Source organism: Cimex lectularius, unplaced genomic scaffold, assembly GCF_000648675.2.
Source record: "Cimex lectularius strain Harlan isolate CLEC.00 unplaced genomic scaffold, Clec_2.1 scaffold3, whole genome shotgun sequence".
Lineage (NCBI taxonomy): Eukaryota > Metazoa > Arthropoda > Insecta > Hemiptera > Cimicidae > Cimex > Cimex lectularius.
In genome coordinates this window covers 3,383,180-3,524,733 of record NW_019392688.1, presented here as the reverse complement: position 1 = coordinate 3,524,733, position 141,554 = coordinate 3,383,180, and the positions used below count along the sequence as shown (strand labels likewise).

The following is a 141,554-nucleotide window of genomic DNA, read 5'->3' as shown; positions in this document are numbered from 1 at the left end:
TACATAAATCAAAAAAAGTAAACTTCCATCTGTCTCCTGTAAAATTTTTTATTGCCGAGTTGTTTCTTGTGGGTGTGCGATATATTGGTCAACTAACTTAAACTTGAAAGGTCTTAAGATTAATATACTTACAATGGAATTACATTTTTTAAAAAAGAACCAAAGCTACGTCTTGTTTTATGTATGTATTATGTCGTGTTCAAATCAAAATCTGACTTCTTTTGCACTGTTTATTGAAGCGATTTTCCAACAAAATAAATAGATAAACTTACTTATGATTTGACAAAATTGACATCCAAATGAAGTCCCTTTTTTGAATACTGATTTGTTTTTAGTTTTCAGTGTAATGTGTCCTGTCTAAATCGAAACCTGACTTGATTTATATTTTACGAAAAGATTGTACTTTCCATGGATGGATCAATTTATTGCAGGGTTTAACATGAAAAGAAGGGGGCATTTACGATCTTACTGGATATTTCTCTATTCGAGTTAACATCGTGAATACCCCTAATATTGGATGAATTATGATAGTTCAATTTGTAAATCCTGATCTTCAGGGAGGAATAAATGTTTTGTTTTTTTACAGCCTAGGTTGTTAAATTATCTGTGTGAGGGCTGATGTTTTACAGTTCAAGTTTGAAAAGTATGTGTAGAGATTAGTGACCGTTAATCGATAGTTATTCAGATATCGTGAGATGCGGTCGGGTGTGATGTAGGTTTCAGAAAAACATTTTTAGGCACGATAAAGAAAATGTTTTTCTGAAACCTATATCACACCCGACCGCATCTCACAATATCTGAATAACTTTGAAAAGTATGTCTTATTGATTTATTGTAACACTTATGTATATTTAATTTGTTATTCTTCTTTGTAATTTAATTTCTTCTTTTTTTTCTTAATTCCTTCTTCTTCTTCTTTGTTACTTTTGTGTGACGTTCTATTTAAAACACAATTTCTTCAAATGCCGACAGAAAAGGGCGAAGAGTTAAGGATTATATTAATTGGAATTAATATTTCCTTCCCTCCCCCCTATTTAACTTGTAGTTTTTGTTGCCTGGTTCATTCTCCTCCTTTTTTCCCCCCGACGATCTTTACCCTCCTTTATCATGGAGCGGATAATTAATTTTAAACTTCCGGCTGACCCATCTCAGAGGCAATAGGAGCGTGAATACAACGCCTTTTACCCTCGAAAGTTGAAGGAACTCTTCCCCCCTCGGCCGAACGGAATAACAAAGGAAACTATTAAAAAATAGCTGCTGCACAAATGTGCATTATACGAACGCATATCTTACTCGTTACTTTGTGACCACGTTGAATTGACCGATTAAATAATAAATAATTAAAATACAAATTGACTTGGACGAATCGTACAAAACTAGGTACCGATAAAACTGTAATGACAAATAAACAATTGAATTTTGTGATTGATTGATTATAGCTTTATTTAACAATCACTCAAGGTTTGATCTCTAGAACCACTCTTACACCTAAAGTGAAATTGCAGCAATCTACTATTCACAACAAAGTTAACAAATTAATTATCTCTTACAAGCTATATACTTGTTTACGGATGAGTAACACATTCAAAATAAAACAATAATCTTTAAATAATATCAGGAGAAAAAACTAACAATACACATTTGTAAGGGTTTAACATTATAAACTTAAGTGACAGTTGTATAGATTCATTATCAACATCTTAAACAATTTTTGTACTTAATTGAGGAAAAAGAGAGAAAAAAAATGAATATTATGATTTAATATTTTTACACATATTTTGATAGAAAATAATTTTTTAGTTTTTTTCTGAACAAACTTATTTTGTTACAATGCTGAATTTCAACTGGTAATTTTGAAAACACTCTTTTAATTGCTTAGTTTTATATTTAGTGTTTATATTATGTACATCAGATCTATATTTTATTTTTTTATATATGTTGTAGGTTTTTCATTTTTAACACTAGATAATAACATTTTTAACATTGAAAATGATACATGCTAAATTGTAATCAATTAAATCATTAATTAAAAAAAAAGGAGTTGAGAACATTTATCATAAATTCTATCATCATATTTTAAGTGAAGACTGGAGTGTGAAAAGAGAGAAAGAAAGAGAGAGAGAGAGAGAGAGAGAGAGAGAGAGAGAGAGAGAGAGAGAGAATCAGAGAGAGAGCGAGAGAGAGAGAAGCAGAGAGAGAGAGAAGCAGAGAGAGAGAGAAGCAGAGAGAGAGAGAGAGAGAGAGAGAGAGAGAGAGAGAGAGAGAGAGAGAGAGAGAGAGAGAGAGAGAGAGAGAGAGAGAGAGAGAGAGAGAGAGAGAGAGAGAGAGAGAGAGAGAGAGAGAGAGAGAGAGAGAGAGAGAGAGAGAGAGAGAGAGAGAGAGAGAGAGAGAGAGAGAGAGAGAGAGAGAGAGAGAGAGAGAGAGAGAGAGAGAGAGAGAGAGAGAGAGAGAGAGAGAGAGAGAGAGAGAGAGAGAGAGAGAGAGAGAGAGAGAGAGAGAGAGAGAGAGAGAGAGAGAGAGAGAGAGAGAGAGAGAGAGAGAGAGAGAGAGAGAGAGAGAGAGAGAGAGAGAGAGAGAGAGAGAGANTTCTCTCTCTCTCTCACTCCTCCCTTTCTTCTCTCTCTCTCTCACTCCTCCCTTTCTTCTCTCTCTCTCACTCCTCCCTTTCTTCTCTCTCTCTCAGTCCTCCCTTTCTTCTCTCTCTCACTCCTCCCTTTCTTCTCTCTCTCACTCCTCCCTTTCTTCTCTCTCTCTCACTCCTCCCTTTCTTCTCTCTCTCACTCCTCCCTTTCTTCTCTCTCTCACTCCTCCCTTTCTTCTCTCTCTCACTCCTCTCCCTACTCTCATTCTTTCTCTCCCTCCCCTCTCTCTTTTTCTCTATCTATGAATCTATATCCTCTTTCTTTCTTCTTTCTCTCACTATATAGCTCTCTTTTCGTTATTCTCTCTCTCACTCTTCCCCCTCTCTCTGTCTCTCGTCCATACATTTCTCCAGCCTCATGTGACTGGGTATTGCCAAGAACCGGTCACAGATAGCAGAAACCACATTCAGGGAGTCTGTACAAACGATATAGACGGAGCATCACCCCAAGCTCGTAATCAATCGCATACAGCTCTGCTGAGCACTTGCAGTCCCACAGTAACAATTTTTAGTAGTCATTTCGCTGTAACCAATTGTAGTTGTAATAAATGAAGTCACTTTATAAGTTTTTATTTTTTTAAAAACAAATTTAACACCTTTGAATTTATAATTATCATATAATTGTTTATTTTGTAGTTATTGATAGGTAGAGGTGTATGGAATACTATTCGTGTTTCAATGGGTATGTTCCATTTGAATGAGATTTGCTAATAAGAAATCAAGATTCTTTTTTTTAATGAAATTTTAGTTTTTCCCTTTAAAAGGTTTGAAATAATAAAGCCATTGTTTTTGTGTATATTACATTAAATTTATTATATTAAAACAACAGTATATTTTACTCATTTCTTTTTTAATAATTCACATTTCTGATGTTGAATGGTAAATTGTACAAATCTATTTAGGATTACAAGACTCGAGCAGGCCGAGTTTTTCCAATCGGTCGCACTCAGCATCTGCATCGTAATTTCTGGAAAAAAAAATCAATATCATATAACAGCATAGTATTATTTAAATTAATATTTACTTGTAGAACTCGGCATAGCGATTTTTTCTTGCGTCACAAACCAAAAATTTGTACATGACAGTGGTGACAACTGAAAGCACGATCGCCCCTGTGAGGTGGTTCCTGGTACTCGTTGCAAGAAGTCCTCGCAACTGAGGCTTCGGTAGTTTCTTTGCAGGTAACTCAGCCATCTGGGAAAAAATAAAATTAAAGTAATTAAATGATCAATTTAAAAAAGCTTTAAAAAAAATAATATTGATAATGTTCATACTTTTGCTTTTTTATGTAGCTGTGATGTTTGTCTTTAAAGCTTACAAAAAATATACTATTTTTGTTCATATTCTTGTGCCCTAGAAATACATTTTTCCCATCGCATTGGCATTTCTTTAAATTTATTTATTTTATTTTTTTAATTACATCATCATAATAGGTCTTGGGACAGTAGATGATGGGTTTTGGTCTGTGAGTCGGTGAAGTCTTGGGATGTGCTCATACTCATTGGAACACAAATGCTTCCACTCCTTCATTGTTGTCGAAACACTGGCCTCCAAGAGCTTCTTTAAGGTATACAAAAAGATGAAAGACTCGACTATATATTTTTGCCTCATGGCATTCGTATGAGACATGGCATTGTCATGCAGAAGAATGCCACCGGCTGATTGTTTCAACCTTTTCCTTTGATATGACAATTTCACAGCATCCAATAAATCACAATAATATTGCACATTAATTGTGCATCTATCGATGCATATTGAGCAAGTCTCAATATTGATTCTCTATATTGAGAAAGTCAACATGCAAAGCCACCTCATTGTTGGCCTCGGTCACACTCGTCCTTTAACGACGATCGTGTCTCTCATTTCACCTTTTCACACCCTCCAGAAAATTTTCTGTGCAAAAACGCAGATTCTTGAAGTGTGTTGTCCCCTTAATGTGCCTTTAATCGCACTAAATTTTCTAGTCAAAAACTTGATAATTGTTCGACAGAGAGATGCACTTCTTCCTTCATGGATTCTTTTGATACTAAAATAGGGTTACCATAATAGTAGTATAGTAGCCATAATAGCCAGGGCATATTTATCAAGGACAAAAAAGCACACATACAGAAACAGGTAGGAGGTATACATATCACTACAATTTTTATTTAATAAGGTAAGTTCATAATATTAAGGTGATTTATAATTTTTATATCAAGTGTAGTTGAACTGAAAAAACTTAAATATGTCAATCCACAGACATAATTAAGATTGTTTTGCCCTGATGTTGACATTAAAATAGGTCAAAAGCATGACAGTAGCAACTAAATTTACTTTCTTCTTCAAAGCCAAAGCTTGATCCGAAGTGTACGTAAGTGAAAAAGAAGTCAATACTTTTTCATATAAATATATACATTATCTATATATAATTTTATATATAAATAATACAATATATACAAAAAACATCAAAGGTTGTCGTCGCCATTGTACATATAAGTTTATAGAGATTTCTCATTTTTAGACTTTTGAAAAGTTGATAATTTTTTTTCTGTTCATTCCCTAAGATTTCTTTTATAGTTCAAGGGATTTTGGGGTAATGAGCCCACCTTAGACAAAAGGGAGGGATGTAAGTATGTGCAATACATCTAATTGATGATTACAAAAGCATATTGATGGTATATTTTTCCATGAGGTGCCAGTGGGTCATTTGTGTGCCCTATACGTAATCAGTACGACCTGGAAGTTTGGAAGTATGTTTCCCATGGTTTAACAGTCTCTTTTCTATTTCGTAATTTGTTGGAAGTGGTTTGTTTCCACTGATTTTCCCAATTTCAATTAATTTAAGTTTGAAAGCAGACTTTATATCTTCAGGATTTATTAAAACTGAGATGATGGGATCGTTCTGTGGTTTTGCTGCATTGTCAGCTAGCTCATTTCCCTTAATCCCGACATGACGGTATCCAAATGAAGGAAATTGAAGCCGTTCATTTTTTTTTTTTTTTTTTCAAGTTTTGCCAATTGTTCTGAACTAACGGATTTTTGGAGTATGGGTTCTGAATAGCTTGAAGAATCAGAAAATATAATTATTTTATGGTGGCTGATAAAGGGATCATCTAAAGCATTTAAAATGGCAAATATTTCTGCATTATTTGAACTGAAAAGTGAGGGTAAACGAAAAATAGAAGGGTGACACTCAATTACATACGAACAACGTACAATATGTGATTTTTTGGAACCATCAGTGTATATGATCAAAGCAGAAGCGTTTTCACGTATTTGTAAGAGAAAAATCAAATTTAACTTTTGGAACTAACCAGAGAGGGGTTGGGTTATTTTTCGGGTTTGATCTGGATCTATATTCGATACGAAAAAACTGCCCGATAAATGGTGTAGGCAGTTTAGGGTGGTTTTCATAGAATAATTTAATGGTAGGTCGATACTTGTAATACTGAAAATAGATTCTAAATTGACAAACTAAACGAGTAATTAACTAATATAAAATTTGTTTTATAAATTACTAAAAAAGAATTACAAATTTTACAGAGTTAATCTTTCCACGGGGGATTCTTTCAATCGTTAGACCCAGTTTATCGTATGATACAATAATCACTTTAAGGTACACAAATTGACAAGGAATATAAATAGCTAAAATACTGAAAACCGACTGATAACAAAGAGAAACTCACCTTTTTTAAATATTTTTTTACAGGAACTATTAAAATAATAGCTAAAGGTTCCTGAAAGCTCCAGATGAAAATTCCAATGCCTTCTTCATAACCTTATTCCATCCAATATCAATAATAGTTTGTTATCTTTATCAGTATTATTACAATTTATTATTATTATTATTACATTTTAAAGCAGTTTATTAAGAAGAAACAGTCCTAATACATTATTTTATTTTAAATCTGGTGCTTTTTGATCAAAACAGTAAACGAGTAAATAATATATTTTCTATCAGTATAAAAAATAAATTTACTAGATAAAGTGTTTTACTACTTATTAAAAAAAATATTAACAGTTTTGTTGTTATTTAATAAATTAAAATTATACAAATGTAAACAGTAGATGAGGTTTTTGTGAAGGTTATGCACAATACAAAATTCCTGTTTCCTCTGTTGTTGAGTTGCTTTTTACCAAAAAAAATTCAATTTCTCGATCCTTTAAAAAGAATTTTGGCCCGATTCTACTCCGATGCCGGCTCCAGGAAAGCTGCAAGTGTTGACACTTTACAAAGCTCTGTTGAGAGAGGCCTCGAAATTTCCGGCGTACAATTTCAGGTGTGTATGATTTTTGAATATTTTCGAGGGGAAGCAATTCCATTTGACGATATTACGGTTGAAAACTAGCTTAGAAACGATGTGAAATAGTATAGATAAAAATTGCAATCCTTTGCCTAGAAATATGGTTAATCGTTTGTGAAATATAACTAATAAAGAAAATCTTGAAAAAACATTAGTTCTGATTGATAAAAAAAAGTTCCCTTTTACTTAAGATTGTTTGTTAGAATGGTCAAAATTGTATATATGGAGTTTGATTTAAACCATAATACAACAGGGTTTAAAACAATACTGTATGTTGATCTGCATTATCAAAAAATTATGTTTAACCCATACATGTTTAACTCCTATAATTGACCATATTCTTTTTATCTAAGGTATGAGATGAAAAAATGCAAAAAGTGGGAAAATTCGAAAGATTGTAGGTTGAGATGAGGAGTTGGGTCAAAGTCACGACAGCTCAAGTGGTTAGAGCAGCGGCATATTGAGCATAATGTCTTGGGTCAGAATCCTGCTCGTGACACTAACTTTTTCAACTCAACCAAGACCTTAGATTAAAAAAAAAATTGAAATAATTAATATGACCAATTATGGCTGCTAAACATATATGGATTAATATAATAAAGAAGTAATCACTAACAGCTCCCCGTGGCCACTTCATAAATCGCTGAGAATCGAATCCTGATTACAAGACATTTGAAAAATGGCAAAAAGTGGGAAAATTGGAAAGGTTGTAGGTTGAGATGAGGAGTTGGTGTCCAAGTGGGTCGAAGTCATGACAGCTCAAGTGTTGAGCCGAGGGTCGTGGGTTTGAATCCTGCTCGTGACACTACTCTTTCATCTCAACCTTAGATAAAAAGTATTATATTATATTAATTGAAATAACTTACGATTAACACTGAAAGCTCAAAGTGACCCCACTGGGTAGGAATTCGGTGCTTTTCTAAGTCGTCAGGGAGTGAGTTGTACAGAGAGTTGCATTACAAAAGATTTGTTAGGATATGTATAGCTTTTTTTCAGGAGTTATCGAAGGACGGAACATGTAATGAGATAAAATCCTGGAGTTTGAAAATTCTTGAGATATAGGTTTTAGTTGCATAATTTACATCAGAAGGAGTAAAAGGTTTACGGTGGACATATGGATAAAAGACCGGCCTGCACCTCGACCGAGTAGATTAACTGTGCTCAACGTAGAGCTGGTGTACATTTCTTTTTTTCATCGAGTAAGTATCATAAATGCATTTTGATATATGGTGGCAGGAAGTCTTGAAAACTTGCCTCAGATGTCTCAAAAAGTTAACTTACTATTCTGAAATATTTTCTAAAGAAGGGCTAAATCAACTTTTGTTTATAATAATATTTCATCTTGCTTTTTATTGAAACTAGAACAAATGTAGCAGTTTTTATGAAATAAAAAAATAAATAATTGTAAAGTGCAATATCTGAAAGTTTATTTATACACTAGTACAATAGGGATTTATCACAAAGTACACTCTTCGAAAAAATGATAGGCCCCCTCCAATTTTTTACAAACACAAATTGTATTTATTAAAATTTTTGTTTTATATTATAAGAGGTTGGAAAAATGGTAAACAAACATAGTATGATTGATTAATTGTTATAGGATAATAAATAAATAATTGTGTACTTCAGGATGTATGGTCTGCGAAGGGTCCGAGACGGCTTTAAAATCAATAAAAGCATTACTGACGAGGCGAAAATAATCGAAAAATACGAAGAAGGGATCAAAAGTCTCGATATCATCAAAAGACAGGTATTTAGTAAATTTAAAAAAATAAAATAAATAATTTGTGCAGTCAACAATCTCCCTATTTTATCTTGTTTTATCCTGATTTTTAGGTTGTTATATCATCACTGTTCCGGACAGACACCCTCGTTATAGAAAAAATGCAGTAATTACTAGTTAAGAGAAATTTTGTATATATTTTTTTGTAGCATGAGTCATTTTTATATTTATTGTTTTGTTAATTGAGAAAATAAATTTATATTAAGTTAGAACTTATTTTTATTATATTTTTTGTTATCTATACATTATTGACTCCCTTCTCTGCCCTCCTCTGATTGAGCCAGGAATAATGATTGTTGATGACAATGCGAAGGGTTTGGTTTTAAATTGTCTATGTAAATCTGAAGCTTCAGGAAAAAAGAGTTTCTATGGAAAATTGCTTATACAGTACTAGCCAGGAATTTGTTGATTTATTAAAGATAAAAGAGTTGGCCTTATATACCACTACCAGTATTGATCTATATCATCACAATTAGGGAAAGACTGATATATATTTTTTAAATTTTATTTCTTTCTTTATTTATTTTTTAGAAAAGGCTAATTTATTTGTTTTTGTTTTTCTTCTATGTTTCTGCTATTTTTGTACACCCATCATCAGTAAACCCTAACAACTTTGCAGAATTCTAACGCTAATGTGGAAACACAATGTCACAAAGAAAAAAATCAGAAAAAGATAAAAAATATATAATAATCTACCAGAATGGAATAAACTAAAATAATAACAAAAAAGGGAAATATTTGTGCATTCCATTATGTTGGCTTGTAAATCAAGTTTCAACAGGCAGATAGGTGAATGTTTTAATTTTAATGATTAGGTCACTGAATTTATTTATGTGTTATTATTTAGCAGAAGGATTGGCTACTAATCTGTGATATTTGAACTTATTTTTTTAGAATTTTCATTTAAAAACATGGCATAAGAGAGTTCTTTGGGCCAGAAGGTCACCCTTATGAAAGTAGTGATACAAATAGTGAGACATTTTGACCACAGTTTTTTTTCCAGATTTTACTGTTTGGGATATATTTTCCTCTCAATTAGAGAACTATTTGTCCACTTTCATTATTGTTTTGACTATTAAATAAGTTACGGACAGGCAGATAAACAGATGCTTTCTTTGAGAAATCGTGGCATTATTTTTATATTAGTGGAATTAGTATAAATAATATTATCATATAATATTTGAAGTTTTTGAGAGTCCTTCATTTTTTTGAATTATCATTTAAAAACCAGCCGAACTTGTAGATCTTTGAGCCAAAAGTCACCCTTTTGAAAGTAGTGGATACATATAGTCAAATATTTTAAATTTAAATCTTTATAATATTGTTTTTGCTATTTTAAATAGTTCTATATTCTGTTTCTGCTATTTTTTCCTGATTTTATTGTTTGGATATATTTTTTTCTCAAATAGGGAACCATTTGTCCACTTTCATTAATGTTTTGGCTATTAAATCAGTTGTGAACAGTCAGATAAATAAATGCTTTCTTCGTGAAATCATCACATTATTTTTATTTTAACAGAAGTACTTAGTGTATATATGTAATATTTGAAGTTTTTGAATTTTAAATTTTTTTGTATCATCATTTAAAAACCAGGCAAACCACGATCTTTTAGACAAAAGTAACCCTTTAAGTAGCAATACATACAGCCAGAAATTTGGACTTTTTATAACATTCTTTTTGAAATTTTAAATTGTTCTATATTATGTTTCAACTAGTTTTTACTGTTTAAGATCCGATTTCCTCATAAGTAGGGAAATATGTCCGTTATGTTGGCAGCTCTGGGAATAACATTATCCGGGGGCAGGTTAGACGGACTGTTATCCGTTCCTTGTCGGAGAAAGACAACGGGGGTTCGGACCCGTTTGTTATTAATATTTTTTCATATTTCAAATTCTTTCGTTTCCTCATAGCACCACGTAGTCAAAACTAAAAACAAATCATCCAATTTCACCGGCCCACCAAATTCCCAGTGGTACACCCCGTTGAAGATAGGCGTTTTCGGAAAATGCGTTCACCGACGACCTGAGGGCCCAGGACGAGAGAACAGCACGGCGGCGTTCAACCACGAGCAGAGAGAAATCCTAGAAAGATGAATGACAAACTGATGGACTTCGACTACAAATACCTCGACGAGGACATGCTCAGGGGGTTCGACACGTATAAAGTAAGTCCAATCGGTTTCTTTTTTCTCTATCGACATAAATACAGTGAAAATGCCACACTTTTCCTTGTTATTTCCCAGTGAAATTCAACTGTTAACGATATCCCAGTCTCATCTGATAAGGAAAACAATGAATGACCTTTACCCTACGAGATAAAATGACTCGGGGGGGAAAAAACTAATTTCTTTGCCCTACTTTGAAATATCCGGACAAATAACAATTATAATCATTCATGTGCTTAAGTATGTAAAGGAAGCAATATCCTGTGACATTAAATGTCAGCTACATGGCGGTAACTGTGTCAGTTGTTGCGATAGCAACCGTAATGATTATTGTTAATGTAGTTCGAACTGACGACTTTCACCGCATGCGATCTGCATTTTACTACCGTATTTGGTTGATTTCTCTTCAAACCCAAATTTAAACGTTTTTGAGCGTTGTAAAAAAAAAAAAAACGTATTTTATTCTTGACGATTTTCACCGTTAAGATGTACCTGTAAAATAATAAAATCAATGTATCATTATTGTGATTTTATTTTTTGTTGAGTAATGGTCATTGAATTAAATGTGTGTGTTCAATGGTAAGTGTTACATTACGTAATATATTTCGTTGACAGATAAGCTGTCAACATAAATTGCATAAGGAATTATATTTTAGAAATAAATCGTACTTTTATTCACAATGGAAGTTATACGCATACGCTCTCCTCGCTGACTCTCTCATTCACTCATTCATTTTCTCTCTTAACATATCTTGTTTCTCTTTCATTTCACTATCTCTTCTTTCTCTCTCCCCATCTATCAATCTGTGTATCTATCTGTCTGTCTATTTAGCTTCTTTCACTTTCTCCTCTCTCACTCTCGATCTATCTTTTTATCTCTCTTTCTACCAACCTTCTCCCCTTTCATCTTTCTCTCCATTTTCTCTCTCCCTACCTGTCTATTTGCTCTCTCTTCTTTCTCAATCACTTTATCCTTGTTCTCTCTCTCACTCACACTCTCTCCTTTCTCACTATCTATTTTGTCATCCAACTATCTATCTCCTAAAATGTATTTTTTCTCTTTCCCTTTACTCTCTACTTTTTTCTCTCTCTATTAATCATATCAATCGTACATATTTCCCTCTGTACCTATGTACCTATCTATTTAGCTTCTTTCTCTCTCTCACTCTTTCCTCTCCCACTCTCTCTCCCGTTTCTCACTTTCTTTATATATTTTTCATCTAAATATCTCCTAAACTATCATCGTTCTCTTTCACGTCACTCTCTCTCTTTTTTCTTTCTATCTATCAATATATATCTTCTCTCTCTCACTCTCACTTTTCTCTTTCTCTAACTACCAATCTCTCTCTCTCTCTCTCTCTCTCTCTCTTTCTCTTTTCTCTCTCTCTCTCTTTCTCTTCTCTCTCTCTCTCTCTCTCTCTCTCTCTCTCTCTCTCTCTCTCTCTCTCTCTCTCTCTCTCGCTCGCTCGCTCGCTCTCTCNCATCACCTATCTATCTCTTTATTTCTTTCTTCCCTGACTCACTCTCTCTCTCTCTCTCTCTCTCTCTCTCTCTCTCTCTCTCCCTCTCCCCACTATATTACTTATTTACATACCTCTACCTATCCATCACTTTATTTATTTCTTCCCTCACTCACTCATTCTCTCTCTCTCTCTCTCTCTCTCTCTCTCTCTCTCTCCCTCTCTCTCCCTCTCTCGCTTCCTTTCTCATCATTTACTTATCACTACCTATCTACCTCTTTATTTATTTCTTCCCTCACTCACTCTCTCTCTCTTTTTCTTCCTTGCTTACTATTTACTTACAACTACCTACATATCTTTTTAGTTATTTCTCCCCCTCTCTCTCTTTCCCTTTCTCTCTCTCTCTCTCTCTCTCTCTCTCTCTCTCTCACACGTATGTACCCCAAATATAATTAATAAGACATGTTGCACTTCATAAAACATTACATTTTACAAGCTTGAAACACAAACAATTATCTCGCTTTTTGGTTAATTATATATTAATTAAATTAATTATTAAAGTTAATAATTTAATTATTAAAGTTAATTATATATTATCACTATTTTTGTTGAAAATGTTACTATGGATGCTTGCAATTCAGTTGTATTTTTTTCGCTCTTCGTAATATATATGTTTTTATGATGATTTCCAGTAATTGTAAGTTACGTTGTAAAGTACGTAACGTACTTACGATGTTCATCGTTCTCTGTTTCAATATGTAATGAATTTTATGTTTGTAAGGTCGAGTTTAATTTAATGTAATTGAAAACTAAAGGAGACATAACTATGCAAAGAATTTTACTTTGTGAAGACGATTATCTATCTATCTATCTATCTGTTGATGTATATATCTTCTCTTTTTCGATCTATCTGTTTAGCTTCTTTCTCTTTCTCCTCTCGTTCTCCCCCTTACCCTCTCTCTTTTTGGGTTCTACTGCTCTCTCAGTTTATATCTACCTTTTTATTTTTCTTCTCTCTCTTCTGTCTTACCTCTTTCTTTCTCTTTTTATCTATCTACCTACCTATCTGTCTTTACATCTACCTCTCTCTTTCTTTGTCTCTCTCTCTCTCTCTCTCTCTCTCTCTCTGTTTTGTTTTCTCCCTTTCAGTTCTATTTGCTTATCTATCGATCTTTATATCTACCTCTCTCTTATTTTGTGCACTATATTATAGCTTTTTGAATGAAATATATGTTAGAAGTGAAAATTTACTACAGCTCATACTGGCCCGCTTTAATAATCATTTCAGCATGTACAGACAGATAGCAGGAAATACAAGATATTATAAAGGAAGTGTTTCGAAAGGTAGTGTCTTGATTCTTTTCTCTGTTGGGTGTGACAATTCGAAAAAAAATTCATTTTGCTGATGTCGTGGTATTAACTTACGCATTTTAAGCAGCGATCAGGTGCAAGATGGGAATTATCAAATTGACGAGCGGTTTTATAATTGGAGGATTAAGTTCAACTCATCTAAATCAAACCTAGTGCAGTATTCGTTTCATTAAGTTAAAGTTGATGGTGGGTATTGGCCTTCGAGTTGGTGAATACATGTTAAACCGGAACTGGGTTACTTGCAGGATCTGTCTATATTCGCGAGTTTTTAAGTCACTCAAACGCCGTTTGTCATTGCCAACTTCAGTGAGAAATTCAGGAACAGGAGGAGTTGCTCACTGAAGATGGCCCAATGCCGAAATGCGTTTGAGTCATTCAAGAACTCACGAGTAAAGACGACCCAATAAGTAACCCAGTGCCGGTTCCACATAGATCTGGTTAGGTTTGAGTGAGGTAGCATTGTCCAACAAATCGGAATATTTTGTTCGAATTGGTTTTAGTCACTAGAAAGAAAGAACAAATGGTTTATTTCTACTAAAGCTATGTACAGTAAACGTAATGAAAGTAAACAAATATAAATCAAACAGCAGTGGATGCAGGCCGTCTGCCGGTTTTATAGCTTACTTAGAAGCTTCTCCTCAGTTATTCATGGTTAGAAACGTTGCCTTTTCAGGTTTTCACTGAAGCATATTATTATACTGCGGTTTCTCTCCCTGGCAGAACCTGCACTTTTCTCGAGTGTGGTATCACTCCAATATTTTGTGAGGATCCGAATGTACTGTCTAAAACATCTGGTGAGACCTTATCCCTACATTTTAAAAACAGATTCACCTGCTATTGATTATGTTCCATGTATGTTCTTTACCATCGACGCATATAAAAAACCTACTATCACCCTGGAGTACAGGAGGTCTTTTGGTTTTTACTAGTCTCTGACCTTGGGCGTTGTTCCACCAGATACGCGATTTTAATTTGATCCATTCGGTAATGCTTATTATAGTATGTGTAGAAAAAAATAATCTACTTTCCTGAAGAAAGTTTCAAGGTAGTTAAGTGGTCTATACATAGGTAACTAGTTATCTTTTGTGGATGATATAGCCTCAGATGTGCAGGAAACAAGAACGCAAAGGTACACCCTAAAACAGCTAGTGAGTCCTGTTATCTCTCTGAACATAAAAAACTAATCCCCTTCCGTTGATGTACGATCGACCTCTGAGTGTTGTTCAACTTCGATTCAGCAGGTCTCTAAGGCAAGATTTTTTTTAAAGAAGTCTTTTTCCTGTCTCTGTTCTGAGGTATTCCAAGATATAAACTTTTAACTTGATCCAAGCTGCAAGTGCTTCTTTTTTATGCCAGTAGTACGTATAGGCAAATAAACTCGATGTAGTTTTGTGGTCATTACAAAAATAACTACATGACCAGATGGATGTTCATGTAGCCTCAGCTGTGCAAGAAACGTATTAAAAAATTTCCTGTTGAGTCCTTTTATTTCTCTACACAGTGAAAAGTGTACATGTTCCATCTGGTTTTTTTGCCTGAGCGATAGATATAAAAAGAGTACGTTCTATGTAAAATGGAGACAAATAGCTCCACGGTATATGAGAATAGTACTTTCACGCCTTCCCGACATAAATGAAACTTCGAATAATCTCTTATGGGAGTCATCACCAAGGCCGAGCTACTTGCAGATTTGACAAATCAAATCTAGGAAATCGTACATCCGCCACCATTAAGGGACCATGGGAGGCTCAATGAAAAAAGACGGATCTTCATAATAGATGCTCAAACTGCTAATTAGTGGCGGTGATAGGTGATATCAGTCAGCATATTTAGCGCTTGGACAATTTAATTTATAGAATTTTAATTAACTATCTGCATAGAGCACCTCTGGGTGTCCTCAATTCTCCTTGTGCCTGGTTTTTTTAAAATTAAAAAGTAATTAATTATTTAACCTGTAATACACAGGCAAGAATTGTAGCTTAATCTTATATTGCTTTGTTAGGCGGATTTCCTCATATTCTGTTATTGGTCTTGGAGGATCAAGCTATTCGTCACCTCGAGTTTTTATGAAAATATATTATTAGATGTTCTTATTGATATTTTGTATTTGTTTATAGTACTCGGCGGTGGACACGAACCCCCTTTCGATCTACATCATGCACCCCTTCTGGAACAGGGTGGTTCGGCTGTGTCCATCTTGGGTCGCCCCCAACCTCCTCACTTTCCTCGGGTTCACGCTAATGCTCGCCTCCTGGACTTTCCTCGCCTACCACGACTTTCATTTCAACGGCTCCGTTCCCGAATGGTTGTTACTCGTCTGCCCGGTCCTCATCTTCCTGGGCTACACCCTCGACGGTATCGACGGCAAACAGGCGAGGATAACGGGGACGAGCGGACCTCTCGGCGAACTGTTCGACCACGGGCTAGATTCCATCACGGCCGTCCTCATACCGACCAGCTTGTATTCGGCGTTTGGAAGGTAAATTTTCATGTTTTATTGTTCGTTTCCGCCGTGCTCATCTTCCATTCAATCCAGGTCTGTCGGTTCCGTCCCCCCTGTCCGTTACTACTGCGTCCTATGGAACGTCTTCCTTACTTTCTACCTTACACATTGGGAGAAGTACATTACAGGAACACTCTTCCTGCCTTGGGGGTACGACTTCTCGATGCTTGTGAGTTTTTTTTTGTAAGCGATTTTGATAAGTTGTCTGAGTTTTTGGTTTTTAATTGATGTTTTCAGTCTACCGTAGCGGTTTTTGTGTCGTCATATTTCCTCGGTGAGAACATGCTCACGATCGATATAGGATTCGGCGTGACGACTGGGAACGCCCTCGAAGCTGTATTCTACCTCACGTCCATCATCGCCACTCTGCCCGTGACACTATACAACATCTGTAAATCGTACAAGAACAAAACCGGGAAGAACCTGCCGGTCTGCGAAGCCCTCAGGCCCATGATACCCCTCACGGGTCTCATGGCGCTCACAATCTTCTGGGGCCTGACATCTCCGTCGGCCGTTATCGAAACCCACCCGAGGGCCTTCTACATGTTCACAGGGACTGTGTTTTCTAACATAACCGTAAGCACTGAGAAGCACCGTTTTCGATTGTTCGAAATCTATTGTTTTTTGTGTTTTTATTGTAGTGTAGACTGGTCGTCGCGCAGATGTCAGCGACACAATGCGAAAGTTGGAATTCGCTGGTTAACGTCGTAGCTATCGGCTTCCTCTTTTCACGGATCGTCCCCTTGCTCGAGATCCTGATAGTGTACGTCATATGGATATACACTACCTTCTGCCACATACACTACGGAACTTGCGTTGTAAGTGCTGATATTCCAGATAAAAAATCCTCCAAATACTTTAAAAACAGCAATCCATGTTGGATTGTTGTTTATTTCTTTAAAATATTGTGTCCTTTCATGTTAAATGACTTATATATTATTATGGAATATTTAAGACTGCTGAAAAGCAAAATTTGAACCCACACTGTGCCGATTCTGCGAAATTATTTATCTTTTGTCAGCTGATGAAGCAAACAGGAAAATTAAAGTTTAGGAATTGTTTTTTTGTTTATAAAAGGATGGTGCCTTTCTAGATAGAACATACAGCCGGATCAGAGGGAAAGACGATCCGAGTCAACTTTTCGCCCGGAAAAGTTTGGCGGCGTTGTATAGAAATAATTAATCCCCTCTCGACAATTCTTCTCAGTCCCAAATAAGCAAATAATCACCAACAAAAAAAAAATCAAAACCATGTTAAATACGTTGAATTGAATGAAACTGGTGAAAAATAAAAATTGTAAACAGAATACCACTAGATGAAAACTATATAGTTGGTCGTTTCCGATTCACATAGCCCAAAACTACAAGTTCATCAACTTACAGACCACAATAGGAAATCATACAATACAAAAATACTAGAAAACAGACCGACTTCTGAAGATGGCGAAAAGGCGATACGCGTAATGCGAAACAAGTAATAGGTGGTCCAAAATTATCGGAAATGACCTAATTACTCGTACTTTCACAGGCCTCAACAGGATATCTTAAAATACAAAAATAGATTCTAGAAGATTGTTCTACCACTGAGGACGGCGAGAAGGAGAATCGCGTCTGACAGACCGAAACGAGCAATATATGGACCAAAATAATTGGAACAGACCTAACTACGTGTATTTTCATCCCCCAGTCCTCAATGATAAATTTCACAAAATAAAAGTAGGTTCAAGAAGACAGTCCTACCACTGAGGAAGGCAAGAAGGCAAGTACATGTCTGACATACTAAAACAAGCATAATTATCGGAAAAGGCTTATTTAACGTACTTTCACCCGCAAACAGAATATCTAATATAGTATAATGACAAGATGAATGACCGATTTCTGTCGACGGCGAGAAAACGATACAAATCTGAGATATCTGAAATATCAAACAACCGAGATTACATAGACTGAAATGATCCGAAAAGCCCTTCTTCACTTACTTTCACCCTGCTGACCTCAACGGGAATTCTCAAAATACAAAAGCAGAATCTATAAGACAGACCTACCACTGAGGACGGCGAGAAGACGAATACGCGTCTGATGTCAAAACAAGCAAACGGTTGATCAAAATTATCAGAAAAGACCTAACTACACGTATTTTTACCCCGCAGACCTCAGCAGATCTTACAGTGCAAGAAGACAGATTCACTTCTGAAGGCGACGAGAAGGCGATCATAACCCATAACCAAGGATAGGTGGATCAAAAAGATCGGAAATGACCTAATTACACGTACTTTCACTCTGCAAACGTAAACAGGAAAGCTCACAATACAAAAGTAAATTTTGGAAGACGGACTCTCTTCCGAAGGCGACGACGAGAATCGCATCTGATAGAACAAAACTAGCGAGGACAGGTAGACCAAAATGATCGGAAATGACCTATCTCTTTTACCCTGCAGACTTCAACAGGAAAGCTCATAGTACAAAAGTAGATTTTAGAAGACAGACCCATACTGAAGACGTCGAGAAAACGAAATACGTTTTACAGACCAAAACAAGCGAGGATAGGCCGACCAAAATGTTCGAAAACAACAAAGCAATTACACCTACTTTAAATTCAACAATTCATCGATTCTTCTTTTTCCAAACTGTTGTGTCGTTTCATGTTAAATGCCAGGTGTACTATTCATCAGAGATTAATATTTGATTACCCCGATTGTACACATGTAAATGCTACATATTGATACTTAACTCTACTAATTTAGAACATAATCTAGTATTTTTGCCTTGTTTGTTTATACAGGTGAGGCAGATGTGCGACCACTTGAGGATAAAATGCTTCAAGATAACACCGAAAACCGAATGACAAGAAACGGCCCGAGGATCGCCGTAAGCGGATGGCGCTACGACCGAAAACGTGACATTCCGTCGAGTCCGAAAACAGGCCCGACCAAAATAACAGAACAGCCAAGCAAAACAATAAAAACCTGTAAAAAGAGAGAGAGAAATTACCACGTCATTTTGTTTTTAGTTGTAAGGTAGTTTTATTTAATTGTGTACTTTAGTCAACTTTTTGCGATTGTGATTTTAATTTTATTTTACTCCGCTGGTACAAATACTCAACTTAGGATAGATTAATTGTTGAAAATAAGGCCTAATTTGTTTTGTTAATATTTTTGTTCAAAGAAAAGAAATCTCCTTGCTGTTATATACCTTACTGCGATTGAAGTGTTCTCATCTGTATAACATTTCCTTTTTGCTTGCAGACACCGAATTAATTAAAATTATATCAATAAAATAAAGGCACCTTGTCTTTTACCCCGATTGTACACATGTTGTAAATGCTACATATTGATACTTAACTCTATTGATTTAGAACCTAATCAAATTTGAAAATGTTCACAATGAATGTTCGATTTTTTTTGTTTTTATTTTATAATATTCGCAATATAACTGCAATTTGTTGTATACAGTTTTCATTACGACATTCCCGTCCATTTTATACTCTTCAGTCCGACAGATTTGTTGTGAATTCACAAAACATAATTATGAGAAAAGGTAGAGTAAAAAAAATCAATCCACTCTGAATATATTATTTTCTTTACACCAAAAGAATTTTTTATAATTGTACACCGATCATTGCATGCTCCAAAATAACGGAATTAATTGTTGGAAAATTTTTGATGGTGTAAAAAGTAATAAACTCTGATAGCAAATGCGTATTATGCAATCGAGAAGTTACAGTAAGTATACCAGGCTCCAAAAATAATTGGATAGGAACTAAACAATTCGGCACACGACCACGATTAATAAAATCAGGACACCCATTTTTAGAAATGCGAACTGTCTATATGATCTCGGAAACATTCTTTAATGTCTCAACGGACTATAAAGGAGAGGAAGAACTCAGGAGAGCAACAGATACAATATGGTACAAAGAGGGCTGTAGGGAGGTAAACAAACGAAAAAACAGGATCGGGTGATTTTTGGACATGTCCAAGATATGAGCAGTCAACCTCATTAGGGAAGAAGAGGTTACACTGGCAAAAAATCCACATAATATCTGATAGCCAAGCAGATATTTAAAGCATTAACATGTAAAAAAAATCACATCAAAATTAGTCAGTGAATGTATCCAAAATCTCCAAAACCTGTGGAAACGCAACAACCTGATATCTTGGGTGCCAGGGCACAAAGTAATTTAGAATAACTAAAAAGCAGACCCACTGGCCGGAGGATCTGCAAGACCATACATAGGCCCCAAACCTATACTAAGGATAACAAAAACAAATACAGAATCCTCCATCGCAAAATGGATGCAAATAAAACAAAAGGAGAAATGATTAGACACAGTAAACTTTTGCTAAAACAACCTCACCAAGACTGGCAAACCCACTGCTGCAATTGGAGAGGGCTAGACACCGAAGAGTGATGGGACTATTAACCGTGGCACACTGGCATCTGAGAAAACGTCTACTATGGGCATATATAACGATGATATCCATCTGCAGATTATGTAATGAGGAGGAGGAAACAGCCACCCATATCATCTACGAATGCGAAGCATCGGCTCAATGGAGTTTTAACTTAACAGAAAAAAAATCTAGGGAATGAAATTGTACCAGCGACAGTCGATGACCTGACCCTTTTGAGAAGAAGGATTGAGTCTGCATCGAACAAGGGAACTAGGAAGGTACGATAAGCCAGAAGGCTGCCTGAGGAACATAAACCCCCCTTCCTGGCTTCCTTATCACCATCACGTATATCCACATATATTTGGTATTCTCGGACCAGAAGCGACGTAAAGTTGGACACGAAGTGAAAATAGAACGCGAAAAAAATGCAAAATCACTTTTCGTCGGAAATCAGCTCAAAATGGAAAAATTCAGAAGTATATTTGCATATCACACAGATAATTATCGACCAGCGATGATTAATTGATGACTGGGATCAGGTATGTGGTAGAAAATGAAGTATCATTGTGGCAAGTAATCACGAATTACAGTGACAAGCGAAAAATTCCACCCAATTGATTTTTTGTCATTTTCTCGATAAAAGAAAATTCTGCCCTTGGTTAGTTTCATTGTTTGTCAATAAATATTTGTTTATGCTATGTTGTAAATTGCGAATATCAATTTGAGGACATAATCTTAATTAAAACTTAATCCTTAATCCAAAACAAGGAATAGATTGTTTGGTTTTCATCTTTGTTTTCTTAATTTCAATTTTTAAACTTAAAAACGCCATTTAGTGCTGAGGATGTATGCGCATCAGATATGCGGCTATTGCCATCTGGGTTCCCTACGAAACTCTGCGAGACGTTTTCGAGAAACTGGGACCTACCATGGAAGGCTCGGTTCTGGACGCCCTAGGGCAACAGAACCACAGGATGACCGTTTTATGACTCTGAGAATTTTCCGAAACCGGCACCTTACTGTTGTTCAAGTGATTCATCAGCTAAAGAAAGTTCGAGGTGTCCAAATTTCTGAACTTTACTGCATACATACTGCTCGAAGAAGACTAAATCAGTATGGACTGATGGCTTTTCGCCCCGTAAGAGGACCAGAATGCACAGAGTTGCACGGCTCCCATTTGCTCGAGAACATAGCCATTGGTCTTTGGACGATTGGTCTACTGTACTTTTTACAGATGAGTGTAGATTTGCTCTACTATCTCCAGATGGGCGTGAAAGAGTATGAACCAGACGAAATGAAAGGTACAAAGCTTGTAATTTTTCTCACGTAGCTTTCCAACGTAGCTCAGTGATGATGTGGGCGGGAATTTCAACGGAGAGTCGCACAGTGTTGGTTGTTGTTCGTGGATGGTCTTTGACGGCCACTCGCATCGTGGATGAAATTCTATGAAATCAGCGGCAATCCTATTGTCTAACAATCCTAATGCCCGACCACATGTCGTTCGCATAGCACAAACGTACCTTCAACAGCATAATCAGGGTCATAGCTTGGCCAGCCCGTTCTCCAGGCCATTCGCTATATGGATGAAATTATGGAACATCATGCGTTGCCTATCCTCGATGAAATCTTAATCTACGACAATATTCTAATGCATGATCATGTCAGTCATCCAGTCAGAGAGGGAGGGAGGGAGGGAGAGGGAGAGAGAGAGTGAGTGGGAAAGAGGGAGAGTGAGTGAGATTGATGATTGATTAAACATTTTATTTATCCACACAAGGTTAGGTCTCGTGGACCTTTCTCCACTTAACGTGATTTACATTACACTTACATATAATTTATGCAGACTCTCGGTGTTTACAATTTATTTTACAAACAGAATTCAAGAAAAAATAAAGTTTTATTCTTTTTTATTAAATATTTCACAATACAACAATTTTTGGTTTATAAATTTATAAGTTAATATGTATTTATCTATGTAAGAAATCAATGAATAACAATCAAAATAAAAGATAAGCAATAAAAACTTTAACAAGAATTTTTGATAGATAGACATAACTTTAAATTATGGACCGATTACTTTTAATTTTCGTTATTATGGCAGTTATTTAGAGAGTGCAAAAACACATAATATAAAACAATATTAATTAATTTATGATTCCACGATTTTATGATGGTTTTAATTATTTTCCATCAGATGTTTTAGATATTTGCTTTTGAAAGTACCAAAACTGCTCTCAGAGGAAATACTATTTGGAACTTTATTAAAAAAAAGAGTTGGAGTATGATGAGAGATAGATAGATAGATAGATAGATAGATAGATAGATAGAGAGAGAGAGAGAGAGAGAGAGAGAGAGAGAGAGAGATAGAGAGAGAGAAAGAGAGAGAGAGAGAGTAAAATATCAATGTAAAATATCAAATTCACGCTAAACACAATAACTTTATTGAATAACAAACCTAGAAAAACCTGACAAGGGAAGAGGGAAAGAAAACGTGTGGTTAATTAGATAATTAGCTCGTAATATATGAAATATATAAATCTAGAGAGAAAACAAACTAAAATAGAATAAAAAAGGAAAGAAATAAAACTCGTTTATTATGCTCTGGAAGGAATTCCCTCTTAACATCAACGACATAATTTTAACAATATTTGTTTTGTGTATTAACAATGAGGATTAATTTAATGATGCTTGGCATTTTCGAGAAAATTAGATTTAAGCTGTAATACTAATAAACAAGAGTAAAGTAAAATAAAAGCTTTTTTATTTATTTTTATTATATTTTTCAATTTTGTACAAATAGTAAATAATATATAATGCAACTATTGTGCAAAAATAATTTTAAAAAACTCAAATAGCAAATAATTTACTCCTGATTTATTATCTCTCGCGATAAACTTTATTTACAGCAAGACAACTTAAAATTATTTAAACAACGATCAATGCAGGTCGACAGCTAATAATTAAATTATACAATTAACGAAAACATACTAGTTAAGCATTTCAAAGTGCTTTATTATTTGAAACTTATAAATTTTGTCCATCTATGCCGTGTCAAATATACAGTACAATCGAAATAATTTAGTATCAGTTTTTTTTCTTACATGCCCAAAATTTGGACGTCGAAACAATATAGAATCCGCGGTTGGGATTAAATCTAAAATTGGCTTTTGGCAAAAATGAGGCCGGTTAAAAAAAAGAAACAAAAACAAGGAAGGAGAAGTATCACGATCATACCGAATGGGCTTTTTCAACCCCGTGGAAATTATGGTGATCTGTCACATAAAAATTTCATACCGTGAAGATTCTGCATAATTTCCCAATACCCTGACGGTTTTTTAACAATTGGATGTTGTTGTTTTTTTAAAAACAATTATAATCAGTTTTGTTTAGGAATTGTTTAAAATATAAATTGAACCGAATTTGTGGATAAATTCGAGAAGGCGGCTCTGGTGGAAAACGTTTCAAATACACGTCCAATTTTTCAAGTTGGCCGTGAATTAAATCCGGCTTATCCCTTTTACTAGATTAACGGGCTCAATAAAGGATGGAGAAAGGAATCTTCTTCCAATAAAGAAACTATTAATCACCCTAGTTTTTTTTTCTATCGCTAAGGGATAGGATCGAAACTCGGCCACACGGGGGTAGGTTTTGTGACGATATTGATTTTCCGTCGTCCCCCTCCCCCTCTTGCGGAGGAAGACTTTTCACCCAGAACGCCCCTGAGTGGAAATGTGCGAGGGTTTGTGAGGGCGAGGAGACTGGAAAAGTGATCGGGATGCGGGAAATCCTGTCCATGATTTGATCCTTCACGGTTGTGTGCCACTCTCCCTGGGTACTACTGAGCTGAGAGGACATGTCGGACCAGGATAACTACGATGACGAGGTAACGATTTGCATCTTCCACCGTTAAGGGAAAACTGACAGGAAAGTCAACTTTTATAAAGTTTTGATAACACGACAAAATATTTTGAAACTGCAACCAAAACCCAATTATAAACCATGTGCGTCCTCTTTGTGTTTCGTGTTTATGCTCGATTTCAGTAAGAAAATGTTCAAAACAGGCATTTTTTGGCAAAGAATTGTTATTTAGAAAAAAGTTCATATTCTTCAAAGAAATAGCACGGCGTAAAAACCCTTAAAGCTCATTTCTTCTAAATCGTTACAAACCAGTTTTATAATCCTGATTACATCTTATGATTTTATGCTGACAGTCACGCAACCTTCCATTTGACTTGAAATTATGACACGATTTTATTAAACCTGTATTCTTGAGGTCTGCTGGGTGATGGACGTGCATTTGGTCATATCTGGTCAACTGGTCTGTCTAGTTTCGATGGTTTTGTCCTACCAAACGCTTTTCAGCTTTTTGTCATCTCTCGATGGTTTGGTGTTAGTGTTATGGTGTCAGTCGTGTCGTTTTGTAGTATATCGAACCAGCAACTTCCAATCGACCAGGAAGATCGGCAATGACCAAACTGCATATCCTGCAGGCTCCATTCTTTTCCTTCCAGTATGATTCGTGATTTTTAGTAGTTTCAAGCAGAAAATACAAAATAGTACACCGCAACAGATGTAGTCAGTTAGTGTCTGGTTTTGCAGCTCGTCTCGTCAAACCCGAACCAGAGGAATTGGCGTGGGATTCTCATAGCGATGCTCGTCATCATGTCTGTCTTGGCTCTCATCGTAACATCCGTGGTCCTCCTCACGCCTCCTGACAACGGGCCCAGGGTTAAGGCCGGAAGGCTGAAGCTGCAGGAGATACTGAGCCACGAACTCACACCGCTCAGGTTCAACGGATCTTGGATTGCAGGTCAAATATACTCATTGAGTTCCTTTGTCATCAGCAATAGCGCTTAATTAATACCATAAAATATTGTTGTTTGTATTTTATGTTGTATGTACGAATAAATGACAATTTGTTTATTACAGACGACCAACTTATGTACAAAGATGAAAATTCCAACATTGTTGTGTTGAATGCTGTAAACTTGACGACTAAAGTTATCATGCCGAGTCAGACATTTGTAAGTCCAGTAAATAATACAAATGTTCTTGAAATTTGATTGTGGATTGCTTTTTAGAGGCGTTTCTCCATTGTGAAGTTCACGATGTCACCCGATGGTAAGTTCTTGCTCCTGGTCCACAACACAAAAAAGCTCTTCAGGCATAGCTTTCTCGCTCAGTACACGGCTTACGACGTATCAAGCGGCCAGACGTACCCGGTCACCGTGTCGGAACGACATGAGGAAAAGCAGTTCCTCGTACACGCTCAGTGGTCGACCCGGGGCAACGGTCTCCTCATCGTCCTCGACTACGACATCTACTTCCGGCCGAACCCCAGGAGTCAGCAGGTCTACAGGATAACCAGCACAGCGGTGCCGGGACTGGTTCATAATGGCGTGCCCGACTGGCTGTACGAAGGTAACTCGGCAGTACTAGTATATACGTAGTACGAACAAGCGATGGATAATTGAAATTTTGATTTTAGAGGAGATCCTCGACGACAACAAGGCCATGTGGATGTCGAAGGACGCCCGGCTTCTTCTCTTCGCGAGCTTCAACGACACTCTAGTCCAAGAGTTCCAGTTCCCTTGGTACGGCGTGGACAAGGACACACAGCAGCTCTACCCGGAAATAAGAAAGTTGAGGTACCCTAAACCTGGAACGACGAACCCACACGTCACCCTGTACATTGCCGATCTAGCCGATCCCAAGAATATCAAAATAAAAGACCTCAAAGCTCCAATGGCTCTCGGCCAAACAACGTAAGTCTAAAAAACCAATATTAAAGAGATAAGTTTAAGAACACAGTAAAAACCCGAATATCGCTTGTGTTTATTTAGGGATTATTACTTCAATGGTGTCAGTTGGGTGAGTGCTACGGAGGTGGCAGTCGTCTGGATGAACCGAGCGCAGAACATTTCCATGGTTACGCTTTGTAAAAATCCGATGTGGTTCTGCCAGGAGGTAAGTCTGTCGGATTTGCTTGTCAACCAAGTTTGAAATTAATTTGATCGTACAGACCCAAAGAGTGTCCGGAATGGGGAAGAGTTGGGTCGAGGCACCTCCTCCGCCGATTTTCAGCAACGACGGCAACACTTATCTCACGTTGGCTCCTGTGAAAGACGGCAGTGCAGGCTTTTTCAGGCACATCGTCTCAGTCAACATACCGAAGAAAGGGTTGCTACCGATCACCCAGGGGACGTTCGAAGTCGTCAAGATAGTCTCATGGCACCTACAGAATCACGTCGTGTAAATACACGAAGTGTGCAACGGAAAATATTAGATATTGATTTAAAAAAATCTCCTTGCAGGTACTACCTGGCGATTTACCTCTCTCAGCTTCATCTCTACTCTGTAAAGATGGAGAACAACTCGAAACCATTGTGCCTGAGCTGTCCGAAGGCAGGACTCGGGACCGAACCGTCTCGTCCTGTCCATAAAACTCCTCAATCACAGGAATCGTCCTTACTCGACGACGCGGACTACGAACTACCGACGACAGAAGCGCCGCCCAAGCCCAAAAAGAAGAAGGAGGAGGAGCCACAACGTAATAAATTCGGAATATAGATCCATACCTTACGAATCAAATATGGAAAAGTTGTTTAATTTTGTTGTGAAATTATAAGGCAGTTTTGTTAACTTCGATGGGTCTGCCGGGTGATGGACCTCCAGTTTTGACATTTCTGATCATTTTGGCCTATCTTATAGTCTGCTCCTGGTACTATAGCTAGGAAGGAGGCGAAACGCGCATGCAGGCCAAAACGGCAGAAACAAGACCAAAATGATCGAAAACAACCAAACTGCAATTATAATTAGATTTCACAAAAACAATTATGGGACATATAAAAGTTAACTGCCTTTTTAATCTCGTTATCTGATGTTTTAGATGTCGAAGAACCCTTGTACAGAGAGTGCTTGTACCACAACGCCATTTTCTCTCCCAATTCGACCTACTACGTCCTGGAATGCCTCGGACCCGGTATCCCGACGGTCTGGCTCTACAAAACCGACACGGGTTGCATTATGAACCTCCAGAACAACTCCAGATTGTACGACCGCGTCTCTAAAGTCGCTCTACCGCAGGTGAGGACGTTCCCCGTCGAAATATCAGGCGGGTATCAAGCTCAGGTGAGGCTATTCTTGCCTCCGGGTTTGAGAGAGGGCGAAATCACCAAGTACCCTCTCATACTCCAAGTGTAAGTCTTGCCGGTGATAGTCTTTTTGAATAAAAACAATACCGGGCTTTTCTTCTAGATACGGAGGCCCCGGGTCACAACTGGTCACCGACAAATGGAAAATCGACTGGGGCACCTATTTAGCTTCGACCCAAGACATCATCGTCGGCTATATCGACGGCCGGGGCACTTCAGGAAAAGGGTAAAACCTAATTAGTTACAATACAATTCCTTTACTACGGCTTTCGTTGTTTCCTCAGGTACACCCTGACACACCAGGTTTACATGAAATTGGGCGCCGTCGAGGCCGCAGACCAGCTCGAAGTAACAGAGTGCGTAACATTCGTGACTTGCAGAAGTCTCTTTTTTTTTTCAATTAATACCTTCTATGACTATTGCAGGTATCTTCGAGATAATCTTCACTTCATCGATAAAAGGCGTGTCGGCGTCTGGGGCTGGAGTTACGGCGGGTTCGTTGCTGCGATGCTGCTCTCGTCACCGGGCCAGCAGGTCTTCCAGTGCGGGGCTGCCGTCGCTCCGATAACATCCTGGCGCCTTTACGGTTAGAAAACAAAAAGTTATGGTAGGGGTAACAATTTTGGTCGTTACGTTTTGTTCAAAAATGTGTCAGCTTGAATATAGAATAGTCAATATATGTATGAATAACACGGTGACCTCTGTTCGAATATTCTGGAGAACACTTTATCGCACATTGTCAACAAGGTTAACCCTCAGCAGTTCATGGTTTTGTTTTTCTAAACACGCCCTATTTAAACTGCTGAACTTTCACCTTCAATAGATAAGCATAGCTGCAGTCGGACAACAATATTTCTTTGAGTATTTGGATTTGTACCTCATGAACTGCCTAAGATGACTGCTCTTCTATAGTCATAATTTTCAATCATGTATTTCATGTTTTCAATGGTTATGCGTAAACTTGATTACTGTCTATATAGTTTAGGCGCCAATTCTTTATCAAGTTTGATCTCCGACCGCGGGGTCCGCTCATCCTCGCCAGTTTTCCCTGTCAGACGAGTTTCGCCAGTTCTCCACCTTCACTGTTTGGTCTATGCTTTCGATAAGTCGATCATATTATTTGTTAGTAAATGTGTGAAGGAGGGAAAAGTATACTTTGTCTTTAAGGGTGAATTGAAAATTTTTTAAATCAATTCTTGATGTTTTGGTCGGGTTTTTGTTTTATGAGATGGTATGGAGTTTTTCGTGGATGCGAATTTTGTTTGTTTTTTAGTTTTCTCTCACTTTCTCTGTACGTTTTTCACTGTCTATATTTTCTCGTTCTTTCTCAACCTTAGATTAACTCGGGACAGATGTAGAAAATATCCCTCTTTTTGTTTGTTTTCTTTTCTAGCAATGTCATTTTTCACTTTTTCCTCGCTTTTCTGATCTCAATCTTGTTTCTCCCACCCTTTCTGCTTCCATACTTCTTCACATTCGCTCTTCCTTTTCTGCCGCTCTCTGTCTTATTTATACTTGACCTTTCACGCTCTTCCTTTCTCTCCCTAATGCGACTTTATCTCTTTCCTTTTTTCCTTTCGTCCACGCTTTCTATACATCTTTTTTTCATCGTTACTTTTAACTTCACTTTATCATTCACCCTCTTTCTCGCATTTCTTGGTTTCTCTGTCTGTCATACTCGCACTCTCCTTTTTCTCGTCACTCTCGCTCGCTCGCTCTGTTGCTCGCTTTGGTTCTCTCAATCTCTCTGTATTATTCACCCACTCTATCTCCCCCTCTTTCTCTCGCTGTTTGTTTTTCTCGCTCTTTCTTACTCTCCTCTCTCAGTGACACATTCGTTCTTCCTCACATTTGTTGTTATATTTATTGTTCTCTTTCACTGTTTCACTCTCTCTGTCTCTCTATCTATCTACCTATCTATCTTCTGTTTTTCATCTTTCTTTAGTTCTTGCCCTAATTTTTCTTTTGCTCTCTCTACATGACTTACTTTTCTTACTTCTTTCTCTCTCTCTTTCAGCCTGTCTTTTTTTCTCGCGCTCTCTTTATCTATCTTCTCTAGTTAATGTTTGTCTTTCTTGTTAGTCTCTCTTCTATTTTTTAACCCTCCTTCTCTCTCTCCCTCTCTCCCCTCCATCTCTCTTCTTCTCTCTCTTTCTCCCTCACACCATTTCTCTCTCTCTCTCTCTCTCTCTCACACACACACACACACACTTTCTTTCTATCTCTCTCTCTTTTTCACTCACTCTTTTTCTCGTTCTGTTTTTCTTACTCACTCACTTACTCTCTATCATGCTCTCGCTCACTTTCATACACACACACACACACATACTCTCTCTCTCTCTCTGTTTCACTCACTCTTTTTCTCGTTCTGTTTGCCTTACTCGCTCACTTACTCTCTATCTATCTCTCGCTCACTTTCACACACACGCGCGCGCGCAGCGATCTTGTATCCATCCGTCTCAATTTAATTTGGTTTCCTCTCTCTTCTTCACCTTCTCTGTTCATTACAGAGACTATCTCTCCTTTTTTAAAATCCCTCTTACTTCCTTTGTTCTCTCTACTTTTCCTTTTTTCCCTTGTCTGCTGTGATCACACACCTTCTCTTAGCGTTCTTTCTTTCTCCTGCTTACTTTTTCACTCATTTTTGTTTTGTTTTCTCTATCACTCTCGGTCTGATACCTATCGTTTTCTTTATGACAGTGAGGTCATACCGAAATGCCTAAACTCGCCTGACACAAAACTACCCAGAATAGACAGACACAATATTTCCAGTTCATGTTCGATCGTTAAAAAAACTTGTAATTCTCAATTATAAAATATAATTTATCTGCTTTCACGTATACCAATATCTTTCCCTTGGTAGACTGGGCAAAATTTCCATCGTTTTCTCTTTAAACAGTTCATACGATTATCCTAATCTCATGATTTATCGTCAAGGGACGTCTCAATGTTATCGTTTTGCTTTGTTGTTCCATTAAATTATTTCTTTGCTTCCCACCTTCCGTTTGCTACAGTTCCAAAGCCTGTACAGCCCGAGAAACTCTTATACGATTAGAAACGAAATTATTCCCTATTTCGCAGATTCCGCGTACACGGAGCGCTACATGGGGATGCCCAATGTCACAGGCAACTACAAAGGCTACGAGGAGGCGGAATTATCGAAAAGGGTAAACGGGCTGAAAGACAAAAGCCTCTACCTCGTCCACGGCACCGCAGACGACAACGTCCACCTCCAGCAGGCGCTGCACTACGCCCGGGCCCTGTCCAGCGCCGGCATCGTCTATTCGCAGCAGGCAAGCATCAAAATTTCAAAACCTAAAGTGGAAAAAATCGAGATAAATTTGATAACGGATTAACTTTTAACAGATCTATCCAGACGAGAACCACAGCCTGTCAGGTGTCAAAAAACACCTCTACCGCTCCCTTGAGAACTTTTTCAACAACTGCTTCAGAAAGCAAGTGCCGCAGGAGTCAAAGGCCGGGCTCAGAAACGGAGGAGCCGAATGGTAGTATTACAAAGATTATTTTAATAATAAATCATCATGGGCTATCGGTGGCTCGGTGGCAGCAACGGTCGAGGTATTGATACGGCGTACAACACTGTAAGGTAAAAGTACCGGGTTCGAATCCAGCGGCCCCACATTAGAACCTGGCATATTTACAAATAGGTTTTTTCTCAAAAAACACCGACACTCCGAGGGTTGATAAGACCTCTGCAGTTGCGAACCCTCTTTTAAAAAAAATAGCGTTTTTGGTTAAGCACAAAACTTTTTAACCCAAATTTTTCGAGAGTGCTTTCCTGTCTATCCTTTAGGCTTTGGCTTTTCTTCACTTGGGAAGTAGGAATCTCGGCCTGCATTGGTCACAATCATGGGAAATGTTCCGCTGTTTCTCCTTCTTCCTGGCGATATCTGCACAGGCTTATTTCTATTGTTCTGAGTCTATGTCACTGGAGACTGTATTGTTCAGTCAGTAGTCGTACTATCATTCTAGACCTAACACGTCTTAGGTTTAGTAATTTGTTACTTTCTGCGATGATACTTTAGTCAACTTTTTTACAACTCTTGGATTTGGGAACTGAGGACATTTCCATTGTCTGATGGATCAACTTTTTTTGGATAGACCTTCGTATCAACAGAGGGATAGAGATAAGAGAGGCGACCACAAGGCCTTCTGCACCTCGACCTGATAAGTTGTACTCCCCTGTTTTATAACTCACTGGCCAGCTTCAGGATATTAATCAACCTCCATAGCTTTGCCAGCGGCTCCTTAGTGTAGGATCTTGCTTGTAGTTTTTCCTGTCCTAGTCCAAGAACCTGCACCTACATAGACCACAGAAACCTAAAATGTGTTCTGCGGTCTCTTCTTCCTGGCAGTATCAGCACAGTCTTTGTTCTGTCTGAACTGCTATGAGGTGCATGTGCTTTCTTAAGTGGCAATGTCCTGTCAGGAGTCCAACCAGAATCCTGATCCTGTTGCGATTGCCTTCCAGAAATTTGTAAGTTTTGCGGATGGTTCGTCTATGAATCTCTTCGCGAGCGAGGATCCTTTTTAATATGTGTCCTCTTTTTTGTGGCTAAGGCACAGGAGGGTCCAGGATCTAGAGGGTCCACGCTGACGCCCTCTTTCGCCAACATGTCAACCTTTTCGTTGCCTCTATACTCCGAAGGCGGTCAGGTCATTAGTACCGCTTACTTCCGTCAGGGCCTCCATGCAGTTCCAAATGCTCTTTGTCATAACCTCATGACAGCCATAAGGCTAGATCCTTTAGTGCTGCCAGACTGTCAGAGAAGATGGCTATCTTCTGGGAAGGTATTCCTAGCGTTTTAATTTCACTGGCGGAGTGTTCAATCGCTTATTTACGTAAGTTTACCGTCAGTCGGTCTTTGTGTTCATCCCGAAGACTCCAGCCCCGTGCCCTTTTCGGTTTTGGAACCATCAGTGTACCAGTAGGAGTTTGCCATTCTCCCCGTTCTGGTATTAGTACCTTGTACTTTTTAGTAAAATTGATTTTGGAGTAGTGACATCATTTGGCAAGCCTTGTATCTCCTCCTTCAATTTCCTTCCAGAGACTGCAGGGTCAGTGAACAGGCCTACTATCATTTTTGCACTACATGGCCTTGGTTTCGGTAGTCGTGCCGTTAATATATTCTAGATCCTTTAATGAACTTTTCGAGAAAAAAATTTTAAACAAATAAATTTCAAATTAAATTTTTTTTTGTTTCAGCGATGTTTGCAGCTCGTAATGGTTAGAAGAGTCGTTTTTCCTGCTTCGCCATTTGTAAATCAAAGAGAGAGAAAACGAAACAGGATTTGGAATTGATTAGAGAAAACAAGTCTTTAGAAAACACAGTTTTTATGAAAGTTTTAAAAAGGCAAAATCCACCTGTTTTATATTTAAACGAAAAGCACTATCTCTATAAAGTTTTAACAACATTTTTGAAATTTTTTCTAATAATAGTTTTATCTTAGTGCCTAGAATCAACTAAAAAAACACTTTTCTTCTGAGATAATGAAATATTTACAAGATAGAATCTCGACAATTAGAGTAGGGTAAAAAAAAGATAAGGGGAAAATTTACCCCAGTTTTCACATGCAAAAAAATGGTTGTACTATCGCCAAGGTCGTGTACTTTTATGTTTTTGGGGTCCAAAAATTTTATTAGAAATTTTAAAAGTTGTTTGTAATAAAAAGCTCAAAAAAATTAAATAAAAAAAATTGCTTGTTTCTTTTTTAAATTTTTGAAGAATTTTTCGCATTTAAGAAAAAAAAGAAAAAAAAAAGAAATCAAGAGATCTAAAGTTACCATTGTAGCCTTTTCAAAAACCATTTTCTATTGTATTTATAAAAAAATTATTATCCTTTACAAGAAAATATATACATAGAAAACTAAAACGTAATAAAAAAATAGTTTTAAACAACAATAGATTTTTAGATGGTAGAAACTGGTTTTTGACTCTTTTCAAAACATTGTTCATTATCACATCTCTTATTTTCTTCCCCTAATTGCGTAGCCTTTTATAACGAGTTTCCCTAAAGCAGACAAATTAGCTTTTTAAAATGAGCAAAGTAATTTTGTGATTTCACGTGTCTTCCTAATGAATAAAAATGAAGAAATAATAATAAAATATATAAAAAAAGTAATAAAAAGGCACAATAAAGAGCACGTAGGTTATAAAAATGTCGACGAAAATAATTTCAAGCGCCTCTTCGAAGGCGCCTTTGGGAAGATGGAACGGAATTTCGAGTAGCTAGACATATCAGAGAATGGTTAATAATTTACAATATTATATAATATACAATTAATAAAGAAAATGATAATAATTAATTGTAGTTAGATTCGTCGATAAACAATATGTTTGATTTTTTCCTTTTCTATATAATAAAAGAGAGAAAAGAAAATCACGTTTTGAAAGTCTTTCATTAATAAAACAAAAACAGAGAGAAGAGAGAAAGAGAAAAACTTTTCGTCAAAGGAAAAATAGTGAAGTTCTCTTTTTTTTACAACGTTGTTAACTGTACAAAAGAAATTTTGGAAAACAAAACCTCTGAAAAAAAAAACTCTTCCCGACAATTCGACAAAAATACAGAGGGTTTTGAAAATTGCAATGTTAAACATGCCAGTTTTTCCCTTTCTTTCTTTCTAAGTAGTTTGTAAATCTATTGCGAACAAAAAGTTGTGTATATAAAAAATAAAAGTTAAGTTAAATACAATTTCAAAATGGCTTCATTTTATTGTACCTGGTGTTGTATCAAGAGTAACGACTATTATTCTACGTGTATATATATATATATATATATATATATACATACATACCTCAGGATTTTACATACTTGTACACTAAAGCTTCAAGTTCAGAAAGTTCAAGAATAAATTAAACATTAATTTAATCTTAAATAATATAATTAATGTTTTTATTAAGATAATTAATTTATTATTATTACTTTTATTTTTTATTTTCTTACAGTCTACAATTTTTACACAAAATGTTGCTGATTAAGTTGGATTCTAATAAAAATCTGATGGCGTACACTAAAGCTTCAAGTTCATAAAGTTCAAGAATAAATTAAACATTAATTTAATCTTATATTAAAATATAATTAATATTTTTATTAAGATAATTAATTTATCGCACTGTTATTTTCTTACGGACTTTATAATTTTTAAACAAAATGTTGCTGATTAAGTTGGATTCTAATAAAAATCTAAGGGCGTACACTAAAGCTTCAAGTTCAGAAAGTTCAAGAATAAATTAAACATTAATTTAATCTTATATAATACAAATAATATTTTTATTGAGATAATTAATTTTTTTTATTTTTTACAGACTACAATTTTTACACAAAATGTTGCTGATTAAGTTGGATTCTAATAAAAATCCACAATGTACTTTGCGTAAGAATCATTAGATCATCATCAACATAATCGTCCTTATTACATAAGAAAGAAAAGAACAAGATGTCGTATGATAAAGATTGCTGTTTTTTTTTTTAATTTTTTTTATAAAAAGCAGAATACAAATTCACGTATCACTTATGCGAATATGAAATACTTGGTTCAAATTTTATATTTACATATTTATTGTAATTTTATCAATAAAAACGTGTTTTGAGATTCACCCAGGCTCTGAAGATGACCCGAGTAAAGGTCGAAACGTTGGCAATAAAATGAAAAAAAGGTGTTTTTATAAATTACCTCCTTCTTGACCGCTCCTCAGGAATCCAACAAACTGTTCTTCTGTGATTGATTAATCATGAATAGAAACTGGATTTACTTGGTCTTAACAGAAAAAGACACTGGAGACATCAAAATAAAGCATGCCGTGATTTGTATTTTTTATATTTCTTTTGTACTTTTGAACAATTTATTAAATATGATTGTTGAAAAAGATTTTCTGTCTATTTTCACCTCAGTACTTATTTGAGATTTTGTTTCAACGAGAGTACAGCCGAAATATGTGGATTCAAGCTTCTACCGCACTTGCAGACCTTGCTTCTTCAAACAGCAACTTTTTACGATCAACAAACGTCATTTATCTTCCCTGCAATAAAAAACTGAAAAATGTTGAGCGAAAGATTTATTTAATTATTAAAAACCAATTGCGTCCAGGGATTTGAGCAATTGGTTTACAGATGGCATATAACAATCTAGCCCGATGGGCTGTATTGCCGTGGATCCAATTAAATATTTCAAACCAACTAAGATGAACGATTGATCTGTAGGCGAAAGGAAGAATGATCCAAAGTGGGTTTAAGGTCACAAAGTATGGAAAAACAAGTGACTCCCTGGTTTAGGCTGACTTTCCACCTGGTGCATACAAAAAAACAACGAATGTTTATTGTAACTATTCGATAACTAATATCATAGATTTCCTTGTGTTATGTCGGTTCTCAACTCGGTACAAACTATTAGATGTTTTGTTTCAACTAGATAACAGCGAACGAAGTATGTGCTATTTAGATTCTTCTACCGTACCTGTCATACAGTGCAGACTTTCCTCTTTCAGACTATCAACTCCTACGATCACTTTTCCTTTCACGTTCAAGTTCTGTATTAAATTTTTTTAGTAGATTAGTTATTTCAATAGTAAAAACAATGTGGTACACCCATGGAATTAAGTATTTACCAATAGATGCCATATTAAGCATCATGTGCTGTATTCCCAATAATCCAATTAAACAATTTTAATCTTTCACGACCAACAGATCGCTCCTTTAACTTTTCCTACATTAAAGATATGAAAAATTTGAGTAAAAGACCTATTTCAATTAGAAACTAAATGGTACGGCCGAACAAATGAGCAGTTGTACTCTAGATGGCAGTTAACTATCTCGGAGCATGAGCTGTAATCCCATAAATGCCATTTAACATTGTTAACAGCTGAACACAAACAATTGATCTGTAAGCAAACCGAAGAATGGTCGATACTAGGCTAAAGGTCACAAATTATTTGTAAAAAAACAGCAGAAAAAAAACCGAGTGATTTCCCGGTTTGACCAGTTTTTCTATAGTAGTATGAACGACAAACGAATTGTTGCAACTATTCCATATCATCTATGATGATGTTCCAGAATGACGTTGACTCTGTGTTCAGAGCTGAAAATTTTTGGAGTGGAAGGCATTTCGACAATAAAAACCACTACACTTGAAGTTCCAGAGTAGGTCAAAGTTCAAAGAAAAACAAAAGACAAACAGGGATTCTTCGGCTTGGACTGCTTTTCATGATCCAGAAGGAAGTTCTGACTGTTATCAGCTCGGTAAAAATATTTTAAGTTTTCTTTCGACGAGACAACAGCCGAAATATATAGAATCGGGCTTAAACCATGCTTTTGATAGTGCATTCCTATCTTCTTCAGACTACCAACTTTTATAATCAACGGCACACTTCCTTTCACGTTTTCTACGCTAAAGAATTTAAAATTTATAGTGGATGGCTTATTTCAATCATAAAAACCATGTGGTACACTTATGGAATTAATTGGTCGATAGATGCCATATAACAATGTAGCACCATGGGCTGTATTCCCATAAATCCTATTTATCACTTTTAATCTACTAAGATCAACAATTGATCTTTAGGCCAAAGGAAGAATGACCCGAAGTAAGTCTAAGTTCAAAGGTAAAAATGAAGAACCAATAATCCTCAGGTTTGGGCAGCCTTTCTATCGTGGTATGAACAAAAACTAATGCGAATTTTAACGATTCCTTGTGTTCCAGATAGACGTTCTGTCGGTTCTCAGCTCAGTACATCTATGTAATGATTTGTTTCAGCGAAACAAAAACGAAATATGTGGAATCCAGCTTCTACCACATCTTACATATAGTATATACATTGCTTCTTCGAACTACTACGTTATACGATTAATACCCGCTTCCTTTCACGTTTTCTATATTTCAGAACGGTAAAAGATTGAAGGCCTATGTTAATGAAAACTAAATGTTACAGTAGAAAAATTGTGCAGTTGTTCTCTAGATGGCAGTTAACAACCTAGGACCATGGGCTGTATTCCCATGAATGTCATTTAACACCCTGACAACGATTTGTAAGCAAAAAAGGAAGAATGATCCAGAATAGATCGAAGGTCAAAAGTAAATAGAAAAAAATAATATAAATAGAAAAACGGGTGATTCCCAGGTTTGGTCAATCTTGCTACTGTAAACAAACGAATGTTGATTATAACTATTCGGCTATTGTTGTTAAGCCCATTCCTCGTTCGGTCTAAATTCGTTGGGGATCCGTTATTGAGAGTGGAAAGCACCCCCGCCTATTGTCAAAAGCCAGTTCTGTTCAGTTGGAAATGACTGGGCAAGGTCGTAGCTCTGAAGGTCAAAAGCATGCATAAACCGGGTGTGGGAGTCTTGAAAAGCGGCTGGGGGGCGAGTGCGGTCTTTCTTCCTCGCATCCACTTGTCTCCACTCGCCGGGAGGATCGTCCCCGATCTTTCGGACGGTTGGGAAGGCCAAAGGTCAACGCGGAGAATCCGAGGGAGGCTGGGGGATGAAAGAGTTAACGGTCATCTTAGCAGAATGACTCTCAGATTCAAAATCTAGGCTGATTTTGATATATTTTTATTTACCTATTATGCTGTTTGTTCAAATTTTGATGAAATTTGTTGAGATTTTGCTTTTTGGCATTTTCATTTTTTACATCTTTCACAGCTCAGTTATTTAAGAAAAAAATTGGTTAATTTCACAAACTTTGCTAAAGCGAACACCTTCATTCATTAGATTGATAGATTAAATTGGTTAGTCGCAAATTAAGAGGTAACGTGGTGCACTCACATACACAAGGATGAAAAAGAGAGTGAGAGATAGATAGATAGATAGATAGATAGATAGATAGATAGATAGATAGATAGATAGATAGATAGACAGAGAACGTGGGGAAAAGTAAAAATGCCTAAACAGAAAGAAAGAAAAATAGAAGTAACAAAAATGGGGGAAAAGGCAATAAATAAAAAACGAGTGAGTGAGAGAGAGAACGAAAGAGAGAGAGAGAGAGAGAGAACGAAAGAAAGAGAGAAAGAGAGAGAGTGCGAGAGAGAAAGACAGGCAGACAGACAGCGAAAGTGGGGAAAAGTAAAAAGGCCTATACAGTTAGTCGCAAATTAAGAGGTAACGTGGTGCACTCACATACACAAGGATGAAAAAGAGAGTGAGAGATAGAGGGAGAGAGATAAAGAGAGAGAGGCTTAAATAGAAAGAATGTAAAAGAAAATTAGTGAGAGAAAGAATAGAGATAACAAAAAATGAGAGGCAAAAGGAAATAAAATAAAAAACGAGTGAGTGGGTAGAAAGAAATGGATACATAGGTAGATAGTAAGATCTCTGGGATTTATAATGCGTAAAAGTGCAGATTTCAGCAATAAAGAACTATTTAAATTATTCTAGCTTTGTCCGACCAATATTAGAATATAACAGTGTTGTATCGCCGCCAAGCTATCTATGATAAATATGAATATACACAGTCTAGAAATTGTGAAAAAAAATAGAAACCCGCACGAATACATCCCAATTCGAATGAAAATGGGTCTGATGTGACTCGAAAACAGAAAAATGTATCTAGATATGTTATTTTTGTATAAATTAGTAAATGGCACGATAGATAGTCCTAAATGATTGGAATGTATAAATTAAAATGTTTCTAGGCTCAATATGAGAAATGGTAATTCGTTTTATACAAATATGGATATGACTAACTGTATGAATCATAGCCCTTGTAACCGTTTGATGACGGAAGGGAATTTGTTATGTTTTGACTCGTCTTTTGACAGCATACATAAACTAAAAAATGTTATTGTAAATTACATTAAGTTAATTCATTGTAATGATTAATAGGAGAAAATGTATAATTGTGGGGAGTTCCTGTAAATAAATAAATAGATAGATAGATAGACGATAGATAGATCGTTCGAAAGATAGATAGATTGATAGAGAGAGAGAGAGAGAGAGAGAGAGAGAGAGAGAGAGAGAGAGAGACAGGCAGACAGAGAAAGTGGGGAAAAGTAAAAATGTCTAAACAGAAAGAGAGAAAAATACAGGTAACAAAAATGGGAGGAAAAAGGCAATAAATAAAAAACGAGTGAGTGAGAGAGAGAACGAAAGAGAGAGAGGGGGAGAGAGAACGAGAGAGAGAGAGGGGGAGAGAGAGAGCGAGAGAGAGAGAGAGAGAGAGGGAGGGAGAGACAGAGAGAGAGCGAAAGTGGGGAAAAGTAAAAATGCCTAAACAGAAAGAGAGAACAGTAGACGTAACAAAAATGAGAGGAAAAGGAAATAAATAAAAAACGAGTGATTGAGTGAGAGTGAGAACGAAAAAAAGAGAGAAAGAGAGAGAGTGAGAGAGAGAGAAAGACAGGCAGACAGACAGCAAAAGTGGGGAAAAGTAAAAAGGCCTAAACCGAATGAGAGAACATTAGAGGTAACAAAAATGGGAGGAAAAAGGAAATAAATAAAAAACGAGTGAGTGGGTAGAGAGAAATGGATATATAGGTACATAGATGGAGAGAGCGAGAGAGAGAGAGTGAGAGAGAGCGAGAGTGAGAGAGAGAAAGAGAGAGAGAGAGGAGAGAGAGAAAATGAGTGAGAGAGGAAGGATGAAATAGAAAGAAAGTGATTTACTAAACGATCAATAGAATGAATGAAAAACAATTGAAATGGCATGAAAGAAAGTAAAAGTGCGACGAAAATAAACAGCATAAAGAAAATGAGAGAAATAGGAAGAAAGGGAGAGAGAGAAAAAAAGAGAGACAGAGATTGAGAGGAGGGAGAGAGAGAGATTAAAAAAACGTTAGTGTCGGCGAGAAAGAGAAGAGAGAATGAGGCAAAGAGAAAGAGAGAGAGAGAGAGAGAGAGAGAGAGAGAGAGTGAGACGAGAAAAAGGAGAGAGTAAGAAAGATTCGAGAGAGAAAAAAAGATAATGTGAGAAGGGAGGGCGGGACGAGATATATAGGAGAGTGAGAGAAACAAACAAGGAGAGAGTAAATGAAAGCGGGAGAGAGATAGGAAAAGAAAAATTAGAGGAAGAAACAAAGATGTAAAGAAATTTCCCTATGAATTTCCTAAGTAATTTGAATTGATAATATTCGGGAAATATATAGAAAAATGTATGACTTTTCGGACGTGGTGTGATTTCGTCAACTTGAACTGTACATCTTAAGGCAAAACCGTACAAAAATACCTTCGCTCAATTAAAGTTTTACCAATCTTATTATTATTACAATTAATTAAGGTTTTAAGTTGAGATGAAAAAAAGTTAATGACACGAGCGGGATTCGAACCCACGATCTTCGGCTAGATACGCCGCTGCTCTACCACTTGAGCTATCGTGACCTCGATCCACTCGGACATCAACTTCCTATCTCAACTCTACTTAAAACCTTAATTAATTGTAATGATTTAATTGGTCAAGCGGACCACGAAATTAGTGAAATTATTATTATTGTTTGGTAATTATTTAAAAAAATCGTAACATTGACAACCACATGGAGCCAATCGATCCTTAAATCGAAGTTGCCCAGAAGTCTGATCGTTACCCCCTTCGCAACTGTTCCTTTTCTTACATAAGGTTGGAAATCACAGGTTCAAAGGTGATTGGAAAAGGATGAGACGAGAACTGGTTTACCGATGCCAGTTTCTCATGGTCCAACATCTCCCTGGATGGAGCCGAGTTTGACCCGGCTGACCTTCTTCTCATGGGACGGGGTCCAGACCGGTCTCCATCCATTGACGGCGATGAAATAATAAATAGATTAACGTACAGCCTTATAAACGTTTTTACTCCGTTACTTTGGAAATTATGTCCACCAAATTCGATTTTTGGTGGGTGCAAAAAGTGGAATACCTCCGACAAAACCAGCGGGTATAAGCGGAACAGGGTCATCGAAAATTAATATAATCCGCATGAAAACAATAGTGTGGTCATTATTTTAGCAAACTCTCCAATAAACACAATGCTACCTTGATTGATAAACAGTTAGAAAAGTGAAAATGCAAACACATAGGAGAAGAAGAAACTAACGAGAAGAAGCGGACCAAAGTGGTCATAAAATAATATGAACAAAGAATCGATGAACATGAACGAAAGAACCGCAACATATTTCACACAAAACCCCGAAAACACTACTAGTTCAGCAAGTGTTAATTCAACCGACAAACATGGAAATACGTGAATATCAACGATACAACACATCCAACATGTGAAACAGAACAACAGATCAATCAACATATTATGAGAGCCAGAGAATATTTGAAAGGGAGATAAAAATATATTAATGGACAATGAGTAATAAAGGAACAGAAGAAAAAATATAGAGAAAGCAAAAAGAAAAGAGAAATAGAATAAAGATGAGTGAGGCAAAGGGGTGAGGAAAAAATCATTCATCATCATTCTCATCAGATAGACAAAAACATAAAAAGAGCCAAAAATAAATATATAGATATGTAAAGATAAGTGATGATAGATAGATAGACAGATAGCAATAGAAAGAGCGAGAAAGAAAGAGAGATGGAGAGAAAGAGTGGTGAAAAGGAATAAGAGATAGAAAGTGCAACTGGAAAACAAAAAATGGATGGAATGAAAGAAAGAGCGAGATAGAATATAGTTGATAGACTGATTGACATGTAAATATACATAGATTGACAAAGTGAGGAGGTGCAACAGGAAAACGATAGAAAGATATAGAATTTAGAATTAAAGACAGGGAAGGAGAGATAGAGTGAGAAAGATAGAGTGAGAGAGAGAGAGAGAGAGAGAGAGAGAGAGAGATGGAGTGAAAGAGGGGTGAAAAGGAATAAGAGATAGAAAGTGCAACTAGAAAACAAAAAATAGATGNGAGAGAGAGAGAGAGAGAGAGAGAGAGAGAGAGAGAGAGAGAGAGAGAGAATGCAGCTGTAAAACTATAGAGAGATGGAATCAAAGAAACAGCGAGGCAGAGAAAGAAGAGTGAGATAGTTAGCAAACGAGGAAAAGTGAAAGAGAGAGAAAGAGAGAGAGAGAGTGAGAGACAGAGTGATAGGAGTGAATATGAGTGAGGGAGAGAGAGAGTGTGTGTGTGAGGAGAGGAAGAGAGGGGGAAAAGAGAGAGAGAGAGTGAGAGACAGAGTGATAGGAGTGAATATGAGTGAGGGAGAGAGAGAGTGTGTGTGTGAGGAGAGGAAGAGAGGGGGAAAAGAGAGAGAGAGAGTGAGAGACAGAGTGATAGGAGTGAATATGAGTGAGGGAGAGAGAGAGTGTGTGTGTGAGGAGAGGAAGAGAGGGGGAAAAGAGAGAGAGAGAGTGAGAGACAGAGTGATAGGAGTGAATATGAGTGAGGGAGAGAGAGAGTGTGTGTGTGAGGAGAGGAAGAGAGGGGGAAAAGAGAGAGAGAGAGTGAGAGACAGAGTGATAGGAGTGAATATGAGTGAGGGAGAGAGAGAGTGTGTGTGTGAGGAGAGGAAGAGAGGGGGAAAAGAGAGAGAGAGAGTGAGAGACAGAGTGATAGGAGTGAATATGAGTGAGGGAGAGAGAGAGTGTGTGTGTGAGGAGAGGAAGAGAGGGGGAAAAGAGAGAGAGAGAGTGAGAGACAGAGTGATAGGAGTGAATATGAGTGAGGGAGAGAGAGAGTGTGTGTGTGAGGAGAGGAAGAGAGGGGGAAAAGAGAGAGAGAGAGTGAGAGACAGAGTGATAGGAGTGAATATGAGTGAGGGAGAGAGAGAGTGTGTGTGTGAGGAGAGGAAGAGAGGGGGAAAAGAGAGAGAGAGAGTGAGAGACAGAGTGATAGGAGTGAATATGAGTGAGGGAGAGAGAGAGTGTGTGTGTGAGGAGAGGAAGAGAGGGGGAAAAGAGAGAGAGAGAGTGAGAGACAGAGTGATAGGAGTGAATATGAGTGAGGGAGAGAGAGAGTGTGTGTGTGAGGAGAGGAAGAGAGGGGGAAAAGAGAGAGAGAGAGTGAGAGACAGAGTGATAGGAGTGAATATGAGTGAGGGAGAGAGAGAGTGTGTGTGTGAGGAGAGGAAGAGAGGGGGAAAAGAGAGAGAGAGAGTGAGAGACAGAGTGATAGGAGTGAATATGAGTGAGGGAGAGAGAGAGTGTGTGTGTGAGGAGAGGAAGAGAGGGGGAAAAGAGAGAGAGAGAGTGAGAGACAGAGTGATAGGAGTGAATATGAGTGAGGGAGAGAGAGAGTGTGTGTGTGAGGAGAGGAAGAGAGGGGGAAAAGAGAGAGAGAGAGTGAGAGACAGAGTGATAGGAGTGAATATGAGTGAGGGAGAGAGAGAGTGTGTGTGTGAGGAGAGGAAGAGAGGGGGAAAAGAGAGAGAGAGAGTGAGAGACAGAGTGATAGGAGTGAATATGAGTGAGGGAGAGAGAGAGTGTGTGTGTGAGGAGAGGAAGAGAGGGGGAAAAGAGAGAGAGAGAGTGAGAGACAGAGTGATAGGAGTGAATATGAGTGAGGGAGAGAGAGAGTGTGTGTGTGAGGAGAGGAAGAGAGGGGGAAAAGAGAGAGAGAGAGTGAGAGACAGAGTGATAGGAGTGAATATGAGTGAGGGAGAGAGAGAGTGTGTGTGTGAGGAGAGGAAGAGAGGGGGAAAAGAGAGAGAGAGAGTGAGAGACAGAGTGATAGGAGTGAATATGAGTGAGGGAGAGAGAGAGTGTGTGTGTGAGGAGAGGAAGAGAGGGGGAAAAGAGAGAGAGAGAGTGAGAGACAGAGTGATAGGAGTGAATATGAGTGAGGGAGAGAGAGAGTGTGTGTGTGAGGAGAGGAAGAGAGGGGGAAAAGAGAGAGAGAGAGTGAGAGACAGAGTGATAGGAGTGAATATGAGTGAGGGAGAGAGAGAGTGTGTGTGTGAGGAGAGGAAGAGAGGGGGAAAAGAGAGAGAGAGAGTGAGAGACAGAGTGATAGGAGTGAATATGAGTGAGGGAGAGAGAGAGTGTGTGTGTGAGGAGAGGAAGAGAGGGGGAAAAGAGAGAGAGAGAGTGAGAGACAGAGTGATAGGAGTGAATATGAGTGAGGGAGAGAGAGAGTGTGTGTGTGAGGAGAGGAAGAGAGGGGGAAAAGAGAGAGAGAGAGTGAGAGACAGAGTGATAGGAGTGAATATGAGTGAGGGAGAGAGAGAGTGTGTGTGTGAGGAGAGGAAGAGAGGGGGAAAAGAGAGAGAGAGAGTGAGAGACAGAGTGATAGGAGTGAATATGAGTGAGGGAGAGAGAGAGTGTGTGTGTGAGGAGAGGAAGAGAGGGGGAAAAGAGAGAGAGAGAGTGAGAGACAGAGTGATAGGAGTGAATATGAGTGAGGGAGAGAGAGAGTGTGTGTGTGAGGAGAGGAAGAGAGGGGGAAAAGAGAGAGAGAGAGTGAGAGACAGAGTGATAGGAGTGAATATGAGTGAGGGAGAGAGAGAGTGTGTGTGTGAGGAGAGGAAGAGAGGGGGAAAAGAGAGAGAGAGAGTGAGAGACAGAGTGATAGGAGTGAATATGAGTGAGGGAGAGAGAGAGTGTGTGTGTGAGGAGAGGAAGAGAGGGGGAAAAGAGAGAGAGAGAGTGAGAGACAGAGTGATAGGAGTGAATATGAGTGAGGGAGAGAGAGAGTGTGTGTGTGAGGAGAGGAAGAGAGGGGGAAAAGAGAGAGAGAGAGTGAGAGACAGAGTGATAGGAGTGAATATGAGTGAGGGAGAGAGAGAGTGTGTGTGTGAGGAGAGGAAGAGAGGGGGAAAAGAGAGAGAGAGAGTGAGAGACAGAGTGATAGGAGTGAATATGAGTGAGGGAGAGAGAGAGTGTGTGTGTGAGGAGAGGAAGAGAGGGGGAAAAGAGAGAGAGAGAGTGAGAGACAGAGTGATAGGAGTGAATATGAGTGAGGGAGAGAGAGAGTGTGTGTGTGAGGAGAGGAAGAGAGGGGGAAAAGAGAGAGAGAGAGTGAGAGACAGAGTGATAGGAGTGAATATGAGTGAGGGAGAGAGAGAGTGTGTGTGTGAGGAGAGGAAGAGAGGGGGAAAAGAGAGAGAGAGAGTGAGAGACAGAGTGATAGGAGTGAATATGAGTGAGGGAGAGAGAGAGTGTGTGTGTGAGGAGAGGAAGAGAGGGGGAAAAGAGAGAGAGAGAGTGAGAGACAGAGTGATAGGAGTGAATATGAGTGAGGGAGAGAGAGAGTGTGTGTGTGAGGAGAGGAAGAGAGGGGGAAAAGAGAGAGAGAGAGTGAGAGACAGAGTGATAGGAGTGAATATGAGTGAGGGAGAGAGAGAGTGTGTGTGTGAGGAGAGGAAGAGAGGGGGAAAAGAGAGAGAGAGAGTGAGAGACAGAGTGATAGGAGTGAATATGAGTGAGGGAGAGAGAGAGTGTGTGTGTGAGGAGAGGAAGAGAGGGGGAAAAGAGAGAGAGAGAGTGAGAGACAGAGTGATAGGAGTGAATATGAGTGAGGGAGAGAGAGAGTGTGTGTGTGAGGAGAGGAAGAGAGGGGGAAAAGAGAGAGAGAGAGTGAGAGACAGAGTGATAGGAGTGAATATGAGTGAGGGAGAGAGAGAGTGTGTGTGTGAGGAGAGGAAGAGAGGGGGAAAAGAGAGAGAGAGAGTGAGAGACAGAGTGATAGGAGTGAATATGAGTGAGGGAGAGAGAGAGTGTGTGTGTGAGGAGAGGAAGAGAGGGGGAAAAGAGAGAGAGAGAGTGAGAGACAGAGTGATAGGAGTGAATATGAGTGAGGGAGAGAGAGAGTGTGTGTGTGAGGAGAGGAAGAGAGGGGGAAAAGAGAGAGAGAGAGTGAGAGACAGAGTGATAGGAGTGAATATGAGTGAGGGAGAGAGAGAGTGTGTGTGTGAGGAGAGGAAGAGAGGGGGAAAAGAGAGAGAGAGAGTGAGAGACAGAGTGATAGGAGTGAATATGAGTGAGGGAGAGAGAGAGTGTGTGTGTGAGGAGAGGAAGAGAGGGGGAAAAGAGAGAGAGAGAGTGAGAGACAGAGTGATAGGAGTGAATATGAGTGAGGGAGAGAGAGAGTGTGTGTGTGAGGAGAGGAAGAGAGGGGGAAAAGAGAGAGAGAGAGTGAGAGACAGAGTGATAGGAGTGAATATGAGTGAGGGAGAGAGAGAGTGTGTGTGTGAGGAGAGGAAGAGAGGGGGAAAAGAGAGAGAGAGAGTGAGAGACAGAGTGATAGGAGTGAATATGAGTGAGGGAGAGAGAGAGTGTGTGTGTGAGGAGAGGAAGAGAGGGGGAAAAGAGAGAGAGAGAGTGAGAGACAGAGTGATAGGAGTGAATATGAGTGAGGGAGAGAGAGAGTGTGTGTGTGAGGAGAGGAAGAGAGGGGGAAAAGAGAGAGAGAGAGTGAGAGACAGAGTGATAGGAGTGAATATGAGTGAGGGAGAGAGAGAGTGTGTGTGTGAGGAGAGGAAGAGAGGGGGAAAAGAGAGAGAGAGAGTGAGAGACAGAGTGATAGGAGTGAATATGAGTGAGGGAGAGAGAGAGTGTGTGTGTGAGGAGAGGAAGAGAGGGGGAAAAGAGAGAGAGAGAGTGAGAGACAGAGTGATAGGAGTGAATATGAGTGAGGGAGAGAGAGAGTGTGTGTGTGAGGAGAGGAAGAGAGGGGGAAAAGAGAGAGAGAGAGTGAGAGACAGAGTGATAGGAGTGAATATGAGTGAGGGAGAGAGAGAGTGTGTGTGTGAGGAGAGGAAGAGAGGGGGAAAAGAGAGAGAGAGAGTGAGAGACAGAGTGATAGGAGTGAATATGAGTGAGGGAGAGAGAGAGTGTGTGTGTGAGGAGAGGAAGAGAGGGGGAAAAGAGAGAGAGAGAGTGAGAGACAGAGTGATAGGAGTGAATATGAGTGAGGGAGAGAGAGAGTGTGTGTGTGAGGAGAGGAAGAGAGGGGGAAAAGAGAGAGAGAGAGTGAGAGACAGAGTGATAGGAGTGAATATGAGTGAGGGAGAGAGAGAGTGTGTGTGTGAGGAGAGGAAGAGAGGGGGAAAAGAGAGAGAGAGAGTGAGAGACAGAGTGATAGGAGTGAATATGAGTGAGGGAGAGAGAGAGTGTGTGTGTGAGGAGAGGAAGAGAGGGGGAAAAGAGAGAGAGAGAGTGAGAGACAGAGTGATAGGAGTGAATATGAGTGAGGGAGAGAGAGAGTGTGTGTGTGAGGAGAGGAAGAGAGGGGGAAAAGAGAGAGAGAGAGTGAGAGACAGAGTGATAGGAGTGAATATGAGTGAGGGAGAGAGAGAGTGTGTGTGTGAGGAGAGGAAGAGAGGGGGAAAAGAGAGAGAGAGAGTGAGAGACAGAGTGATAGGAGTGAATATGAGTGAGGGAGAGAGAGAGTGTGTGTGTGAGGAGAGGAAGAGAGGGGGAAAAGAGAGAGAGAGAGTGAGAGACAGAGTGATAGGAGTGAATATGAGTGAGGGAGAGAGAGAGTGTGTGTGTGAGGAGAGGAAGAGAGGGGGAAAAGAGAGAGAGAGAGTGAGAGACAGAGTGATAGGAGTGAATATGAGTGAGGGAGAGAGAGAGTGTGTGTGTGAGGAGAGGAAGAGAGGGGGAAAAGAGAGAGAGAGAGTGAGAGACAGAGTGATAGGAGTGAATATGAGTGAGGGAGAGAGAGAGTGTGTGTGTGAGGAGAGGAAGAGAGGGGGAAAAGAGAGAGAGAGAGTGAGAGACAGAGTGATAGGAGTGAATATGAGTGAGGGAGAGAGAGAGTGTGTGTGTGAGGAGAGGAAGAGAGGGGGAAAAGAGAGAGAGAGAGTGAGAGACAGAGTGATAGGAGTGAATATGAGTGAGGGAGAGAGAGAGTGTGTGTGTGAGGAGAGGAAGAGAGGGGGAAAAGAGAGAGAGAGAGTGAGAGACAGAGTGATAGGAGTGAATATGAGTGAGGGAGAGAGAGAGTGTGTGTGTGAGGAGAGGAAGAGAGGGGGAAAAGAGAGAGAGAGAGTGAGAGACAGAGTGATAGGAGTGAATATGAGTGAGGGAGAGAGAGAGTGTGTGTGTGAGGAGAGGAAGAGAGGGGGAAAAGAGAGAGAGAGAGTGAGAGACAGAGTGATAGGAGTGAATATGAGTGAGGGAGAGAGAGAGTGTGTGTGTGAGGAGAGGAAGAGAGGGGGAAAAGAGAGAGAGAGAGTGAGAGACAGAGTGATAGGAGTGAATATGAGTGAGGGAGAGAGAGAGTGTGTGTGTGAGGAGAGGAAGAGAGGGGGAAAAGAGAGAGAGAGAGTGAGAGACAGAGTGATAGGAGTGAATATGAGTGAGGGAGAGAGAGAGTGTGTGTGTGAGGAGAGGAAGAGAGGGGGAAAAGAGAGAGAGAGAGTGAGAGACAGAGTGATAGGAGTGAATATGAGTGAGGGAGAGAGAGAGTGTGTGTGTGAGGAGAGGAAGAGAGGGGGAAAAGAGAGAGAGAGAGTGAGAGACAGAGTGATAGGAGTGAATATGAGTGAGGGAGAGAGAGAGTGTGTGTGTGAGGAGAGGAAGAGAGGGGGAAAAGAGAGAGAGAGAGTGAGAGACAGAGTGATAGGAGTGAATATGAGTGAGGGAGAGAGAGAGTGTGTGTGTGAGGAGAGGAAGAGAGGGGGAAAAGAGAGAGAGAGAGTGAGAGACAGAGTGATAGGAGTGAATATGAGTGAGGGAGAGAGAGAGTGTGTGTGTGAGGAGAGGAAGAGAGGGGGAAAAGAGAGAGAGAGAGTGAGAGACAGAGTGATAGGAGTGAATATGAGTGAGGGAGAGAGAGAGTGTGTGTGTGAGGAGAGGAAGAGAGGGGGAAAAGAGAGAGAGAGAGTGAGAGACAGAGTGATAGGAGTGAATATGAGTGAGGGAGAGAGAGAGTGTGTGTGTGAGGAGAGGAAGAGAGGGGGAAAAGAGAGAGAGAGAGTGAGAGACAGAGTGATAGGAGTGAATATGAGTGAGGGAGAGAGAGAGTGTGTGTGTGAGGAGAGGAAGAGAGGGGGAAAAGAGAGAGAGAGAGTGAGAGACAGAGTGATAGGAGTGAATATGAGTGAGGGAGAGAGAGAGTGTGTGTGTGAGGAGAGGAAGAGAGGGGGAAAAGAGAGAGAGAGAGTGAGAGACAGAGTGATAGGAGTGAATATGAGTGAGGGAGAGAGAGAGTGTGTGTGTGAGGAGAGGAAGAGAGGGGGAAAAGAGAGAGAGAGAGTGAGAGACAGAGTGATAGGAGTGAATATGAGTGAGGGAGAGAGAGAGTGTGTGTGTGAGGAGAGGAAGAGAGGGGGAAAAGAGAGAGAGAGAGTGAGAGACAGAGTGATAGGAGTGAATATGAGTGAGGGAGAGAGAGAGTGTGTGTGTGAGGAGAGGAAGAGAGGGGGAAAAGAGAGAGAGAGAGTGAGAGACAGAGTGATAGGAGTGAATATGAGTGAGGGAGAGAGAGAGTGTGTGTGTGAGGAGAGGAAGAGAGGGGGAAAAGAGAGAGAGAGAGTGAGAGACAGAGTGATAGGAGTGAATATGAGTGAGGGAGAGAGAGAGTGTGTGTGTGAGGAGAGGAAGAGAGGGGGAAAAGAGAGAGAGAGAGTGAGAGACAGAGTGATAGGAGTGAATATGAGTGAGGGAGAGAGAGAGTGTGTGTGTGAGGAGAGGAAGAGAGGGGGAAAAGAGAGAGAGAGAGTGAGAGACAGAGTGATAGGAGTGAATATGAGTGAGGGAGAGAGAGAGTGTGTGTGTGAGGAGAGGAAGAGAGGGGGAAAAGAGAGAGAGAGAGTGAGAGACAGAGTGATAGGAGTGAATATGAGTGAGGGAGAGAGAGAGTGTGTGTGTGAGGAGAGGAAGAGAGGGGGAAAAGAGAGAGAGAGAGTGAGAGACAGAGTGATAGGAGTGAATATGAGTGAGGGAGAGAGAGAGTGTGTGTGTGAGGAGAGGAAGAGAGGGGGAAAAGAGAGAGAGAGAGTGAGAGACAGAGTGATAGGAGTGAATATGAGTGAGGGAGAGAGAGAGTGTGTGTGTGAGGAGAGGAAGAGAGGGGGAAAAGAGAGAGAGAGAGTGAGAGACAGAGTGATAGGAGTGAATATGAGTGAGGGAGAGAGAGAGTGTGTGTGTGAGGAGAGGAAGAGAGGGGGAAAAGAGAGAGAGAGAGTGAGAGACAGAGTGATAGGAGTGAATATGAGTGAGGGAGAGAGAGAGTGTGTGTGTGAGGAGAGGAAGAGAGGGGGAAAAGAGAGAGAGAGAGTGAGAGACAGAGTGATAGGAGTGAATATGAGTGAGGGAGAGAGAGAGTGTGTGTGTGAGGAGAGGAAGAGAGGGGGAAAAGAGAGAGAGAGAGTGAGAGACAGAGTGATAGGAGTGAATATGAGTGAGGGAGAGAGAGAGTGTGTGTGTGAGGAGAGGAAGAGAGGGGGAAAAGAGAGAGAGAGAGTGAGAGACAGAGTGATAGGAGTGAATATGAGTGAGGGAGAGAGAGAGTGTGTGTGTGAGGAGAGGAAGAGAGGGGGAAAAGAGAGAGAGAGAGTGAGAGACAGAGTGATAGGAGTGAATATGAGTGAGGGAGAGAGAGAGTGTGTGTGTGAGGAGAGGAAGAGAGGGGGAAAAGAGAGAGAGAGAGTGAGAGACAGAGTGATAGGAGTGAATATGAGTGAGGGAGAGAGAGAGTGTGTGTGTGAGGAGAGGAAGAGAGGGGGAAAAGAGAGAGAGAGAGTGAGAGACAGAGTGATAGGAGTGAATATGAGTGAGGGAGAGAGAGAGTGTGTGTGTGAGGAGAGGAAGAGAGGGGGAAAAGAGAGAGAGAGAGTGAGAGACAGAGTGATAGGAGTGAATATGAGTGAGGGAGAGAGAGAGTGTGTGTGTGAGGAGAGGAAGAGAGGGGGAAAAGAGAGAGAGAGAGTGAGAGACAGAGTGATAGGAGTGAATATGAGTGAGGGAGAGAGAGAGTGTGTGTGTGAGGAGAGGAAGAGAGGGGGAAAAGAGAGAGAGAGAGTGAGAGACAGAGTGATAGGAGTGAATATGAGTGAGGGAGAGAGAGAGTGTGTGTGTGAGGAGAGGAAGAGAGGGGGAAAAGAGAGAGAGAGAGTGAGAGACAGAGTGATAGGAGTGAATATGAGTGAGGGAGAGAGAGAGTGTGTGTGTGAGGAGAGGAAGAGAGGGGGAAAAGAGAGAGAGAGAGTGAGAGACAGAGTGATAGGAGTGAATATGAGTGAGGGAGAGAGAGAGTGTGTGTGTGAGGAGAGGAAGAGAGGGGGAAAAGAGAGAGAGAGAGTGAGAGACAGAGTGATAGGAGTGAATATGAGTGAGGGAGAGAGAGAGTGTGTGTGTGAGGAGAGGAAGAGAGGGGGAAAAGAGAGAGAGAGAGTGAGAGACAGAGTGATAGGAGTGAATATGAGTGAGGGAGAGAGAGAGTGTGTGTGTGAGGAGAGGAAGAGAGGGGGAAAAGAGAGAGAGAGAGTGAGAGACAGAGTGATAGGAGTGAATATGAGTGAGGGAGAGAGAGAGTGTGTGTGTGAGGAGAGGAAGAGAGGGGGAAAAGAGAGAGAGAGAGTGAGAGACAGAGTGATAGGAGTGAATATGAGTGAGGGAGAGAGAGAGTGTGTGTGTGAGGAGAGGAAGAGAGGGGGAAAAGAGAGAGAGAGAGTGAGAGACAGAGTGATAGGAGTGAATATGAGTGAGGGAGAGAGAGAGTGTGTGTGTGAGGAGAGGAAGAGAGGGGGAAAAGAGAGAGAGAGAGTGAGAGACAGAGTGATAGGAGTGAATATGAGTGAGGGAGAGAGAGAGTGTGTGTGTGAGGAGAGGAAGAGAGGGGGAAAAGAGAGAGAGAGAGTGAGAGACAGAGTGATAGGAGTGAATATGAGTGAGGGAGAGAGAGAGTGTGTGTGTGAGGAGAGGAAGAGAGGGGGAAAAGAGAGAGAGAGAGTGAGAGGGAGAGAGTGAACATATCAACAAAAGAGAGAAATAATCAAGAATGTATTTAGTGTTCTATTTATTTCCTATTCCACAAATAAATTAAAAAAACAAGACAGAATATCACATTACAAAAAAAAATAAATAAATAAAATAAATAAAAAATAAAAATAAAATAAAATAACACAATAACGCACAGACCAAGTATTGAAAGCCGAATACTTGTAAAACTAGTCAAACTGGAGGACGAGGATGATGAAGAGTAGCTGATACAGGTTCATCACCCCACAGGCCTTGTTTTATCTCAAAAATCATCTTAAAATAAACAAGATATAGTATAGGTAAATTAAATTAATTAATTTTTTTTATTATAAAAACCCTACAATTCATAATTTTGGACAGGACTTACGAAATAGAGGAGGGGGTTACTTTCCTGCTTCGGACCTTTAAACTACCCCTTTGCGACCCGTGCACGCCATTTTGTCTCAAGTCCCCTTTTTGGACCCCCTACTTTAAAGTTTCTCAACACAGAATCTCCACCCCTTCCTTTTTCACCTGACCCTCCGAACCGCCCAGCTCCCCACCATTTGACAAATATTATAAAAAGCTCACGGAGCAAAAAAGGGACCTTCAAATCTGAAAAAACCACTAGAGGCGTAGGCTCTGTTTTGAAAAAAAAAGCTGTTTGTTTTGATTGATGTTAGAGGAAAGTCTAGCATTGAGATCCTCTATTACAACCTAAAGAGATTTTTTCAGATTTTTTTAAAAGATTGAATGCTTCATTTCGTACCTGAGATATAGTTATGCTTGATTCTAATTACATTATATATTAAAATTGAATGTTACAGGTGACATCGTTCGAGGGTGGTAAATATTGGCAACCCCTCATCAGAGGTGGTTTATCCCAAATTGTGACCAACTCCCAAGGATCTTACAAGGTGTTCCTTTCTCGCGTTTCATTACCCAATTTTTGTCAATTTATGTCGTGCACAGGTCGAGCAGGAACGAGACAACCTGTGCCGACGGTATGTTTCAGGATCAGAGGGAGGTGTTCACGTCGTGGGCCATCAAAACCTACTCGAGCGGATTCAAGACTAAGACAGTGACCAGGGAGAAGTACAGGAGGATCGTGGACACAATGAAAGGGGAGATACGAAACTCGGCTGAGAACTCAAAGTTCAGGTTTTGGATGCGGAGCAAAGGGTTCAGGCTCGACGGAGACCAACTCTACGTACTGTCTGCAGGGGTGAGTACTGCAAAACTAACTTTTATTATATCTTGAACATTTTCACAACGGAATGCTTGATCTTTTCGATCAAACACGCTTTTTGACATATAACACCAAACAAGAGGTCATATTTGGATGTGCTTGACAGTACTATACTTACACTCCTTTAAGAAAGCAATTAAATTTTTAACTATCAGTACTACTTGAATTGTAAGAAAAATGGAAACTAGAATATTATTTGGTCGTAATGAGAGTTAATTTTTATCGCCTTTTGAAATTTTCAAAAAACTTTTTCATTAAATCTCATTTTGTTCTATGATTTCCAACCTATCTAAAATTTCAATAAACTTTAACTGTATATAAATGGGTTTACACTTACCGTTTACACAATAAAGCATTCTTTTACTAGTTTCAAGGTTAAAAAATAATATGGCTTAATAAGTTTAAAAGTTTATTATATATATTTCATAAATTAAATAGTAGAATATTATATATAACCTTGTTATATAAGGAATGTATACGCTTATTGAGCCGAAGGTCGTGAGTTCGAATCCCGCTCGTAACATTAACTTTTTTCATTTCATCCAAAACCTTACATAACAAGATTAATTAATTGAAAGAAGTAATTTGGTCAATCAGACCAATAAATATAATGGATTATATATAACGGAAATTTACTAGATAAAATATAATATATTATTACTATATAATTTATTATATAATATAATAAAATCTTCTTTATTGAGCTTTTTGTTCTAATGTAGTTTCATGATCTATACTTTGTGCTTCGTTTGAGTAAAAATTTTCAAGGTAAAATATAATATATAACTAATTAATAAAATCTTCTTTATTGTGCGTTTCCTGCTAACTTTTTTATGGATCCACACTTTCTGCTTACATTTAAATGACAATTTACAAGTTAAAAAGTAATATTATTACTTCTTGATAAGTCCTCTTTATTGTGCTTTTCCTGCTAACTTTTTATGGATCCACACTTTATGCTTACATTTAAATGACAATTTACAAGTTAAAAAGTAATATTATTACTTCTTAATAAGTCCTCTTTATTGTGCTTTTCCTGCTAACTTTTTTATGGATCCACACTTTCTGCTTACATTTAAATGACAATTTACAAGTTAAAAAGTAATATTATTACTGCTTAATAAGTCCTCGTTATTGTTCTTTTTCTGTTAACTTTGCTTTACGGATCCATACTTTCTGCTTACATTTAAATGTCAATTTACAAGCTAAAAAGTAATATCACTGCTTAATAAGTTTTGTTTGTTGTGTTTTTATATTTTCATTTTTTTAACAAATCCTTTCTTGCTAGTGCTTAATTTTCAAGTATGGAAGTTTTATTTATAAAAGCAGGTTTGAAGTTAGAGTAGCTTAAGTCTGGGTTGTACTAAAAAGCCCTAAAAATGTGCCTTATCAAGCTAAATTATTGTCGTCTTATTGATTTTAAAATTATATTTTGAAATTAAGCATCAACTTTAAACGTAATCCATTACAGTTCGTGGTCCGATTGACCAATTAACATTTTTCCATTAATTAATATTTATGAAAGGTGGTATTGGTTGAGATCAAAAAGTCAGTGTCACGAGCGAGATTCGAACCCACGACCTTCGAAGTCACGATAGCGTGGTAGAGTAGCGGCGTATTTAGCCGAAGGTCGTGGGTTCGAATCCCGCTCGTGACACTGACTTTTTTATCTCAACCAATACCTTTCATAAATATTAATTAATTTAAACGTAATCAAGATTTCATTTAAAAAACTTCTAAATAAATTTAAAAAAACACGAAAACATTGTTTACCGTATTTTTTTACTACTTTACCTACGAACAATTTTTTTCTCTGTTTTTATATTAATCCATATTTGTTCATATTAATTATTCTTTTCATCTGTTTTTATATTTTTGTTTACACCTACATACGACATAATATGTGTGTATATATTATATAATAAGCAAATCTCCCTAGTGGTGACACAGTTAAACATTTACAGTGTCGGGAAAATATTTTTGTCCCTCATCCCTGGGACACCCTCTTGCTTCAGCCAATTGAACGGACAGAGAGGGCTCTGCTATGAAGAAGACGTGATAGATGGCACGGTTCAGATAATTAACGGATTAGGATGAACAGATAATTTGAAATGGAATTTAAATGTAACGGGATTTGGCAAGGTCTAGGGGTTGTGGTTTCTGCTACAGAAAAGGTTTGATATAGTACGAAAAATTTCGGTTAAGGACAGAATATAATGTAGATTGGCACCAAATTTTACAAATAATGCTTAAATTAAGCAAGTACGGCTACGGTCAAGAAAAGTAAAACCAAAAATCCCGATAAACTTGGCTTGTTATACGACATATTTTTTTTAAAATTATAAATTAAGCTTCGATAACTTAAGAAGTAAGCACAGGTCAAGTATCCGATGAAAAAGTCACACAAAAAAGCTCTATTTATTGTATTTTTGTTTTACGTCTTGGGCTCAAACAAATTTAAATTTAACCGGCATCTAGAAATAAAGCTTTATTCTTTAGACTATTTTTTCCGAAATTAAGCTTCAACCCTTCAAAAATAAGCACAAGCTAGGTGAACCAAGAAAGTTACAACAAAAAGAACACCTGTTTATTGAGCTTTTTTGTCGCAACTTGGACTTAAAACTGCTTTAACTGTAAACGAGCTTGTAGAAATAAAGGGTCAATACTTTACAAGTAAGCTTATCACAGATAATTTCTAGAAAATTAGACCGTAAAAACGCTATAAACAGGTCTTAAACCGTATCATTATATTTTCCTTTATTATGAAAATGTATTTACTAAATTAACCTTCAACACTTGAAATCAAGCGCAAGCAAGGCGAACAAAATAATTTACAAGATGAACAATAAATCCTGTTTATTGTGCTTTTTGTCACAACTTGGACTTAAAGTGCTTTATTTGTAAACGAGCTTGTAGAAATAAAGCGTCAATACTTTAAAAGAAAGCTTATCAAGTGAGTTCAAGAAAATTAGACCTTAAAAGCACTATAAACAGGACTTATTAAATAGTATTATTATATTTTGCTTTGTTATGAAACTGTATTTTCAAAATTAAGCTTCAACACTTCAAATGAAGCGCTGGCAAAGTAAACCAAGAAGAAAACTCGAAAAGACTTTTTTTGTACTTTTTGTTACAACTTCTACAATACCAACTTTAAACCTAGTTGTAGATATACCTTCAATATTTTCGTTAATGATTCATACTTAATTGTATTTGCTTTATTTTTTATTTTTTAAATATTTTATACTACCACAATTTTCTTTAATTTTCTTAGGTACGTTAACAATATTAATACACATTGACTACATATAATTTTACTACTTATATGACTAAATGTAATTTTCATTAATTAATAATCTAAAATTTAAATTAATTTCTAATAACTGAGCTTTGTTTGAGTGTGATTATGCTTAAATCTTAATTTTTGGAAGCGTGTTTAAAGTTTAAGTAATTAAGAATTTTTAATTTTTTAACGGAAGGCGTGTGCATATTTATCTTTTTTTCATTTCTTCTGGCTTTTTCCTTTGGAAAAATTGCCATATGAATAATTTATCTTTATTATACCTTACTTATTAATCAATTTTAAAAACTTACTTTCTATTGTTTCAGACCAAATATTTTTTTCATGATTTTTTTTAAAATAATTTCACCTCACTTTGTTCAATTTCCGTAAAATTTGGTCCCCAGATGGTTATCAATTTTTTTCCGCTGGATTTTTACCTGACCACCAAAGAGAAAATATTGTGCTGTTGTTTACTTTCTAAATGTGATTTGCCTGGAATTGTCAATGCTGATATCGATTACAAATTTATTATTCACCGATCCGACACACTTTCACCGAATAAAAGCAAACGGACGGACAATTTGGTTAACATTTCTCAATCTAAAACTAAATTAAATAAATATAATACATTATATACTTACGTAGGTTTAAAGTTAATGACAAACTTCGTCTCGTAAAACCCCCATGAATTATCTTTAGCACTTTTGCACCCCCCCCCCCAATAAAAAACTAAATAAATTGATATACTAAAAATGTACCTCTGGCAATGTTAAAAATCCGAATTAATGCTTGAAACATTATTTATAGAAGATTGTTTAAAGTTAAAGCATTTTAAGTTCAAGTGCGAATAACCTGAAGTTCGGTATGGCCTGGTTGAAAAACAAACTCAATTGGTACTGCCAACCTTTCGACCTATTTTAAGCTCATCCTCAGCATAACCATTTTTAACGAACGTTCTGGATCAAAATATGGTCTTGGAGAAGAAAGCAAATTTAGTTGCTACTGCCAAGTTTTCGACCCATTTTATGCTCATCCTCAGCATAATCATTTTTAACGAACGCTCCGGATCAAAATATGGTCTTGGAGAAGAAAGCAAATTTAGTTGCTACTGCCAAGTTTTCGACCCATTTTATGCTCGTCCTCAGCATAATCATTTTGTTTTCCTCTTCGAGACCATACCTTGATCCAGAGTCCAGAGTGTTTATAAGCGCAAAAGAGGTCGATATTTCTAATACTATGGTCGATACCTAAAGTTTTTTTCTAGAAGTAGTTTTAGCGCTTATTTTCCGAGCTTTATTTCTAGAAGTACGCTTAAAGATAAAGAAGATCAATTCCGAGATTTTTTCTTTAGTAAGTTTAAATTTAAAGTAGTTTAAACTAAAGCACCATTTTGTGACATTTGAATAACGCAACTTCTCTAGATTATGCCTAATTTGAAAAAATTAAACTTTTTTCTATTAAAGAGGTTTACAATTAAACGGTTTAAGTTAAGCGATTTTTTAAAATTTCATTAATTGAACTTTGCTCGGTTGTGCTTCATTTTAAAAGATTGAAGTTTGTTTTTTCTAGAAAGTTTTAATGATGAAGTAGTCTAAGCCTAAGCACCATTTTTTTTGTAAATATTATTAACTTAACTTCACTTGATTATGCTTAATTTTTTTTCAAGGATTGTCGGTTTTTTCTAGAAAGAGTTTGAAAGTTAAAGCAGTTTAAACCCAAGCAACATTTTTTTAAATTTCATTAACGGGTCTTGGCTTGATTACGCATAATTTTAAGAAATTAAACTTTTTCTAGAAAGAGGTTTAAAAGTAAACAGTTTAAGTTATGCCCGGCCGCCATTTTTTTTTAAATTTCATTAACTGAACTTTGCTTGGTTGTGTTCCATTTTAAGAAAAAGATGATTTAAAGGATTGAAGTTTGTTTTTATCGAACGTGGTTTAAAGACAATGCAGTCTAAGCCTAAGGATCATTTTTATAAATTTCATTAACGGAACTTCACGTGATTATGCTTGACATTCTGAAGGATTGAAGGGTTTTTTTTTGGAAAAAGAGGTTTAAAGTTAAAGTACTTTCAGCCTAAGCACCATTTTTTTGTAAATTTTATTAACGGAACATCGTTTGATTATGCTTAATTTTTTCGAAGATTGAAGGGTTTTTTCTAAAAAGAGTTTTAAAGTTAAAGCAGTTTAAGCCCAAGAACCATTTTTTAAAATTTCATTAACGGGACTTGACTTGGTTACGCATAATTTTAAGAAATTAAACTTTTTCTAGAAAGGGGTTTAAAATTAAACAGTGTAAGTTAGGCCCGGCCACAATTTTTTAAAATTTCATTAACTGAACTTTGTTTGTTTGTGCTCCATTTTAAAGGATTGAAGTTTGTTTTTCTGGAAAGTGGTTTAAAGTTAAATGTAAATCTAAACGTAAGGACCATTTTTATAAATTTCATTAACGGAACTTCACGGATTATGCTTAATGTTTAAAAGGATTTAAAGGTCTTTTTTTCTAGAAAGAGGTCTAAAGTTAAAGTATTTTAAGCCCAAGCACCATTTTTTTAAATAAATTTCATTAGCGGAACTTCCCTTGATTACGCTTAATATTTTGGAGGATTGAAGGTTTTTTTTTTTTTATCAAGAAAGAGTTTTAAAGTTAAAGCAGTTTAAGCCCAAGAACCACTTTTTTAAATTTCATTAAACGGCTTGGCTTGATTATGTATAAGTTTGAAAAATTGAAGGTTTGTTTGTAAAAAGAGCTTTAATGTTAAGGCAATTTGAGCCCAAAATTATTAAATTTCATTAACGGAACTTCACGTGATTATGCTTAATGTTTTGAAGTATTAAAGGGTTTATCTAGAAACAGATTCAAATTTGAAGCAGTTTAAGCCCAAAATATTAAATTTCATTAACGGAACTTCACGTGATTATGCTTAATGTTTTGATGGATTAAGGGTTTTTTCTAGAAACAGGTTTAAAGTTGAAACAGTTTAAGCCCGTTTAAAGAACCATTTTTTTTTAAATTTTATTAACGGGACTTGGCCGAATTGTGCATATTTTTAAAGAACTGAAGGTTTTGTTTGTAAAAAGAGGTTTGAAGTTAAAATATTTTAAACTGATACACAATTGTTTTTTTTTCCTTAACGGAACTATGCTTAATTATGCTCAACTTTAAAGTAGTGGAGTTGTTTTAGTAGTAATAAGTAGTTTACGCACAATACTAGCATTATTGGTTTTTACTTTTAAAATGTGAAGTTTTTTCTGTTTGTTTGTCTGGTCTGTTTGTTTTGTATGTAGAACAAGAAATATAAGTTTTTTTCATTTTATGCTCGTAGAAGAAGAGTTATAGTTGAAGTTGTTTAAGTCCAAGTGCGATTTCTTTTTAATATTCTTTGAAAAAATCTTTATTTCTAAACACAATAAGAATTTAATAGTTGGTAATTGACCATGTTTATTTTACTTTTTGTTCTAATCTTTCGAACTGAACCTTGTTAGTTTAAAGTATTTTAAGTTTTGTTTATAAAATTAGTTTAAAAAAGATAACTGTATAACTTATACAGTTTGATAGGTCCTGTTATACTAGTTTAAAACAAAAATTGCTTGGGGGGGGGATTGCTTATTTTGCTTACTTTTAAATATGGACAAAATGATTTCTTATTTATTTATTTTAAAAAAATTCATTTCAACGGATTCTACCTTGTATGGAGTAAAATTAGTGTAGCTTTATTTCAAAACAGGATATTTAAAAATGTTAAAAAGTTGAAAAACCGGGCTCCATCCCATAAATACTGTAGAATAAATAAAATTAATATTACATCTTATAAAGTAATAAGTATAATTTAATGGGTTTTGGTCATGCGTGGGCCGTAGGCGGATAAATTATTTCAGGGCTTATCACGGTACTTTATTAACAAGTTATCTTTTTTTTACCTTTCTTATAACCTTGAACAATGAAGAACATTTGGTTTATGTTTTTTTATGTTTTTTAAATATTAGATTTTATTGTAAATTTAATGGATCGATCCACTTCTTTATGATAGTTAAATTGACGTATGGAGACAGTGATTTTATGTAGTCATAAATTATTAAGGATTTTTTTAAAATATTGAAATATATAAAATTTTAAATAGCAAAGAAACTTGTGTTTTTTCTTTCTTTTTATTAATTTCATGGGGGGTCTTGAATATAAAACGGGCGTGCTTTAGAAACCGTCCAGCGTCCGAAAACGGGTTCGCCCTCCTCCAACCCTTTTCCCATTCACCCGTAGAAGGGGTTGGCTATGTGAAAAAAGGGGGTCCGCCGCTGCTCACTCTCTCTCTCTCTCCGAGATGTGAGATCGCAGGAGATCAGAGGTCGGCCTGGACCAGTTTTCTCGTGAGATCATCATCCCTGGACCAGAGGAGGTGAATGGCGAGCTATCATCATCGTGATGCAGTTGCCGAGGGAAGCGGGCGAACTTTGACCCGCATCTCTCCGCCGGCCAGGGGCCGAGAACCGGAATCAGCCACCGTCTCACCGAGATGCAGCTGTAAATCATTAAACATTCATTTCATCCATTGTTAACCGTACATTGATATTTTTCAATCGAACGACATTATTTTGCGAATTTCGTACATTATTTTAGTTTTTTAAGATTTTTTAAAAAAATTCTTTGTAACTTTAATTGCGTAAACCATAAGGGGGATTAACTTCAGATGAAATTCTGCAAAACTACGTTGGAAAACATTTCATCAATAAAAAGTTGATGGACAAATATTAATTATCAAAATTATATTATAAATCTCGACGTGAAATACGCTTCTTCACGTAAATAAGTTATACGTAGTTTTTATTTTATTTTATTTTATTTTTATTTTATTTATTTATTTATTTTATATTTTTTTTAAATTTTATTAATCTTATATTTTGGAGTGAGAGCAGAAAAAGAGTGAGATTAATGAGTGTGCAAATAGTTAAGAGATATTGAGTGGGCCAACGAATGTGTGATTGTGTGAACGATTGAGACAGAAGGGGACAGTGAATGAGATGTATTGTGGAACAAAGTGAATAAGTAAAAAAAATGAAAACGATTGAGGGAGAATCGAAGGTCGCGAGTAGGGAGCGAAAGGTTGAGGGTGAGTGAATAAGTAAGTGGGCAATTGTTGATAGAGACAATGTGAATAAGTAAGTGAAAGAAAGCAAATGGTTAAGAGTGAGAGAGATAAATAAACATAGAGATAGATTATATAGATAGAAAACAAAAAGAGGAACGCGATAGATAAATTAGATAGTAAATAGATAGATGGAGATAGAGCGAGGGGAGAGAGAAAGACAGAGAAAGGGTAACTAAGTTTGTAAAGAAATGTGGAAGATTGACATAAACGGATATGATGAGGGAGACATAGTGAGAGAAAATCGGAATAACTACAAACGAAGGGNAGATAAATAGGTATAGAGATAGATAGATAGGTAGATAGAGAGGTAGATAGACAGAAAGGTAGATAAATAGATAGAGAGATAGAGAGATAAGTAGATAGATAAATAGGTATAGAGATAGATAGATAGATAGATAGATAGGTAGATAGACAGAAATATAGATAAATAGATAGAGAGATAGAGAGATAAGTAGATAGATAGAAAAATGGATAGAGATAGATAGGTAGATAGATACATAGATAAATAGATAGATAGAGAGAGAGATGGGGGGGGAGAGAGAGAGAGAGAGAGAGAGAGATCGAATGTTAGATAGAGAGAGAGAGCGAGTGAGAGAAGGGAGGGCGAAAGTTAGATAGAGATAGATAGATAGGTAGGTAGATAGATAGTTAAATAGGTATGGAGATAGATAGATAGATATGTAGGTGGATAGAGAGAGAGAGAGATTGCCGAAGAAGAAGGAGGGTGGTATTGAAAAAAGTGAAAGGGAACGAGAGTAACGTGCGAATAAGTCAAAAAGAGTAAGGGAGAACAAGAGTTAGAGAGAAAATGACCGAATAAAAGAGACAGAGTAAAGGAGAGAGAAAGAGAGATAGGAAGTGAGCGAGGAGTAGATTGATTGATTAACAGTTTTATTTAACCACGCACAGTTAGGTGACGTGGACCTTTCTTCCACTTAACGTAAGTTATGTTGTACATACTTATATTTATAAGGCTCTTTTGGCCCTCACAATTTATTTTACAGAATAGAATACAAGAAAAAAAGTTTTACATATTTACTTGAGAAAGATAGAAATAGATTGACAGAAAGAGAGAGAGAGAGTGGGTGTTTGAGCGAGAAGGCAGAGAGTGACGAGGAGAGTGGGAGGTAGTGTGAGAAAGTGAGCAAAAGTAAAAGGCGAGAGATATAAAGATAGAAGATAGATATAAAGATAGAATGAAGCCAAACCAGACAAAAAGGATGAGTGTGTAGTGCGGATGAATGTGAGAGAGAGGAAAGCGAAAATAGAAAGAAAAAAAGCAAGCGTTAAAGAGTTAAAAAGTAAGAGTGAACGAGAGTATGATAAATTCTGAATGAAACCGAGTGAGAGCGTGAACGAGTGAATGAGCATGTGAATAGAGAGAAATGGTGTGTGCTAACGGTTGTAACTGTAGTGTCTAAACAAGAGTGTCAGATAGAGGTAGAAGGGGATGGTGATTGATTATGTGAGAAATTGATAGAGTGGTTTACTTTAATAAGTTATACACTCCTTATTCACCCCGCTATACTAGTTTGTCAGGTTGGCTCTGAAAATCTTTTTCTCCAATGGTTATTTTTACTTTTAATTGAGCATGTATATGAATTGTTGTTGATTTTGTCCGTTCAAGTAAGTTTTCGAGTAGGCCGTTGACTTTACAGTTGCCTCAATTGTTGAACTTACTCCGTCGTGAGTTACGTCATTGTACCTAAATAATTTATTAACTTCTTTGTCCGTTGAAATTTTAAATATTTTCTCTGTTGACATATACTGTGTGTTAAAAATCTATGAGCACGATTGTTTGGAGTATTCGATTATCAAACTGGGTAGTTTTATTTTAATTTACTTTGCCCTTCTTCTGTATAACTTCGAGAATATGCAAAATTTGTTTTAGTGTGTTCAATCATGTTTCTAGGATAATCGTCCGTAGAGAGGGTAATTTTTTAATGAATCCTTCATGCCTTTCTACCCGGTTTTATATTCAAATTAGCATAGAACAAAACAACTGCGTAAAAAAACTCTACAAGATTTCAAATTTTTGATTTGTTTGTTAAATTATTGTACTGAAATTTTTTTTTTGTTTCTGTCTCTAACTTTAAAGTGAGGTCGCCGAGAGTCGACATCCGTTCCATATCGATTAATTCTGGCCCGCCTATTCTCGCTGGTTATCTTTTGATCCTACAATCGGCTTAGTCTTCTTTCGACCTTACATAATTAAACATGAGGAAACGTAAAGTTTCAGTGAAGTAATTTGTAAGTAGTTTCGTTGTGACGTATGATCGAAATGGATCATCACTGGTCCGTCTATTCTCGCCGTTTATCTTTGGATTTTCTACTAGGTCAGGCGTTGTGTTCTTTTCTAGCACTCAACGGACTGCCACTTTAATTTTGAACGACTTATATGAACAATATTTTTTTCTAAAACTTGACTTATCATTGTTTAGATAAGTCTGCGGTAATTACGCCATTACTAATCTGGCTGCAGGAGCACAACAGTGCTCGCAAAAATCCAAAAACCCAATGACGTTTCTGATGTAGACCTTGCTTACCACAACTCATTGAGGAGAGTCTGTCGCAAAGTTCAGAAACTGATTCAGTAAGACCTGAAGTTTGGCGAAGTTCCTGCTTATTATGTCCTAGAGGCAGGCATATTTCTTTCGTTATATGCTAGAATAGCTTCTCCGTTGTAACAGGTTAACATTGATTAATGTAAGGTACATGATAGGCTTATTAGTACACTTTTGTACGTATAAACAAAATCCGTTAAAACGTAATCAGTAGCTAAGGCGGTAAAGGTGACCTGTGGTTACTAACTTATTCTATGCCTCAGCTTCAAAATGGTCTCGCCGTCTACCATGTATGCAGTGGGCGTGCAGGAGCTTGTATATAAGCAAGGGTTCAAGCTGCTAACTTATGACTCGTCGACGAGGTCTCAGACAATAATGGAACAGCTACAGCAACATGGGTCCTTACATCTATTGCAGGCTCCCGCTACATCAACATCCGGCTCATCTATATCTATCCACGGATTCTGACCACCTGCTCCGCCCATAAGACCGGCCCATTCCTGGGCAACTAAAGACGCCCGGTCACTAAAGTGAATTTAAGTTCGTACTCGATGAAGAGGCATTTTTCTAACTAAATCCTAAGAAAAATTTGGTTTCCAATAGTGAAAAAGTTTAAAAATTCTCAAAATCCCTGCGTTGTAGAGTATATATTAAGTAAACATCCTTAAAAAGCTATTTGACGAATCAGAAGGTCGTTAAGGTCGAATTCGATCGTTTAAATAAAACATTCCTCTGGCTTGGTCGTCTCTGATCATTTTGGGTCTGACTATCCTTACTGTCTTGTTCGGTCAGATGCGACACCATAGAAAGGGGCACAACTGACGTAATAACACACAGTCCTAAACGCTGAAGATGGCGATAAGCGGAGACGTGACTGACAAGGCCCATAGACAGATCCAAAAATGACCAACCTATTGGTTCTTCATTCCGCGCACCTCATCAAAACATCTCATATTTTCCTGATCAAAAACTAGTTGTTTATGAACTGTAGGCTGATGAAACTCAACAATTGCAAGTTTGAAAATTTGTTAATTTATAAATCTTACAAGAGCACTTTCTTAATACTGCCTACATTTTTTTCACGGTCACAGCGCTGCAACCGGAGGCATATGCCGTGAGAAACCAGCCAATACAGGCACTCTTTATGTGGTATTAAGGGGCAAGGAGGTTTCGAGACTATTTTCGGATAAGGCGCCATGGTAGATACTGTGGATGGGAATGTGTCAAGAGGGCTTGACAGTAGGATTAAGATGGATTGAGAGGTTGGTGTGAAACTTTTGGAATCGGGAACAGATCAGTTTTTCGACAAAAGGAAAATTGGACCTTGTGGATAGTGAGGTTAGTGAGTATGTTTTGTCGATTTATCTGAGGAGTTTTGATGCGCTGGATGTTGGATGGTTTGGCAGAACCCCACAGTTCCACTCCGTATGTTCAAAGAGGTCTCAGTAAAGATTTACATAAGGTTAGTTTGGTGTAGATGGTTAACACGGATTTCGATCCTAGAAGTCTTCCAGTTGTTCAAATCTTCTGTTGAGTTATCGTCTCTTAAGTCTTGTGTGGATTTCACGTCAGTTTGCTGCGTAGGTATGTGCCTCTGTATGTGCTAAGTTTACTTGAATGGTAATATGTCTTTACTGTTCGATGTACATGGAGAGCAAGACTATTTTTTCAATGTGAACCTACACTGACTACATTTTTCTTCATTCAGTCTTGTCCTCCACTTGTAGCACCAGTCTTTCGTATGTTCAAGGTGTTCTTGGATGTTGGACCTAGATTGGATAGGATTCGAGTTTGAGGAAAAACTGCTGTATCCGCCGCGTAGGTGATGATGGTATTAGGTTGTGTTGGTAGGTCGGCAGTATTGATGATATAACATAAATAATAATAATAATAATAATATAAGCGTAATTAGAAGTCGTTTTGACATACTCAGAGATCGATTATGACTAAGAAAAACGAAACTTACATTTTTATTTAGTTAAGGTTCTTAGTTGAGATAAAAAAGTCAATGGCACGAGCGGGATTCAAACCCACGATCTTCGGCTAGATACGCCGCTGCTCTACCACTTGAGCTATCGTGACCTCGATCCACTNAATGAGTAATCCTGTAAACGTAAACAGAATATTTTATATAGATTTTTTTTAATGAAAACTTAAAATCCTGCATTATTTTCCGGACAACCCGATAATATATTAATTGGTCAAGGGGACCACGAAATTAGTGAATTTTTATTTAGTCTTATGAATGACCAGGCTCGGATAGTCCATAAGTAGGCCTTAAAATGATCGGAAATGATCAGTTTGCTGATTCCACACCCTGAGTAAGTCTCACACATTCTTAAAACTATGTATTTTTTTATACTTCTACGGGCTATGTACATATTTTATTGGCCATTGTTGTTCTTTTTCTCTATTAGAACTCCTAAAACATACGTCTTACGGGCATTTATGTATTTATTAGTATACATTTAAGAGTATGCCTAAAATTTAGTCTGCTGGTGTAAGTTTGTAAATTGTTAATTGATGATACTAATTAATTTATTTTCTAAGGGTCTGGATTACAAGAAGGTAGCTGTCGTCGAGGATTTCTACGATATCATCTACGGCGTCCATGTGGAGAAAGGGGCGAAAAATGGATACCACGCCGGACAGAAGAGGACATACCGAGCTGTACGGAGCGTTTTAAATAAATGATAATTAATTTAAATTAATTCACTAGTTCTTTTTCGGTAGGTGACGGAGCGTTACGCGTTCTTGCCCAGGGAGGCGGTGACACGCTTCCTCCTCGGCTGCAGCGATTGTCAGAAGAGAGTCGACCCCGAGTCGACGCCAGTCACGTCTCGACACGGCCAGGACTACCTCCCAATCAATCTGACAACGAGAAACTGTGTTATCACCCTCTCCGTGCCGGATTTCCGACGAGGTCCCGCCGACTCGTGGGAGGGCTGGTCGCCGAGGAAAAAAACACGTTTGGAGGACTCGTCAGGATCGGACATCGGAGTTTCTCCCATTTCTACAGACGAGGAGTTTCCAATTAAGAAGGTAATTTCTTGATTTTTTTTATTTTAATCTAGCTCAAAACTGCCAAGTATTTATCTTTCTCAATATGGAGTCGAAAAGCTTCTGAATCAATTAAAACGCCTAGTACATGCATGATAGGAATACAAAACGCAGATAAGTAGATAACCCATCATTTCCTGAGAATATGTATATTTTCTCTATTTATTATTACATAAATACAACGTTAAATAAAGCAGCTCGCGTACAGTTTTAACAAACTCAAAAATAGCATGTAAAGAATGAACCATAGCCGATGGTTCAGCAACATGATATTCCTTGGTGTTCGGTAAGTTAAGGTTCGAAACTGTAAATATATATATATATTTTACGCAGGGCGGGCGACCAAGACCCCGAGGGGTTAAATGCCTGGGTAGACTCGTACCCCATCCCTAAAAGGTCCGGGACTTGGTCGGCTCACGTGTCCTGCCTAAACCTCTTGGACTTGTTCACAACCTCCAAGATTTTGGACCATTTTATCTCGGGGAGTGATTTGGTAATGTCCTCTCCTTCAAATGTTTCAAATTTATACCTGGCGTACCTATCACACTCTGCGAGGTAGTGCCAAGCCGTTTCTTCTTTTATTTCACAAAAACGGCAGAAGGGGTCTGGTAAAAAAATCATTACGAAGAGGTGTCTTCTCACAGGGCAATGGCCCGTCAGGATTCCTATCAGCCTCCTAATTTCCTTCCTTGAGTTAGAGAATAGCCATTTCGATTCTGTTGGTTTGATCTCATTCACAAACTCCTTCGATTGCCTATGTCCGGGGGACTGATTCTATTCTTTAAAGAATTGTTTCATGCCCCAGCTTGATACTTTCTTTCACTGTGCTTATAGAGTGGGGTAATACCGGTTGTCGAAACTGTAAATGTAGATACGGTTTGCATTGAAGGAGTAAAACGCGCGTGAAAGAACCATAAACAAGCGAGAATAATGAATCATCGATTCATCCTCTCACAGACCAAACATTATCGCCCCGTAACTAACGTGCAGTTATAGGGATGTCTTGACGTAATCGTGACCTAGTGGCTAAATGCTGGCTGAATAACAGTATCCCTCAGCCTGGTTTAGACGAACTGGAGGACATGGTGCTCACTGGGCGAAACATGATTTGATGCCAATTGATATGAGTAGTGTATTGGTACGTGTCTGCGATATCTGAAGAGGCGATAGTCTAGCAGGGTATTCGTCGCGTGCCAAGTATTCTTTTTAGCAAAAGGAATCTCAAGTTGAGATGAAGTGAGGATGATATTCATTAAGTCGATTGTTGAGGCACACTCGGAGGTACGCACTTTGGTCCCGGGACTATCGAACACCAGGGCCAACTCGAAACGGTGGCAGCAAAATTCGACATTACGATAACATTTCTTTGCTATGTCCGTCAGACCTCTTTACGTAGTACTCGCATTCATATATCCATAGGCTGGCAGAGTCTTGATTATTTCTTAGGTAATCTTGCGTTTGTTGTTGAGTGAGTTGTTATTCGAGTTTCAGTCCGAGGTATCGTACATCGTTCTTTAGGCTCATCGAACACTAGGCCCAATGTCCAAACGGTGGGCATGTCGTACTGACATATTTTACATGACTGACGTCGCAGTCAAAGTCATCATATCATAATCTTTGATTATTCCGTCGAGTTCATCTCTTTTCGGCAGAACTCTGTAGCCATTGTCCCGTGACCATCGTTATTTAAGTCTTTCAGTCTCCGACGGGGTTTGGCGAGTAACGTTACATGATAATGTGTGGACTGAGGGATTGGGGTAGTCTGATAATTTGGCGTATACCTTTGTAACCAAATAACAAGAGTCTGTTAAGGTGGCAGAACCATACAGTGTATGTCTATTTGTTCATAAAAGAGCTAGCAGGTTGCATTCGGTTCTAGTATGAGGGTTCCATATAAGAGAAATAAACCCGAACCTTAATAAATAAAAACAGAAATCAATTACTAACGACAAGAAAAGAAAACGCTCTAACGAAGTAGGCTAAACGCGTCTGACAAGCCACAAACAACGAGACCAAACAGACCAGAATGATCGACGAAAATACAAAATTATCTCTGAGCTCAAAAACTTTATGACGACGGTAAAAGTGCTTCAATTTTATTTCAACATTTTATCGCCAGGTTTCGGGTAGAAATTATGGATTTAGTCGTACGGACGGGACCAAACCGTGCACCTTGGCGTGTCGAGCCTGCACATCAACTCATCATAATAACATAAAAAACACCTACTCCATTAAAAACATTAATTTACACTAGGTAGTATAATCAAAGAAATAAATACCAAATTTCATCTAAGTTCGAGATTTTATTAGTACGTACCACACCAAAGATGTCCTTTTTTTACCTTTCCGAGTCTTCTGGATGTAATCCGAATCTAAATATATCAAAATAAATGGTTATTTTAAACTTGTTTAAAATACACCATTTCAAAAGTGTGGGAAGGGATTTGTACAAAAAATACTTTATTATCTTTTTAATATCAGGGTTTTCCGCATAAACAGATTTGAGATATCAGGTGGAACCTAATTATTAGAAGTGACGCCCACTCGATGCCATTAAACTATTAAATAAGTACGTTACATTAATTAAATTAACACATAAATGGACATAGTTGAAAAAATAATCTTAAAGTAATAAATATGTTTGTGTAGAGGTGGTGGTTCCTGGGATTTTTAGATGGCAGCGTGGACTTAGTTAAGGATCTTAGTTTGTAGGTAAATGTATCGATGTATGGTCAACAACCAGAGGTCAAAATCTTGCCATAAAGATACAATATTGTACAGTTAAAATACAAAGGACTTCTATGCGTAATCTGTAGTACTTTTGTATTGTTTAGAAGAATTTGTATGAAAAGTTGCAGCTTACGAAGCCAAAATGGTCTGACACATTATTAACCTTTACTTATTTTGGTACTTTGGTATACTTATTATGTTCAGCCTTGGTTAACTTTGAATTGCCAACCAATAATGAAGCAATTGTAAAAAGTAAGATCTTGGAGATATTATACTGCATAATTCAACGCACTCTGTCCCAAACTGCTACCAAAAGATATGATTATAATAGATGTGCTTTTGTATTTATGGCAGTTTCAGTGGATCTTCAGGTTGCTGTAATAAAACAGAACGAAGCTATCAATACTGTCATTGATGACAGGAGTATCCAGTCCTGACAGCGGTATGAAAACCTGCACTTTCAAGTCAATTCCATCATTGATGTTCTGTTCTATCAATGATCCAATATTCACTGCCTTAGAACATACTTGAGTTTAACTCCCAACTTTCTTAGTTTAGCTGTGGAACAGACCAGTGATGATATTCGACGAGTGACCTTTTAGCAGTTTGACTAAAAGACACGATATTCTTTATTAATATCTTTTCGCATTGAATTTAGGTCATCTATCGTATTACATAATTGCGGCTTGATGCATGATATATGCCACAGGCTCTGACTACATGGACCATGTACTTCTTACCCTGTATCTTTTTTCTCGAACTTGTTTAATTTGGTCATGCATTTAAGAACCATCTTCAAACTGATGTTGTTCTATCAGTGCTATCCTGCTATGCATCATACATGTTGACAAAAACGTTTGAATATTTGATTTTAGCAAGACATACTTCTTATTCTGCCTTTTTTTGCGTTACTCTGTTGATTAACAGTAACAAAATTTTTGGGCGGATGAAGTTCCATCGGTGCTTTGCTGCTAGGCTGTTATACATGACGATAACATGTAGCCATAGTTTGATCATTTCATTTTAGAACTAAATACTTGCTAACACCCTCTACCTTTTGACCTAATCTGTTTAGTTTGGTCATGCAGTTCAAAACTATGTACGAGCTTACCATGGTCAATCAGTGCTTTGCTGTTGGCTCTCAGGCATGATGATGACTAACCCTTAGTGCCAGGCCATTAATTTTTGTATCATACACCTTACCTTGTACTTTCTTGCGTTACCCTGTGGACTAAGAACCATCTTCGAATTGAAGACGTTCTATCAATGGTGTGCTGCTAAGCTATCAGACATGACAAACACATAGGGTCTCACCGTTTGATTTTCGTATTACACGCTTCTTACCCTGTACGTTCTTGATTACCGTATTGATAAAGGATCATATTCGAGCTGATGATTATAAATCACTGCTCTGCTGCTAAGCTAACAGACATGACAACTGTCTTTGTTTTAGCTCCTTATTAGATTGAACAGAAGCCATCTTTCTTGAATGTGATAGCTGTACCTGGAAGTTTCCTCTCATTTTGGTACCTAAGAGAATACATGTACTTTGTTTAATCTATCATATTATACCTTGTAGCTGATATTGTTAGTTTTGGTTATTCCTTCCCTCTGAAGTCCATTTAAGTTTACCAATGGATTCTTCTTCAAATTTAGCTCCGATTAACGTAAACCATCGCTGTAGCTGATACTAATAGATGTACTATTGCCATGTCTTCAGCGTTTTTTGGGACGCCAGCACGGAAAAATCATCCACTATAGAAGGAGTACAATAAAGGAACTAATAATCAACCTTATAGTACAACCGATAACGTAGTAAAGGCAACAACCACCTCTCTATAACAGTCAACTTTTGTTTTTCTTGTAAAGATAGCATCAGCTGCTTGTAGGATGTCATGTACACTAATTTGTCGCATAGGGTTTGTGTTAGTAGGAAGAACCATTTCAAAACAAACTGTATAAACGTAAGACAGCAAAATAATTATTCTGTTCGATAAAAAATAAGATATTCATGTCGACAACCTGTTGATTGTTGTAGAATTTAGACACCACTTTTCACTTTTTATTATAAATTATCCCTTTGTATTTCTCTGGTTGTATTTTAACAAGACCAAAATAGACTGAATGGTATTAGAGGTTTGTTTTGAAAGTCAGTGGGCGTGTTTAAGGATGATGATTTTCAGAAGTTTATCTTTGGGTCTTTGCGTACAGTTTAAATGTAGGGTATTTTACAATGTAGACCTTTTAAATTCATACCAATTGTTTTGTGTTTTAAGCCTTTGGAACATTTTTTAAACGATAAAGGTCAATTTTTTCTTTTAAAGGAGTTTTTTGCTGGGCATAATGAGTACGGCGTATGTATGACCTGTACATATATTGTGCGTTATACTGTATATAATATTATCCGTAGCCGGGACGGTTTTAGGTCGAAAACGGGGGTAGGTTCAGTGGGAGGGGGATGAGTGTAGGGCTGCCCTCGGACCCTCTGGGTTGCTATATATAGCGTAAGGGCGGCGGGGCGTGGGGTGGAATGGGGCACCCTTCGGTGTGTGGGTGTCCGGGGTGCGGGGGTGGGCGCAAGGGGTGTTGTATTGAACCACCGGCTGGTTCACCCACCGCCGAGGGGTGGCAGACACCCCTCAAACCATCCCCAGCCCCTTTCCACCCCGGCTCTAATATAACAAACAGGCTCCTCGCTCTCCTTTATACAGAGGGTGGGAGGAGGATACCCGGCTCTTCTTACCACCAAAGAGGAAAGCCTTGAATATTCCGACCTTAGGGACTCAAAAGCACGGCACCGTGATGACAGGCCTTGTGCGGAGTCAAATTCTGTACACTGACAACAACGAACCCTTTCAATTAAAATTTCTCTAATTTATCATATGTAAAAGTTCGTTTTATTAACTGAAAATATAAAACAATGAATAATCTCCAGAGAGATTAAACCTTAAACAAGGATAAGAACACTGTAATAAGAGAATGCACAAAGCAGGAACAAAGGTACTTGAATTTTCACAAAAACATTGGTATGCAGATGGGATATAAGACGCAAAAAGTTACTAGGTCAGTAGAATTCGGTGATCAAGTTCTCAAAGCTCCTGAGCAAGTACATCAATATCTTTTAAGCAGAAGTTCACGCAACTAAAAGTTCTATTTGATTCAATCTAAAAAGAAGGCAGCTGTGATGTCTGATGACCTACCAGCAGTGCACATCATTAGTTCAAACATGGTCCTAAAATATCAGAGGCTACAGGGTAAAAAGTTGTGGTCCTAACGTCAAATAACCTACCAGAAAGCTATGGTATCCGAATCAAGTCGAAGTGGACGTCATTAAGTCAATTAAATTTGAACGTAGGGTGCAGAAATAAAGAGCTATTATGTATGAGCGCTAAGCTGGCCATCAGATCTCTGAAGTGAAACTTCATCGGTGAATATAGTTTCGAATTGTAAGGTCAAACACGCAAGATACACCCTGTAATTATATCCGAAGAAGCATATCCCTCCTGGAAAATAATCTGGAATGAAGATTTCTTACTGGACACAAGTAATCCATGATCGGAGGTATTGCTTAAGCAAAAAGGACATTAAGATCTCGTTGCAGTAGTATGCAGCTCTTGGCTTGACTATGTAAGATCGACGTCAAACAACACGGTGCATGGAGCTTCTGAAAAGAAGCTGAGGAAATCCCACCATATTTGCTGGCAGAATGTATTGCTTTTGTGTGTGAAAGAAAAACCGACTATGTAAAGCTGAATGAGGTCGTACAGCTCTTCATACAATTTTGAGTTCAGGTGGTTCTTTTATAGTGGCCTTAAAGACCTATTGGGAACTGTTGCTCCGTAGTCTTATCCTAAATGTATCTTATTTTTTGTCCTTCTTTATAGAATCAGCTTAACTTAGCTGTCCGCCAAGTTCAATTGTTCTGTATTAACGACAAAACTTTGGACTTTCAGTGTGCAGTGTCCTGTCGGCTTGTTACGTTTACCTGTTTAGTTTAGCCATGCAAGTCAGAATCACCTATGAGCTGATGATGTTTCCAGCAGTGCTTTGCTGCTAGGCAATCATACATGATGTGATCACAGTGACTGATCATTTGATTTTGGAACTACACCCGTCTTACCCTGTTCTTCTTCCGACCCTGTTGATTAAGGACCGTCATGAAGCTGATGATGTTCCATTACAGATTAGCTGGTAGGATGTCATATATGATGATGACATATACCCACAGAATCTATTATCTTTTTGTACAAAACCCTTCCTACCCTGTATGTTTTCCTCGTAAATTTTCAAATATACAAATTGTCTTTTTTTTACGTATCTATCAAAGTGAACTGACGGCTTCCCTCAACTGAACAGTCGAGGTTGATTTGGTGTAGATGTACACACAGTGTCTGACTATTTTATTTCAGAACTAAATCCTTCTTACGCTGTACATTCTTGCGTTGTCCTGTTTGTCATACAATTCAGAACCATTTTCATGATGATGTTCTGTTAGAGAGCTTAGTTGCTGTGCTTCCAGAAATGATGGTGAAATATTCCCTTAGTGTCTGATAATTTAATTTTAGAACGTAATACATCTTACCTTGTTCTTTCTTGAGCTACCCTGTTGAGCTTGGTCGTGAAGTTCTGTGGTGAAATATACCCGAGGAGTCTAGGTATTTAATTTTAGAACCAATTACGTCTTACCTTTTACCTTTTTCGCTAACCTGTTTAATTCGGTCACGCAGTTCAGAACTATCTTCGAACTAAAGATGTTCTATCAGTGCTACCTAGTGTCTGACAATTTTATTTTAGGAAAACATACTTTTACTCTATAATTTTTTGCGCTATCCTGTTAAATCAGGACTACCTTCGAGCATTTGATGTACCATCAGTGCTCTGCTGCTAGGCTACACAAGATGATGACATAACCATAGTGTCTCATCATATGATTTTCGGATCACACACTTCTTACCGTGTACTTTGTTGCGTTCCCCTGTTGACTAAGGACCATCTTCGAACGTTCCAGCAATGCTCTATTGATAGGCTATCAGACATGATGATGACAAATCACGTCTCACCAACTGATTTTCGGATCTTACATGAGCTGACGATGGTAATCACAGCTCAGATGCTGGGCTATCAGAGGTGCTAATTGTCTTTATTTTAGTTCCTTATGCACAGATTGAATGGTAGCCGTTACGGTAGACCATTTGATTTTATGACCTCACACTTTTTACATTGTACCTTCTTTCGTTACCCTGCTGATTCAGGACCATTTTCGATCTGATGATGGTCGTTTAGTATTCTGATTTTTTCTGTTAGACATGATAATGGCACATTCATAGTGGTCTAACATGACCATTTGATTTTAAGACAACTTACCATACCTCTTACCCGGCACTTTCTTGCGTTCTCTGTGAATTAAAAACCATATTCGGGCTGAAGATGTTCTATCAGTGGGTTGCATTTAGACAATCAGACAAGATAATGCATACAAATAGGGTCTGATTATTTGATTTTATGACCACACATTCATTACCATGTACCTTCTTTTGTTGCCCTATTGATTCAGGACCATTTTCGAGCAGATTATGTCCCTTCAGTACACTTAATTTTTTTATTATATGTGATGATGGCATACTCATAGTGGTCTAACATGACCATTTAATTTTAAGACAACATACCTCTTACCAGGCACTTTTTGCGTTCCCTAAAAAGCCCTTCGAGCTGTTCAGTGCGTTGCTTTTAGGCAGGCATGATAATGGCATACAAATAGTGTCTGACCGTTTAATTTTAGAATCACGTACGTCTGTCGCTGTACTTCCTTTTTTAACCCTTTCAGGACCATCTTCGAGCTGATAATGATAATCACTACACTGCTGCTGAGCTGGCTTGTTAGGTTAACCTGTTTAGTTTAGTAATGCGAGTCAGAATCACCTACGAGCTGATGGTGACCATCAGGGCTTTGCTGCTAGGCAATCATACATGATAATGATATACTCACAGTGTCTGATCATTTGATTTTTGGGCCAAATACGTCTTGCTCTGTACATTATTTCTTTACCCTGTTGATCCGAGACTTCCTGCTGATGTACAATCACCGCTTTGCTGGTAGACCATCAGACATGAAGGTTGTTTTTATATGTGTACTTTCTGTGCAGATTGAACTGTGGTTATCTCTCAGTCGCTTGAATTGGCAAGCGTGTTCTTATGTTTACAACATTCCCCGTCCATGCGTTTTTCATTCTTTACGACCATTTTTTCCAAAGGGCAGTGGATTAAGTCAAATGTTTCAAAATAAAATAAAGTAATGGCTTCGTCAAAAATAAATATAAAATAAATCTTCTGAATGGGAAACAACTGAAAAAAAAAATGAAACAATAAATCTGTCCCAATCAATCCGTAGAAGGCAGGTTCAACAGGTGCGAAGTTCAACAGGAACTGGAAACGATGATCCTCCCATGTAGCGCGTATTAATCTAACTGGTCTGCCATATAAAATTCGATTACCAGGAGGGGAAATGAGGGAAAAAGAGGAAAAAAAGTATAAAAAATGGAATGCCCTTGGAACAAATCTGTCGAAAACGGGGAAGAAATAAAACGAAATCTAAGCTCGACAAACTTCGGCCCTGGCAATCCTGCGACTATCATTGCAAAGTTGAGTCTGGAATCATAGTAGAAAAAACACTAAATTAATTGACTTTTGAATTTTTATATGGGACGACATAAATGTTAATCATATACAAATACAGAAACCATTGGCATTAACAAAATAATGTTGTTTCAGTATTGATACATGTTTTTCGGCTTGTTTTGAGCGTTTTTTTAAATTGAAATTACAAATGGACGCTCGTTATGTCCACTGACAAGAGGAAAAACAACAAACAGCGAGCACAAGCGGCCCCAGCGATGTTAAATCAGCGTTTTTCTTTCCTCGACTCGGCAAAATTTCACAAATCGAGTTTAGCAACCGCCATAACATCGTATTAACATGTTATCTGCAGTTGTTGCTAACTCTATTGTGAAACTGGAAACGTAAAACGACTCGATTAAATATATAATAATTATTAGATAAAAAATGATACTCAGGTTATTTTTCCAGGCATTCCAGACTCACAGAGCCTCGATATTGTCTATCAATGAATCAAAACTTCGAAATAATCTCTATTTGATATTGTACGATTTCGACTCTTTAAGGCAGCTTGATCTATTTCTTGGACGGTTTCCAATCCGGTTACGACCTGGTGAGATGAATTCGATAAACTCGTTACAGTTCGATCTATATGTATTACGTTTTACAAAAACTTTTCGATAAATAATAACAATTTATAGTTTATAGCTGTTGTATTGTTTATGTAAACTTTGTGAATCGAACTTGAACCGAGGACCTTCTTCCAAATATTGATCTTCCACGTGAGGTCAAAGTTCCATAGTTGGAGACGGTTCGTACGGTTACACGGGGGGGGGGGTGATAAAATTAAACATTAAATTTTTGGGACAGTTTAATCGCATTATTTCGGTCAATAAATACGAACCCAAACCATAAAAATAACCGAATAAACATAAGTTCCAATTAAAAAAAAAATTAATTGAAATAATTAATATGGTCAATTATGACACATATGTGCTTTAATATGTTTGCAATATTTGCAAATATTTGAAAAGGAACAAAAATGCTTATAACCTAGAATCTGAGGGTTTTTTTTACAGTAGAACTATTAGAAAACGTCAAAGTTCAAAGTCAGTTACAATTACAAAAAAATATGTCATTTTATCGTTTCTTTTAGCCTTGATTTCTGCATTAAATCATAAACTAAACAATATCAAATAGAAATAGTCAAAAACTCGAGCTTTAAAAATGGAAAGCACCTCAACCAAGTTGCCAGTTGAAATCATAAAAATGTTTTAAACCACTTTCGTTGGTTCTACGAACGAATTACATTTTTCTATAAAACAATTTATATTAAACCAGAATCTGAGCCGTAAAAATGAAAAAAATCGATAAATAATTGGAAACAGCAATACTCAAAGCAATTAAAAGAAATCTCACAGCAAGAAGAAACCAAAGTATTGAAGAGAACGAACCTGTGAAACTTTGACACTAATTATACATTAGATTATAGGAGGTATATCGAGATATATATATTGTCTTACTGCTTGGTTACAATGTGGAAACATGAAACACATACAATACAAAATGTAAATAAACGATTTAAACCAAGTATACAGGGTGTTCTTTTTAGATGGTCCGGCTGAATTTCTCTTGAACCAATGAGGCTACCAAAAAAAAACGTGTTTTTTTAGTCTAGTTTCAAATTTTTATCTTTTTGTGGAGAAAAATTATGCAGGATACCTCAGGTCAACTTCAAGTTCGAAATTTCAAATAGGACCGTACACATCCTGACAAATAATTTTAACCGATTTTTTACGCTGAATGCAATGGTGCAATCGGATCTTAAATTGGTCAAAAAAATGACACACTTAGGGCAAAAAGTCTGGAAAAAAGTAGTTTGGTTTGCTATTTATTAATCATAATTCATGTTCAAACTGCCTGCCTTGCGTAAAGATGCAAAGTTTTGCTCTTTTTTAACCACTCTTCACCGGTGCTCAGAGCGATAGTGTCAGGGGAGATGGATTCACAAGCATTTTTTATTTTTAGAAGCAGTTCTTCAACTGGGTTGCTGGGTGCTTTAAATCGCCCCATAGAAAATAGTCAAGTGGAGTTAAGTTGGGTGACCGAGGAGGCCAACTTATCGGGATATGAGGTCCTATCTATCCCGGAAGTGACGATTCAAATAACGTCTCACACGCAAAGAATTGTGCGAGGGGCATCCATCAAGCTGCAGAATCATTCTTTGTCGTTGTTGCAGAGGAACATCATCTAATAGTGTTGGTAAAACATCCCTCAAAAAATTGAGGAATTGAGCGCCATTTAAATTATTTTAGTAGAAATAAGGTCAAATGAATTTATTTCCGTTAAGTCCACACCAAACGTGGATACTGTGAACCACGTGATGATGACGAGAGTACGAAATTCTGGGATTTTCCCCTGCCCATGTACGAAAATGCCAAAGGTTTAGCATGCCATTAGAGATGAACTTGGATTCATCAGCCATCAGATGTATTAAAGGGCGTTTTCTTCAGCCTCCCAAATCAACATTTGTGCAAGGAACGTTACACACCTGTCATAATAACAGCCCCGAAGTCCCTGGCCAAGATACGCTTAAAAGTCTAAGTCCGGAGTACATCTCTAATTTTATTTTTTGAAAAACCTAAAACCCTTCCGACATTTCGGAGAGAGGATTTTGGCGAACATGCTGTAAAATCTTTCAATTAATTAATCTTTATATAAGGTATTGGTTGAGATAAAAAAGCCAGTGTCACGAGCGGGATTCGAACCCACGACCTTCCGCTAAATACGCCGCTGCTCTAACCACTTGAGCTATCGTGACTTCGATCCTCTCGGGCACCAACTTCCCACCACAACCCAACCTTTCGAATTTTCCCTCCTTTTTGCCATTTTTTATCTTAACCAATACCTTACATAAAGATTAATTAATTTAAAGATGTTAATTGGTCAATTGGACCACGAAATCTAACGAATTTAATACAGTAAAATATTCAGCTCCTCGTTGAAATTACGCTGACGTTTATTTTTGCCGTAACTTTGTCATTTTTTGACCAATTTCAAATCCGAATGCGCCATTATTTTCCGTGTAAAAATATCGTTTAAAATGATGTGTCGAACTGTAACTAAATTTCGAAGTTGAACTGGGCCTGAGGTACTCTGTATAATTTTTCTCCAAAAAAAGGTAAAATTTTGAAACTAGACTAAAAATAGTAAACATGTTTTTTTTATAGCGCCATTGGTTCAAGAAAAATTCAGCCGGACCATCTAAAAAGGACACCCTGTATAGGAATAAAAAAAATCAATAAATAATTTAATCAAACCAAAAACAGTAAAGTTCTAAATATGCTCCAATTTCGAAAAAAATTAAATTTCCTTTAAGTTTTATTTGTGTGTAAATCGGCCGGATAATTAAATGGATGATGGAAACCAAGATTCGAGGTATAAGAATTTTAATAACGCATATTTAATAAGGCCAAAGATTAGAATTTGTTGGAATTCAAGTAAAATGTCACAATTTTCCTTTCTTCTCGCCCTATTTCAGTGTAAAAACAAAACAGATGAATTCAATTAATTATAATTAATGAAAAAATGACATTACATCCTGATCCGAGCTGAAATTTCTTTAAAAATATGAACCAAACACCACCTCCATTGATAGATTAATCACTATTAAATGCAAAAAATACCACTTACATCGGGATTGGGTCGAAGGAACAATTTAAAAATGAATTTTAATATAAACATTGTGAAGTTCATGGTGAATTTCAAGTTAATCATATGAAATTTCTTTTTCGCCTGGAATTATTTCCGCGTAAAATATAAAAATCATTAATAAATCACTTACGCATGGGCTGTACAAATTGACAAAAAAAAGACTTGCTTAATTAAATCAAGCAATTAATACAAATTTGGTCATGTAATTTCATTCCCCATTCTTGTGGCTTTATTATTTTCAAAACTGACGCTAACCAAAGCAAATGAGAAAAATAAGCATCAAGTTCAGTTTCTTGTCTAAGTTGCAATCTTAAAAAATGCCTTTTCTGCACTCTTTATGAAGCTTTATTTATGTATTGAAGCATAGAGGAATGAGTAATAAATACAAATACAAGATTTACTTCAGGCAAGAAGGAAAAATGTGAAAACATTTAAACAAATATCGTGGAGTTCCAGACCTGTTGTAATTTCAAAAAATTTCAAGTCAAGAATATTAAACCTTCATTCCCTCTGGCTTTATATCCTTGTAAAAAAAATAAAATTGTTATTAATCAATGCAAATAAGTCGCTTACATCAAGGGCTATAAAAACTGTTCAAAAAAAAAATTTACTTAATTAAATCAAGCATAGCGAAGTTCTGGTTTTGCTGTAAGTTCCAGGAAAATTATCATGTGTCAGGTATTTATAGGAAAGTCAGTAGTATAAATAGTCAACAGGAAGGAACCAAGGATGCATCCTTGTGAGACACCGGCGTGCGTTGATTCTATATCTGAGTATTCGTTGGACACCGCACTCTGAAGCAGCGTTAATTAAATAGAATTGTGGATTATTGTTATTTTAAATTTGTGTCTTACTTGCTTTGATTAGTGATAATTTTATATTTTTACACGGAAATAAAACCAGGAGAAAAGAAAATCTCATCATTTTCGTTTTAATTAAATACAAGGCCTGAAAAGCAAGCCAGAATAAAAAAAAACGTGCATACATTTCTTTAATATTACAACATGTACATACTTAATTCGCGATGTTTAGTATTATTAAATATGAGTGTTTGCATTTTTCAAGCTTGTTTTTATACAAATCGATTATTTGCGTCGTTTGTGGACAATTTTATGCTTTGAAACGTAAATAAAGCCAGAAAAAAAAGTTAATTTCATCAGTTTCTTCCAACTTGCAACTGGTTTGGTTTAGAAGACAAAATTGTAATGACGGTGTTGGTTTGTACAATAAAGTCAATAGTAAATGGTAAACAGGATAGGACCAAGAACGCTCCCTTGTGGGACGCCCGCCGGCTTGTATTGTGGGAGGGGGGGGGGGGTTAGTGGCCCATAATGGCTATGGTCGGAAATAGTTTTGGGGAACATTGTCTTCTGGAGCGATTTCGTTATATACGTGAAAGGAGACCAACATGCTCGAACAAAGTGCGCAAAAGATAGGCCCCCCACTGGGCCAACATTGGTCGGCCATTGTGGTTTCCTACCAGATTTCTGTCAATAACATGTAAATAACAATTCTCCACTATAGCCACTATATTTCCTCGACCTCGATATCCATCGCGGCACAGGAAACGTAAGCAACTATTATAGTCATTGCTCAAGGGTTGGGAGACATCCATTGTCCCCACCACAAGAAGAATCCTAGGCAAATTTTGCGGATTAAAACTGAAAATGGCCCATGCACGGCAGTCATAAGGCCCAAACTAAACTAAGGATCTTTAATCTGGTGGCGCACAGCACAAGTGAAAGTAGCTACCCAAACCAGCTAGGGAGCGTACAAAGATTAGCAAACTTATGTGGGGCAATGAGATCTACCCCTACAAGTGCACTAGAAACTCTGCTAAACCTACCGCCATTGGAAATATTCATGCAACGGGAAGCTAGGAAAAGCTCTTTTAGGTTCAAAAAATAATCGGATGGGAACTAAACAATTCGGGCACACAACCATAATTAACAAAATCAGACACCTATAAAGGGTAACTGACTACATGATCCTGGCAACATTCTTTACAACGTCCTTTAAAGTCTCAACGGACTATAAAGGAGAGGAAGAACTCAGTAGAGTATCAGATGCAATGATGGGATACAGATGGTTCCAAAACAAACGTGTAGAAATACATGCCATGCTTGTGCCCTAGAAAATCTTAAAAGAGGTTACACTGGCAAAAAAATCCTCATAAGGTCTGATAGCCAAGCATCTATTAAAGCATTAACGTGTTAAATAATCACATCAAAATTAGTCAGTGAATGCATCCAAAATCTGAGGAAACACAATAACTTGATGATATCTTGGGTTCCAAGGAATAAAGGAATTGTGGGTAACGAAAAAGCAGACAGTCTGGCCAGAGGAAGACCGTAGATAGGCTTCGAACGGCTCTGTAATAACAAAAACAAATACAGAATCTTCCATCACCAAATGGATCTAAAGAAAATAAAAGGAGAAATGGATTAACCCTAGTGGCGCTGAACACAGCCAACCTATGCTGAAACAACCTCACCAAGACTGGCAAACTCGCTGCTTCAGTTGGTACGGGCCAGACTCACTGGAATCTGAGAAAACATCTACATAATATTGATCCCATCTGCAGAATAATGAGGAAGAAGAAACAGCCACCTATATCATCTTCGAATGCGAAGCAACTACTCAATGGAGAGCATAACCTAGCATACTGAAAAAACCTAGGGAATGAAATTGTTGCAGCGACAGTAGTCAATGACCTGGTACTTTTGAGAAGTAGGATTGAGTCTGTTGAACTAGGGAACTAGGAAGGTACAATAAGCCTGAATGCTGCAGTGCCTGGGGATCACAAACCCCGCTTCCTAGTGTGCTCCTCATCATCATCACCATCCATTGGGGCCTGTTATGCCTATAATGTAGGGGGCCATTATACATGAGTACTCGATGACGCATCTATGAAGTATAAAGTTATTAAATTAACTTTTTTCCTGGTTTCTTTGAAAACATCGCCATCTGAGCAATAAAATTAAGAAAATAGAACATCGCTATAAAATTGACAATAATCTGGGTAAATAAGGGAAATGATAAAATATTTCCTTCAGGAAGCGAGAAATCAAAATTAAAAAGAAGGCTTGAAGAAAATGCCATGTAATAAGAAAAACTCACCTTTTATTAATACAAAGCACTTTTTTGGAGGTGGGACAAGGGAAAGGGCTTCCTTTTCATGATAAATTTTATTTTAATGAAATATTTGTCACCAAGTTATACCCTGGATAAAACATAATTATCTCAAGGTCGGGATAAGGAGAATTTACGGCGTGTGTCCTAGGCACGCGGGTGAGCATCGCGACCCCCATCCACCGGGTCGGCGTTGGTGTTGCCGCTTTTTTGTTTGCCCGTATCCACGAGCAACGGGGAGAATATTAAAACCCGTCGGGCGGTGAAGGGGTTCGGGCGAATGGGGGTCGGTGAAGGGGGGGGCCGGTGAAAGGGGGTTGGCAAGACTGTTGTTGACCAGAGACCAACACCCACCCCCCAGGATACACCTACGCCGCCCCCACCTCCGAAACCGACCCCGTACGCCCCCGAAACACCCCATCCGCCTTCAGTCTGAACCCGACGGCCGAGCAGACAAGGATCCGACAGAAGGGCCAGGGGGAGAACTTACGATTTGAGAACGCCCCACTGAGATTGGGAACCCGGCGATGAAACCCTAGAAGATCAACATAAAAATATCATACTTCTTACAATATGAGCAACAAGAAAAAGGTACAAATAATCAAATATAGCAATAACTTTTGACAATTTTGTTTTAAAAAAAGCTCCCAGGGTCCAAAATTTGAACCTTCACCTCCTTACTTCAAATTTCATACAATTTCCCTTAAATCATTTCAATATCTTCATTTTTCCTCAATTCGCTCAAATTTTTGACCCAATTTCTTAACTTTCAGGAAACCATTTTTAACTAAATTATTTAAATCAAATTTGTAAAAATTTTGCATTTTAGGTTTCAGGTCTCACTGGAGTTGATTAAAACACTATTTAACTCCGTCGATTCAAATTTTTCTGAAAGAAAATTGAGCATGACCGACAACCGGATGCACACGTTTGTGACCTTTCCCCCCTAGGGTCGAAATTTTGCACAATTTTTTCCTTCTTGATATTTCCTTTATAAAATCAAAATTTCTCAGCTGGATTTTTATTTTCACTATTTATTACATATTTCAATAATAATAAGAAAAAAGTCTGCCAATTTTGAAATAACTTGAGTTCACCCAAAGAATTTTTCAAAATTTTGTAAAAAATGATCACCCGCTGTCACGAGATAGTAGATGTTATGTTTACTTATGAACAGAACATTATTAGTTGTCGAATAATTTTTAGCATTGGGCAAATTTAGACAGTAACAAAAGAATCTACCACTGACGATATTATCGGTTTGACTTTAATGGAACGCGGAAACGCAAGCACTCCAGGAATAGGTCTTCAAGGTGGCGGAGTCACATGTGTCACACTGATGCCTGTCAGGGTTTTACCTGTCTCAGCACCCTGAACCGCTCCCACAACAGCCCCGGCCCACGTGAGGATCGATCTCAAGACTGGCGCCACAGTCGAATATATTAACAGCCGAACTACAATGAAATTATGCTAGTTGGAGGGTTGATAGTTTATGGTCTTCGGAAGGAACATGGGGGGGGGTTGGATTCTTTTCTTTTTCAGAACTTTTATTTAAGCCGTAGCAAAATTTTTGCTTTTTTTTCAAATTCAAAATTCATTGTTGTAGTTTTTTCAAAATTAAAAAGTTTTTTGAGTTGGTTTTTTGAAACAGTAAATAGTTTTGTTTTTTATTTTGATAATCATAAAACTTTTTCTAAGTGATAGAAGTTTTTAGTTTCCGTTTTCCTGGTTCCAGGGTTTTCGAAATGTCCCGACGAGGGAAGAGCCTTGTTTTCGCTCCGTTTTCCGGTTGTGCCCTGGCCGGGGTGGGCGATGCCCCCCTCGAGTGGGTGTAGTCAGGTCGGGGGTGAGTCTACTTTCGGTTTAATCAGGGGGGTGGCGAGGGGCGAACCACCCTCGGTGCGGGGGCGCTCCCTTTTATCAAACCCACCCCCGCCCCCCCGAAACACCCTAGTCACATAAGAGGGCTCTGAAAGGGGTTGGGGTTTTGTGAGGAGCGTCGGCGGGGATGAAGGGGGTTGAAGAGGAAAAGGCCCGTCCCGACCCCTCTAAAGCCCACCCCCCTCACGCCTCAGAGGGTGAGGGATCTATACCTCGCAAAAGCCCTACGAGCAAACCTAGACCGAATCGAAAAACACAAGAGGAAAACCACACGAATTCCAGTTCAAAGAGATAAAAAATTAATTAAAAAATAGAACAATTAAATAACCCGTAGCAATCATTTCGATCAGACCTATACAACCTAAAACAAAAATTTGCCTACAGTTAAGTCTATTAAGTCATCTATTCCGTTATCGTTGGCAGTACTGAATAAAAGTGAGTCGAGACATGCAACAAATAGCGTAACTGCAACATCGGTTTTCTAGCGTCATATCACAAGCATGTACCATAGCCCATCTTCCTACCATGTCTGGGGGGACTGCTTAACACTAAAATCTGTATGACACTATCGTCTTTGAAGTTTCTCCTGATTGACTATAAAGCCCATGAGTATATAGGCCGCCGCAGTATATCCATAATCTTATCCTGGACGCTACATTTATACAAACCAATAGTGGCATTGTGCTTCAATCCTATCAATCAAGTCTGAGCTGAAATGCGGAACAGTGATTCAGTTTTAACTTTGTACGGCAGTACCATTTCTTCTTTCTTGTCCTGAGTATGTCGGCCGACCCAACAATTTCTATTATTTTGTCCTGGACACTCACGTACTTAGACCTGCAATGTCATAGCTATCTTCTTCTTATCGTGTCTGAGCGGGACTTCTTAACAGTGCTTCAGTCGTAACTGTGTATGCTACTGTTTTCTTCTTGTTCATAGTCCTTGTGTATCTAACCTGCCGCAATAATATCCATTATCCTGAGTATGCGATACCTAGTAACTTGGATTAGGTGGGAGGCCCGGAGATTCACCGACAAGATCACCTTTACACGACCAACAGTGGAGTATCAACTTGAACTGTACCCAGCCAAGAGTGCGTAGTACATCTCTCATTACTGAATTAATTTTAACTGGGCCGATGCAGCAATATGCATTATCTTTCTTTGGCACTGCGCGTACTTTGTAGTCGGGATGTCTACTGAGGTTCGATTCCGTAACGAGGTTCACCGATAATTTACAGATAATGAATCCCCATATAGTTTATACACTCGGGCCTTCGCATTTCCAACCTATTGAACCTCTCCACGTTTTCAATAAGAACTGATTAATGGAATAGTGTATTTGTGTATATTTATTACGCGTAGTGTTGCGAGTTCTGTCACGATATTAAGTTGCGCACCTGGTCCCCACTTTTAGGCCTTTGGCTTGTCGGTACTGTCGTTCAGTTGAACGCCGGGCTAAAAAACAACTGGGTCAACCCTCAAGCCCCTACTTTTTAATCTAAATCTATTCACTTTCACTCTTGTTTAAATAGATTATTTTCTTCGGTAATCATCATGTCATCACACCATGTACAAGCTATACTTCTAATCTAAGTGAAGTTCGAAATACTCAATATTCCGTCATCGGCCCTCATACAACACATTCACGCCAATAAATACAATATCGCAATTAACACTCAAAAAAAGTATTTGTAGCGAGACCAACCCTACCTTTTCTCCACCAACCAAAAATGAAAAACTGGCTGCCGAGCCCAAGCACGATGCTCGTATTGGGTGACATTCTAACTCGCTCTCTGCATAGTGCCAAGGGATGAGAACCTATGTGGACACATGACAACACGACTTATTGAGCTGAATATCAGTTTCAACCATGGCCACCTATCCGCACTGTTATGGTGGCGTATATCACAATTTTTAGTAGTGTACAAACTCACTGCTTTAGAATATTGCTTCATCAAACTTACTTCTAGGGATGACCGAACTACAAGGATTTTTTTTTTACTTTTGTCCCCAGGAAATGCGTGTATCACCTGAAATCGACGTCCAGGAAGACGCTATCAACGGAAAGAACGGGACGGAAAACCCGGGTGTGGAAACGGACGAGGCCTGGAACTACGGTATCGTCAAAAAGAGCAGTACACCACAAAGAGAACTATCGGTAGAAAAACGTCAATTTTAACCTTAAAAATTTTCTTCTATGGCGCGTTTTCTTTTCAGAGCCCTCTGCACGAAACGAGCTCCGTTCACGACGAGACGTCCTCCTCTGGAAACAAAGACGATGACGACGACGACGACGATGATGACCTTAAAGCGCCACACCACGATTCCGAAAGGCTCAAAGCTTTCAACGTAAGTCGTACAAAAAACATATTAATTATGTTAACAGACATGATATTAAAAATATCGACGTAGAAGACGCATTATGTTCATTTCAATTAATTATTATTTTTATGGAAGTTTTTGGCTGAGATGAACAATGGCAAAAAGAGGGAAAATTCGAAAGGATGTAGGTTGGGATTGTGGAATGGGTGTCCGAGTGGATCGAAGTCACGATAGCTCAAGTGGTTAGAGCATCGACGTATGGAGCCTAAGGTCGTGGGTTCGAATCCCGCTCGTGACATTAACTTCATCTCAGCCATGACCTTGCATAAAACGAATAATTACTTGAAATATGTAATTTGGTCAATTAGACAACTAGAATAAATGGATAAACATTTTGTTCGTTTTTGAATATTCTATTCAAATTCAACTTCGAGCAAGGAACAGCCAGTTGTAATAATGTCAGAAAAGTACAGGCCCATTGGCTCCGGACTTCATAGCAAAAGACCATACTGTGTATCGAAAACAAAATTTGGATGGCAGAACCTGCCACACAGACACACCTTGAGGCTGACTCGTTAACCCCAAACCGCAGGGTTTATTATTATTGGATTCAATTAGTAATGCACCCTTAATTCGAGACCCATTGTCAGACACAGTAGCATTATTTTCAATATAGTCACGGTCTAACTAAATAAAAATGGATTTTAAAAAGGGGTCTCCTTTCCACCTGCCCTATTTTCGTTAAATCTTACACCTTAAGCTAAAAAGTATCGAAAGTTCGGAAATCTTAATTCTTCCTGTTTATTGATTTTTCATTAGGCTTGTTAAGTTTCTTTAAACCTTTTGATTTTTTTTTAAGATGTTCGTGAGGTTGTTTGTCGATGAAAACTTGGACAGGTGTGTTCCGATATCGAAACAGCCGAAGGAGAAGGTTCAAGCGATCATCGACTCGTGCACAAGACAGTTTCCAGAGTACGGCGAAAGGGCGAGGAAGAGGATCAGGACGTATCTGAAATCTTGCAGGAGAAACAAAAGGTCCAGGGACTCGACGAGCTGGCCCGAACCCGTGAGTGTGTTTTCGCTAATTCTTCTACGCTGTACGGCATGTTGCGAGTGTAGTTTTGATTTTGTAAGGATTTTTTGTTACTTTCTTTAGGGCCGTCCTACCCCTGCTCACCTCACTTCGGTTCAGGCAGAGCAGATCTTGGCGGTGGCGTGCGAAAACGAATCGCACAACGCGAAAAGGATGCGACTCGGATTGGAACCTGTAAGTCAGCCGATGCCGTCCTTTCCGAACGAGGCTCGGCCCAGCCTCGACTTCGGCCCGGCCAACCTCGGAATGGACATCAAAACGGCAAACAACAACAACAACAACAAACCGGGAAGCCCCAACTACGCCAAACCGGAGCTGCATAGCAAATCAATCAACACGACCAATGTGAAGTAAGTAGACATTCTTCACTTCATCCCTCTTCGGGGTATTGTCTCTGGTTATTCACACATCAGAATTTCAATTAAGATTATTATTCATTAATTAATAACTTTGTAAATTGCAAATAATCATAATGGAAGCTCATGTCTGTAATCTTTATACGAACAGCAACGGCGCATTAGATATACAGTTATGCAAGACAGACCTGCTTCACGTTTGTAAACAAGTATAAGTTTAATGAACCTCTCCTTTTTACTTCATCGTTAAACATACCAAACAGACAAGGTGCAAACGCGCCACAATGGATTGGTCCTATTTACACTGCTTACACTACACCAAAACTATTCCTACGAAATCAATGCCGCAATATTCTCTCCTAACTCAAATCCCAGCCAGAAATCCAGAATCATCGCAGCTAATCAAACAACTGTGGTCTAGTGTACATGACCAATAAGAAACTAACAACACTCAAGTTCTGCGCTTTGTTATTTTACCTAGATAGTGATGATTGCTTGCAGCAGGGATTTTGCTTTCCCCAAGCACTGCAGCGTTCTTTCCTAGTTCATATGTCTAGTTCCGATTCGATAATTCTCTTAAGATGTAGTAAGTTATTGACTGTCATTGCTGCAATTGTTTTCCCTGGGTCTCAATGATAGCCTAGGTTATGTTTTTGTGTATTCATTCTGAGATGAAGGATTCTGTGTTTATCCTATCCTAAGTATAGGTTGTGCCCTAATGGATAATGCAGTTCTCGCCTAGCGAGTTTGTATTCTATTGCCTAGTTGTTGCTTTGCCCAGAGAACTTCCGAGACCGTTATGATATTCAAAACTAGCCGTTTTGAATTACTCTGACCACTCCACGGAGACAAGCTGCGTGTTTTCCCTTCCTTTCAAAAGTCGTCATTGGCCAAACTCCTTAAACGTCACCTACCGCAATATGCCTGAATATTCCTTTCATCACAAGATTGAAAATTCCTGTATATCCATATATTCCAATAATATGTTGTCTCTTGACTAATCCAATAGCATGTAGAATTACCTACGAATAATTAAAAACACAGAAAACTGTTCAAGCCACCTCAATATCCAACCGCTTGATTTCGGCATCGAAGTCTACCGTTATTCACTAAAGTTATGTACTGCGCATCACAGCAGACTACCCGAGACACCTAGCAAACGATCGCCTTTAGTACCAAAATAGTTTATGGCTGTAAAAAACCAACATACCAGCACTAACTCTACTCCAATGGGGTGTCGATTCACTCATGAGACTAAAATGCTCGGACGTCTATCCAAGTCTCCTCCGATATCCAAGAATGCCCTTCAGCTTATCAAACATAAAAAACCACTAGAAACCCAACCTTGTCCACCATAGCACATCTATCACCTACATGTCCTATCGAGTTAGGCACTTAGGAATATATCTAGACAGTAGTTTGACGTTAAATCTTGATAAAAGACCTCTAAAGCAGAAATATGCCATGGGTGTAAAAAAGCAATTAGCTTTGTACAAAAGTTAAGTTAGGAGCGGAATGGTTGCTTTCCCTCGCACCCATCTGATTAAAATCCTCAAAGGAATTGTCCATGTTCAACCGTCGTAATTAGAAACTAAAAACGCCTGAACGTTCATTTCGTTTAAAAAGCAGAACTGCATTTATAATTAAAAAACAGACCGTTATCGAAATGTACCAGGATATCAAAAAGGGGCTACCGACATCCACTGGAATTCGTATTTAAGTTACTTATTTGACATATACTAATGTTCAAAACTTTGAAAAGAGATGTGTGTAAAAAGCCCAATATGTACAGCTTACCCCGACCACTTTGGCCATATAGGGCGGAACTGTTGGTTTCCACCATATTATCCAAATCTTTCCATCATATAACCTAAGAAGTCAAAGTTCCACCATGGTACTAAGTAACTTTAACTCTCCTTTCGACAACTGAACTAATCCGTTCTGCACAAGTCCTGAACACCGTCTGAAAACCGTCCAATCCCCGTTAAAAACCTTACGACCTCGTCGCCCCATCCTTCACATCAAGTGCCAGCGTCGCAGGCTTCTCACACGTGCTCAACGGGTTTTTTTGTTCACTGCAATCTGTATTATAAGGCTTTCTAGATATAGTTAGTACAGTAGTACTAGAATAGTTGGAACAGTAGTACTAGGTATTGTTGGTACAGTAGTACTAGNAGTAGTACTAGGTATCGTTGGAACAGTAGTACTAGGTATGGTTAGAACCTACTACTACTAAGTATCGTTGTTACAGTATTACTAGTGCTTCCTTAAACACAGTGAAATATGTTTCTTGCTTTTTGGATCTAATCGGTAATTAGCAGGTGTAATTATTAAACAATAATACCGGTAGTTATGTAATAAACATACTTTGCTGCAGTACTCTCAACTCCGGAGCTTTCCCCGGATTGGCCCAGTACCGAAACCTGTACATGGGCCAGGGCCAGTTCGCCACGCCGATCCTCCCCGGTTTCCATCCGAACGGACCCGAAGACCTCAGCGTCCGGGGTTGCGCCGCTGCACAGCCCCGAAGCATCTTGTCTCAGAAGCTGTCGAGCGCGGAAGTGAGCGCCGTCCGGCAGCTGATCACCGGCTACAGAGAATCTGCAGCGTTCCTCCTCAGAAGCGCCGACGAACTCCAGGCACTATTGGCACAGCATCCTCAAATCTAATGGACTCTCTCTTTCTCAAACTCCTCGCTTTTCCTCTTGTATATAACTTTCAAATTTACAAATTTCAAAACAAAAATCAACCTATTATATTATATATTATTAATCTTCATTCCAAGGGAAAGAAATTGTTAAACAAAATTTTCGAGACTGCCTAAAAAAAATTTTTGGACCCTTTTTTCCCTCGCTTTAAGAAAGTTCCATACTTTTCAAACTAAAAAAAAAAAACTTTCTAAGTGTACAAACAAATTATAAGAGATTTTATTATATATAAGAGAATTCTTAAAACGTATATGTATGTATATTTGGCCGAAATTATCTATTTAAAAAAACTTTTGAAAAGGCAAAAAAAATTATTGTAAATTTTTTTATTTTTCTGAATCTTTCTAAGTGTTCTGAGAAAATAAAATATGTATAACACAAAAATCAAATATGTTATATCATTAACCCATCTCAAAGGCTAAAATTTCCTAAACCAGTTCTACTTCCTGATTTCCACTTGTTTACCTTACCAAATTATATTAAATATACATGGATTTTTATGAAAGTAAGAAAATAAATTTTCTCTTGCGTCAAAAATCTCGATTTTTCTTTTGCAAATCAGACTGCACTCTTAGGGTCGATTCACATACGTCAGTGAGGTGACAGAGTCGTGACGGCCCTGATTTTAGATGAAGAAGAGGAATCAAGAAGAAAAATCATGGTAGAAGAGAGGTACAGAAGGACACTTTACAAAGAATTAGGAGAGGATGGAGCAAAATACTTCCCAAGTGGATTCGTGGAATGAAAGTCGAACACTACAAAATTTCCATTTACAGAAAGATAGTGGGATACTATCGTCCCAAAACTATCGATACTATCGTCCATCTATTTTTACATTTTTAGATTGAATAATTAAATGGAAGGAAAACGAAAATCCGAAGTTTAGAAATATTTTGACCAGGATGTCGCCCCGAAGATACGTTTCGCTTTGTCCAACGCCTCTTCAGGTTTTTTAAATACTATATATTTCAATGAAATTGTGAAATTTTTTTTTGGTTAACGACCAAACAAAAATTTAAAAAAAAACTGCTAATTTTTGTTCCCACTACAGGGAGGGAACGCAAGACGCAGATGCATTTCGAATACGAGAAATATTCCCTGATTATTTCAATTCTGATGCTGGATCTCTCCCGTGTTTATTAAATACCCAACAACCTTAAAACAAGTTCTAATCATAGATCATAATTTATTATACTCTGTTCCTAATTATAATGTAAATACAGGAAATATACTCCTACTTTACTCGCTATGTTTTGATTTCTGCCCCTATTTTCCTCCAGGGAGTATTCATGAAATTTGAGCCCATGTATTTTGAATTTGCCTGATCAAACGTTAGCATTATTTCGTACCAGTCAATTAGTTTCTCCTCGTTCATTTTGTACGGCCGTGAAAACTGTAAAATATCGAAATCCGACGATCACGGTCCGGTGACGATGGCTGCACTGTTGGCAAGGCCACGGTCGCGCGCCGGGCGAGTGTGAACAAAGCCGTTCAGTTTCCAAAAGATTATTTTCAAATCCGCCGGTGGAACAAAATGTCGGTCACGGCACTGTGACGTTAATGGTGTGTGAATCGACCTTTAGCTTACATTTATCCAACAGTACATCATAGAAAATGGACAAAATTATAAGTTTTTCCAATTAGACAGATGTAGCTAATCACATTTTCGATTCGATTTTAATTATTTATTAATTGACTTAGGATTAGTTTTTTAATAGTTAAATTTTATGGATAAACTTTTTTAAATGGAGATGTAGGAAGAATCTAGTCTTCCCACCTGACGTTTTATACGATCGCTAAATGTCAGTCATAATTTTAAAAATGTAACCAGAGTATTTTTTGGGTTTTACAATTTATTGAGCGTCATTGGAGGACAGTCGTAGCAGAATGGTAACGAGTTGGTGTTGGTGCAAGTGCTCTGTTTCAGCCTCTCGGCCTCTCTGAGCCTCCTCCTCAGTTCGGTGACGAGTACCTGTTCTTCTTTCTTCTTCAGTTCGCTCTCGATTTGCAGCTTGTCGAACTCGAGCTTCCTCTCGGCCCGGGCGAGTTCGACGGCAGTGATCTCGTTCAGGAGCTTCCTCAGCTTCTGTGGCGAGTGGACGAGGCACTCCGGGTCCCTCGGGGTCAGGTAGCCCTGGGGGTTCTTACACTGGAATTTCCAGGCGTCGGCACCTGAAAATTGAAACCGTGACGTGATGCGGGAGGATTGACACATAATACACTCAAAATTATAAATCGGGCTTACACATTTCCCTGAGGGTCCTCGTTGCGATCCAATCGAGTTCCCTGAGGGCCAAAGATGCGTCGCAGTAGCTTTCCGCGACGTCCCCTTCCCTTCTGCCTTCTATCACGTACGGAACGTGGACCTTATTTTCTTCCGAGAAGGCTTTTATGACCTTGAAACAAAAATTAAAGTATTCCACCCAATTTTTCGAAACAGAACGGGCTTACTTCGAGCACGGAATAGCCCCTGCCGGTGCCCAGATTGTACACTTTAAACCCAGTCATCTTGATGATTTTATCCAGCGCCTTCATGTGCCCATCGATGAGGTCCATTATGTGGATGTAGTCCCTCACGCCCGTCCCGTCTCGGGTCGGGTAGTCGCCGCCGAAGACTACGAGCCGGTCCAGCCTCTTTGCGGCCACCCGGGTGATGTACGGCATCAGATTGTTTGGCACCCCGTTCGGATCTTCTCCGATGAGCCCTGAAGGGTGGGCTCCGACGGGGTTGAAATACCTCAGAGATATCACGCCCCAGTCCTGTAAAAATTGTGTAATTGATAACAAATTTTAAATAGCTGAGATTTTCACGTTGGATCTGTGGATTGTTAAACCTGTAATTTGTTCGTTTCCAATCATTTCAGTCCGTCTACCCTCACTATTTATGTATGTTATTTACACTATTTATGTGTCTTCTCTCTAACAGTCAACAGAGGATAGGCAGACCAAAATGTCTGTAAATGGCCTATCGACAAATTAAATAATAATCACTTAGTCCACATCTACCAAGGAGAAAAATATTGGTATATGTGAGAGTAGAGAAATTGTGTTTCACAATTGAGCATAACAAGTTTTGTAATGGTCCAACCACTACAGAAATTGAAAGTATTCTGTCTGGTCTATTCTCGGTAGTTTTGCGAGCGTAAGCCGAGTGCAAGCATTTCGGTATGACCTCACTGACATAAGCAAGCCGAAATATAGCAGACCGTCAGACCGGGAGTGATAGAAAAGAATACGAGTGAAAAAGATAGGAGGATAGAAATAACGCTAAGAGCAGGTATTACATCAGACAGAAGAAAAAACAGTTGAGCGAGCAAGAGAAGAAATAAGCAAGAGAGAGAAAAAAGAAGGAGAGATAGTAGTGTGTAAGGAACAGAGAACCTGTAGAAATGAGGGAAAACAAAAATAAATGAAGAGAAAGAAACAGAAAAGTGTAAGATGTGTGAGAGAAGAAAATGGAGGGAGAAAATGAGAGAGAGAGAGAGAGAGAGAACAATAGAGAAATAAAAAGAGAGACTAAAATGAGTGAGGAGAGAGAGAGAGAATCAGTGGGGGTGAGAGATAAGGAGAAAGAAAGGGGATAGAGAGAGGGGGAGAGAGGGGGATAGAGAGAGAAGAGTAGGGGGAGGAAGAGAGAAGAGGGATAGAGAGAGGGAGAAAGAGANATCAGTGGGGTGAGAGAGAGAGGGAGAAAGAGAGGGGAGAGAGGGAGAAAGAGAGGGGAGAGAGGGAGAAAGAGAGGGGAGAGAGGGCGAAAGAGAAGGGAGAGAGAAAGAGAGAGAATCAGTGGGGGTGAGAGAGAGGGAAGAGAGAGGGAGAAATAGAGGGGAGAGAGAGGGAGAAATAGAGGGGAGAGAGGGAGAAAGAGAAAGATTGAATGGAAGAGTGAGAGAATAGAGAGAACAATTGATGTAGAGTTGATTTCTGGTATTTCTCTAACAAATTCTATTGATAGCTGATGATTTGAATGGGCAATATTCCGAAAAAGTGCTTTGACCCCTCGACCACGACACCTAACGGCCAAGTTGGGCGTAATGCCCTCCAGTATGACAGGAATTACTTTTTAACTGCTAAAATAATGGATTGGGAGACAGTGTTTTAGGACAATTTAAGGCAGTTTATACAATCATGCTTATACCTTCGATCAGTTCGAACGTATCTCAGGGGATCAACGACCACGCTACAAACGCCATTGTACTTTCTGTACGTAAATTTTTTATTTTTAGTCGTACTATTATATCCATTTATTTGAACATCTTAACTATAAAACCACTCACGGCTGCTTAGGCAAATGAAAAAAGTGATGGACTGGAGTACGCAAGAACAACAACGATAAAACGACCTCGGGAACACTGGTATATGAGTTCAATAAATTTTAATATACTTTAAAACTGCACACAAAATGCTACAAGCAAAAATTACGTTATTTATGATTAATTATTTATTATTATGTTATTTATTATGTTTTCGAGAAACTGGGTCCTACCATAGAAGGGCCGGTTCTGGACGCCCTAGAGTAAAAGAACCAGAGGATGAACGTTTTTTGACTTTGAGAATTTTTGAGAAGTATTTCTACTCACTCAGTGTTTGTCTTCTGTGTAGTAGAAATACTTTGATTGAATATATAAAATATATTTTGCATTGTATAAATTCACTTTTCCACATCCAAAATGTAATTATAATATGTAAGCAATGTTTGTAAATCCCCAGGCCCTGAAGATGATCTCAATAAAGATCGAAACGTTGGCACGATAAAGCAATAAACATATAAATATTGTTAATTAAGTACGCTTTCAAAAAACAGTTATGACTGTATATCTTAATTCTACCAATTTAAAAAAAGTAGTTATAAATGATTGTAAAAGGCAATACGTTGTCTGCAATACGACCTCAAAATCTTTGACGACGTCCTTCAAAATTTCTTCACAAGTGTACGTCGACCTAGCCTTTTTGTGAGCGAGATTCGACCCGACGACTGCTTTCTCGTTGAGCGGCAACCTCTGAAAGTGTAAGGCTTGAAGGAAGGAACAGAAGGAATAACAGGAGGTAAAGGGTGAGTAATACTTTACGGTTTCTGAGATACCACTTGAAAAAAGCCCTGACGAATACATTTTCAGAATCTTCATCGTAGTCTTCGACCTTTTTTCACAACCAATCGACGAAATGAGAAAAGGGATTTGATTTAAAAGTTTACTGGTAAAATCTTACATCGTTTATAGCTTGGAAAACATCTCTGACGACGGCCTTCGCTCTTGCGATTGCTTGGGAACGACTAAACTTCTTGGAATCGTCCTAAGGGTTGGATTGTGTTGTTTAAGTAGGATATCTATGTGATTCGTGATCCCCGGGGTCAACAAAACGTAAAAACGTATAAAGAACAGCCTGCTCACCATAAAAGCGGCACAGATATCCATCATAATCTCTTCGGTCATCCTTTTGGTTTTCCCGTACGGATTGGAGCAACTCGACGCCTCGGCGAGGTCAGTCTCGGATAAGGGCAGTTGGTCCGGAATCCCGTACACCGTTGCGGAAGACGAATAGATTATCTTCTTGCAACCGTATTTTTCCATTACTTCCAGGAGATTCATGGTACCGCCGACGTTGTTCTTGTAGTAGGCCAACGGGTTCGAACACGACTCGCCGACAGCCTTCAGCGCAGCGAAGTGGATGACCACGTCGATCGTTTTATTCTGAACAAAGGAAAAATAACAAATATCACAACGGATATATTCTTATCGCTAAATTACCTTCTTCGCTTGATCCTGGAAGACCTTCTCGAGACCTTCACTGTCCAGGATGCAGACATTGTAAAACAACAGGCGCCTGCCGGCGAGTATCTGGGCTCGTATGAGCGACTCCGGCTGGGCAAGATGATCCTCTGCAATGCACAGAACTCAAGGCTCATGTCATATATATTCGGACGTGCCCTCCATCGGCCGACTTACGCTTGTAACAATTAGAGAAATTGTCAACGGCTATAACGTTATGACCACGGTTCAAGAGCTCCAAACATGCATGGGTCCCAATGTAACCGCCACCTCCTGTAACCAAGACTGTCACCTCCGTGGGGTTCATATTATTTTTTGTGAAGGGGGTTTTTAATCTTGCAATGTAGTGTTAATTTTTTTTAAGGTTAGGTTGTTTGTGAGCACTGGAAAGAGGTTTGATTATACATTAGCTTTTTCTTTTAAAAGTTTTTTAACTATATAATAGCAAGAACTATATTATCTCGCGTTAATGATTCATTACGCTTGGTGCGCATGGTTCAACAAACCGTCCGGATCAAGGTATGGTCTTGAAGAAGGAAACAAATACAGTTGTTTCTGCCAAGCTTTCGATCAATTTTAATGACATCATCAGGGCGAAACAATCTTAAGTATTGTTCTTCAGATTGACATATTGATTGACAACATGGCCGAGGTTCCATAATCACATTCTTTGATAATACAATTAATTAAGGTTTTTAGTTGTGATATAATAATTGTAATATATTATTAGGTCAAGCGGACCACGAAATTAGTGAATTGAATTCTTTGATAATGTTGGGACTGTCGGTCTCCAAGGAAATTTTGAGATTGTCTGTAAAAGATTAAATATGTAATCTGTAGACATATTTAAGATTGTTTTGCCCTGATGACCTTAAAATATGTCGAAAGCATGACAGTAACAACAGAATTTGCTTTCTTCTTTTTTCAGTATTAGAATATCAACCACTTTTTCACTTACCAACACTCTGGAAGAAGGTATGGTCTTGAAGAAGAAGAAGAAGAAAGCAAATTTAGTTGCTAATGCCAAGCTTTCGATCTATTTTAAGGCCATCATCAGGGAAAAACAGCCTTAAATATGACTACAGATTGGCATATTTAGTTTTTTTCTACAAGCTGTTCGGACTGAATCGGTCTTCAAGGAAAGATCGCCTGTAAAGAAAAAATAAAAGAAAAAACTTAAATATGTCAATCTGTAGACATATTTAAGGTTGTTTTCCCCGACGATGACCTTAAAATAGGTCGAAAGCTTGGCATTAGCAACTAAATTTGCTTTCTTCTTCTTCTTCTTTTAGACCATCCCTTCATCCTGTGTTCGTTGCTTTCTTCTTCAAGACTATACCTTGATGCAGTGTTCGTGAGTGAAAAAGTGGTCGATATTTCTAATACTGGAAATAGACCGTGTCACAAGGCAATTTTAATTTTAAAATTGATGCATTTTATCGCAATAACCTATTATTTTAGCCGTGAAGATTTATCCATGTTGAATTTACTGAAGACACTTTGGTGTGGATAAAAAACAGAAACAGAAATTCTACTGGCTGTCAAATGCGGCAAATTTATTACTATTTTATCACGGGCACTATGATCTGAAATAAACCATACACGGTATGGTTTGACCCAATGAAAACCAACGGAAACACCAACCCCACACGCTTCACAGGGATCTTCAACGCGAGATAATTGTAGATACCTTAAAAAATATTCGTCTACCTCATTGAGGTGAATTCTCTGATAATATTGCCAGAGTAAGAATCGGATTTGGGACTTTGGCCTAATCGGGTCAATATCCATTGACCCCAGTGACCACAACCGAACCCATCGAGCACATGTAGAATGCGTATCAAAGCCGAAATCACGACCGCATTCTAAACGGCAACGTTCTGGCCACTTTAACAGACAATTCCTGCGGAAATCGACGGTAAATACATAACAGTATGTCAACAATGCGCGGGAGGATGGCCGACAAACAGGAAACCACAAAAGATTGGTGTAGTAAAAGGTCTACTATGAACTTCAGACCCGAAACATAAAATTACATACTTTCCAGAATACCCGGTACAATTTTTCGAGTAAATTCGTCTTTCACAGTAAAAACCTCAGGGAGCAACTGTTCAAAATTTAATATTACAATTTTATTAAAATCAACTATCAAAGGATTGTGATCGTAGAAATATTTGGGAGGGAAACCGATGTGCCTGGAGAAAGAGAAAATTGGTATTAGTATTATTTTAGGTAGGATTTTTTTCCTATCCACGTTTTATTTTCACAACCCTGGGAAAGATTCGGAATTGATAATTTGGCGTTTGTATAATGGACGACTTGATCAATTTATGCGAAGCAGGTCAACTGACAAAAAACACGAAGTACTGCCGATTGTTTTCAAGCTGAAAGCCTCTCTGTCGAAATTGTACGTGGGTTCATGACATTGTAGCTAATATTGACAACTATCACTACTCCTTTCGAGGCAGATCTTTCTAAAACAATATTACTTGACAAAGTAGATCGTAATCTACGGATATTAAGGTGGATACGTGGATTTTTTTTTTTTTTAAGTACCTTTCTGCACAGTAAGAAATTGATAGCTGGCAGATACTGGGCTTGGTCAATTTTTGCCAGTCAATTGACAAAAACCGAGATTCTGTTTTGTTGTTGTTGTTACAATCTTACAATTATTTATGTATTGTTTCAAAAATCACACAGTTTCTCGCGATTTTCGCCCAAATTGTCAACTAGCACTACAAGTTTTCGGACAAGGCTTTCTCAGACTACAATATTTACTTGAGTATGCATTTCATAATTTTTAGATTTTAAGATAATCCCAATTATAATTTTAGCACTGATTTTAATCAAGAAAATAAACAAACCGAGAAAATTGGACGTTTCGTCTGGATTCTTTACACAAACATACGAGGGTAACTAACGATATCGATAATTTGGCATTTACAGTTCATGGTCAATATTTTCCAAACAGGTCAGTTGTCAAAGGTCCTAGTGATTGCGATTGTCGCCGAAATTTGCAAATATTCTACGATTTATTTTATTCTACGATAGAACAAGGCTTTCTCAAATAACATTATTTTCTGTTCAGTTAATTATTCTTTATGTAAGGTATTGGTTGAGATAAAAAGTCATTGTCACGAGCGGGATTCGAACGCACGACCGAATAAAATGGCCACTGAGAGCTGTAGTTGAAGTATACTTCATTTTGCTTATTAAATCGATTAGGTTTCGTGGTCCGATTGACCAAATAAATTATTTTCAATTAATTAATCTTTATGTAAGATATTGGTTGAGATAAAAAAGTCATTGTCACGAGCAGGATTCGAGGGAAAATTCGAAAGGAAGGTTGAGATGGGAAGTTGGTGTCCGAATGGATCGAAGTCACGATAGCTCAAGTAGTAGAGCAGCGGCGTATTTAGCCGAAGGTCGTGGGTTCGAATCTCGCTCGTGACAATGACTTTTTTATCTCAAACAATACCCTACATAAAGATTAATTAATTGGAAAGAATTTATTTGGTCAATCGGACCACGAAACCTAATCAATTATTTTCTGTATTATTAAAAACATATAACGATCGTCTGAAGGGGATTGCAAGGAAAGAAAAAAAGGAGGAAAGGGGTCAATTTTCTTATCCTAAAAAATTCCCTGTTCCTGATTCCACATTGTTGCAATATATGTTATTACACGCGGAAAGGTTCGGTCCGTTTATAAAATAAGCCAACTGCCAAATTGATAGCCTCGTCTACACCCTTACACCAAATCACAAAGTAAATCCATGGTATTAACAAATCCTCAGAGTTCAGTCAATTCCGAAAAAATCCGAGGACTTGGTGACTTATTCTTCGAAGAAATCCGCCATTCAGCTGAAATTCTACACGGGTTCTTGACATTGTAGTCAAAATTGACATCCAGCATGTCAAATTTCGAGACAGGGCTTTGTCAAACTACCCTATTATAATTTTAACATGTACTTTTCATTATTGAAAAAAAAAAATTAAAGTTTCGTGTGGACGCTTTACACAAACCAAAACGCGGTTAATGTACGATGTTGAAATGGCACATACTGTGCTTGGTAAATTCTTGCCGAACAGGTCAACTGAAAAAAATCAAGGTTTTGGTGACTTTTTTCTAGACGAAATTCAGCCAATCAGCTGAAGTTCTACACGGATTTTTGATATTGCAACCAAAATCGTGCAATGATTCTATGCCTATAGACTTAAGGACAAGTAATTGTTAAAAAGATTACATTATTTACTTGATTATGATAACCGTGCATATATTCTTTCAAGCTAAAGTTGAGGGTTTGACGAATGAAGATAAATGTGGGAGAAAATGCCATTGCCAATTTTTCCTTACATCACATTGTTGAAATTTGTGATAAAACAAGGAGAAAAAATTTTGCATTTAAATATATAAAATAAACCAACTGTCAAAATTGAAAGTTTCGATGAGATCCTTTACACAAACCTACTAGGAAAAACTACTCTACAAATAATTCCTCATTGGCGAAAGCCCGTTCAGGTGCCCCTTATGCAGAGAAAGGTTGCTCGATGTGTCCCATATAATAGAGGCGTGTCATGCCTTGGCTCCATTCAGAGAGCGTGTAGGCATGCCGCCGGATTTTATAATGGTTCCCATACACGGTAACGAGTTTAGGGTGATCGTTTTTAGGAGAATTGAGAATTTTTTATTGTACACAGCCGTCAAAATATGTATTTTGTGTTTCGGTGTTTTGCATGAGTGAGTGTATTTATTAGAGTGAATTGGGAGGGGCTGATGGTGAAATAGCATCCCCATCGCCCCTCGAGCTGTGTACGACTTGGGTCGATGACGGAATATTTATAAAAGTACCCCATCGACCTCAATTAGATAAGTTTGTTATTGTATGCAGGTCGCTGGAGGAATATTGAGTACTCCATCTCTTAAATAGAATGAATGCAGTGTAATTAGGTGTGAATGTATTTATTTGCGTGAATGCGCATTGAATGCATGTAGTTATATTTCGCAAGTACTCGAGGCTGAAATGGCCAAGCTGCCCCCCCCCAAAAAAAATAATAATTTCCCATTTACTGGCCGATTTTGGCGCATGGTAAATTTGTGTATAACTGTGTGTGCGTGTGGTCAACTGAAGAATTCCGAGATCTCGGTGATTATTTTTCTTGAAGAAATTCAGCAATTCTGCTAAAAGGTTCTTGCGATTGTCGCCCAAAATTGCAACTACCTCAGATTACATATTTTGGGATAACGCTTTCCCAAATGCTAACATTATTGTCTGGACTAAGTACATCGTGTAGCGATCGTTTGGAGGTAAAATAGTGAGAAGGGATTGCAAGAAAAAAATTGGGTCAAATTTTCTATTCCTGAAAATTTCCTTTTCCCTGGGTGTTTCATTTATTAAATTAACCCACTGTTAAAATTGAAATTTTCGTTCACATCCTTTACACAAACCATCTAGGGAAAACTACGGTATTACTAATTTGGCATTTACTGCCGATTATGGTGCTTGGTCAATTTATGTTTAAAGGCTAAATGTCAAATCCAGAGGCCTTGGGCCTTGGCTATTATTTGCTTGAAGAAATTCAGCTATTTAGCTGGAACGTGTATAATTTGAGAAGGGTCTGAAGAAAAAATTGCTTCTATTTTCTCAGTCAATTTTTCCTGACACTACATACAAGGAAGAAAATTCGCCAATTTCAACATTTATAAAACAAACCAATTATCACATTTGAAAGTTTTTCTAAATCCTTTTCACGAGCCTACTAGGGAAAACTGCGTATTAATGATTTCCTATTTTCTGGGCGATTTTGGCGCATCGTAAATTTGTGTTAACAGGTCAATTGAAGAATTCCGTCGTGACCGTTCCTTGTAGAAATTAAGCAAATCTGCTAAAAATTCTTGCACAGGTTCACAAATTAAGTGTCTTGGGTTCTCGGTAGATTAAAATAATTATATAAAATGAACACACATCAAACCAGAAAGTATCGTCTAGATTTTAGACTCTCCCACGAGAGTAAACTACGGTGTAAATAGGTTGTTATTTACGACCCTTGGGCAGAAGATAAACAGGTCGACAAAATCCGAGTGTTTAGTGATCATTTGCTACAAGAAATTCAGCAATTTTGCAGAAAATCTACACGGTTTGTTGTTTAGCACTGCGGGGAAGAACAAAAATAGTAAACCAGTGTGAAACAACCATATTAACTCGATTAATGACATACCAACCGTCAAAATTGAAAGTTTCGTCCAGATCCTTTACACAAATCTACCAGGGGAACTACACAACAATTTCACATTTACACCAATTGTGGCGCCAATTTTTAATTATAGGTCTTGGTGACTCTGTAGACTTAAATGATTGTATAAAATAAACCGATAGTCAAAGTTGAAAGCATCGCCTAGATCCTATGCACAAACTCACGAGAGTGAACTACGATATAAATAGTTTGTTGTTTACAATGTTGTTGGTACAACGTCAATTTAAACGGAAGAGGTCATTTCGTAAAATCCGATTGCTTGATGATTTTTGTTTACTTGAAGAAATTCTGCAGTGCTGCTGAAAATCGGTTTGTTGTGAATGACGCCCAAATTGTATAACTGGCATTGCGGGGACGAACAAAAATAGTAAACAAGTGTGAAACAACGATATTCACTCGATTATGGGCATACCAACGGTCAAAATTGGAAGTTTCGTCCAGATCCTTTACACAAACCTACCAGGGGAAACTACGCTATTAATAATTTACATTTACGACGATTATGGCGCATGGTCAATTTATGGTTACAGGTCAATTGACAAATTCAGAAGTCTTGGTGTCTCAGTAGATTTAAACAATTATATAAAATATACCGACCTCCAAAGTTGACTGTTTAGACCAGACCCTACAAATCTACGAGGGAAAACTACGCTATTAATGATTTCACATTTACGCCGATTGTGGCGCATGGTCAATTTATGTTTATTGCTCAATTGACAAATTCCGAGGTCTTGGTGTCTCAGTAGATTTAAATGATTATAATAAAATATACCGACGATCAAAATTGAAAGTATCGTCTAGATCCTTTACACAAACCTACCAGGGGAAACTACACAATTTCACATTTACACCGATTGTGGCGCTTGGTCAATTTATGTTTATAGCTCAATTGACAAATTCCGAGGTCTTGGTGTCTCAGTAGATTTAAAGGATTATAAAATATACCGAAGATCAAAATTGAAAGTATCGTCTAGATCCTTTACACAAACCCACGAGAGTAAACTGCGGTATTATCTGTTCTTTACAACGCTTGTTAATTTGGGCGTAACAGGTCATTTGACAAAATCCGAGTTCGAGGTGATTGTTTGCTCGAACAAATTCAACAATTCTGCTGAAATTCTACACCGGTTCTTGACATTGAAACCAAAATTGTGCAACTAGCACTGTGGGGTAAACAAAAATAGTAAATAAAAGTATCTGAAAAAACAAAACAACTAACTTTTTTATGTACATACCAACCGTCAAAATTGAAAGTTTTGTCGAAACCCTTTACACAAACGCTTAGAAAATATGGCATCAACGTTATGACGCATTTTACAGCGGGTTCAATCAATTTATGCGAAACGGATCAATTAAGTCAATCGGAATTAAAGATTCGAGAAGAAAAACCTCTAAGCGAATAAAATGTACGACCAAATTAAAATTAAGGGAGAAGGAATATAAAAAATATAAGTTTGAAAGAAATACAGAGAACAATGGGACCAACTGTTATTTTATCAGTTTTTCCTGTCAAACCGAGCATTGTTCAGTTTTTAAAGGGGCAAGATAAAAGAAAATAAATCGTTTCATATTACATTTGTTTTTAAAACAATGATAACTTAAAATTAAAAATTGAACTTTTCTTTCCGTTAAAGAGTGTCAAAATATACTTTTACGACTTTGCGTTTGGTTAATTTTAGCAAAAGCTAACATAAATCCCTTATCAAATACAAGTATTCTTTAGTGTCTGATGCAGTTGTTACAGTTTCTTGTTTTAAAATCGCGTTAATTTTAGTATTTAAAAAGTAACCTTTTTTGAGTAAATAAGTGGTTGCAGTGCGATAATTTGACATAAAACTTGTGCGAATGCCACATCCACCATCCTCACCCGGCTGTGACCGTAAGCATGCCACACTCTACGGATCCTCGTACCGTAAAACGGTCCGCATGCAGGTGGTACGAATGAGGATATTGAGTAAACACATCGAAAAACACTTACCTCAGTGAGTAAAAAAAGCACGTCGACGAACAGATCCCGGGGCGAACCGGAAATTTGGGGGGTAAAAATAATCGTGGTATTTATGTTCCTAGTATTTCTGCTTAAGTGTCTCCGTACTTCTCTGTACAAAATCCGCCCTCGGTCGCGCGCGATAACGAACGATAAGAATTTCAAGTGTTCATTTTAATAGATAATTTTTTTAGTTTTTGAGTTGGGTTGAGAGATAAGCAAATGTGACGGTAGGAAGAAACATATGATAAGATATGGAAATTTACGACACGATAGAATCGAACCGTAGGAACGAATCGACAAGAAAATAAATCGATAAAAAATTTAAAACAGTTAAATTATAAAAAATGTAATATTTTAATAAGCCTATCATTAGAACAAAATTAGGCTATTTTAATAATTTAACAACTTTACACAAAAGTAAACTTCATTATCGCAGAGAAAACAGGTTCGTATAACACTACGTTCAAATAATCGATACTATATCTCGTCAAACTAATGACGTCACTGAATGCCTAAGAAATTTCTAAACCTACTACAATTAAAAATAAATAAGACCAAATTACAAAATAATTCTGAAATATACTATAAATAGACTGTACACGTGTATAAATATATTAGCTTTAATTGGTGGCACGATAAAGTATGTATAAATACTTTATCTAAATAAATTCAAAGATTTCACTATCAAACAAGCTACCATGCAACATTCAAAGTTTATAGTTTTTCAATTATTTTGTCCCAAAGATCAATAATTAACTTAATATACTCAAAGACAAAACAAACCGAAGACACGTATTTTGTGTTTATTTCAAAGTAGATGTATTTTTATCATTGTATTTATTCCAATGTTTTTAACACCAAACCATTGTAAACCAAATTAAACGGATCAGCAATCTAGAAATTTAATAACAATTATTTTATTATTACGGTTTCAAAGAAAATTCACCAAAACACTGGATAATCAGTTATTCATAGAATAAATTTGACTAACAGATTATTACCTGGTTTTAATATAACTGCAATTAATAAAGTAATAAATAAAAAGAAATACATATAATGTGATAGTGTATTTTAACAACAAAATACGATTTTTTTTGCCTTTCAGTGTATTTCAATGTTTTTAGTTCTATCTTTCTTTGGGAAAATAGTTTTCTCTGATTAAAACTGAGATCGCAACTTGTAAATTATTTACTGATTCTAAAATGTGAAAAATAAATTTTATTTACTTGTACTCTATTCGTATTGTCTTACTTTATACAAAACATTTACTCAATTTTGTTCGACTTCTTGATTATTATTCCCATTATATTTAGTGGTCTGATTGACCAAATCACTTCTTTCAATTAATTAATCTTTTTATGTAAGGTTTTGGTTTATTATTTTTTTTCTTACCATGGGAATTTTTTGTACTGCCCATGCTTATTTAAAATTGATTGAATATATAAAAAATATATTTTGCATTGTACCTTTCCACATCCAAAATGTAATTGTTATATGTAAACAATGTTTGTAAATCCCAGGCCCTGAAGATGATCTCAATAAAGATCGAAACGTTGGCACGATAAAGGAAATGTTTTTCTGAAACCTACATCACACCAGACCGCATCTCACGATTTCTAAATAAATATCGATTAACGGTCACTAATCACCACACATAAAAATTCAATAGTTTGGTGTATTAATCAAACTAAGTATGTAAGTACTGTAAACTATTAATTTAACAAAAAAAAAAAATTGAATAATTTTGTTTAAAAATGTTCAAGAATTAAACACGCCCGTACAACAAATACAAAAAGGCAGTTCGCATATCCTTCTCTAATCATGTAACCTAGTTGTATGTATGCATGTACATTTTACTTATAAAAATTAAAACAATATAATATAAATGTTAATAGAAAGTTATACTCACTTAGCTGGTAAGACAATGCCACCCTTGTGCTTTTGGGTAAACTTTTGACCTGAGTTGATAATAACGGTACTTCGTACCGTTTCTTCAACACGTTACCTGTTTCTTTTCTTTATATTTCATAATGTCTCGTCCATCCTGACCACGGAAATCAGGACAAAAATATAATTTTAAATGTTTCATTATAATTAAGCACTTACAAACATAAACTTAGTTAAATTGATTGATTTGATGATTCCTCCATTACCCCACACACAAAGTCCGAAACTTATTTAAGTATAGGTCGATTGTGTAATTCTTATAACTTTTATTTATGGTAATAAATGCATCTTTTGGCAGGAATTAAATATCAGGATAAGTGATACAAGATTGTTTTGTACAAAAGCGGAACAAGGGACAGAGAAGCTGGATGATGTTTACATATCGTATATGTGGTGGCTTGACTACTCGCTCTATATACGGAGCCAAGAACTGGCGTGCATTCATGAGAAAAATAGGCCAAAGTGTGATAAAATTTAATTTTTAAATCTATACTGATTGATTTTTATTTTAACCCATGTAATAACGTAGCTTTCTGTTGTCTAACATTGTACTTTCGTGTTTTAACGTTTTTTTAAATTTAATATATTTATGACAATTTGTAATATTTACAACATGAATGAGTTAAATTTACAAATGACATGGATTTGTCGTGAGAGGAGTTAACAAGCATTGTTCTTCTCCCAGCAAAGAGTTAAAAAGTTAGTGAACAGTCTGTCTATTAGGTTTTACATCAACTGGAGCATGGTCCTGTTTCGCTCTGTTTCAGTGTTTCAATGACAAATATTCTAAAACTTTCCAGACGACAGGGTTTGAAGTATCGTTCTAACTTTACTCGTTCAGCACACATTTTTATTTCGTACATTTTTGCCGCCTCCAAACCCCCGCCTCCAGGAGTATTGATCTCCGCCCAGCAGAACCTCTCTCCGGGAGAGAGTGCGCCGCCCGGCCAAGATGCTACCACTTGGCCCAGAAGAAATCTGAATGGAACTCCATCTTATTCCACTAACATGATATGAGTAGGAGGCGGAGGGGCAAGGCCTTGAGAAAGTGATGGGGAGCCCTTCGTCAAAATTCAAAAAGTACATACAAAACGGAGATGAGTTCGCCGCCATGCAGGTACACTTCACTTATCCCAGTGTACAGACGTTTGTGTCAACTATCTTTCAATACGTTAAATAGGAAAAGCCAAATAGTAAATTTATAGGTGTACGAAATAGGAACAATTAAACAAAAGCCATAATGTTGCCTATGTTATCTTTGCTCATCGAAGATCCATATGAATATAAAGAATGATCATCATATAGAGTACGATTGCAATCTCTTAGCCAAAATGATACCTAACTCGAAATAATTTTAATCCTTTAGGAAACGCATTTCTTAAAAGTTCAACTTTTAAAATGTGCCTGATTTCAGATATACCAAGGTAGCCCTGATGTGAGAAAAAACTTCGATCCGAACTTGAGTTTTGGCGAAGCGCAGAATCACAACACAGCCCTCCATTATGCAGCGCGCCACGGTATGAAGCACCTACTGAGGTAAGTCAACCGTAAGTCTACCGACTCATCTTCTCCGATTGTATACTGTCACCATTGCTCAGGATGTTCCTGAACGATTCTGGTGGCAATCCGAACAAACGGAACGGTTCGAATGAGACTGTGCTCCATTCTTGTTGTGCACTGGGACAGCACAAGTCCTACTCAGCACACGAGCGTAAGTCCACGTGCGTCAGCATCGTGCTCCAGTGGCGTGGTGTCATACTAGAAACCGGTGAGAAAGAGAGGATCGAGCTAGATTCAAAAGATGTGGTGAGTTTGGTTAAATAAAAGCAATTCTTACACCATTACACTAAACTACACCAAAACATATGTAACAAACATAAGATAAAGAGCCATTTGGATGACATTCAATCTAAAGAAACGGAAAATATGTCTTTACTGCCAAATGAGCCAATCTACGTTGATTTTTTTTTTTAAATTCTGTGCTTAGGAAGGAAACACAGCTTTACACCATGCTGCTTTGAACGGCCTGACGCGTTGTGCACAGCTTCTGATAGCTGCGGGTGCCAGCGTTTTTGCTGAAAACGATGCCCGTATGACTGCTTGCGATTTGGCGACCGCACAGCGCCATCACAACTTGGCTCGGATCCTCGAGGCAAAGATGGTCTTTGTAAGTTTCACATTGTACCAAACACCATACCTTGTAATATGCCCGTATGTTTTTTTCTGACCAGACGGAAACTTCGGACGTCGTGAACGAAGCGGAAATCTCTTCGAACTCTTCGCTCGTTTGGTCGGAACAGATCTACTCAGGTTTGAGGCCGGAAGATCTCCGTGAAGTGAAAGACGAGTTGCTTCTCGATACATCCGATATGTTGAACGTATCGCTCTCTACGGCCCAAGCGCTCCTCCGTGAAAATGGTAACGCTTTATATTTAACAATTAAACATTTTTTTTTATAAATACGGTTTATTAGAGTGGTCCAGAGAGACTCTTCTCGAAAAATGGATAGCAGACCCGGCACAGTGCTGCCTAAACGCCGGCGTACCGATCCCCCTGACAGCGCTCCGAGACTTCTCTAGGGAACCACTAGACGATTTTGAAAATTTCAAGTTTGAAGAAAGCAAAGATTTTACAGTAAGTCACTGTTTTCGTATGGTTCGCCCTGAGTGGTATAAATTATGTCTGTCTTCCAGTGTGGTATATGTTTCTGCACTTACGAACACGGAAAATGTCTCGAATGCGGACACGAGTTTTGCCCGGAATGCTGGGAAATCTATCTCACGGGGAAAGTAGCGCAAGGAGAGGTGTCGCGCATCCTTTGTCCAGCGGCGGACTGCACTATCCAAGTCACCCCTGAGTTTCTACACGAAACGGTTGCAAAAGCCGTTTCCGATAACTACATGCAATTCGACATCGAGGATTTCGTGGAGCAAAATAAAAATATAAAATGGTGCCCTTTCGTGAGCTGTGGCCGGGCGGTGCGTTTTTCCCAATCGGACGGTAGCTTTTCACACTGTGTCGATTGCGGAGCTGGTCATTTTTTCTGTTGGGAATGCCTTGGAGAGGCGCACGCGCCGAGCAGCTGCGAAGAATGGAAAAAATGGCTATCGCAAATAGCAAAGGTGAAGCCCGAAGAACTCGAGACAGTGTCAAACCGTTCCCAAGAGGTGGCCAACTCCCTATGGCTCTGTACCAACTCCAAGCCATGCCCCAACTGCGGCTCCCACATCCAGAAAGGTGACGGTTGCAACCACATCCGATGTTTCAAATGCAAGCACGATTTCTGCTGGGTTTGTCTCGAGTCGTGGAAGAAGCATAGCTCTTCTACGGGTGGTTACTTCCGCTGCAACCGGGTCGACGCGGTCAAAAGGGCTGAAGAAAAACAGGCGAGTGTAGTCACGGAGGCGATACGGAATTCGAGGGAGTCCGGAGAACTCTCTAGATTCCTCGCCTATTACTCTAAGTTCAGGAAGCACGAAATAAGCAGGAAGATGGAAGAGCCCCTGCTCAGAAACGTGAAACAAAAGATGCAAGCTCTCGCTGGGGCCAAAAAAGACAGTAAGTGGTATTAGTCACTAGGGAAAACTTTTGTCTCTAGTACATTTCTTTTTAGAAAGCACCAACTGTGCTGTGTTTATCGAGGATGGTGTTAAAGAACTGCTCAAGGCTCGAAGGATCCTCTGTGGTTCCTATGTTCACGGATACTTTTTAGAAGAAGGATCATCAAAAACCGTTTATGATCTCATGCAGGTGAATTGTCTCTATGTCTTCATTTATCGATTACTTTCTTTTTAAACAAACTTTTCTTTATCGACAGTCGGACTTCGAGGAAGCCACGGAACGTCTTTCCGAAATACTAGCCCGCCCCTATCTTAAGACACCAAAGTCGGTGATAGTTAAAACAACGTGTATAACAAAGAAACGACGGCTAGAGTTCTGTCGATCAGCTGCAATAGATTCTTCGGATGACCAGGAAGAAAAAACTGAAAAGAAAATGGTTATAAAAAAGAAACAACAAAGCAAACAAACGAATTCATGCGGTATTTTGTGTGTTACAGTTTGATGAAGAAAAAGTTCCGCAAGCGACTTGCAACTCGGAAAATTTCACTGGTAATTTCAGTTTTACAGTTCAGTTACAAAATCATTTCGACTAAACCTTTCACTTCCGTAGGTTATCTTCCAGTTACCGGTGATGATTCCATGGAACTTGTCATCGCCCTGGAAATGTCTCGCCTGCAGATGATCGAAGAAGAAATGCTAAGGCTGAAAGGTGTCGGAGCAGTGGATCTTAGGGCGGCGGCAGTCAACATCTCAGAACAAGGTAAAGCGTAATAAGGTTTTCCAAATGTTTATGATGTGTGTAATGTTGAACCTTAACAACCAATAATTAAGTGGTAGTTTGGTCGTTTCCGTCATCCTAGTCTGTTATCTTGGTTTGGTCTGTCAGCATTTCGGTATCTGATGGTTGGTCTGTATGTTATTCTGTCAGGCTGCAGGAATCTCACAAGCAGACAGGGTCACAGATCAAGCAGTGAAGGTGGAGAAATGCAGAATAGCATAGGCAGACCAGAATGATCTGAAACGACCTAACTGCCAACTCCATCACCCAGCAGACCTCAAGAAGAAACTTCACAACATTAGACCCGTTGATTTTAAACGTTATGTGTACTTTTCAATATTCCAGTCGACCCAGAGCTTAATTTGGCGATTGAGAGATCCCTACAAGATTCTGTGAAGAACCAGACAGTCAGAGATTTCCTCAAGTCGCTCGACGCAAAGTCCCTCGAAACACCTGGGGTCCTCTTAGAGATCCCAGAGGGCTGGGGGAAAACTCTGCGAGACATCAGGTAAACGGGCAGAAACTTTCAATAACAAATTGAACTGTGATATGCCGTTGTTTTTAAATAGGGCCAAAGGGGAAGACGGCCGTTTCCAAATAAGTGACGTACACCAGAACGGTGTCTTCCTGGACCAGGAGTACCCGAACTTGCGCAGGTCTCATTCGACCGGCGAACTCGGCCGGGTCGGCAAGTCTGCCTCCAGGGAAGAGCCGAGGTACCACCTGGATTCGGACCACTCTTCACAACACGACGACCGGCCTGAAGAGCTGAGGAGAGGTTCGAGGGTCAAAGCGTCCCCGGAGCAGAGCAGCCTCGACGAACCATCAGAATCATTGGTAAAACACAGTTCAGTAAAGAATAGTGGTTTTCAACTATACTGCCAAAAATACAGTTTATTCCGTAAAAAACAAAATTAACTAAACCAAAATCAATCAGAAAATTATTTAGCCATTAGAGCGAAATAAGCTGGCCTTATGTGTCCTTCGGTGATCTTTCAATGCTCCCTGGTATGATCTCATTTTGCCGTCTTCAATGGTTGGACTGTAGATTATATTTTTCGACCGTCAGTCAAAGTAACATAGAAGTTTCAGTAGTTGATAGTTTAATTATCTCCAGATCATCCTGGTCTGGAAATTTGCCTTCAAGCATATTCAGTGGTTTGGTCTTTACCAATGACTGAACTCTCTGTCAGCTTGGGTTGTTTGGTAAAGTACGGACAAGGACAAAACTGGATAAATTTTTTACAGACCAATGATGGGCGAGCATGTATGACCGAAGATGACCTAACCGAAGGTCCATCACCTCTCAGATGTCTCATAAGGTGATTTATTGATACTTTCACCTATTCAAAATTAGGTAACACTAAAAAGTACACAACAAACGTAAAATGATTGGCTAAATTAATGCCTGAATAAACGTAAAATACAGGAAGTACAAATCACCCAATACTGATTTTAAACCTCCAGGAAATGGAGTGAAAGAGTCTCCCGCTGATGCATGTAGGAAGTCGTACTGTTGTTCAAAGGGTTCCATTTATTGTCAAATTTTAATCTACCCACTGAATTTTTTTTTCAGGGACTAAGGAAACTATGTTCTATCGGAAAACGGCCAGCTCTTGAAGGCTGTCTATCACTGTCCCGTGAGAAAATCTCATCTTTCTCCCTGTCGTCGGAATCGTCTTCAGTCGAAGGGCAGAAATTAGAGGCGATCCGTGAACTCTCCGATGGCTCGGGGATCCCGAAATCGCCGAACCTTTACATATCCGGTGTCAGCATCTGCAGAACACCCGAAGCCAGGTCTCCAGGTAGGTTTTTTCCGTACATCGCAGAGTTTTACCTTGTGACGTTTTGAACACGATTAGGTGGCAAAGGACGGTCTTCGAGCTTGACTGACCCGGAAGAGGAGGCCGGCGAGATATTCAAGTTCACCAAGTCAACTACGGAAGGCGCTCTCAGCTCCATCCTTCACATCCAGGAGCGCAACCTGAGCTCGGACGACTTCCACGAAGCTCTGTTCCTTTGGGAAAGGCGACGAGAAGAAGAGGGCAAGAGAAAAAGGGCGAAATTGAGACGCGAGAGAGCCAAAGAAGGTCCAAAGGTCGTACCAGAGGCCTCTAGTGTCCTCTAAAAACGGAACCAAAATTTAAACAAAAAAATAAGGCCTAAAACAACCGTTATCAGAGTGTTTAAGTAAAGAAAACGATATAATTTTGGAATTCGATAAGTTTTAAAAGACGACCAACTTGTAGTGATGGAACATGAAAATAACTGCCTAACAAGCGACCAAACAGTTCGCTTATTGAAAAATCTTTTCGTAATCGAAAATTGTAAATTTAAAAAAAATCCAAACCCCTTTCCAACTATACGAATTTCTTCTCCCCACCCAGTACCAAGTTTCGACTTAGAATTTGATGTCTTTCTTATAATTGTGATAACAGTTATCTACCAGATAAAATCTAATATTCAAATGAAAATATAGCAAAAAAAAAAGAAAAGAAACCGATAATAATATCATTTGTGCGTATTGTAAATATTTGTATTATAAATAAAATTATTGTTAACTATCTCAAATAAAATAAATATGCCATCTGTGTTCAATGTAAAATGTTGATGCGTTTCATTCTGTTCTCTTTTTCCTCCTACCTAAAGGTTTTACATATTACATTTCATTTTTTTTTATTATCATAAACACCTGGCGGCTCAGTTCATCCATTAAAATATATTCAAAAGGCACTATGGTATAATGGTAAATTTGAGGACCTTTGTGGACCCCAATGATTTGCCTGCCCTGCCTACCAAATTTGCCCTTTGTTTATACTCAATACCTTAAAAACTTAAACGTTTCATACTTTTCGCATATTTTTAACATTTAATATAATATAAAGTGTGTGGTGTTTAGTGATCTTGTGCATTGGGTTGTTTGCATTTCAACAAAATAGTTCTCTGATTGATAGCCGATGCAAGTTTCTACTCATTGTTGGCGATGTCCTTCAGAATACTCTTTGCGTGGTGTCCATATGTAGTTGAAATCTGTTCATAAAATCCCATGTTCTTCGTTCTTCTCATGTAGAAATGTGTGGTGTTTAGTGACCGTCAGCCAATGATTATTTGGAGATCGTGAAATGGGGTCTGGTGTGACGTAGGTTTCAGAAAACACAAGGCCCTGAAGATGATCTCAATAAAGATCGAAACGTTGGCACGATAAAGAAAATGTTTTTCTAACACATTCACACCAGACCACATCTCACGATCTCCAAATAATAATATAAAGTGTTTTGTACGGCCGAGGGGGATTAAGGAGTCAAGTAGAAGACTACACAGGACCATCGGTAAGTGACTACTTCTTAAATATGGACGAAATTGAACTGGAAATTGGTCGAAAAAAATTTTATTCGATTAAAACGACGGACAAACATATTCCTCGGCGTGCGCCTCAGGGGTTGGTCGGCTTCTTTTCGGCATCTTGGTCTCTGGAACCTTTGAGGTTGGCGAGTCTCGCCGAGAGGAGGAGGTCGCCTTGGGTGTTGGACGGTTCCCGGACGAGGAGATCGCTTTCGTTCTGCTGTTTGTTCTTCAATCGTTCTAAAAATACAAGAAATGTGATATTTGCTTCGATCGTTTTGCCCAGTCCCTGCTTTGGTCTGCCTGATTGGATTTCCGATGTGTGTGGTGTCATAACAGAACAACCACTTTGGTTAGAAGTCAAAACTGTCAGACCAAAACAATGAGGATGGACAGATCAAACTACAGGTCATCACCTCCTCAGATTCCAAGAGGAAATCTCACAATAAAACGCAATTTTTACCTTTGAAATGGAAGTAGGAGAGATCATCGACAGCGAACTGTCTTCTTTTCTCGAAATCCGCTACTGAAGTCAGATACTTTTCTGTAAAAAAATACAGTCACGTAGTTTTTTATTTTAATATAACAAAGCAGTAGAACAAACCGACCTTTGTACTGAGACGGGGAGTGGAGATCCTGTTTGTTTTCCCTCGCAGTCTTCGCCCTTACGCTATATATACCGTATTTGTGCTGTCTCATCTTTTCTGGAGAACCGTGGTGAAGATCCCTATAGGTCTCGCCGGCCCTCCACAGCGACGGCTGCATACCGTCGAGCCAGGTCTGCTGCGCGCCGATGACGCAGCCGGGCCTGCAGATCCTCATCCAGGCGATCGCCTCGCTGGAGGACATTTTGTAGTGCTTCATTAGGTACGCGCCGATGAGGCAGCCGGTCCTCCCGAGCCCTGCCTTGCAATGCACTGCCACTGCTCCTGGACACTTCTCTACGATGTCAAGAAAATCCTGCACGAGCCCTCGAGGAGGAGTCGATCCGTCAGGGAAGTACATGTTGAAATGGTCTATCCCGTGGTTTATGAAACTTTAAGACGATTGGTTATTAAAGTTCATCTCAAACTTAACTATCATAACTTACATGCCAGCGTCATATCTGCTTTTATTTAGCCTGATGACGCATACGACTTGATTCGCCTTGAAGTACCCTATGTAAAACTCGACTGGGCAATTGCCGTTCCTCTCGCCACAAGGGCCGGCAAACGCAAGCAGCTTCTTGGGCACGATCCAAGACAGGTCACCGGGGTTGTCGAGGTTAGTCCCTTCGTACGTTTCGTACTCTATTAAATCGAAATCTGAGAAGCAGACGAGACCGAAGTAGAAAGCCCTGTTAAGCCCGTTAAGGCAGTCTATTATTCGTATCGTAAAAGCCTCGTTGACCCCGTCTGATGTACCAAAAACAATTTAATAACTACACTAAAAGAAAGAAAACAAAAGACTCACTCATGTTGGCATCAACAAAAGGCGCTATAGGATGCTTTGTCTTCAATATCGGACCAATGGCATCCCTCGGACTCCTGTTGAGGTAGATGACAGCGAAAGCGGATATGAGAAACGCAGCATTGGCTCTCTTTTTCTTGTCCAATATCGTCCAATAAACAAGCTTTTTGTTTATGTAATTCTTCGATGTCAATTTGGCAAATAGCATACAACAAAACCTGAAACAAATCGTTAAGGACAAGAAACCGATCTAAGCGAAGGTAGTAATTTAGCAAACCTGTAAAGTTTTCCGAGATTAAGGGGGCCAAAGTCACCGTAGAAGTTGTGGTAGATGAGCGTATCGTCCGTGTTGAAAAAATGGACATACGGTGTGCTCTTCATTTCTCTTTTGTTCCGCACCGTTATGAAATACAGTCGATCCTCGGCGTATTCAGCGACCTCGACGACGTCCTTCATCTCTCTCAGGAATTTGATGAAAGGGGAGATACTGAGGTCAAAGAAAAAAGAAGAAAAAGAAAGTTACAAGCATGGAAAAAAGGACAAGTTACAACAGATTTACCTACCGTGTAAGGCTTTTTGTGTTTTTCGGCGTAAGTCTGAAAAAGGGAAACGATTTTATTTATTTATTTTTTTTAAGAACTGCATTCTTCGACGAAACAAGTAAAACATATAATATTTACATGTAAACAATTATAACAGTAGCATGAAAGCTTGAACAGCTACCATCCAGTGATGGTAGCCGTTAGTACATCAATACGATGAGCGATATGAACTCCGTCCTAGAAGACCGATGTCAAGTGTAAAGGTTGTCGCGGGGCCAACGACGCCTCAGTCTTCTGTTGGGATTATTAGGTAATGTGGTGGATGACAGGTTTTTGACAAAAGGATTCGGGTGATAGGTTAGTTTGGAATGGAACGTTTTGTAGCGGGATTGGGCTAGCTCGGTAACAAGAGGGATGTGTAGGTCGTAAGGATGGTGTGATTGTATACATAGAAAGGGGCGTTGATTATTGTTCTGAGGACTTTCGATTGAAGGGATTCGATTGAGGTTGGAACGCTTAGCAGTCCCGTAAAGTTCAAGTCCGTATGTCCAAATGGGGGCCAGGAGGGCAATGTAAATTTTTCTTTTGTTTGTTAGTGAGAGTGTTGATCGTCTGTCCAGTAGTCGTTTAAGCATGAAAAATCGTATGTTACAGTCTGTGCGCTTAAGTCAGGAAGTTCTTCGTCAGTCGTTTGGTCAGGTACAGTCTGAGGTATCGTACATGGTTCGCAATTGGGATGGGAACGTTTTTGAGGTATACTAGAGGGAGCGTTTTCTTGTTTAGGGTAAGTATTATGCTTGTTGATTTAGTTTCGACTAGTTTGACGGAGCGAGTCGTCTAGGATGTGAAGATGATTTTGGAGATTACGGGGAATCTTTATCATGAAAAAGGATTGCGGTATCATCGGCAAAGATGAAGGTGATAGTGTTAGGTTGCGTAGGTAGGTCGGAGGTATAAATTGAGTAAAGGAAAGGAGCGAGCACGCTGCCCTGAGGGAAACGATTTGAAATCCTAAATGTACGCGTTTGATAAAAAACGGCTTACTTACGCCTTTGATGTGAGTTTGTCCATCTTTTAATTTGTTCTCTTCCGCGGCGCACTGGAAAAACGGCGTTCGCGAATTTAACAAAGGGCCAAAAGAAAATTAGAAACGGGGGAAAGTCTGAACAGAAAACTATAAACTACAGGAAAAATAAATAAAAACTAATTTGAATTATTTCAAATTTTTTGGGGGGTTTCCATGGATACTTGAAAGAACATGTATAATGCCATATTATCCAGGAATTTCATCTACAATGCAAAGAGGATTTTACACCACTCACCTACCGTACTATCTAAAAGTTATTTTTCACAATTAATCTTATTAAAAAAAAAAAAAAAATCATTCTACATTTGTTTTGTTTTGATACGCGAATACATTAAAATAACAGGACGCCTGCTGACTGGTATAGTCCTGGTTATCTTCAAATTATTAAGATTATTAATAATTTGGCACTTTTAAAATAAACATATTGGACTGAGATCAACCAATAAGAATACAATAGCTTGGATTCAACGAAAATCAAAAAATTCACTAAACAAAACTTTATTAAATTCTAACTCTTATGCACTTACCAGGCACGAGGTTCTTCGGTAAGTATAAAACTACCTGGTCTAACCATGTTTGATAGCCAAGCAGCATCAGAGGATACAAAACCAACAGAAGATCTGGGTTCAAGATCAGGCAATTGAGGATCTGCAACGGTTACATTACAATAGATCAGATAAATTTTTGAGAAGACAAGACCTACTAAGCTATACTAGTCGCACTATACATTTCTTCTTGTGATCTAAGGGGTGATAGACCAGTTCGTTTCCGATCGTTTTAGTCTGCCTAACCTATTTCTACACCTCCTTTGCCCGATGGTATTTGCTGCTACAGTTTGCAGTTTATGCAGTTTTCAGTGCCCCCAATCAAATAAGAAACCAAATCGATTATCCCCCCTGGCTTTTACCCGACCCTAAATTTCTACTATCACTGGCGAAATATAATAAAGTCACCACTCCTGACTACATATACAAACAGGAGTTCCAAACAATAAAAAACGCACTGCCCTCTGCGACATATGTATATACAGATGGTTACAGGGACGTCAGCGGTGTTGGTGTGCAAGTATCGGTGGAAAAAGGAAATATTTATTTTAACTAAATCCCCTAGCAAGCAACTATAGCGCCGAAATTATAGCCATAAAAAATCCCTCAACATTATCCATCCAAATGAGCAAATAATGGTTATGGCTGCCTTGCAAACATTTCATCATCCTTTCAGCAATAAACTTATGGTACGGGATCTATTGTACTCATTGAGACGTCTTGAACAGCAAGGTAAAAGAGTATTTTTTCTCTGGATTCCTGGTCATTCGGGTATTCTTGGCAATGAGAGAGAACATGCCAAGGAGGCAGTTGGAGATGGAAACCCTGTTGTGGAGGTAAGCAAGGATTACCTCATTGCGGCCATTAGGGAGAAAACATATTTACAATGGCAATAAACCTCGCATTCAGTTACAAACAACAAGCTTCATGAATCAAGTGTAACGTACAGGCATGGTCTTCATCGTTTAAGTTGAAGAGAAGGGGGAGGTTGAATTGAGTAGGTTGAGAATAGGACACTGCCGGACCACCAAGGGTCACTTAATGGCCCATGACCCTCCGCAATGAAATAATAACAAGAAAACATTTTTCTATCATATTGCATATATCATGACTTAAGACAATTTTATTCTCCCCCGAATACGCCGTATAAAATATTAGGGGACAGCAAAGAAAATATTGCCGAATTATTCAGCATATATAGCAATTTTGACAGCAGCATATTTAATAAATAAAATATGATGTAGTATACTGATAACAAGAAGAAGAATTAAATGAATAAAAAGTAAATATAGGCCCGGCCGGATAGGAGCCCTAGGACAAAATTTCAGGGCGAAAATGACCTTGGTGGTTCCTGTCCCTTAATGCAAATAAAATAAAATAAAACATAGCCTAACCTCACGTTTTGGTACGCCGACAAGTTTAGATACCCCGTTGTCTGGGGGGGGGGGATTTCGGCTGTGTGTTATTCCATCAGATGTGTCCTTTTGTAAAGTATCGACACCCCACAAAGTTTGCACTGAAGATGACGAGAAGCCCAAACGCTGACAAGTAAAGGTAACGAGAACGGGCGCACTAATTCATCGGAAACTACCAAAGCCCAGTGCTATGTAACGACAGGAAAGTATTAAGTACTGATTTTGGTGTTTTGTGGTGTTCTGTAAGTACAAGACGGGGGACTCAATGGTTAACGCCATACAGAATAAACTAAAAAACTTCCGCCCAACTCGATTTTTGGCAGGCTCATTAAAAAAAATAATTATAAATTACACTAACGTTTCGTCGAAAACAATATTTTCTATGCATTTTTTAAATGCCCATCTTTGCCATATACCTCGATAGCGCTACATTGGCCATGTGTAAGTACTGTGTTTTTTGAATTTATGATCTTCTCAAAACTTTGTCTTTGTGGCTTATGGTCATAGCGTATGCTAGATGGACTGGGAATTGTATACGTTTCAAAACAAGTGGCCTTTTGATATCTCCTCGGCCCTCTAAATATATTCAAAGGATGTGCACCTTATCTCCCTTTTTATTCCCAAGTTAATATTTTGCGGTGTAATATCGTCCTATCAATTTTTAGTTTCAAACCGTCTCCTATGCATAAATTTCTCAATGTAAGTATACATCTTTATACAATATTCGATGGGACACTATAACCATACGTTTTCATTGTCGGCTTTGTCACTAGCTATGGCCTATGGAACCACACTTAACAGTTTTCCCTGGTAGTCGTTTCACAATAAGATTATTGATTACTTTTTTCCTTTCAACATTTCTGGCTGCTAATACTCATCATCACGGCAAAACAATCTTAAATATGTCTACAGATTGACATATTTAAGTTTTTTACAAGCGATCTCAAATTTCCTTGAAGGCCGACTCAGTTCCAACATGGCCAAGGAATTTATATATACATACGAACATTCTGGAATAAGGTATGGTTTTGAAGAAGAAGAAAGCAAATTTAGTTGCTAATGCCAAACTTTCGACCTATTCTAAGGCCATCATCAGGGCAAACCAATCTTAAATATGTCCTTGACAATGTTGGGACTGATGAAGACCTAAAAATAAGTCGAAAGCTTGTCAGTAATAACTGAATTTGCTTTCTTCTGTTTTCAGTATTAGAAGTAACGACCACTTTTTCATTTACGTACATTCTGGATGTTCGACCTATTTTAATCATCATTGCAAAACAATCTTAAATATAAGATTGGCACATTTAAGTTTTTTCTTCCTGCATCAGCCTTTCAGCCGACCCAGTCGGTGGTTCGATTCCCACCGTCGGCATCGCCCCTTTTTTTCAGCAACCCTCCCTCTCCCAAAAAAAAGATCGCGTTATCACGTTCCTTGGCTAATATAATAAGTTCATAAGGCCATAAAAAATCCGTATGTATATATAAATAAATCAATAAATGCAAACATAAAAAAGGTAAAAGACATGAGCAGACGGAACAACACTGCTTCGCTCGAGTCGATAGCAACAGTAAACACATGATATCGTTTTTTGAGTTTTGACCGCAAACTCCGCTTTGATTTTTGAGTTTTTAGGCGTTATTTCTATTTTTACGGATCGGAAAATAATTTTAACCGGCGGGCGAGGTCTCTCTGGACTAGAAGAAGGCCGTAAATGGCCAGGGAGCTTTCTCGTGTCATCGACTTGACCTCGTTGGAAGAGGAGGTTCGTAAGACAGTCGAAGCCGACCGGCTCTACGATTTACAGAACAAGGCTAAAATCCTAGCCGTCACGGATCGAAAAGTCTCATCTTATGAGGAATTCAGGTGAAGCCGCGTTCTGAAATAGACTAGCTTGAAATTCAGTCTACCATCGCTTTATTGACTAATGTCAACGGTGTTTCAGAGATCGTGTGAACGCCGCCCACCTCCGTCCTCTGGACAAGAAGGACAAAATCGCAGAAGACGGCTTCAAACGGGTCTGGAACCCTATAAGGAGCCAAGGGTCCGCTGAGACTGCAACCATGTCGAATCAAGTTTGGGACGAGGCGCCGCAGACTTTCCACGATATACTGTCTCGCATCCCAACTCCGACGCAACGCTACTTCTACCTCAGGGAGTCTGGAGCGGAAGAGTTGAGCAGAGGTCTGCGCCGAGAGGTGCCAGTCGGTGTCCTAGGCGACATAGTCGAAGCACTTTCCGCATTCCCTAATACGACAGAAGACATACTCTTCGTCGTGAGCGTCCTCGATACCATCTCTAAAACAGATAGGTTCCGGCTCAGCCTTGACTTCCTCACCTGCTCTGAAAAGGTAACTTCTAATAAAAACAGCTTTACAAAATTATTACAAACTTCTTCTTCAAGGACATGGTCTGGTCTCTCATGGACAAACTGACCAAGAGCTTCAACAACAGGCACCAAGACTTAGCCGAGGAAGGAGTCACAGAATGGACTGTTCAAGGTCTCAGGGAAAAGTATTGTGTACCAGGTATTTAATATTAAAATCAACCTTTAAAACTTAAATCATCTCAAATACACAATTTTTCAGGAAAAAGGCCACAAGAGTAAAACCGACAAGAGATAGAAACCAGGGAGGATTTAGAGAAAGCTTCCTTTTTAAAATTTTTTGTAAAATATAAAACAAAAAGCTTTAATTTTTTTAATTAAACCTGTGTTAATTAATTTATTTTAATTTGTATGGAAATACAATTTTGATTTATGTTGGTTATATATATATTTTTTTATATTTTTTTATTTATACATATTTTTTTAATCTCAAAAAGTATTACAATCAACACACTCCCAACTATATACCAATTAATTATAAATAAATGTTACATGTATATACTCTAACCTTGCTTATCTTCCCTTTTTCCTCTCAATCAAGGCAAACAACCTCCTCGGGTTATTTTCCAGCTCTTGGAATAAACCCTGACGATGCGATGCACCCCTTATAGACCATCTGAGGAGTGTGGCATGCTACTTCTGTATACACCAAATCTGGGGTGCCTGCAGTGACCCGAGGTGTGCAGATACAATTTTTAACAGATATAAGTAAAACATGAATTGTGAGATATCCTGTTAGGATCGGTAGGGTGAGGAATGACCCATCACTTACTATGGCGAGAAGCTAACCAAAAGGGCAAGGATAGGCAGACCAAAATGATAAAAAGAAAGACCAATTAAATTATTCATCAATAATTAAATTAAAACAATTTAATTCACATAAATTTAAACAAAAGTATATTTGGACAACAGAGAAATATTTCAAACTTGGAAAAGTTGATGATCACCCATTTTGTAAGTCAATCAGACATAAACTGCTCAAAAGTGAACAGGGGATATTGGAAGTTATTCTTATTCTATTAATTTGAATTAAATTGACCGATATATTCTTGTTGGTTAGACAAAACAAAATAGAGCATACAAGCAAAAAACAAACAAATGTTAATCATCTTTTTAACACTGGAATCAGGATTAATCAATTTGTAAACGAACACCTTTTCTCCATTTTAATCCAGTTGTATTCTCTTTAACCATAGAAAGACATTATCATGAACTAGAAGTTCGCGATATTATTGTGAAAATGAGTCATCAAGTGGATATCGCAGAGGCAGTGGTCTTCCGGGCTTTAGCCTGATTCCAAGATGGAGATGCCAATAGGAGGCCTGGTAGTGGATCTTAGAGCAGAGAGGGCAGAAATATTGTCATTGCTGTAAGACGGAACTCTTTCCACACTGCCTGCCAGATCCCAAATGAAGTACAAGATGTTTTGGTAAAACTTTTATCAACACAAACAATTCATAATTATTTGTGGGACATTGGCTTCACATAATATGCCCCTCTAAGATGACCTGTAGCAACAGCAACTCAGGAAATTATGGTGCAGCAAGCTCCTAGAAGAGAACACCAATTGGAATGCTGTTATGTTTACAGATGAATCGCGTTTCTGTCTGTATAGTGATAGCAGGCGCCCTAGCACTCCAAGAAAAGAGGATGTGTACAATACCCCAGTCCGTGCACCCTTCACAGCAGTTTGGAGGAGGTGTAAAGTCTGGGCCGGGATTTTCACTGGAGGAGAACGTAACTCAATATTGTTGAAGGCAACCTCACCGCAGTCCGTTATGTCCAAGAAATTATCGAGGACTACATCCCTCAAACCTGGGATCTCATTGGTAGTGATTTTAGATTTCTGGATGAATGCTAGAACTCATAGAGGCAGAAATGTTTAGAAAACTTGGGAAGTTCCCATCTGCCTCTTCCCCCATTGTCTCCAGGCCTCAATCCCATTGAGCACATGTGGGATGCATCATCCATCCGCAACCAGTTGACCTGGAATAACTGAGTGCAGCATTGCAACATCTAAGGAGTGAAATTCCTTATGAAAATAGTGACAACTTTATTAACAGTATGATTAACAGGCGCACAAAGGTTTTACCTAACAGAGGACATACACGGTATTAATTGTTTAAAAAAATTATTGTGCCCAATACACAAAATTATGGAATTAAAACCTTTTATTTTATTTTTCAAAAACCCTTCAGTATTAAATATCCCTTCAGTAAAAAACAGTAATTCCTATTCATTTTTTAGCAATTTATTTCAGTATATTAGGACCAAAACATACAAGATCGGTCAATTTGTTTGAAGCATAGAAACAAAGTGTTTGATTATGACAAACAAATCGAACCACACAGTAAGAAAAGCATTTTTCATGTAATAATAATAGTGGACGATCTCTTCAACAAATTCTGTCAAACGTCATGGATAACTGCGACGCCCCTCCAAGTTTTACCGTTTAAATTTCCCTTGCGTTCATTAGTATTTAATCAAACAATTTATCGATTAATATTTTTCTTTTTTATTTAATGTAATAATTGTTCGATGTTGATATTTATATGAAACTTGAAAGTCATATTTGTAGTGTTATTCGTTCATTTTTTCCTTTTCACATAACCTGCAACACTGCACACTTTCATCCAGAGAATCGGACGTCAATTTCTAGTACATAGTTTATTGTTTGTGGAGAGTAATTTTTAATTTTCAACCTCAGGGTCTCGTCGGGAGTCTGATCTCCAGAAATATCCGACTCGTGAAAATTCTTTAACCGGCAGACTTAGAATCCGGGTAGAAAGTCAATTTCGTGGGAAGGATGTCGGGCGACAACTTGGACGAGAAGAAGGTGAGACCTTTTTTTCTTTTAACACCCGAATCTCTTTTATTACACCACTATCCTGTCCGACATACATTCCTCATCTCCTCATTTTTTCCCTTCCCTTGGGGAAATGTTCTGAACCGTTTTAAGATGAACGTCCAAGAAGAGGAAGAAGCCTTGGTCGAAGAAGAAGAAGATACTAGGGTAAGGGAAGTTGATGATGAAGAGGCGCCCACGGAGGCCAGTACGGTGAGGGCCGACCTTAAGCTTTTACCTTTATTTTCAATCGGAGTCAAACAAATAGGCTCATCCGTAGGTTAGCCATAGCCTGAAATAAAAAAGATGACTTGGCTTTTCATCACAAATATTTTACCCTTGTAATAAATAATCAAAACTGACAAACAACTTTGATTTGGCTGGATTTCACTATTGGACATTAACAGTCTACGATATGACACAACTGTTGTAGTGATATGCTTATCACTTCACTAAACGAGTAAGATTTCATGCCTGTGATGATTACAAGTTTATTGTTTAGTTAGTGCTGTTAACCATTATTATTCATGAAAAAAAAAGAAAGTATTTTTTCCATTTCTTCCAATTTTTAGGGTCTGATGGGTGGTCTGTAGTTTGTTTCTGATCTTTTCGTTTGCACATTCTTAGGCCTCATTCAGATGAGGCGGTTTGGCTGATTAATCTAAAACGCACTGTTCACACTAAGCAAATCTTGGCCAACGAAAGACAACCAACTGCTTCATCAGCCAAGATTTGCTAGGGTACGGTTACTGTGGATGTGAATTCTGGTGATAATTTATTCTGATGGTTTCATCTGAACAAACAAATACTTGTTTTTCAATGAGAGTGTTTACTTTGGCAGTGAAGTCCAATTCAGAACACACACGATGTCAGAACTATTCGAGCTTTCAAATGAGTTTGACTTTTTCGTGCGTTCTGATATTGAATTTAGAGAGTTTTGGTTATTTCACCATGGATATTGATAAAATGATTAGTCTTGTGTTTTAGAATCGCTGTTTCTGGGACATGAAAGACAAAAAATATCACAAAAGAGATCTCTCACCAAAAGTGGTAGAAAATTGCTCAATAAATCATAACTAGGAGTAAGTTTGAAACTCTCCTTTATCATCTCTTGTGGGAAATAAGTGTTTAATGTGCTCTGTTTTCCCACCAGCTATCAACAATAACTCAATCAATAGACTGTCAAGAAAATAAAACTCATAAGTTCGTCCATTTTGCTAGGATGATTTCAGACGTACTCATCAGAACTAGCATCCACTGTAACCTTAGCCTTAGCGTGTGCGGGCGATAAATCAGAGCCAATGGAGTAGTTTACTGTACTTTATTTCAGAGTAAATGATTTTTTAACTTTTCACATTTTTTTATTACTACTGTAATCTTGTTAATGTGAATTTATTTATTTCTTATAATTAGAAAATTAACCAAATACTTTTTCTAGCTTTAAAATTCTTTATTTATGCTTATTGTCAATTAATATTAATACAAGCTTTTATGTTTTGGTATATTTTATGAAAATTCCAGGTAGGAAATATGTTTTATTTATCTAGAATGCTCCGAAAATTCAATTAAATAAATGAGTCTGGTTGTTTCTGTTGAAATTAAAACTCTACTAATGCCACTACAAAAACCAAGATAAATATAGAAGAAAAAAGTTTTATTTGTAATTTTGTCGTTTACTTTTAACAAATTTACAGTTTAAAATAATATCGTTTCTTTTTAAGTTATCATGATCTCATATCTTTTATGTTTTAAAGATCACCTTAGTGAAATCCAGCCTTAAAATCCTGGTAAACTTGTTAATGCAGAAAATTACCACCTCAATAGCAAGGTTTCACTCCGAATGGTTCATCTATAGCTTAAGTCTTTCAGTTTAAACATCAAATCACATTATAGTCGCAACTCACCCGGTCTGAGAACGCTGAAGAAACTTCGACGACGATATCCCAAGAAGTCTATAGACGGCGGGAGCCGTTGAGAGAAGATTCATACTCAACCGTAAGAACTAGCTTTTCCGAATTCACATTTGAAATCAAATCAATTTTGTAGTATAAAATGTATTAAACTAGGCTACATTTACATTATTTGTCTTTCTTTTTTTATTTATTTTTTATTGTTACATTTTGTTTGTCGGTTTGGAAATAAATTAAAAACGAACGTTGAAAAAACAAGAGCTCGTCCAGCTCAAAAAAGAAATCAGAAGAGGTATCATCATCGGTAAGTTTATTTTATGACAGTACTTCATTTTTGTAAAAACTGAGGGGGAATCATTCCAATTCCTTTCAAATATCAATTTAAAACTAATCCTTTTCCTATTTTAAATTATTATACCTTTAACCATCACTACGTTTTTATTATTTTACCATCCTCAACTTCACCAGTTTTGAAAATGCTGGATATATATATGTAAGGAGAGTTTATTATAATTTTGTGGTTTTGTTTATTTGAAAATAGGAAGATGAAAAGGTATACGGAGGATGCCAGGGCCCAGAGGCAATGTACGTCAAACTAATTTCATCAGACGGCCATGAGTTTATCGTAAAGCGTGACCATGCACTCACATCTGGGACAATCAAGGCAATGATGTCAGGCCCGGGTCAATTCTCGGAAAATGAAACTAATCAAATTCACTTTAGGGAAATACCGTGAGTAATGATTTTTTTAAAAATTTTTTCATTCGTGTATTTTCAATGTTTTCTCTTGTCCAGGTCTCACGTTCTGCAGAAGGTATGCATGTATTTCACGTATAAGGTGCGCTATACAAACAGCTCGACAGAGATCCCGGAATTCCCAATCGCACCGCAGGTCGCTCTTGAACTCCTTATGGCCGCAAATTTCTTAGACTGTTGAAATTTTTTTTTTACCATATGAATCTTTTGTATATTTCGAATGTATGAGTTGAATAAATTTTGGTAATCCCTGAATTAAATAAGTATCGCCCGGGGAAAATGAAAATAAAATGTCTTATCGTTTATATTTTTTACAAATTGTATTCACAAGCGGCACTTGGACAATGTTTTAAATTATATTAGTCTTTAATCTTCGTTCCTTTTTTCCTTCCTTCTTATCAAATAAATTATATGTTCGAAAAAATATATGAGTATTGCAAAATGTTTATTACCTGTTTTAATCTGTATTCGCAATAGTATTAAACCCGAGTGTTTTCTTTCAATATATAGGGCATAATAATCTGTTATTGTAGAAATACATGCCATAAAAACATTAATTATAGTAACTTTGAGCACTTTGAAATTTTATTGATAGCAGACGTAGTACAATTGAGCTTGGTACTGTAGGGCGAAACTTGGCATATAATAAAGTAGAATCTATTTTTTAAATATATAGTGTTATAGTAAAATATCAACTTTAAAAAATATATATACAATAATTTAAAAAAATAATCGAGATATTTTCTTAGTAAATTTTACTTTTATTTCTGATTTGTTAGCTTTCTGAGTTTTTATTTAATTCTAACAATTTATATATGTTTAATAAATTCGTGTTCTGATTTTCATGACCTTCCTTTCTTATTTTTCATCTTAGTCGAATTCATACTATAGCATTATGTTGAAAGTAAGTATATGTTGATGACAAAAATGTAAATCTTTGAAAATAAAAAAAGTTATGAAATATGGTCAGACATTAATCAGTGTAAGTGATAACTGTGCATCAGCAATGTAAAAATTGTACAGAAACTCGTTAAAAAAAAAAATCATGTATATTTTTTTCAATATTAAAAGACTTTGGCCCTATTTAATGATTCATTTTCCTACCTAACGTCAAAATTAAATTCAGTCAATTCACATTTTCCAAATAAAAAAAAAAAGTTTTGTAGATGTATTCTGTTATTCCTAACAAGTTTAACCTTGCAGCAGGTGGGTGGTAGTATTGTACCGCAATTTCTTTTTTATTGTATTTTTAGTATGTGCTTTGGTTCCGATGGTACAGGTGGTATTCTTTCCCTTCGTTTTTAAGGATTGGGAGTGACAAGTGAAATTTTTTTTTAAATTTATCAGTCAATACAGAGCCATTAAAGAGAAAACTTGTGTTTTTGAAACTGCATATCGCGTCCAGAGGAATAGAAAATTATTCACTGCGTCCATTTCTAGAGTTATGAAGAACACATCCAATGAGTTTTTTTTTTTTTTTTTTTTTTTTTTTTTTTTTTTTTTTTTTTTTTTTTTTTTTTTTTTTTTTTTTTTTTTTATAGCAAGGATCAGCAAAAATAAGGATATGATGGTATATCTGTCGGAGGTCTGAGCAGTTTTGCATGCAGAAGAAATTGGGAAGGTTTCCTAGAATTAATCCATTTACACTTGATCTTACGATAGAAAAATCAATTTTATTTATTTGTTTTTTATTGCAGCTCACACAGGAATGTTTCCACAAAGGAGCAGTCAACACACCAGTTATACTAATTAGAGTGGAAACCTAAAACAATCTACCAATGGAAACCAAAACACTAGAAATGAAAAGATAAAAACTAAAATAAAATCAAGATTAACATCAACATGGGTATACAAATTTCTACAGACCCAGCTTACTAGATATTCTCATCATCAAACAAATCATGTTCTCTCAAATGTCTATGTGGAAGATTAAACCAAACAAATTCGCCACAGTCTCTGAAGCATCCACTTTATTGTTATGCAATTTACAGCAAAAGGTAACCAAATCCATTATGTGTCAATGTTCAACGGTATTTAGCCTAATTATATCAAGCAAAACGCAAGATAAATCCCTATAATAAAAAAACAAGCTCTCTGAAACGTAAATAACTGCCAAACATCTCAACTCTGTGTGTCATCAACCACGGGGACCATAAACAATTTATGCATACTCGATATGACTTCTATACAAGGACAGCAACAAAACTATTATCACAAATGAGTAAGTTCATTCAAGTTCACCAGTCATTTTTTTAATAAAGCCTAAGCCTTGTAGATCACAGCATCAATGCCCTGATCATTAAAAATTACCCTGAGATCTTGTACCTCAGAAACTTTCTCCTTCTGCTTGCCCTTAAGAAAATATACAGGTTTATTTTCATCCTTAGTTCTTTTATAAAAACAAATAATTTTTCACTATTCATAATAACCATACAGATGACCAATGCTGCAACCAAAAATCTTGAATGACCCTCTGACTCAAGACCTACAGTATTAACCAGCTTTAAATCATCAGCCAATAGTGATACAGAATTATTCCAGATTAGCAGCAACTTCATTTAAAAAATAGAGAATAAATGAGTGATGATGAAGTTTGGTCGTTAACAATCATATCTTGCTGTTTTGGTCTGATATGATTGGCACATTAAAGACAGACTTTATAATATAGTCATGAAATAAGATTTAAAGACTCTTGTTGCTCAAAAGTCCATTTAGGATTATAAAATGTTTCTTTCGTTTGAATTGTGGACAGGTCACAAATGGGATTTATCCATGTTTGGAATGGTAATTTGAACGGAATGGGTTCGTCGTATGGGGGCGCTCTTGATGGCCGTCTCGAAAATGAAATAATTTTACAAGTTTTAACGCGGATGAAACAAATGTTTTTGATTCGGGTTTATTAAAAATTCTTTACTCGAGAAGATAAAATGTTGAATATAAATAAAACAAAAAAATGGTTAAAATGAGTGTAAATGTGTTTAAAAAATAGGAGTTAATTGAATCGATGAATGAGTAAAATCGATTTATTTTGTTATTGATGTGTTATTAATCGATTAGTCGGTCCGAGGCGAAGGCTAGCCCGTGTTTCAACCGGGGGATGATCGATGATTCGGTTTTTCCCTCTCTGTCTCACGCTTTGGGTTGGAGGCGGAGCGGGACTTTTCCTCTCTGTCACTCCCTCTTCCCACCACCGCCCCCCCACCCGTTTGGCCTTCCCGTCTCTCTCGGGGAAAACTCGGACTCCCAGTCTATATTTATATATGTACAGCCCGTTGTTTATTAATAAATCCGGTGGTGCCGTTTTTCCTTGATTTTCCGCCCCCTTCGCCGCCTCAGCCGCCGCCGCCGCCTTCACGGAGGAAACCCGAGCTGAAGAGGCCCGGAAAAGGGGCGGCCCGACCCGAGCGGAAAACCCGAGCCTTTCCGGGCGTTCCGGAACACCGTGGAAAAGAGGCTCGTTTTTCCAGATTTGGCCGATTTTGAAAGGAAAAGGACTCGAAGGTGGGGGAAGCCTTTATATTAAGAGAAAAAAGACTCATTGGGTCTTTTTTCAACACGTTTAATAACAGTCTAGTTGTTTTTTTCACCCTCGGCACTTTACTCTCTTTTAGAGCTCTTTCTTCGTCTCGTTCGCGTCCGTTCCGGCTCTTGGAGGAAATTCGAAGGCGAGGCTCGACTTTTTGACTCGACTCGATCTCCGGACCCTCACGAAAAATTAACTTTTATGCATAAAGTGAAGAAAAAAAGCTGCTGAAGTGTCCGCTTCTCGCCCTTGCATTGACTAAAGAGAGAGAATCGACTGCCCGGATGTGCGGCATTGGACGGATCGCACCCTCTGGGGTGTGCGGTTGAGCGGATCTGTGCTGAGCTCGCGTACACCGGGGACTCGGACATGGGCTGCTTCGGCTCTGCGGCCTCCAGGGCCGACCATGAGGAGACAAAGAGGAGTAAGGAGACCAACAAGAAGATCAACCAGCAACTGCAGAAGGACAAGCAAGTCTACAGGGCGACGCACCGGCTGCTTCTTCTCGGTGCGTTCAATGTTTTTAACAATACATTTAACACCGTCAATTCCACTATAAATACACAACCCAATTAATACTTTGTAATACACAACTTAACGTGTAGTTTGTTTGTTTCTGTATTTTTTTTTAAATTTTTATTATTGGTCACAACAGACCTAAACAGTGAGGATAGGCTGACAAAAATTATCAGAAACAACCAAACTACATCACCTTAAAAATTACTCTTTCAAATAAAAGTAAATAAATAGTGAGATTTTTTGTTGAGGTTTGGTGTGGTAGTAAACTAACTGGCTTTGGTCGATTCTGGTCAATTTGGATCGTCTGTCATGTCAAACCAAAAGTGCAGGAAATGATCGCAAATGACCAAACTACATTGACCTACAAAATTATGCATTCAGATAAAATCAAAATAAATAGTGTGATTTTTGCTGAGATTTAGCATGGTAATAAACTTTTACTTTGGTCGATTGCGGTCATTTTTGTTCTTCTCTCATTCCAGTCCACAAGTGCGAGAATAGGCAAGAAATGATTAGAAACGACCAAACTACTCTGACTTATAAAACAACATTTTCAAATAAAACAATAAATGCTGACATTTTTTGTCAAGGTTTAACAAGGTAATAAACATTTGCTTTGATCAATACTGGTCCATTTGGATCATTTGCATGTCAAGCCAAAAGTGCAGGAAATGATCGCAAACAATCGAACTATATTGACCTATAAAATTATGCATTCAAATAAAACTAAAATGAATAGTGAGATTTAACGTGATAATAAACTTTCACTTTAGTCAATTCCGGTCGTTTTGGATCATCTCTCATGGTAGACCAAAAGTGCAAGGATAGGCAAGAAATGATTAGAAAGACCAAACTACACTGACTTATAAAATTGCACTTTCAAATAAAACCAAAGGAAAATGAGCTTTTTTGTTAAGTTAATCCATATATGTTTAGCAGTCATAATTGTCCTATTTAATTATTTCAATTAATAATACTTTTTATGTAAGTATAATTATTTTACTACCAGTCAACCAAGAATTATTCTTTTTCAATATCTAATATCAATATAATATTTACATTGATATAATTAATATCAATATATAATAATTAAACAGGTCAACTATGACCGCTAAACATAAATGGATTAATATAATAATTAAAGAGGCAATTACTTCACTAACATCTCCCTGTTACCACATAAGTCACTGAGAATGAAATTCTGATTACACGACATTTGAAAAATGGCAAAAAGAGGGAATATTTGAAGGTTGTAGGTTGAGATGAGGATTTGGTGTCCGAGTGGATCGAATTCATGGTAGATCAAGTGGTTAGAGCAGTGGCATATTGAGCCGAAAGTCGTGGGTTCGAATCCTGCTCGTGGCATTGACTTTTCCATCTCAGCCAAGACCTTAGATAAAAAGTATAATTTTTTGTTAAGGTTTAGCTAGGTAATTATCTTTTACTTTGGTCGATTCTGATCATTTTGGATAATCTATCATGCTAGACACAAACACCATGGATGTGAAAGAAATGTCGAAAACAACCAAACTACACTGAATTATAGAATTGCACTTTCAAATAAAACTCAATAAATAGTTGGCATTTTTGTTTAGATTTAGCCTGTTAATGGACTTTTGCTTTGGTGTATTCCAGCTTTGTATTATCTCCATGTCAGAACAAAAGTGCAAGAAATTACCGCACTACATTGACTTACATAATTACACTTTCAAATAAAACCAAAGAAAAATTGGCTTTTTTTTACTGAGTCGTAACATGGTTAGGGATGGTTAGCATAGTAATAAGCTTTTACAATGGTTGATTCCAGTAAATTTGTATAATCTGTCTTGCCAGACTGAAACACGAAGGATAGGGAAGAAATGATCAGAAACAGGTCAAGCTACACCAACTTATAAAATTATGAATCAAAAAACGAAAATAAATAGTGAAGTTTTTGTTGAAATTTAGTGTGGTAATAAACTTTTACTTTGCTTAATTTTGGTCATTTTGGTTCATCTTTCATGCCAGTCCAATAGCGCAAAGATAGGCAAGAAATGCTCGGAAACAACAAACCTATTTTGTTGAAGTACTATTAAACACAGCATTTCCATCGGCATATAAAATTGTACTTTCAGAAAGAAATTTTGATGGCGATTTCCTCTCGAGGTATGCAACTTTATTTTCTTATTGACTGGTCCTTTGCAGTCGTTTTGAACAGAAAGTTATTGGAAATCGACCAATCTAGGCAAATATAGATAATTATATTTAACATTTTACCATTTAGCAAATATATATAGCCTGATTTTCTATCATTTTCAAACATTAAGGCTGAAACTTCCCTTCGACAGGGCAAAGTCATCTGAATCTACAAAACCTGATAAGCCTGATATTGGATTATTTATTAACTATATTACAAAACCAACTTAACGAAATAATTTATATAATATAGAAAATAGACAATAAATTCAAAATTTTACCAATAGAAAATTAATATGTAGCCTGTTTTTTCATTGTTGACAACAATTTGTTCAAGGTTGAAATAAATTCAGTTTCAGACGATTTTTTTTTTTTAACCAATAAAACACATAAAAGCTCATGTCTTATAATACATTCAGTATAATTTTAATAATATATAATTTTTAATAATTTTTTACATTTTAAATTATTGGAAACAAATAAATAAAATATAAATCATTCTGCAAAATTGGTATAGTACAGCAATACAACATGCTGACATCTTGTTTTTCTATTTAATTACTATTGTCGTGACTCCTCTAGTAATTTTTTTTTATATTATCGTTTTTATGTTGTATTGCTCATGTTATTATTATAAAATATTATTTAAGTACTCAAATGTTATACTTTTCTGAATAAATTCTGTCTGATGAATACTGAATAAATAGTTGAAATTTCAGATATTTAAATTGGACTACATCCTTGATTCTTCAATATAATTAATTAATGATATAAAATTTTAATATAATAATTGGAAATGGTTTTCCTGTTGTGAATAGAAATTATTTATATTTGTTACATGGTTGACATTCCAATAGGTAAATACCAAATATAGCTCATATAAATTGGCCAGTTTTTTTTTTCTTTTTGTATACAGATTATGCACCATTGATATTGGTGATTAAAGTAAATTTCTTGTTTTTAAAATTCACTGAACAATTAATTTTTTTTTACATTTTGTGAGTATGAAATACTAGGTTCAACATTTATATAATTTATATCTATTGTATTTTTTTCCAATCAACATCCATGAAGATGACCCGAATAAAGGTCAAAATGTTGGGGGGAAAAATGAAAAAGTTGTTTTCTAAAATACTTCATTCCTGTCCGCTCCTCACGACTTCAACAAATTATTAAACAAAATGTTTAAATTTTTTGTCAAATATGTTGTAGATATTTTATTTTAGTTTTTTCTTCATTTTATAAATCTAAGGGTGTGGCATTTTTTCTATTATTTTTCTCTTTATTATCTTTATTTATAAAAATGTGCTCTCATTTTCCTTGACGATTTGTTTTTGTAATGTAATCGTTATCAGTCCAACACCTCGCCCAGACCACAGGAGGAAGTTTCATGATTTGTTTTTGAATGTTAAAATTTGGAAACATATCCAACAGTCTCAAGAGGCAGAATTTCATAAATTTACAATTGAATTGAAAGAATTAAAAAAAAATTGTTTTGTTTCTAGGCGCTGGTGAATCAGGAAAGTCGACTATAGTGAAACAAATGAAAATACTCCATGTCAATGGGTTTTCCCCAGAGTAAATATTCATATTATACTAGTATGATCTTTGAATAAATGTTCTGACATAATGATCATAATTCCAGGGAAAAACGACTTAAAATAGAAGATATAAAGAAAAACATAAGGGACGCGATTTTGGTGAGTATATAAGTAAAATTTTTAATATACTAATTATAAGTAATAAAACAATATTAACATAACTACTGTTTTATGTGCAATTAACAGTTATAGTTCGTGTTCATATTAAAAATTTATAAAATTTTTCATATTAAAAATATATAAGACCTTGGAACTAGTTTAAATAATGTGATTGTCCATGATTTGCATTCTCACTTATATCTTCTTTTTAATAGTATTTTTATTTATTATTTTTAATTCGTTCCAGACTATAACGGGAGCGATGTCGACTCTCAGCCCTCCAATAGCTTTAGAGCATCCTGAAAACCAGGCCAGGGTGGACTACATCCAGGACGTCGCTTCCCAGCCGGATTTCGATTATCCACCCGTGAGTATCACGATGTTTTTATGCCATGGGTCATATATATTTGAAAGCTGCTGACCCACTCGGTTTGTTTTGCTATTAGGAATTTTACGAGCACACAGAAATACTTTGGAAGGACAGAGGTGTTCAAGCGTGTTTCGAGCGATCAAACGAATACCAGTTGATTGATTGCGCCAAATAGTGAGTAAAGTCTCTATAGAAAATATATATATCAAAAATATTGTTTTTTACTACAAGATTTTTCTAGTCTAAAAATCATCATATAATTTAATAAAATGAGTGAAGTTTGTTTATGTTTTTGTTTGTTTCAGTTTCCTTGATAGAGTAAATGTTATAAAACAGGCTAACTACACACCCTCAGAACAGGTAATTGATCCTTTTTTTCTTTTTTATTATATATAAATCTAATTTTCTTTTGTCTTTTTTTTTCCATAGGATATTTTGAGATGCCGTGTGCTCACATCTGGGATATTCGAGACTATATTCCAAGTGGAAAAAGTCAATTTTCAGTATGTTTTTTTTTTTTTAAATTTTATTCTTTAATATTCACACAAAACTCTTTTTTAAATTATTTTTCTAATTTTTTTATGTTTCTAGTATGTTTGATGTGGGTGGTCAGAGAGACGAAAGGCGTAAATGGATCCAGTGTTTCAATGATGTGACTGCTATCATATTCGTAACCGCGTGCTCGTCCTACAATATGGTACTTAGGGAGGATCCGACCCAGAACAGGCTCAGAGAATCTCTCGATCTTTTTAAAAGTATTTGGAACAATCGGTGAGTCGTTTGTCAAGATTTTTTTTTTTAATTGAATCCTAGGAGGAAGAATTATTATTTTTTTATATTATTCTTTAGGTGGTTGCGAACAATAAGCGTAATCCTTTTCCTGAACAAGCAGGATCTTCTGGCAGAGAAAATCAAAAGCGGGAAATCACGACTTGAAGACTATTTCTCCGAGTTTTCAAGATACGAGACCCCTGTAGAAGCGGAAGCTGGGAACGAAGACCCAGCTGTTGTTAGGGCAAAATATTTTATTAGGGATGAATTCTTGGTGAGTTAAGTCAATGGTCTATATTTAAAATATATATATAGATTTTGGATTTTTTTTTACTAATCTCTACAATCTTTATTCACAGCGTATTTCAACAGCTTCGGGGGATGGGAAGCATTACTGCTATCCCCATTTTACTTGTGCTGTTGACACAGAAAACATACGGAGGGTCTTCAATGACTGTAGGGACATAATACAACGTATGCACCTTCGCCAATATGAACTGTTGTAAATTAACACAATAGGTATTTATCGTATATATATATTTATATATATACGATAACAACAATGATGTCAAATTGAAAAGATAAGTGTATTAAGGTAACCGATTTCTTTTCTTTTCTTTTTTTTTTAAATTGTTTCGTTCTTAATGTTTGATTAAGATTTTTAAATGAATGTCATCCCTTAGCCCTGCTCTACATATTAAAATAACAGTCGAGAATAAATTATTATTCCATTTTTGAATTCTTTTTAAATGGGGAGATTTTTGCATATTGTGGTATCTTCCAGTTGGCTGTTGAGGTTTGTGATGCACACTGAGAGCCTTCCCCCATCCTTCGTTTGCCAGCGTACGACCCATTACAAAAAAAAAAAAAAAAAAAAAAAATGAAAAAGTAAAAAAAAAGACAAATATTGTTTTAATAGTTTGAAAAATTTTAACTTTGCATCAATTAAGTCTTAAATATATGTTTTCAACTTAAGTCAAAATCGTTTAAACAAAAGTGTGCAGTTTAAAATCCAAGGTATTAACTTTTTTAAATAAAACCTAAACGTTTAGAGTACTAACAATATTTCAAACTTGAAAATGCTTCCCTTAGTGTAAAAATCCAAACGAGATTTTATTTCCTTTTTCAAAACACATTTTTAAGTTAAAAAAAGAGAACAATTTGGCAAATGTAATGTTATAAAAATTGACAGAAACAGCTGTTATAAGAGCTACTTGCAATATTTAATTAGAATCGAAAATATTAGAATTCAATGTTAGCAGTAAAAATCCTTTAAAAAAAGACCAAATTATAAAAATTTTCTTAAATACTTTTAGTCGAAAGGTAAAATAAATGGAATAAATCTTATAGATTCTGGCTTTGTTTTTAAAATTTATTTAAATATATTTAAATAAAAAATTTAAAAAACAAACTGTAAATATGAAAAGTACATCTGTAAAATGAATATCTGGTTTCAAAGGAATTGACTCAACCTCTATAAATATATATAAAAAAATACAAAAAAACTTCCACTTCCATTTCTTTCAAAATGCATAATCTAACATTACATTTTTCCCCTGGAATACTCGAAGAACCTTTATTAATCTAGAATCCCTGAAAAATTAAGCGGACAAGCGTCAAAAAAGGAGTGGGGGTTGGCATCGTACCCCACCATTTGTCAAACCCCAAGTGTAAAACTACAGCACAAAACTGCATTGTTAAAAGAAGAAAAAAAGAGAAATTTTTATATAACTTATAAATATATAAATAAAATAAAAGATTATATATATAATGAATGAAAAAAATCTATATATGTATAAAATTATTTATAAAAATCAGTGTTTTTCTTTTTTTTTAAAGTTAAAAGATTGGCACAAAATGTCCTGTTTCTGTTTTTCTAGTCCCAGAATTTTGTATTATAAAAAATTATTAAAAATATACATAAAAAACTTAATATAAGTAAAACAAAATAAAAACAAAAAATCAAGAAAAAAGTTTTTCTTGAACCCAAAAAAAAAAAAAAAATTAAATTAAAAAGCCCCAAAAATAAAATAGGAAAAATTGTGTGTACAAAGTATGAAAGATAATTACATATAATTATTGAAAAGAAAAATTAATTAAATTATAAAAAAAAATGTATACAAAATAGAGGCGGTGGAGCTTTAGAATGATATGGGTATCGAAAAATGCACAAGAGAATTGTACACTGCCGAAAAAAAAAGAACAAATGAATGGGAAAATGTAATTGAGACAAATTCGAAACTGCACCGCCTGTACAAAAAAAAGTAAAAAAAGCACAAAATATATGATAAAAAAAAATTAATAATTTTTTCTCAAATTAAAAAAATACAATTATTAAATACTATAAAAATGATGGTATATATAAATACATTATATATATTATATAATAATTAAGATTTGTGTCCCCCCCCTGGAATTTCATAATAAAACATTAGAACTTTCATTTTCTTTATATATATGTGTATATATACTACATAATATATAGGTACATATAGTATATATACATGTATATACATATATAAATATATATACATATATATATACATAAAACATTTATTTTACTTTTGCCTCTTTTTTTTTTTCAACCTCTCCACTCTGAACAAATGTGAATCTGTACTCCGCCCTTTGCATCTGTTGATTTGAATAATTTCTTAATTTAACAAAAAAAAAAATCAAAACAAAAAAACAAAAAAAGTAAATGCAAGGAAGTAAGGAGATGTAAAAAAGGGATAAAACCACAAAAAAATCACAAAAATTAATGATTATAAAAATCTAAAAAAAATAAATAAAAATAAAATAAAAATAAATAAATATATTTACAGAAAGATTTGTTTTTATTTCAACCCTTGGAATTCTATTTTCCTTATATTTTTTACATCCTGGTACTCTGTCAAAATATGAAATAGCAATTGTTTAAAAATGTTTTTTTTCTTAAGAATAGAACATACGAGGTTGACATATTCGTGCTTTTGGGCCGCATACGTGTTTGGCATGTAGAGAAAAAAGGTTGCTCAATTCGACCTCACTTAATCGATGGGTATGCTTAGCATGGCCCCCCTTAGTCCAATTTTTAGAGGAAAGGAGTTTTATTATGTCTAGCATTTGGTAGAGACCTTATTTCGTGTCACCTTTCGGGAATGTTTAAGGATGGTTAACCATATTAGAGTGAATGTGTAGAAAATGACCTAGCTTAGTTATCAGTTCCTGGAAACACTGCGACGGTTAAGGTCGTCTGATGCTGGTCAGCCAAAACACTGAAGTGGGTGGATTCCTGCGGTTTGTCATAAGACAACTCAACTCTGTACAGCTTAAATAAATCAACCAATCAAATCCAAAGGGATTAAGAAATTAAATTGCATGTAATTTTTTTATAACAAGTAATCCCAAAGCTTTCATAATACCGTGATTTGTTAAAAAATTACAAAAAGTATGTTTTTTATATCTGGATATTTATCAACTTAGGAATAGTGTTTATCTTATTATCTTGCAATAATGTTTGGATATTGCTTGCCCTCCAGTTAATTTTAATGTTATCAGCTCCAGCAATTAA

General features: G+C 37.5%; 11 protein-coding genes and 1 non-coding gene across 17 annotated transcripts; 9 read left to right on the top strand and 3 right to left on the bottom strand.

Moving 5' to 3' along the window:
• Positions 1-3,434: 3,434 nt before the first annotated feature.
• LOC106662343 (cytochrome c oxidase subunit 6C) lies at positions 3,435-3,984 on the bottom strand. The gene is made up of 3 exons (XM_014386379.2): positions 3,916-3,984; positions 3,666-3,835; positions 3,435-3,608 (listed from the first exon to the last, which is right to left on the bottom strand). Exons 2-3 carry the CDS (start codon positions 3,833-3,835, stop codon positions 3,536-3,538), a joined length of 243 nt encoding a protein of 80 aa, XP_014241865.1. The 5' UTR covers positions 3,916-3,984; the 3' UTR covers positions 3,435-3,535.
• A 2,682-nt stretch (positions 3,985-6,666) lies between these two features.
• Positions 6,667-8,908, top strand: LOC106662342 (protein bcn92). Its single transcript, XM_014386378.2, has 3 exons — positions 6,667-6,900; positions 8,554-8,674; positions 8,761-8,908. The coding sequence occupies exons 1-3, from the start codon at positions 6,815-6,817 to the stop codon at positions 8,815-8,817; spliced, it is 264 nt and encodes an 87-aa protein (XP_014241864.1). The 5' UTR covers positions 6,667-6,814; the 3' UTR covers positions 8,818-8,908.
• A 1,372-nt stretch (positions 8,909-10,280) lies between these two features.
• On the top strand, positions 10,281-19,652 carry LOC106662320 (ethanolaminephosphotransferase 1-like). Its single transcript, XM_014386343.1, has 6 exons — positions 10,281-10,872; positions 15,821-16,182; positions 16,240-16,375; positions 16,444-16,782; positions 16,848-17,024; positions 18,988-19,652. Exons 1-6 carry the CDS (start codon positions 10,798-10,800, stop codon positions 19,048-19,050), a joined length of 1,152 nt encoding a protein of 383 aa, XP_014241829.1. The 5' UTR covers positions 10,281-10,797; the 3' UTR covers positions 19,051-19,652.
• Positions 19,653-24,197: 4,545 nt separating this feature from the next.
• Positions 24,198-33,458, top strand: LOC106662360 (inactive dipeptidyl peptidase 10). Its single transcript, XM_014386415.2, has 15 exons — positions 24,198-24,482; positions 25,199-25,409; positions 25,529-25,623; positions 25,681-26,020; positions 26,088-26,364; positions 26,443-26,566; positions 26,622-26,851; positions 26,914-27,149; positions 27,489-27,798; positions 27,857-27,979; positions 28,038-28,109; positions 28,179-28,339; positions 30,835-31,046; positions 31,120-31,259; positions 32,981-33,458. The coding sequence occupies exons 1-15, from the start codon at positions 24,453-24,455 to the stop codon at positions 32,997-32,999; spliced, it is 2,580 nt and encodes an 859-aa protein (XP_014241901.1). The 5' UTR covers positions 24,198-24,452; the 3' UTR covers positions 33,000-33,458.
• Positions 33,459-53,179: 19,721 nt separating this feature from the next.
• Positions 53,180-92,607, top strand: LOC106662197 (nucleolar protein 4). Its single transcript, XM_024225856.1, has 8 exons — positions 53,180-53,748; positions 67,313-67,432; positions 67,496-67,804; positions 87,908-88,051; positions 88,111-88,242; positions 89,075-89,281; positions 89,372-89,658; positions 92,042-92,607. The coding sequence occupies exons 1-8, from the start codon at positions 53,530-53,532 to the stop codon at positions 92,331-92,333; spliced, it is 1,710 nt and encodes a 569-aa protein (XP_024081624.1). The 5' UTR covers positions 53,180-53,529; the 3' UTR covers positions 92,334-92,607.
• On the top strand, positions 88,440-88,513 carry Trnah-aug. Its single transcript has one exon. It is a non-coding gene; the product is annotated as a tRNA-His (tRNA).
• Positions 92,608-93,541: 934 nt separating the features above from the next.
• LOC106662060 (UDP-glucose 4-epimerase-like) lies at positions 93,542-106,653 on the bottom strand. 3 transcript variants are annotated; one of them, XM_024225857.1, is made up of 10 exons: positions 106,374-106,653; positions 98,318-98,523; positions 98,120-98,250; positions 97,763-98,062; positions 97,581-97,664; positions 97,437-97,511; positions 97,262-97,372; positions 94,824-95,132; positions 94,618-94,768; positions 93,542-94,544 (listed from the first exon to the last, which is right to left on the bottom strand). In XM_024225857.1, the coding sequence occupies exons 2-10, from the start codon at positions 98,445-98,447 to the stop codon at positions 94,219-94,221; spliced, it is 1,617 nt and encodes a 538-aa protein (XP_024081625.1). In that variant the 5' UTR covers positions 98,448-98,523; positions 106,374-106,653; the 3' UTR covers positions 93,542-94,218. The 3 variants fall into 3 exon arrangements, with proteins under 3 accessions (XP_024081625.1, XP_024081627.1, XP_024081626.1); XM_024225859.1 differs by lacking the exon at positions 98,318-98,523 and having other exon boundaries at positions 106,374-106,601; XM_024225858.1 differs by lacking the exons at positions 97,262-97,372; positions 97,437-97,511; positions 97,581-97,664 and having other exon boundaries at positions 94,206-94,544; positions 106,374-106,652.
• Positions 106,654-109,032: 2,379 nt separating this feature from the next.
• Positions 109,033-115,204, top strand: LOC106662381 (ankyrin repeat and IBR domain-containing protein 1-like). Of its 3 annotated transcripts, none has more exons than XM_014386445.2 (15): positions 109,033-109,449; positions 109,747-109,868; positions 109,931-110,138; positions 110,320-110,499; positions 110,564-110,750; positions 110,806-110,966; positions 111,026-111,890; positions 111,946-112,082; positions 112,150-112,329; positions 112,391-112,442; positions 112,504-112,653; positions 113,017-113,179; positions 113,241-113,508; positions 114,248-114,476; positions 114,534-115,204. In XM_014386445.2, exons 1-15 carry the CDS (start codon positions 109,384-109,386, stop codon positions 114,797-114,799), a joined length of 3,234 nt encoding a protein of 1,077 aa, XP_014241931.1. In that variant the 5' UTR covers positions 109,033-109,383; the 3' UTR covers positions 114,800-115,204. The 3 variants fall into 3 exon arrangements, with proteins under 3 accessions (XP_014241931.1, XP_014241930.1, XP_024081623.1); XM_014386444.2 differs by having other exon boundaries at positions 111,931-112,082; XM_024225855.1 differs by having other exon boundaries at positions 109,033-109,666; positions 111,931-112,082.
• An 839-nt stretch (positions 115,205-116,043) lies between these two features.
• On the bottom strand, positions 116,044-119,249 carry LOC106662394 (dual specificity protein phosphatase CDC14AB-like). Its single transcript, XM_014386459.2, has 8 exons — positions 119,053-119,249; positions 118,026-118,058; positions 117,740-117,949; positions 117,466-117,680; positions 117,104-117,407; positions 116,622-117,049; positions 116,477-116,557; positions 116,044-116,253 (listed from the first exon to the last, which is right to left on the bottom strand). The coding sequence occupies exons 1-8, from the start codon at positions 119,073-119,075 to the stop codon at positions 116,105-116,107; spliced, it is 1,443 nt and encodes a 480-aa protein (XP_014241945.1). The 5' UTR covers positions 119,076-119,249; the 3' UTR covers positions 116,044-116,104.
• Positions 119,250-122,600: 3,351 nt separating this feature from the next.
• LOC106662073 (coiled-coil domain-containing protein 103) lies at positions 122,601-123,775 on the top strand. The gene is made up of 4 exons (XM_014385879.1): positions 122,601-122,915; positions 122,995-123,400; positions 123,454-123,577; positions 123,638-123,775. The coding sequence occupies exons 1-4, from the start codon at positions 122,764-122,766 to the stop codon at positions 123,655-123,657; spliced, it is 702 nt and encodes a 233-aa protein (XP_014241365.1). The 5' UTR covers positions 122,601-122,763; the 3' UTR covers positions 123,658-123,775.
• A 2,066-nt stretch (positions 123,776-125,841) lies between these two features.
• LOC106662325 (elongin-C) lies at positions 125,842-129,222 on the top strand. Of its 2 annotated transcripts, XM_014386348.2 has the most exons (6): positions 126,023-126,271; positions 126,395-126,493; positions 128,174-128,275; positions 128,450-128,494; positions 128,732-128,922; positions 128,986-129,222. In XM_014386348.2, the coding sequence occupies exons 1-6, from the start codon at positions 126,242-126,244 to the stop codon at positions 129,125-129,127; spliced, it is 609 nt and encodes a 202-aa protein (XP_014241834.1). In that variant the 5' UTR covers positions 126,023-126,241; the 3' UTR covers positions 129,128-129,222. The 2 variants fall into 2 exon arrangements, with proteins under 2 accessions (XP_014241836.1, XP_014241834.1); XM_014386350.2 differs by lacking the exons at positions 126,395-126,493; positions 128,174-128,275; positions 128,450-128,494 and having other exon boundaries at positions 125,842-126,271.
• A 2,860-nt stretch (positions 129,223-132,082) lies between these two features.
• Positions 132,083-139,272, top strand: LOC106662310 (guanine nucleotide-binding protein G(s) subunit alpha). The gene is made up of 11 exons (XM_014386327.2): positions 132,083-132,447; positions 132,558-132,977; positions 136,669-136,741; positions 136,809-136,863; positions 137,111-137,230; positions 137,310-137,407; positions 137,539-137,593; positions 137,663-137,736; positions 137,825-138,004; positions 138,083-138,278; positions 138,364-139,272. Exons 2-11 carry the CDS (start codon positions 132,839-132,841, stop codon positions 138,508-138,510), a joined length of 1,137 nt encoding a protein of 378 aa, XP_014241813.1. The 5' UTR covers positions 132,083-132,447; positions 132,558-132,838; the 3' UTR covers positions 138,511-139,272.
• The last annotated feature ends 2,282 nt before the right edge of the window (positions 139,273-141,554 follow it).

Bases quoted from the DNA above. Each gene is read 5' to 3' on its own strand.
- LOC106662343 (XM_014386379.2), bottom strand. From the start codon at position 3,835: ATGGCTGAGTTACCTGCAAAGAAACTACCGAAGCCTCAGTTGCGAGGA. The intron at 3,609-3,665 runs GTAAATATTAAT...TTTTTTTTCCAG, and splicing joins CGCTATGCCGAGTTCTACAA to AAATTACGATGCAGATGCTG.
- LOC106662342 (XM_014386378.2), top strand. From the start codon at position 6,815: ATGCCGGCTCCAGGAAAGCTGCAAGTGTTGACACTTTACAAAGCTCTG. The intron at 6,901-8,553 runs GTGTGTATGATT...TGTGTACTTCAG, and splicing joins TTTCCGGCGTACAATTTCAG to GATGTATGGTCTGCGAAGGG. The intron at 8,675-8,760 runs GTATTTAGTAAA...CCTGATTTTTAG, and splicing joins TCGATATCATCAAAAGACAG to GTTGTTATATCATCACTGTT.
- LOC106662320 (XM_014386343.1), top strand. From the start codon at position 10,798: ATGAATGACAAACTGATGGACTTCGACTACAAATACCTCGACGAGGAC. The intron at 10,873-15,820 runs GTAAGTCCAATC...ATTTGTTTATAG, and splicing joins GGGGGTTCGACACGTATAAA to TACTCGGCGGTGGACACGAA. The intron at 16,783-16,847 runs GTAAGCACTGAG...TTTTTATTGTAG, and splicing joins CTGTGTTTTCTAACATAACC to TGTAGACTGGTCGTCGCGCA.
- LOC106662360 (XM_014386415.2), top strand. From the start codon at position 24,453: ATGTCGGACCAGGATAACTACGATGACGAG. The intron at 25,624-25,680 runs GTAAGTCCAGTA...ATTGCTTTTTAG, and splicing joins TCATGCCGAGTCAGACATTT to AGGCGTTTCTCCATTGTGAA. The intron at 26,852-26,913 runs GTAAATACACGA...ATCTCCTTGCAG, and splicing joins CACCTACAGAATCACGTCGT to GTACTACCTGGCGATTTACC.
- LOC106662197 (XM_024225856.1), top strand. From the start codon at position 53,530: ATGTTTCAGGATCAGAGGGAGGTGTTCACGTCGTGGGCCATCAAAACC. The intron at 67,433-67,495 runs GTACGGAGCGTT...CTTTTTCGGTAG, and splicing joins AGAAGAGGACATACCGAGCT to GTGACGGAGCGTTACGCGTT. The intron at 89,659-92,041 runs GTAAGTAGACAT...ACTTTGCTGCAG, and splicing joins ATCAACACGACCAATGTGAA to TACTCTCAACTCCGGAGCTT.
- LOC106662060 (XM_024225857.1), bottom strand. From the start codon at position 98,447: ATGAACCCCACGGAGGTGACAGTCTTGGTTACAGGAGGTGGCGGTTAC. The intron at 97,665-97,762 runs GTGAGCAGGCTG...TCCAACCCTTAG, and splicing joins ATATCTGTGCCGCTTTTATG to GACGATTCCAAGAAGTTTAG. The intron at 97,512-97,580 runs GTAAGATTTTAC...TTGTGAAAAAAG, and splicing joins TTTTCCAAGCTATAAACGAT to GTCGAAGACTACGATGAAGA.
- LOC106662381 (XM_014386444.2), top strand. From the start codon at position 109,384: ATGGGGAGCCCTTCGTCAAAATTCAAAAAGTACATACAAAACGGAGAT. The intron at 109,450-109,746 runs GTACACTTCACT...GCCTGATTTCAG, and splicing joins ATGAGTTCGCCGCCATGCAG to ATATACCAAGGTAGCCCTGA. The intron at 113,509-114,247 runs GTAAAACACAGT...TTTTTTTTTCAG, and splicing joins ACGAACCATCAGAATCATTG to GGACTAAGGAAACTATGTTC.
- LOC106662394 (XM_014386459.2), bottom strand. From the start codon at position 119,075: ATGGACAAACTCACATCAAAGGC. The intron at 117,408-117,465 runs GTGAGTCTTTTG...TTGGTACATCAG, and splicing joins TTTTGTTGATGCCAACATGA to ACGGGGTCAACGAGGCTTTT. The intron at 116,254-116,476 runs GTAAAAATTGCG...TTGTATTTTTAG, and splicing joins CTCCTACTTCCATTTCAAAG to AACGATTGAAGAACAAACAG.
- LOC106662073 (XM_014385879.1), top strand. From the start codon at position 122,764: ATGGCCAGGGAGCTTTCTCGTGTCATCGACTTGACCTCGTTGGAAGAG. The intron at 122,916-122,994 runs GTGAAGCCGCGT...ACGGTGTTTCAG, and splicing joins TCATCTTATGAGGAATTCAG to AGATCGTGTGAACGCCGCCC. The intron at 123,578-123,637 runs GTATTTAATATT...ACAATTTTTCAG, and splicing joins GGAAAAGTATTGTGTACCAG to GAAAAAGGCCACAAGAGTAA.
- LOC106662325 (XM_014386348.2), top strand. From the start codon at position 126,242: ATGTCGGGCGACAACTTGGACGAGAAGAAG. The intron at 128,276-128,449 runs GTAAGAACTAGC...TGAAAAAACAAG, and splicing joins GAGAAGATTCATACTCAACC to AGCTCGTCCAGCTCAAAAAA. The intron at 128,495-128,731 runs GTAAGTTTATTT...ATTTGAAAATAG, and splicing joins CAGAAGAGGTATCATCATCG to GAAGATGAAAAGGTATACGG.
- LOC106662310 (XM_014386327.2), top strand. From the start codon at position 132,839: ATGGGCTGCTTCGGCTCTGCGGCCTCCAGGGCCGACCATGAGGAGACA. The intron at 132,978-136,668 runs GTGCGTTCAATG...TTTTGTTTCTAG, and splicing joins GCACCGGCTGCTTCTTCTCG to GCGCTGGTGAATCAGGAAAG. The intron at 137,408-137,538 runs GTGAGTAAAGTC...TGTTTGTTTCAG, and splicing joins TTGATTGATTGCGCCAAATA to TTTCCTTGATAGAGTAAATG.